This window comes from Thalassophryne amazonica, chromosome 15 (genome assembly GCF_902500255.1).
Source record: "Thalassophryne amazonica chromosome 15, fThaAma1.1, whole genome shotgun sequence".
Taxonomy (NCBI): Eukaryota; Metazoa; Chordata; class Actinopteri; order Batrachoidiformes; family Batrachoididae; genus Thalassophryne; species Thalassophryne amazonica.
This window is the reverse complement of record NC_047117.1, coordinates 7,881,084-8,025,262: the sequence shown is the minus strand read 5'-3', so window position 1 is coordinate 8,025,262 and position 144,179 is coordinate 7,881,084. Positions and strand designations below refer to the sequence as shown.

General features: G+C 39.9%; 3 protein-coding genes across 7 annotated transcripts; 2 read left to right on the top strand and 1 right to left on the bottom strand.

Annotated features, from left to right (window-relative positions):
* The first annotated feature begins 40,077 nt into the window (after positions 1 to 40,077).
* zgc:92360 (uncharacterized protein LOC436988 homolog) lies at positions 40,078 to 70,713 on the top strand. The gene is made up of 11 exons (XM_034188881.1): positions 40,078 to 40,381; positions 44,881 to 45,011; positions 48,425 to 48,516; positions 49,846 to 49,928; positions 50,006 to 50,118; positions 54,570 to 54,716; positions 57,414 to 57,497; positions 59,332 to 59,394; positions 64,163 to 64,234; positions 67,149 to 67,380; positions 70,199 to 70,713. The coding sequence occupies exons 1-11, from the start codon at positions 40,294 to 40,296 to the stop codon at positions 70,225 to 70,227; spliced, it is 1,134 nt and encodes a 377-aa protein (XP_034044772.1). The 5' UTR covers positions 40,078 to 40,293; the 3' UTR covers positions 70,228 to 70,713.
* Positions 70,714 to 71,505: 792 nt separating this feature from the next.
* On the bottom strand, positions 71,506 to 91,979 carry lgals2b (lectin, galactoside-binding, soluble, 2b). 3 transcript variants are annotated; one of them, XM_034188189.1, is made up of 4 exons: positions 91,922 to 91,979; positions 87,041 to 87,114; positions 86,723 to 86,882; positions 71,506 to 71,698 (listed from the first exon to the last, which is right to left on the bottom strand). In XM_034188189.1, exons 1-4 carry the CDS (start codon positions 91,922 to 91,924, stop codon positions 71,552 to 71,554), a joined length of 384 nt encoding a protein of 127 aa, XP_034044080.1. In that variant the 5' UTR covers positions 91,925 to 91,979; the 3' UTR covers positions 71,506 to 71,551. The 3 variants fall into 3 exon arrangements, with proteins under 3 accessions (XP_034044080.1, XP_034044079.1, XP_034044082.1); XM_034188188.1 differs by lacking the exon at positions 71,506 to 71,698 and adding an exon at positions 86,179 to 86,413; XM_034188191.1 differs by lacking the exon at positions 71,506 to 71,698 and adding an exon at positions 86,179 to 86,386.
* A 4,130-nt stretch (positions 91,980 to 96,109) lies between these two features.
* LOC117526520 (GTP-binding protein 1-like) lies at positions 96,110 to 118,918 on the top strand. Of its 3 annotated transcripts, none has more exons than XM_034188581.1 (14): positions 96,110 to 96,162; positions 96,422 to 96,612; positions 100,579 to 100,690; positions 106,344 to 106,524; positions 107,374 to 107,557; positions 107,766 to 107,930; positions 108,143 to 108,266; positions 110,100 to 110,214; positions 111,555 to 111,699; positions 112,733 to 112,915; positions 114,243 to 114,378; positions 114,575 to 114,753; positions 114,993 to 115,139; positions 118,184 to 118,918. In XM_034188581.1, exons 2-14 carry the CDS (start codon positions 96,424 to 96,426, stop codon positions 118,298 to 118,300), a joined length of 1,977 nt encoding a protein of 658 aa, XP_034044472.1. In that variant the 5' UTR covers positions 96,110 to 96,162; positions 96,422 to 96,423; the 3' UTR covers positions 118,301 to 118,918. The 3 variants fall into 3 exon arrangements, with proteins under 3 accessions (XP_034044472.1, XP_034044473.1, XP_034044471.1); XM_034188582.1 differs by having other exon boundaries at positions 96,119 to 96,189; positions 114,993 to 115,133; XM_034188580.1 differs by having other exon boundaries at positions 96,132 to 96,206.
* The last annotated feature ends 25,261 nt before the right edge of the window (positions 118,919 to 144,179 follow it).

Sequence of the window (144,179 nt, the reverse complement as noted above, 5' to 3'; positions counted from 1 at the left end):
CAGTGACAGTTTTGCAATAGTTAAAAGAAACTCCAATACTTGCAAACAACCAGAGGTGGGACAAAGTCACCATCAAGTCACTCTCAAGTCATGAATCAGCAAGTCCCAAGTCAAGTCTCAAGTCAGCTTGCAAACAATTGGTGGTCATGATTTTAGACTTGACTTGGGACTTGATGATTCATGACTTGAGAGTGACTTGATGGTGACTTCATCCCACCTCTGCAAACAACTCCACAGAATGACACACAAGTGGCCATAACGCCTCTGAGCAGACAATTTGTCCAGTTAGTTTTGGGGCTTCCCATGGAGGAGGACAGGTCACTGTATGGTTTACACTCAGATTGAAGCTGCCTGTTTTGTAAGGGGAGGTGATGGTCTAGTGGTTAAGGTGTTGGGCTTGAGACCAGAAGATCCTGGGTTCAAACCCCTGCCTGACTGGAAAATCACTAAGGGCCCTGGGCAAGGTCTTTAATCCCCTATTGCTCCCGGTGTGTAGTGAGCACCTTGTATGGCAGCACCCTGACATCGGGGTGAATGTGAGGCATTATTGTAAAGCGCTTTGAGCATCTGATGCAGATGGAAAAGCACTATATAAATGCAGTCCATTTACCATTTGTAATTCAGTCTTTTTCTTTCTTTTCTAAATATGCAACAGAGACCAGCTGGAAAGATGTTTGTGTGTCCAAATATTTATGGACCTTCCTGTAATTGCCAGTTGTGCTGGAGTAAATTAAAGTATATGAATAATTTATTCTGAGGATTCTGCCTTCATTAATTTTTTACATGTTAATCCTGCAGTGCGTTCCTTGCTGACTGCTTTGCAATAGTATAATTTGGTGTGATTCATTAGTTTTGCCTTGAAACACGGGAACATGTTGTTACTTTGGTGTGTTTCTCCACAAGTGATAAAGCTCCTGCTTCGCCGCCTGTCACTCATGTTGATGAGCTGTCCATCTGAAGGCAGTGAGTCACTCTGGGCTCCTCTGGCTTCCATAGAGCCACGGGGGGGGCGGTAGAGCACAGATCCTTCTGGCACTTGGCAACAGAACTCCAACCTCATGGTTTGTGCCTCCTGCTGCTGCTTTTGTAGCTTCACGGTTCAAAGTGTGCCAACAGCGCTCAAGTTACGATTACATTTATCTTTTATCCATCATCTTACAGATTGAGAAACCATATTTCAGGCAACAAAAGTGTCAAATATGCAGATCATCAAATTTGGAACTGATGTGGCAGCTCTGAAAATATTAAAGCAGCTCAAAGAAAACATAAATGCTTTTATTCCAAAGATTAACTTAATCTTGGAATTAATGGATTTATAGATCTGGAGTGTGCCGCTACCGGTACCAGATGCTGTTATGCTGACATGCTTTATGATCATTGGTCAGCCATATTAAAGAAAATGGTCACCGTGACAATCCCTCAGTGACAAGGAAGATCACCTTTCAGTCGATTCCTGCATATCTACATCCAGGGTTGATCTGAAGACTCCTGTGTGTGAGTTTGTTTAATGTGCGCATGTCATTGCGCACAGACGAGCACGTGGTCCATGACGCATTGTTAGCCTGGTCCAATTCCTGGGAAATCCCAGACGATTGGCGTACGTGGACCTGCTGCACCTTTCATCTGCCTTCGCAGCTGTTGGGTTACAATCCATCACCTTGTCTGCCAGGTCTACCGTTGAGGACATCTTGTAAAGAAAATGGTAACTGTGGTTCGCATTAACTGTTATGTGTTGGAGGTCACCAGCATCGAGGCCATATTACTGTGGAGGCCATCTTGAATTTCTAAGTGAGTGCCAGGAGGATTTGATATGTTTAGGATGGGTTGGGGCACCATTAAGCTTTAGTTAGCATAGAGTTATATAGCAGGAAATCTCAAAATTTCAAAGCTTTTGAGCTACCTCTACAAATTAATTTTTACTAACAAAATTTACACATTTTTCATCAATTGGAACCTATTCAGGGGTTCATAGCATTAAATTTCAAAACTCTGCAAAATAAGGACCACTCTCATACAGTATGTATGAAGGAAAAAAGTATATCTTCAGTACAATAACAGATTTTTCATGAAGTGAAATTTGAAGCTTCATGATTCCATCCTACTACTTCAACAGATTAGCATTTTTTTGGAATATTACCTCTTCATATCTCAAATCCTGCAAAACAAGAAGACCTCTGGTGCCTATCCAAAGCAAAGAAAGCAAGTGCATTTGGGATGTGTTCAGTTTAATTAGCTATTTACAGGGTGCGTAATCTGAGTGCAAAGTAAGGAGCAGAGCAAAAAGAGGTGTTTAGTTAATTATTCATGTGTTTTGGGCATGTGCAGCATGGTGGCTTAGCGCTTAGCACTGTTGCCTCACACCTCCGGGTGCGCCGGATTCGTCCCACTTCCACAGACATGCAGGTTGGGTGTATTGGTGACTCGAAATTGGCCTTAGGTGTTCGTGTGAATGTGTTTGTCTGTCTCTGTGTGGCCCCTGCGATAGACTGGACTAAGCAGGTATAGAAGATGTGATGTATAAAAATCAACTCTTCACTTAATCTTTTGTGTGCATTATTTTCCCCTTTCCTATTTGACCCCCACGTCAAACCTCAAAGTTTCACTCAAATCCACATTAAGCACCCCCAGCCCTTCCTGATGCCACTCAGAGCTTTTCATGTCTTTCTTTTCCTTTGATCTCACACCAGGCCCATGTCATTAGAGTGAATAGCTGCCAAATGAAAAAGAAATGTCATTAGTGAAATGCATTTGACACAGCTTTGCTATCACATAACCCTCCGTATAAATTAATTCAAACTCTATTTTCTGCTCATTGTGCAGGGCTGAAGTACAAAGAGCTGTCTCATTTCTTCTGAAACACTAAGAAATCAGGAACCAACATAAGGACCCAACAGAGTGTGCATAGGGATACTTCAAAACAGAATTGGTCACATTTGAGAGCATGTGCTGGTGCCACATGTTGCTGCAATCACACCTTATGGAATTACTCTGGGTCCAAACTTGCAATTGCCCATGCAGACCTGGGGCCATCCTTGTGTTTCTGAAGTCATCATCCATCTGTTGCATCCAAGTGTGACAAGACCTGGTCTACTGGCTTATGGCATGGTGTCACAGCCAAAATTTGCCCATGATACAGTGAATACACCTAATCCAGATGATTTAAGTAGAGTATCTAGACTTACACTCCGGAGCATGGTGAGAAGGCTGAATATCTGGAAGGGACTCTGGGTAGAGCTGCTGCTTCTTTGCATCAAAAGGAACCAGTTGAGGTGGCTCAGTCATCTGGTGAGAATGCCTCCCTGGTTGTCTCCCCAGGGAGGTCTTCCTGGCCAAACTAACTTGGAGGAAGCTCTGAGGAAGACCAAGGACATGCTGGAGGTCAGGTACAGGAGCACATTTGACATGTTTCTGTGTAATGCAGCAGTGCTCTGGGACCAGCACACAACAATGTACTCTGTGCCGAACACTCACATCCACTTCATTTACAGTTACTGAACTGATGGTCAAGTGATTTCCAAAACTTGGGCTGGTTGATGGGCTGATATGGCCTGGACCAACAGTATAGAGATGCTTGGCTGTGCTACACTTGTCTGCACTCTAACACACTGGTGTCTAGCACCAGGTGGTAACAAGTCATAATTTATAATGTATTCACATAACCCCACCCATCAGTGATTCCATCAGTGGTCTTGTTGTTTGGCTTTTGGCTGCCTCAGTTGTTCAGGGTCACCACAGCAGATCCATGACAGAGCCATATTGGCACAACGCAGGATGCCCTTCCTGACTCGATTCTAATTCTATATGGAGAAACACGCACAGTCCCTTTTCTTCCCAAGCAGTCTCCCAGCAAAGTACTAATCAGGAGCAACCCTGCTTAACTTCTTAGATCTGACGTAAAGAGGTGTACCAAAAGAAGAAATTTGGATCTGTGCTGTACTTAAATCATTGAATAAAGGTAGTGGTGCTTCTAGTCTTAATGTATGGTTATGAGAACTGACCTCATACTATACCATCAGAATAGTACTAGATCTCTCTAGAGCAGGGGTCACCAACCCGCTTCCTGGAGAGGATCTGCCCTGGATGTTTTCCATGTCTATCTACTCAAGTCACACTTGAGTGGTGTTTTCCAGCTCTTGATTGGCAGAGCACACCTGACAGAGTTAATTGCCTGGTAGTGGGACAAGGAGAGTTCGAAAACATGCAGGCCAGGTGCCCTCCAGGAACAGGGTTTGTGACCTCTGCTCTGGAGGGTCCTTGGGTACCACTGGAATGACTTTGTGTCAAACAAATGCTGTTACGTTTTATGGCAGACGCATGGGAAAACAGTCAATGGTTTATTTACCAGAAAATGAGGAGTCCAAAACTAATGAGCAGTCCAAACAAACAGAAACACAGGAGGAGAGTCAGCAGCAACACCAAGGCACGTGAATAAGAACAAACATAGAACTAACTAAACCAGGCAGCAGCACAACAGACCGGAGTAACCCAGCAATTGAGAACAGCACAGTAACAAAATTAAATAGTGACATGTAACAAGAAGATGAGAGACAGGTGGGGTGATTACAATGAGACACACCTGTGCGGGAAAACCAAGTGACAGAGCCAGGCCTACAAAAACCCATAGCGACTGACAGAGACAGAGTGACACATCCAACCACAAAGAGCTCTGGGGGTGAGGAGAACCTAAAACACACCACCAAAAATTACCAACTAAAATGAAACCAGAAAGTAACTGGGAAAAACCAAGGAACAAAAGCTGAAAACTAAAGTGGAACTCAAGAAAGGCAAAAGTTTGCAAAACAGGAAAACACCAAAACTAACAGATACGAAATAAGACACAGACAGGGAACAGATGACAGCAGAATGCTTCTTCATGAGATTCAGATGGGACTTGCTACTTGTGAGGGAACATTAGCTATAGTGTCATGTCCATGTGGAGCTTTTCTCTGTGCGTGATCTTTTGTGTAGGTGTTTCAGTGGTCAGGATCACAGCATCTGGAAAAGGCCAAGGTCGCACCCAACTGACAGCCTACCAGGCTAATGCAGAGAGGTATGCATCAAACCTCTGTGCCATACTAGGACATATATAAAGTGTTGATGGGTTGAAGGTACTGTAAAAATGTAACCATGACATTGTGCAAAGACTTGTATGGTCTCAGGTTGTCCAAAACATTCATACAGATGAAACCCTCTGCAGTATTAACTCACAGAGGAAACACATCTGGAACATCTATAATACAAACAGTGTATAAACTACAGCAGGTTCACAGATGCAGGCGTCTAAGATAACTTAACAGCCAGTAACGAGAGCGTAGTTAACCAAAGAGGAGCATCAGAGAAACTTGTGATATTTTATTGAAGAATGTCAATTGCTGAAAGTGAAGCAGTGAGGGATGGCTGGATTATTGATGAGAGGTGGATGGAAAAGAACTGATGAGACTTTGCTAAATGAATGTAAAGCTTGATCAATTATCTCATTAATTGATAGATGGATGGAAAATGGCATTTGCCTATTTTTATTCCAAAGTTTCCATCACTAAAACTTCAGAAATCCACAGTATTTGCAGTGTTTATTATAAAATCAGGTAATCTTGGTTGAATCCTGCTGGTATGGGAAGAGGGGGGAAGCAGACTGGCATCCTGTCCAGGGTGTTTCCTGGACAGGATGCCAGTCAGTTTGAAGTAAAGTCATCCCAAAGACAGATTTTGATTTCTGTGAAATAACTTGAATTCTTCTTCTTTGTCTTTCGGCTGTTCCCGTTAGGGGTCGCCACAGCAGATCAATCGTTTCCATCTCACCCTGTCCTCTGTATCTTCCTCTCTCACACCAACCACCTGCATGTCCTCTCTCAGCACATCCATGAACCTCCTCTTTGGTCTCCCTCTTCTCCTCCTGCCTGGTGGCTCCATCCTCAGCATCCTTCTCCCTATATACCCTGGGTCCCTCCTCTGCACATGTCCAAACCATCTCAATCTCGCCTCTCTGACTTTGTCTCCAAACCGTCCCACCTGAGCTGTCCCTCTGATGTGTTCATTCCTAATCTTGTCCATTCTTGTCACTCCCAAAGAGAATCTCAACATCTTCAGCTCTGCCACCTCCAGCTCTGCCTCCTGTCTTTTTGTTAGTGCCACTGTCTCTAAACATACAACATAGCTGGTCTCACTACTGTTTTGTAAACTTTCCCCTTCACTCTTGCTGATATTCTTCGGTCACAAATCACTCCTGCCACCTTTCTCCACCCACTCCACCCTGCCTGCACTCTCTTCTTCACCTCTCTACCACACTCTCCATTACTTTGAACAGTTGACCCCAAATATTTAAACTCATCTACTTTCACCACTTCTACTCCTTGTAACTGCACTATTCCACTGGGCTCCCTCTCATTCACACACGTACTCAGTCTTGCTTCTACTGACTTTCATTCCCCTTCTCTCCAAAGCATATCTCCACTTCTCCAGACTAGACTCAACTTGCTCTCTACTCTCACTACAGATCACAATGTCATCTGCAAACATCATAGTCCATGGGGACTCCTGTCTGATCTCATCTGTCAACCTGTCCATCACCACTGCAAACAAGAAAGGACTCAGAGCTGATCCTTGGTGTAATCCCACCTCCACCTTGAATGAGTCTGTCATTCCAACTGCGCATCTCACCGCTGTCACACTATTTTTGTACATGTCCTGCACTACCCTAACATACTTCTCTGCCACTCCAGACTTCCTCATACAATGCCACAACTCTTCTCTTGGCACCCTATCATAAGCTTTTTCTAAGTCCACAAACACACAATGTAACTCTTTCTGTCCTTCTCTGTACTTTTCCAACAGTATTCTCAGAGCAAATATTGCATCTGTAGTGCTCTTTCTCGGCATGAAACCATATTGCTGCTCACAGACCTTCACCTGTTTTCTAAGCCTAGCTTCTACTACTCTTTCCCATAACTTCATGCTGTGACTGATCAGCTTTATGCCTCTGTAGTTACTGCAGCTCTGCACATCACCCTTGTTCTTGAAAATAGGAACCAGCACACTTTGTCTCCACTCCTCAGGCATCCTGTCACTTTCCAAGATTTTATTAAACAATCTGGTTAGAAACTCTACTGCCATCTCTCCTAGACATTTCCATGCCTCCATCAGAATGTCATCTGGACCAACTGCCTGCCAACAGGATGAAGAGTGGAAACTCTTCATCCTCTTCATAGCAGCCCTCACTTCTTCCTTGCTAATCTCTTTTACTTCCTGATTTACTCTCACCACATCATCCAGCCTTTTCTCTCGTTCATTTTCTTTATTCATCAACTCTTCAAAATATTCCCTCCACCTTCTCAGCACACACTCCTCACTTGTCAGCACATTACCATGTGCATCTTTTACCACCCTAACCTGCTGCACATCCTTTCCAGCTCTGTCCCTTTGTCTGGCCAATCGGTACAAGTCCTTTTCTCCTTCCTTACTATTCAACTTCTTGTACAGCTCGCAATATGCCTTTTCCTTTGCTTTTGCCACTTCTCTTCTCACCTTACGCCGCATCTCCTTGTACTCCTGTCTACTTTCTTCATCTCTCCGACTATCCCAAAACTTTTTCGCCAACCTCTTTCTCCTTATGCTTTCCTGGACCTCTTCATTCCACCACCAAGTCTCCTTGTCTTCCTTCCACTGTCCAGATGTCATACCCAGTACTGCCCTAGCTGTCTCCCTCACTTGAAATAACTTGAATAATGTCAATTAACAACAAATTCCATCAAAAACATGATATAATAACATCAAAGACTTACCTTTTCTGTATAAATGATTTTTTTAAAGGTCTGTTCTTTTGGTCGGATCAGCCCCATTTGAATTTATTCCTGATGAACTTTAAATCATCTCCCTGCAGCAGAACAACGTTTCATCCATTTGTTTTGTAATTTCAACACGACGCGGAGCTCATTTTGGACTCTGTAATGGTGTCTCTTATTCGCTTCTTTGTGGTTGAGAGGCGGCGCGTTACGTTATCCTTCAGACTCGGATCAGAACATAAAAATGTTAGACTTAATACCCACTATGATGTCTCCTCAGAGACATTTCCAAACAATTTTACAAACATCGTGAAGACAGACCACAGACTAAATCCGGCATGGGCCAGGAAAAAAAAAAAAAATATATATATATATATATATATATATATATATATATATATATATATATATATATATATATATATATATATATATATATATCATATATAACATGCCTTCTTTCGAGTTTATTGGCAGTTTGCAAACCAACATGGTGCATTACTACCACCAACTGCTTGGCTGTGGAGCATTAATGGATTCTGACATTATCAAAAATAACAGGACATTTTCACCTTATAAATATTCAGATTACCGGGAATTTCTGGAATACTTCAATCACTGGCCGTAGAAAAACTTTGTGTTGGGTTGTGCTAGCAGTGACAGCATTCCAACGCCATATTAGTGAACCAGTGGCCAGCGACCAGCTGTGAGAGGTGTTGCACGACGTTGGCCAGCTGTGACGCTTGCAGAGCTTTACCGTGTTCTCACAGTTGCTCTGCTCTCACGGTCGCCCCACATTTGCCATCTGCTGTTTGTTTCCTTTCTCCGAATGGACTTCAAAGCGGATAGCGGGAGTGCACATCAGCACTGTCACATTAAAGCCTTTGTAACCGCCACTTCAAAAGAGCTTACCTGCACCGTGCTTCAGTGGCTTCTAATTGGGAGCTCTGAGAAGGACATGTTCGATCAGCTGCTGTCACAAACTTCACGTTAAACACTGCGTGACTTCATTTAAACGCCCACAGACGCTGAAAACTCACTCTCCACTTAGTCCTGCTTCCTTAAGTCGATGTTCTCCTGAGCTTATCTTTTTCATCCCTTAGCACTCCATAATGAGAATTAATTGGTTTGAACAGATTTGCAAATATTGTTCTTTGAACAATTAAGGAACCTCAGCCATCTGTGACTTTGCGCTCAATTAGAACACATGATGATCAACCTTGACATTACCTGACAATAAGAATATAATCAGGGGTATTTTACGCTGGTGGACCACTGAGCCACAACAAAGGTGCAGGACTGGGATGTGCTGATGTCATTTCTTTGTAAATATCCTCGTTTTATAATCGTGATTAAAAATGGGCTGGACACCCACTCATGGAACCTTGACAAACAATGTGTGACCACTTGATAGAATTAACGCAGCAATAACAAGAGCCCTCTCAATTTGGTTCATATTCCTATTAAACAATGTAATACCACCCAGATTCTGTTTCTTCCACCGTGACCGTGTGCTGCATAGTGGCAAGCACAAAAAAGATCTACTCTCATCTCCCACACAGGCTTCAAGGATATGGTCTATTTCTTCTTCATTTTTTTCAAACAGTCACATTAAAACATTATCAAGAAAGTAATTGGCAATAACAAGTGCTCCACTCAGCTATAACAATTATTTCCTTTACAAAAAGTCCTTTTTTATTTAATGTTGGAAGTATAGTGTTCAGAATAATAGTAGTACTATGTGACTAAAAAGATTAATCCAGGTTTTGAGAGTAGATTCTCACAAATCCAACAAGACCAAGCATTCATGATATGCACACTCTTAAGGCTATGAAATTGGGCTATTAGTAAAAAAAAAAATAGAAAAGGGGGTGTTCACAATAATAGCATCTGCTGTTGATGCTACAAACTCAAAACTATTATGTTCAAACTGCTTTTTTAGCAATCCTATGAATCACTAAACTAGTATTTAGTTGTATAACCACAGTTTTTCATGATTTCTTCACATCTGCGAGGCGTGGAGTCAACCAACTTGTGACACTTCAGCATAAGGCAACATGACCTCTTCAAGTATTTTGACATATCCAAACTGATCCATGATACCTGGTATGCGATATATAGGCCCAACACTATAGTAGGTGAAACATGCCCATATCATGATGCACCACCATGCTTCACTGTCTTCACTGTGAACTGTGGCTTGAATTCAGAGTTTGGGGTCATCACACAAACTGTCTGCGGCCCTTGGACCCAAAAAGAACAATTTTACTCTCATCAGTCCACAAAATATTCCTCCATTTCTCTTTAGGCCAGTTGATGTGTTCTTTGGCAAATTGTAACCTCTTCTGCACATGTCTTTTATTTAACAGAGGGACTTTGCGGGGGATTCTTGCAAATAAATTAGCTTCACACAGGCGCCTTCTAACTGTCACAGCACTTACAGGTAACTCCAGATTGTCTTTGATCATCCTGGAGCTGATCAATGGGTGAGCCTTTGCCATTCTGGTTATTCTTCTATCCATTTTGATGGTTGTTTTCCGTTTTCTTCCACGCATCTCTGTTTTTTTTTGGTTTTTTGTCCATTTTAAAGCATTGGAGATCATTGTAGATGAACAGCCTATAATTTTTTGCACCTGCGTATAGGTTTTCCCCTCTCCAATCAACTTTTTAATCAAACTACACTGTTCTTCTGAACAATGTCTTGAACGACCCATTGTCCTCGGGCTTTCAAAGAGAAAAGCATGTTCAACAGGTGCTGGCTTCATCCTTAAATAGGGGACACCTGATTCACACCTTTTTGTTCCACAAAATTGACGAACTCACTGACTGAATGCCACACTACTATTATTGTGAACACCCCCTTTTCTACTTTTTTTTTTTACTAATAGCCCAATTTCATAGCCTTAAGAGTGTGCATATCATGAATGCTTGGTCTTGTTGGATTTGTGAGAATCTACTGAATCTACTGGTACCTTGTTTCCCATGTAACAATAAGAAATATACTCAAAACCTGGATTAATCTTTTTAGTCACATAGCACTACTATTATTAGCACTACTATTATTCTGAACACTACTGTATATATTCTAATGCAATTACATTTTTTTCCACAAATCTGATTGGTTAATCGTGTGAGATTTCAGACTGTATAATATCAGAGTAACAGTGGCAAAATATTCCACCGTTTCACATTTGGATGTATTACTCCATGCCTTGACCGGTGTTCTGATGACATGTCATTCCTGTCGACAGGCCAGCCCTCCGTGCAACTGTGCATGTGCATGCATGCACAGTATTGTCAAGACGCAGAACTGTCGAGACACACAATTCGACAGAACACCAGCTGCGCGTGCTGCACGCAGATGTCATAACGGTGCTGTTAGCTGAGAGCGAGAGAAAGTCGCGTACCAACGCTGCCGCAGAAATGGGTGAATTTAAGATACCATACGGAAGTATTGATGTGGATTCTGATACAGAAATACCATTTCACATTTGTTGGATTTTCACATTTGATGGATTACTCCGCGCCCTGACTTCTGTTGGAGCGATGCTGCCTCACCGAAGGAATTACCTACAGAAACATAAACTGTGCAAACAATGTAGTTGAATTAGAATGGGAGTAGCCCCTTTGTGTCTAATGATTTGCAGACTTTCATGCTGTTATATGGTTGCAAATATCCGTAAAACTGCTTTTTAATTTGCCATTGTATAACAGCATGAACATCTGCAAATCATCAGACACAAGTGCGTTATTCCCCAATTATATCACGGCTGAGCGGATCCTTGTCATTTGCTTGGTGCTATGACATGTGACATGGATTTTTCATCCCATTTTCCGTGCAAATTTGGTTCCATACATTTTGTACCATTGCACGCTGTGAACCCCACCCACGCACACACTAGTGGGGGTTGTGTTTAACTAAACATGGCAGAGTTTGTTTTGCTGATGGACGATGATTTGAACAAGCTAATTGATGGTGCTAATTCTTTGAACACACACACACACACAAAAAACAAATCCACTACACCATAAGTCGTCTGGAGGCATGAAGAGCTGTTTTTTGTTTCCTTCAAACATTTTGTTTCTTTGCATCCTTCAAAGGCTACATTCATCCACCACATGCATCATAGTGGTGTGACTAGACTGTCACATTTTGAAGGTATCCATCGAGGCCCAAACAATCCCAAGAGTCAATGTTTTTTTTTTCTTTCCAAGGCAAAATGGGGGGGATAAATAAAAAAATAAACCTACATACAAATCATGTTTACAACTAAAGTAAAAATAAATACTGAAAAATGATTATTAACTACACCACCTACAGTAGCTTGTCAGGTTCAGTTGTTTGGTGACTGAGGGCAGGATACACTAATGACTCAATCGCAAAATCTTCCCTGAGCGAGGCTATCTCATTTCAGAAGGGTTGATTCAGTCTCCTCGACCTCTGAAGACCAGATGTTTGTAGAATGCAGCCTTGGAAGTATGCGACCCCTGATGAGATGTAGCCATGGCTCTGGGCTTTTGAACATTCTCAGACACCCTCATATTGGGTTCAATACACTTAATGGCCAGGTTTCCTGTCAGATCAGCTTGCTTTTATGTCAGATCTTCACGTGTGATAATTTGAAAATGTTCAAATTCACAGACTTTGCCATTTTAAGTTTGAAACTGATAATATGACATCATTGTAATAGATCTGTGACATTTGTCATTGAAATCACACGGGGGGCATCAAGTGGGAGGAAAGTAAACATTACAAAAACTAATCACGCATTTATACTCATGTATGTCCTATTCAAGAAATTGGAACAATTTTGGAAAATGAGATTTCTATTATTTAACACACACTGTGATATTTTAGGACAAAAGCTGCAAAAACGGAAATTGGCCTTGAAGTTAAAGGGACACACCACTTGTATTAAAATAGCAGTTTCTAAAAGATAAAGATCATATTAACCTTGAAATACAGTTTCTGATAATTACTGGAATTTTTTTTTTTTTTTTGAGAATTTTTCAAATGAAGTTTCCTCTAGTTGCCCGTGTTGTGACACACACTGTTGAATGTAAACACATATATAGAGATATCAGTAAAACCCCTTACAAAATCTCAAAAATAGCCTAATGATTTGACAAATATTCATAAATAAGAGCAAGAAATATAATTTGCTACTTTCTGATGTCACATTAGAATTTAAGTGTAAGATTTTCAGGTGTTTTACTGCAGTATCTATACATGTATGTACACTAGGCTGCGCACAATCAGTACTTGTGACTTCATACATGTAGCACATGAAAGGCTGGTCAGTTTTTTTTAAAAAAAATCATAAAAATTAAGCTAATCTATTGCAAATCTTGTTTTGATTTAAGATGTCACTATTTCAATATATAATTTCTTATTTTAGGGGTTAACATTGATGAGTAAAGTGTCTCTTTAAAGCCCCAAAATGAACCGTAATCATCATGGAGCAGAAACTGAAAAAAGGCTGATGTAGAAAACACACACAAAAAAAAAACAATCCACAGTATGTGGAAGTGCCAAGCACGTGCACGGTTTGGCACCGCGGCCGTCTTTCTGCAGCCTGCATGGACCAGGAGACAATGGAAGAGTGATGGCTTCTGCATTCTGCTGGCACAGACAGACTCACTGACTCATGCACATATGGACATAAAATAGCTATGTGCACACTCCTACACACACACACACACACACACACAAAACATCAGCTTTGGTTTTCTGTCTCACTGTTTGTTTTGTTTGGTGTGAATCAATATGGTGTAAAAATGTCTTTCTTCTCTTTCGCCGGTACTTTGTTGTCTTTGACTCTTTTCCAGCCATTGATAAAGACATCAGATTATCTAACTGCTATTCTCCATCTGTCCACTAAGTGTCCTCAGTCTGCTGCGGCCTTCCAGTCCAGCAGCCCACCTGGACCCAGGTTCCCTCATTAATTCCATGAGCTGCCACTTCCCGAGGTCATCTTTTTTTTTTTTTTTTGCCTTTGGCTAAATGTTCCAGCAATGCCTCAGACTTGTTTTTGGCTGCCAATAAACTGTCTGGATGGTTTAAATCTCATGGCTTCAGACGGGGGCAGATCCAGGACCGAATGCTGTTTCTGAACCCTCGATTCAGCAACAAGTGACTCAGCTTAATACATTTGTACCAGACTGTGATTCAGCAAAGGTGCTCACTTTTTTAGCCAAAGACATTTCAAATGTTCTCTGTTATGTGTCATCATAAAGTCATAGCATCACATTCAAGATTGGACAGTAAAAGTTCAAATTAAGAAAAAAGGGTTGTAAAATTTCTCCGTGGTTGTAATTTGCGGTGAAGTAGGCACAAAAATGCAGGACATGGCACCTAAAAATTCTACGTTTTCTTGGACATCACTGTAAGATTCTGGAAAACCATAAGTTCCTAGGCTTTGAAAATCTGAAGGTATTCAAATATGCCTGCTTCATATATACGAGGTCTATTAGAAAAGTATCCGACCTTATTATTTTTTTTCAAAAACCATATGGATTTGAATCACGTGTGATTACATCAGACATGCTTGAACCCTCGTGGGCATGCGAGAGTTTTTTCACGCCTGTCGGTTACGTCATTCGCCTGTGGGCAGTCTTTGAGTGAGGAGTCGCCCACCCTCTCGTCGATTTTTTCATTGTTTAGGAATGGCTCAGAGACTGCTGCTTTGTTTGATCAAAATTTTTTCAAAACTGTAAGGCACAACTGAGTGGACACCATTCGATAAATTCAGCTGGTTTTCGGTAAAAATTTTAACGGCTGATGAGAGATTTTGGTCTGGTAGTGTGGCTTTAAGGACGGCCCACGGCGCCTGACGGCGATCTGCGCTTCGAGACGGCAGCGTCTCACCGTTTCAAGTTGAAAACTTCCACATTTCAGGCTTTGTTGACCCAGTAAGTCATCAGAGAACAAAGAACTTTTCAGAAGAAGTCGGTATGAGGAGTCAGTACGACTCGGCGAATTTGTGCGCACGTCTTTCATTAAAAAATGTCCTTAAACAGTGGAATGTCCGCATAAAGTCCTCATGCCGGCCTCTTCTGAATCTTCTCTGTTCTCTCATGACATCCTGGGTCAACAGAGCCTTAAATTAGGATGTTTTTAGGTCGAAACAGGCCGACGACGGTGCCTGGAAGCGCTGCATGACGTCCCCCTCCGTGGGAAGTCCTTACAGCGACAGAAACACCCCATAATCTCTCATCAGCCGTTAAACTTTTCACCGAAAACCAGCTGAATTTATCGTGTCCACTCAGATATTCCTCACAGGTCCAGAAAAAACTTTGATAAAGCAACGCGCGCCGTCTCGAGCAGCGTGTGAAACAAAGGAATTCAGCCGAGAGGGCGGGACCACATCTCATGGACCAGCACCAGCTCCTGTTAAAGAATTCATACACATAAAAAGACTCACAGGGTACAAGATCTGACACAAGATGTGACTGTGAGATTACTCATAGAAGGACCTCCTTTGGTCAGAATGTGTTATCCATTAAAGGTGGGCAAGCAAAGAACAATCTCCCAGTCACAATCAGGGAGAGCACCACTTTCAGTACTTTCAAAGGACAATTGAATACTTGGTTACTGGCAAATCAGACATGCAACCATCTGTAGCCTCAAAAACAATTCAACTGTGGAGGCACCACTTGAATTTCTTTTTCAGTTATATGTACGCAATGCCCTTGTGTACAAGTATTTTATTTTATTCAATGGATTAGTAGTCTTTACACAATAAACTTGTGTATGACACCCTGTGCAATATTTACACTTGTGCATGTGCAAATGAGTGTATTGGGCAACGTGCAATACAGACTAGTACTGTAATGTGCAATTACAACCAGGCACTGAAGCACTTTGCACGTAGCACTTATCATTTTAATAGAGTACTTTTACACCTCAACACCCATCATAAAACTCTTTTGGTTCCTGGTCTTAGTCTGTTTTTATGTTACTGGGGCTACAGATGGAAATTAGCATCTTGCTATAATCCGTCATATTTACATGTAACAATGTTCATTAATACACATTGTCCCATTTCAAATAAACATAGAAATATACACACCCGTAGGAAAGCACAAAAGAGACTTGTTCACAAATCCACCACCCTTTCCAAAATTCTGGATGTGTCGATGGCTTCAGGTTTCTAGTAACATCTGCTGGGCATCTCAGCAATTTCTAAAATAATCTCTACTCTCTACAATGTGATATAAATTAATTCAAAATACAAAAGCCAAGATTGATGTGGTACCATACTCAAACCGCAAATTGTTAATCGTACAGCACTTGTTATTTAGCTAGTCATGCACTCAACCCTAGTCTTAGCCCTACTTTTTGTGCTTGTAATTCATCAGTTGCATAGTGCACAGGATTGACACCATGATGTCCCTCTTTATCTTGCAGTGATCTCAGTGGATTGTTGTTGGATGATGTACAATGCAGGCAGATACAGTACCCTTGACCAAGGGGCTGCCCAATGCTCCCAGTGGTTAGATTGTGTCCAACTATAATGGTGATGGGTTAAAGGCAAGTTTAGTTGTATGTGCAGTGACAGTAAGGACCTTTCTTCTTATTCAACTGCCGCATGATCATAGCGTCACAGCTACATACCAATGCAAAAAAAATGTCTTTTCTGAGCTGCTTGCATTTCACGGCCCTTCAAACATCTATAATTCTTACATCCAATCTAAATATGTTCAGTGACTCTCCTACGACTGACAGCAATGTCAAGATCCACAACTCAAACCCGCAATCAAACACTACATGTACGTAAAAACTGTGTACCATTCAGTGTGTGTTGCCTTGTTAATACTGACAAATTATACCTTATTTGTAGTCATCCTACAGCCTGATTCTGTTTTTCCTCTCTCTCTCTGTTTGAGGTGCAGCTCCATCCAGAAGTGGGAGTGGTGTCTTCCTTTGCAGGCCTCCCATCCTGGACATCAGCATGGACTCCCAAAATTTCCTGTATATTTGTATTGTCATCTGTGTCAGTCGCTTGACCCAAGCAGAGGGTCACCCCTCTGAGTCTGGTCTGCTTAAGGTTTCTTCCACAAATCATCAGAGGGAGTTTCTCCTTACCACTGTCACCTGTGTGTTTGCTCTAGGAGCTGGTAAGTTTAGACTTTACTTGTGTGAAGCACCTTGGTTTTGATTTGGCGCTATATAAAGGAAATAAGCTGAATTGAAATTGTTGCTGTGACATCAGATTGGTGACCTCAAGTCAACAAGATTCTTGCCAGAGTTCTAAACGGCTGCTCCATTGCACTTTTCCAACTTTTCATTTTTTCCCCCCAAGTATACGTTCTGGAGTCCTCAGGATGGTTGGACAACACCAGAGGTGCTGAGCTCTTGTGTGGTAGCAGCCGTTCATTTACAGATGGTACAGAGGTGTTGCATTTAATCAGGTGATGCTATCTGAGGTGGCTGACGGGTAGCAACATGTGGATTGAAGCCCTTTTTCACTCTCAGCGGCATTGTTTATTTTTTCCATCTTCACCTTTCCACCGGTTTCATCATCCACATCCGCCCTCAGACTGAGCGCAAATTTGAATTCCAGTGGGTGATGAACATGTTACTCAGAGCTGCTAATTAGCCACAATGCTTGTACCTGTCCTCTCCCAGGCGGAAGCCCGGTGGACTAAACCCTCAGATCCAACCATAATCTGGTACCCAGTGAGATTTCAACCATGACTGCTGTCCAGTTCACAACCTCTACATCTGACACAACAGCCTGTTAATTAACGGCAAACATCTGCTGGCTGCACGGCGAAGGCCGGCCCAAGAGTGTAAACCTGCCCACTGATTTAAATCAGTGTTCTGGACACCTCAAGAGAGACACAGATGGAAAAAGTCCTTCATGAAGCACCACAAAAGCAAAAACTTCATGAGAAAGAAAAGAGTAATAAGACACTAATTCTGAAGTGTAAGAATCAATGGTTTGGTTGTAATCTTCCTGCAACTGGACTAATTCTGTTTATCTACCATCAGGAAGTCGAGCTTTTGTGTTTTCATTAAGCTGCTGTGGTTATAACGTACCAACAAATCAGTCATAATTAATCTTATTTAAATAGTACAATTCATTACCTCCTCCAAGGAGGTTGTTTTCGGTCGCGTTTGTTTGTTTGTTTGTCAGCAGGATAACTCAAAAAGTTTTGAACGGATTTTGATGAAATTTTGTGGAGTGGTTGGAAATGACAAGAGGAACAAGTGATTAAATTTTAGTGGTGATTCGGATCACAATCCGGATCCCAATGCTAACGCGTTAGCATGTCTATGGCATTTTCAATGTTAAAAGTTAGCATTAAGCAGTTGCAGCTGTCATCACGTTTGGGTGCATTTGTTTTCAAATTGTAATATTTCTTAAATTTATTTTTGTTTATATATTAATAATCTAATGATTATTATATACAATTTTAGAGAAAGAGACAAAAAGAAATAGATCACTGTGCCAAGGAGGGAATCTCTTTAGGGTCAGTGACCCTATGGCCTTGTTTAGAGAAGTGTTTCATAAATGTTAAAAAATTCATATATTTGCAGTTTAGTTGAATAATAAATTGAATTTTGTCTCTTATTTGTTTTTGTCTATAAGCACATGCAATATCAATATCAGTGCTCAGATGACAGTAACTTCTGGGAAAGGTGCAAGTTGCAATAAACTGTGATGCCAAGCGCTAAGGATACATGCTATCCAGTCACAGCAGATGAAACTTTTTTTTATTACTGAGCAAACATCATTGTTAGACTTTTTTAGGTTCAATGATTCCACAGCGTGTAGATGTTATGGTGTCAATGACCCCATGGCCTTGGCGGAGGTTTGCACTCTCTGAGTGCTTCTAGTTGAATAATTTTTTTAATGATTAATACACTAGTTAAAAAAGAATTTCAGTATACAAACGTTTACAAGTAAATTCATGCTACAATATGAGTTAAATATGAGTTACAATATGGGTTAAACACTTTTAGTTAAGTTTTTAAGCTAATTAAACACTGTATAATGTGTTCTTCGAGGAGCGTCACCAATGGAAAGCCATCAATACCCACTGGATCTTCTTAGCGACCAGCGGAGCCATTTGGTTGGTGCTGGGAAAGATTTGGCATTTAATAGAACATCCATATCAGATTTATGAGCGCACTCTATAGGAGCGCTTTTTATTTGTTCATTCCAGCATTCAAAAAGCAGTTGTTTTGACTCATCACTGCTCCTTTATAGTGCAGCAGGTAAGAGAATATTTAGAGAGGAAACATTCAACTGGTAATGCAAGCACCAAAATTCTACACACATACTCTTTAGACATTACTCTTTTGAAAAAGCAGCGTGTCCAATCGAATATTCAATAGGCAGCCAGGTAGAAATCACTTGAATTAGACAGGGGTCAAAATTTTAAAATACTCCAAGCATGCTTGGTCTCAAAAACAATGGCAACATCCATTGGATTCTATGACATATGTTACCCCGTATCATAACTAAGCATGACACAAGATGCAAACTATTGCTTTTTAAAACCCTAATAACTCACCCAATAATTTGCATTACTTTGTTCCAAAATTACAGCAACTTTAAGTTTTGACCCCTGTACAAATTGTAATTAACCTTTGTCACCATTCTTGCTGTTTTTACCCCATAACTCCATATCATTCAGTCATAGATAGTCCAAACTATACCTTTTTGGAATCTCTGTGATCAGATAGTTTTCAATATGATTGGAGCATCTTTTGATTTTGATCTCTGTGTAATTCTTCAGTTGACCCCTACCTGGCTGCCTATTGAAAATTCAAGTGGACACCCTGCCTTTTCAAAAGGGTAATGCTGAAGGTGTATTTGTGCCAGATTTGGTGCTTGCATCACCATTTGAAGGATTTTCTTTCAGTTATCCGTTGCACTATTACACCGCCAGCTTTGAGTCACCAGGATCACAGGAGACTTCAGGAGATCTGCCTTTAACCCTGTAAAACAGCAGCAGCCAGCAAACGGATCAAGTCATGTGCAACAATATAGGATCATTATTGAGAACGAATGGATGATTTATGGGTGACATACCTTCTCTGGAACAAAATCCCACCTTCGTGAGGAAAATCCAGTCATAGCTTCTTTATTTGCTTATGAAGTAACCTTGAGTCCTTTAAATTTTAAAAAAGTTCACTATAAATGAATAGTAGACAGAGGATTTTACTGACACCTGTATGTCAAATATGCATCAAAAAATAGTTTGAATTTGTGATTTATTGGTTTTTACATAAAACTGACGACATCAACTCCCAGTAATCATTAAAGTGATGTCTTTTTTTTATCGTTCAGTGTTTCCCAGTAGGTTTGATATGTGGGTAGTTGATGCTTTCTACAGTTAGATTCCATTCACATGCAGACCGTTCCCTAATTCCCCATTTATCCAGAGTTTGGGAACTTCTTCTTCTTTGTCTTTCAGCTGTTCCCGTTAGGGGTCGCCACAGCAGATCAATCGTTTCCATCTCACCCTGTCCTCTGTATCTTCCTCTGTCACACCAACCACCTGCATGGCCTCTCTCAGCACATCCATGAACCTCCTCTTTGGTCTCCCTCTTCTCCTCCTGCCTGGTGGCTCCATCTTCAGCATCCTTCTCCCTATATACACTGGGTCCCTCCTCTGCACATGTCCAAACCATCTCAATCTCGCCTCTCTGACTTTGTCTCCAAACCGTCCCACCTGAGCTGTCCCTCTGATATGTTCATTCCTAATCTTGTCCAATCTTGTCACTCCCAAAGAGAATCTCAACATCTTCAGCTCTGCCACCTCCAGCTCTGCCTCCTGTCTTTTTGTTAGTGCCACTGTCTCTAAACATACAACATAGCTGGTCTCACTACTGTTTTGTAAACTTTCCCCTTCACTCTTGCTGATATTCTTTGGTCACAAATCACTCCTGCCACCTTTCTCCACCCACTCCACCCTGCCTGCACTCTCTTCTTCACCTCTCTACCACACTCTCCATTACTTTGAACAGTTGACCCCAAATATTTAAACTCATCTACTTTCACCACTTCTACTCCTTGTAACTGCACTATTCCACTGGGCTCCCTCTCATTCACACACATGTACTCAGTCTTGCTTCTACTGACTTTCATTCCCCTTCTCTCCAAAGCATATCTCCACTTCTCCAGACTAGACTCAACTTGCTCTCTACTCTCACTACAGATCACAATGTCATCTGCAAACATCATAGTCCATGGGGACTCCTGTCTGATCTCATCTGTCAACCTGTCCATCACCACTGCAAACAAGAAAGGACTCAGAGCTGATCCTTGGTGTAATCCCACCTCCACCTTGAATGAGTCTGTCATTCCGACTGCGCATCTCACCGCTGTCACACTATTTTTGTACATGTCCTGCACTACCCTAACATACTTCTCTGCCACTCCAGACTTCCTCATACAATGCCACAACTCTTCTCTTGGCACCCTATCATAAGCTTTTTCTAAGTCCACAAACACACAATGTAACTCTTTCTGTCCTTCTCTGTACTTTTCCAACAGTATTCTCAGAGCAAATATTGCATCTGTAGTGCTCTTTCTCAGCATGAAACCATATTGCTGCTCACAGATCTTCACCTGTTTTCTAAGCCTAGCTTCTACTACTCTTTCCCATAACTTCATGCTGTGGCTGATCAGCTTTATGCCTCTGTAGTTACTGCAGCTCTGCACATCACCCTTGTTCTTGAAAATAGGAACCAGCACACTTTGTCTCCACTCCTCAGGCATCCTCTCACTTTCCAAGATTTTATTAAACAATCTGGTTAGAAACTCTACTGCCATCTCTCCTAGACATTTACATGCCTCCATCGGAATGTCATCTGGACCAACTGCCTTTCCACTCTTCATCCTCTTCATAGCAGCCCTCACTTCTTCCTTGCTAATCTCTTTTACTTCCTGATTTACTCTCACCACATCATCCAGCCTTTTCTCTCGCTCATTTTCTTTATTCATCAACTCTTCAAAATATTCCCTCCACCTTCTCAGCACACACTCCTCACTTGTCAGCACATTACCATGTGCATCTTTTACCACCCTAACCTGCTGCACATCCTTTCCAGCTCTGTCCCTTTGTCTGGCCAATCGGTACAAGTCCTTTTCTCCTTCCTTACTATTCAACTTCTTGTACAGCTCACAATATGCCTTTTCCTTTGCTTTTGCCACTTCTCTTCTCACCTTACGCTGCATCTCCTTGTACTCCTGTCTACTTTCTTCATCTCTCCGACTATCCCAAAACGTTTTCGCCAACCTCTTTCTCCTTATGCTTTCCTGGACCTCTTCATTCCACCACCAAGTCTCCTTGTCTTCCTTCCACTGTCCAGATGTCATACCCAGTACTGCCCTAGCTGTCTCCCTCACCACATCTGCAGTACTCTTCCAGTTGTCCAAAATTGCTTCCCCTCCAACTAGTGCTTCTCTCACCTGCTCGCTAAATTTCACACAACAGTCTTCCTCCTTCAGCTTCCACCATCTGATCCTTTGTTGAGCTCTCACTCTTTCTTCTTTACCTCTAAAGTCATCCTACAAACAACCATCCTGTGCTGTCTAGTGACACTCTCTCCTGCTACCACCTTACAGTCTGTGATTTCTTTTAGCTTGCATCTCCTATAAAGAATGTAGTCCACCTGTGTGCACCTTCCTCCACTCTTATATGTTACCCTGTGCTCCTCCCGTTTCTTAAAGTAGGTATTCACCACAGCCATTTCCATCCTTTTTGCAAAATCAACTACCATCTGTCCTTCCCCATTCCTATCCTTGATACCATATATACCCATTACTTCCTCATCACCTCTGTTCCCTTCACCAACATGCCCATTGAAGTCTGCTCCTATCACCACTCTTTCATGCTTGGGCACACTCTCCACCACCTCATCTAACACACTCCAGAAATCTTCTTTCTCCTTCATCTCACAACCTACCTGTGGGGCATATGCACTGATGATATTCATCATCACCCCTTCAATTTCCAACTTCACACTCACCCTGTCAGACACTCGCTTAACCTCCAAACCACTTTTAACATACTTTTCCTTTAAAATGACCCCAACACCATTTCTCTTCCTGTCCTCACCATGGTACAACAACTTGTACCCACCGCCGATGCTCCTGCTCTTACTTCCCTTCCACTTGGTCTGTTGCACACACAATATGTCTACCTTTCTCCTCTCCATCATATCAGCCAGCTCTCTCCCTTTACCAGTCATACTACCAACATTCAAAGTCCCCACTCTCATTTCCACCCTTCTAGTTTTCTTCTTCTCCCGCTGTTCGTGGCAACGTTTTCCTCCTCTTCTTCGTCGTCTTCGCCCAGCAGTAGCCCAATTTCCACCGGCACCCTGTTGGGCAATAGCACCGGTGGGTGCCAAGGGTGCAATTTAGAAGTAGAAATTGGGGGGGGGGGGGGGGGACAAAGGCGGCCGCTTAAGTCAAATGGTTCCATAAAGTGGAACCATTTGACTTAAGCAATTTAAAACTGTGGATATAAGTACTTTCTTCTGAGAATAGCCAGCATTGATTTTATTAACATCCTGGTGTAAATAAGGTATCACCACATGTGTAGAACTCAAAAAGAATGATAAGTTGAGTTCTCATTAAAAAAACAACTGCAATGTGGTAAAATGTATTCATAAATATGAAAGAACAGGCTCTTAATAATTATTAACTATTACATACTAGCGCATTTTTCTCAAGATTTGTTTTTGCATAAGTTTGAAAAAATAACAAATCATAAGTTTAGGATAAATTTAGGATAAAGTTTAGGATAAATTACTAATGACAACACTCATACTGAACATCATTTAGTTTGCATAGACTGATTTTGGAGATCAAGCAATAATTGCAGATGGGCTTTCTGAGGTCCCAGATAGCTTTTCTGATTTCTTTTTCTAACTTTCAGAATTTAGTAAATTAGCATATGGTCCACTGATACTTATGTGTAGACACTAGTCCCTAGAGGCAACTATTTTTGGTTTCAAATCTGGACAAATGCAGTCCCAGAAAATTCCAAATGTGACAAACAAGAAACAGGTGTTGTAAACAAGTCAATGCTGCTAAAAATACAAACTTGCAGAAACAAAGATACTATTCTGACATGGTTTTGCACATAAGACTGGCATAGCATGTTTCAAGTACACACCTATATGTCAGAAGGTGGGGGGGGATGCCATATTCTGTCCCCCCTGGTTGAAAAGGTGGGGGAGTCATGTCCCCCTATCTCCCACCAAATTGCACCCATGTTTGGGAACAACATCAATGAGGACATCACCAGAAATAATTTGGACTTCAGTGTCTTGCTCAAGGACACTTGGACATCCAGAATGAACCATGAACCCACTGGTTAATGGACAATCTGCTACACCACCTGAGCCACAATCACCCCAATGAACATTAGAGGGGGAGACAAAATGGTACCTATGAGGCTGATCATGTTCCCAGTGGGCAGCTTGATCAAAAATGTGACATTTCATTTTGGCAACTTGACTTTAATTGACCTGTTGTACAGTTGAACTCTGTGTTAATGTAGGAAGAGCAAAACTGAGGGAGAAAGACAGTGAGGTCCGAAGTAGTCAGCCGTAACTTCTCCAGACCAGTGAACATGGTTCTGTTGGATTAAAGTGGACAGTCTGTGTCTCTTAACCGATGGGATCAGTGAACCGTTACGAGAAACAGCCACCCACCCACCAGCTTCCTTCTACATCTGATATGAGCTCATTAACTCAAACTACAAGTCACATCAGACAACACAGGTGCACATCAAGGTCACGAGAGTGTTAGTATGTCAATGCTGAATCAAAATTACATTTTGTAGGTGTGTCTGTGTACGTATGTATGGGGGGGCTCTTTTTATTGTTCTAGCTATGAGTGTGTATTTTCTAATTAAAATAATATTCTGCAGTGTCTCCAGTTCTGTCTGACTTATCAAAAAGGCACCATACAGTTTGTGAAACAGCCAACACTCATATTTCTACTTAAGGCCTAGTTCAAAAATAATGAAGCCAAAGTGTGACATAACCATCAAAATTTAAAAGTGGTCTTTTTTGTGAAATGTTATCATTTTAGGTATGATTATATATCAGAGTTTCAATATTTCTATTGGTATCGGTTCAGTCATTGCTAGAAATTATCAGTGCACTATAATGTGCTATACCAGACCTGGGCAAACTGCGGCACGGGGGCCACATGCGGCCCTTTGCATGTCTCTGTCCGGCCCTCATGAGGTCTGTGATTATTATTACATATATTAAAAATGTCAAGCTTGTGTGTTGCAAATCAGACAGGTTTATTTAGGTATATTTAAATATTTACATATTATTACAATAATAAAAATTACCTATAAAAGCTATTAAATAGGTAATTTTTTGTAAAAAATTTGTAATGGGAGACAGCCGAGTTATCGACGGTGTGGCCCTGGGACATAATTCAGGTTCCCTATGTGGCCCCTTGTAAAAATGAATTGCCCACCCCGAGTGCTAGAGCGTAACGCTTGCAAGAAAAGTTGGAGGGATCTTCTTTAGTCTGCAGAAGCCTGAAACAAAGAAATTCTGTCCATTAGTACCTGGTATTATTGAAAAAGTAATATAATTATCCTATTGAAGCAGAGTAGGAGATATAGGTTTTGACACAAATAAATCAAGGACTTATTCTCAGCATTACACTTGCGACAGTTTTACCTTGCTTTAGAAACATGATGTTTTTTCTCAGAAATGACATTTCTACCTTTACAAAAATGTATTAGATGAACTTTATGGACATTATATACAATTTTGATGGCCATAGTAACAAACTGGCTTACCTTGTGATAAAGTTACATCATTGAAAAAAGGGAAACTTGAAAAATTGTGCAATTTTCAAAAAAACAATGCCCAATTGCAAAAAAACTCTGCAGTATCAATCCCAACATGATAAAACAAAGTTATACTTGTTTCTCAACCAACTGTGTGTTAGTATGAAGCACAAACTGACAAAATCCAAGGGTATTTCTTTAGGCTTCATTATTTTTTAACTCGGCCTTAACAGGTGTCAGTCAATCTCACAATTAAAAGCAGACTGGTGCCACCTGTTGTTTTGGAGAATACTGCAGCTAAGAATATGTACAAATAATATCGTTTGCTTTGATTCTTGTTTGCCAAGTCAGCATGGACCAGTTCCAGTCCAATCTAGACACGTGCAAGATGAAAATAAACAGTAACTTTAATGAGCGCCAGCAGACAGTGTAAACAGGCTGCATAAGGTCAAACGTGAAGAACAGCAGGTGGTTCTGTGATTTTTGGGGTTTTTCTTGCAGGTAGGTCCACTTCAGACTAGTTGTGTCCTCTCAGCTGTAAATGTGTTGCAAATACATGGGCGGTAGAGGACTTGCATAGACACGACTTGATGGGTCGGTGGTGAGTAAAGACTATACTATAAGTGTACTAGTGGATCTCAAAGTGTGGGCTGAGAGAGCTGCACACGTTACGTTGGGTGTAAAACATTTGACTATCGATGTGGTTAGCATATACGGGAGTCTGAACTGTGACTGATAGTTGCCATCATCCAGGATTAGTGTTTTCTTTAACATCAATAATATAACTAAGGCAAAGCATTGGACCAAACATCGACATATGTTGATGTATGTCGATTGTATGTGATACACCATCGTTCAAAATTGCTTGGGTGTATGAAGGTACTTTAAATAGACTGACACGATTTGTTAATGATAAACTATTGTACGCTACATACATATGGGTTTATTAAAGGTAATCATGAAAATATCATTGCTAAGTAAAATATCAAGAACAGAAACGTTTGTGTTCTTGAGATTTACAGATTTTTTGAATGATCAATGTAATTTACAACAGTAAATAATGTTGCATGTCACTGACATTAATGAGTGAAGTGCCTCACCATCTCACAATATAATTTAGATCCTTCAGACTTTTTTCAGTAAAATGGTTCTGGGGAGCATTAGCATGGCTAAAACCCTTCAGCTTCCCCTCTTGACTCCCCACAATTTTAAGCATTTTTCTTTATTTGCCTCTCACATGCCTGGAAGCTCCTCACCATCTCACCATGTCATTTAGGTCCTTTAGACTTTTTCAGTAAAATGTTTCTGGGGAGCATTAGCATGGCTAAAACCCATCATCTTGCCCTCTTGACCATACCATGTCAATTGTATGCGATACACCAGTGCTTTTACTAACTCCAACACATTTCAACTGTTGCTTTGATTTAAATGTACTTGTTATATATATATATATATATATATATATATATATATATATATATATATATATATATATATATATATATATATATATATATATAAAATGTATTCAATACATTTGACTCAAAATTGTACAACTTAAAATCTATTCAATTACATTGTGACACTTTGTTGCCACAATTTTTTTTGAGTAACCATTGGTCCAATTTTGACAGTGAACCTTATCTTTTTTCCGTCCCTTATTTCGCTCATCATTACTCAGATTCAACGTGCTTGTCTCCTGCCATTAATATTAAATTAGAGCAATGATGTAGAAATGTACAGAGCAAAGAAATTCCACAGTCTTATCCCATGTCTGCACTACGACAAACGGGATCAACTCGGTCAGTAGTTGTTCTGTAAATAAAAGCAGGAAATGTACGTTTTTCTGCATCATAAATACATTCTACAAGTTAAGTCATAACACAATACATAATACATAGCCACTTTATACTTACACCACTGACAACGCCTTTGGGATAAATGAGCTAATAAGATTTTAGGGTTCTTATGTGTATTTACACCAAATTTTTATAACTGTATTTGTAAATTAGTATCATTAAGGATAGTTTGTTTTTCTTTTGAACAAGAAAACCTGTCAGGAAAAAATGGTAGATATTAGATACTTAGACTATAGGTGCCCCTTGGGGAGAACAAGCCAGTAAAATTGTAGAATTTGTGGTGCATATGTCCATATTAATGAAGATGAAGTGATTGCATTCATGAACATGAGAATTTATACATGACCAGCACTTTATATTCCGGTTGTGAAGTAGATGACAATTTATAGCCGTTGGGCCCATATGTTCCTTTAAACAATGCATATTAGACACTTGATTGTTAGACCATAGGTACACCTTGGGCTTGGAACGTTACAGGGATCCTTGTTCCATATGTTCATATTAATGAGGATGACGTGATTTTACAGGACAAACTTACACATGGTGTACATGAGACACTTGATACTTGCACCATAGCTACCACTTGGGTAGCAAATAAGATGAGACTTTATATGTGTTAGTTCCATATATTTGCATCTTATTAAGGATGGAGCAATATTTCTTGTGAACAATAAAACCAAAACAGAGTGGCTGGTAATATTTAGGCAAAATGTAAAGTAGGAATTTTTCTTGACATTTGTCCCTATTCTATCCCTAACTTCCCTTAGTTTTCAACAGGATATTTCAAGCGGTGAAAATGTGACACTTTACCAAGCATTCGCCCTCACAAGGTCTTTAACTCTCCCTCACAAAGGCAGAAGCAGCAGATCCCAAACACATTACAGCGGCTTTTAATTACCACTCAGCAAATGTTGCGCTCAGCGTGATGTTGGCAGCACCACTGAAGGACAAACGACGATGGCAGAAAACACTGATATTGTCAATCACTGGAGCAAGACGAGAAGGAAAATTAAGTGATGTTTTGTGCAGCTTTTGTCTGCAGAATCACCATTTGTACAACTTCATGGTGCAGTGAAACAGAGAAGGATTTTCTTCAAAAGATGACATGAAATTTCAGCTACAGCTTGCCGGAAAGCACATGGGAGACTTGAGCGTAGATTTAATGTTTTCCTTCTGAAATTTCATTCTGTTCCACTCCACCATGAGGCCGTGACAGGTGATATATCAGGCAAAAGCTGCACGATGCACAATCACTTCAGTCAAAGCAACACAAGCCTATAACTCTTGCAGAATTGTTGTAACCAATCTAAAGAAAATGCCTTCCTCGGTGGTGATTTGCATTTAAAATCATTCCTATATTTAGTTTGTCCAGTTAATTATGGTCTTTGAAAATGGAGGGACTGTGCATAAAAACACGTATAATTCTGAAACGGTTAATGTGATTTTTTGTGGAACTTCTTGAATTAAAGCTGAAAGTTGACACATTAAGCACATCTTGTGTTGTGTGGGCCGCTGAAGAGGAGGTACTGCTGGCCCACCACCAGAGGGCGCCCTGCCTAAAGTGCGGGCTTCAGGCACGAGAGGGCGCTTCCACCTCACAGGAACAGCCGGGAGTGACAGCTGTCACTCATCGACTCATAACAGCTGTCACCAATCTCCACTTCATCAACCACTCCATAAAAGCCAGACGACATCTCCACCCCGCTGCCGAGATATCGCCTACCATTGGAGGTAATTCTCTCAGCCGTTTTTCTGTGCCGTATCGCACGTAACAGTTTGTTATCCATTTCAGAAGGACCTAAGTGCTTGTGTCAGCTGGAGGCTGAACCAGTCGTTGACGGCAGGGTGACGGAGCTCACCCTTCACGACTTGTAAGACAAGTAACTGGTTGGGTTAGTGGACGGACTGTGTTCAGTATTGCGGAGGTGGAGGTGCAATTCCCACCTGCTTGCTGACTGTGTTACTGGGTGTACACACACCCACACCTAACTGTTTCTGCTTCCTGCCAGCAGTACCAGATCCGACAGCCGGAGACGGTGGCCACCTGGGGACTCGGGACTTGGCGGCTCCAGTATCCTCCGGGTTCAGTGCCAGTGGAAATCGTGTGGGATCCGGTTCTTCTCTGGACAGACGTCTTCTATCCTCGAGCCTGCCCACACGTCACCTCTGCAGATTGACTACATACAAATTCTGTAACCGTCTGTATTTCGTTGTGCACATTCACAACAGTAAAGTGTTCTATTTTCGGCTCTTTCATTGTCCCTTCATTTATGCCCCCTGTTGTGGGTCCGTGTCACTACACTTTCACAACATCTTGATTGGTTTTTGACATCTCTATTGTGGCGGTATACTGAAAAAAAATAATAAAAATATATCAGTGCCCAAATACCTACCTTTGGACTTAATCGTTCAAGTTGCAATTTGGCTGAGCTGTTTTGAGTTGAGTGCAAATTAGAACACTAATTGAGAATCTGAGCAAGAGAAGTTTCCTTTAAATTTAAACAACCCCAAATGTCAACACATTGTCAGTCTTCCCTGAATTTACAGGTAGGAATTAAAGTTGTGTAATTTTTCGCTGTAGCCAAACACAATTCGAAAGTTCCAATAAATGTGTAATGAACGTCATGCATGTAAAACTGAGTATCATTAAAAGAGTATTCCACAACTGTGCATGATCTTACTAAAATGTGTGGCATGATTAAAAAGAAAAAGAGGGGGACCAACAACAGAGCCCTGGAGTACTCCATATTTCACATTTAACCACACAGCTCATAAGTAGTGTTCTGTTGTTCCACTTTACTTTTTACCTGTTATTCATGCTAATACCCAACTCCCATCCTCAATTGAGAACAAAGTCTATATTTATTTATTGTGTTTCACTGAAGGCCTCATTGTAGAGCAGCCTTGTTAACATCAGGCTGTAATTACAGGTTGGATCACGTTGTGATGGGTTCTTTCCTGCCATCATCCGTGATGTCTGCTTTCCTCTGAGGTTACACAACACGATGCCCGCTTGGTTTATAATGGTTCCCGGTGATTTATCACTTGCGATCTCCATGTAAGTCCAGTACTTGTGTCAGGGAGTTGTTCCAACCCGAATTGGTAGCCTGTTTGTTGTGTCCAATTCTGAATGGAACTGTCTCCAGGCGAGGCGCTTTGTCTTTTTAATCAATTTCCTGTTCAAATAAGAAGACTGTTTCCTCTTTAATCTCCCCTAAATCGCCACATCTCACATGCACACGGACCTCTGGATTGAATCTCTGAGAGCGGCGGAATGAAGTGAGTGCGCTGAAGTGTAGTGAGGAGGTAAAACAGAGGGATAGATGCCAGCAACCTCCCTCCAGCTTCGACCTACCACCTCCTCCATCATTCATCCTTCCTCCTCCTGTGCTTAACTTGTGCACTTGATTACCCAGCAGGCATCTGGCCTGTCCATCCCCATTGCCCCGACAGCAGAGAGAGCTTAGGGGTTCAGTTCTGGACCCAAAGCGTGTTCGAGCTTACATTACCAGTCATGGTGGAGTTTAAAATCACAGGCTGACTACAAGTGGCTTCAGTTCACTGCAGCAATGATCAAATGGGAAAAAAGCATCAAACTTTATTAATGATATCATCAGAAGCAAGTGAGTGAGTATAAAAATCAGAGATGACTCACACATTTTTCAGGGCAGTATGTTGCACATCCCCACATCCACCATGGATGGAGCATGTTTTGTGAGCAGCAGAATCATTTTTCACTTGCTGAAAATGAGAATGCCATATGTGCAGCTGCGTACTTGAAATGATGCCACACCCAGCATCTTTTTTTTTCAGAGCAATATGATATTTTTTGTGCAGCCACTTTTAGTGTTTTAAATCGAAAATATCTGAACGCTTCACCAAGATGTTGTGATGTTTCACCCTCACAGAAATGGCAAAGTTTGTTTTTGCCATTGCTGTTGACAGTCAGCTGATTTGTCACACAAAATTGACGCAGACAAAACAACTCAGCTGTGATAGCAGATTAGACAGATAATGTGTTCTTGCTGAAGGTGAGTACTTTTTATCACTGTACATTATGTTAGGCATTAGCTGTTTATCGCTGTCACTGAAACAAATCCCAACAAGCTGAAACCACTGGGATGAAGCATTTATGGGTGCTGTCAACATTTTTTCCAGCAGCAAAAAAAAAACAAAAAACAAAATGCTCTATGGGCATTAGGTCATTTTTTAGCAAGACGGGAAGCTCCAGGACCCTAAAGACTTGGACCTTTGTTCTCATGCAAAGGTATCAACATCACCAAACACTTCTGCCCTGCGATATAATGACTCCATAAGCTCTTTCTGGGTCATCCAACCTCAAAGACTGAGCACACAGAGACATGAATATCACTGACGAGACATCAGAGTGTCTCCACAAGTTCAGCACTTTCAGCGCATATCGAGATAATCTCAAAACAAAAAGTAAATGTTGGGCCGTGGGCTGGAGTCCCAAAGATCTTTCTTCTGGTGAAGCTGAAGCTGAAACAAACAGCAGAAAGCTACAACATCTCAATTAGCATGTGGCTGTCCTCTGTGTTCCAGCCCCAGTTTGGGGTTTGGATGACAATATGGCTGAATATTTTCATAAAGTATGTAGCTCAGAGTTGAATTAAAGCAGTGAGGCAGACCCGAGGGTCCAGCTGACGTGGGCCTGCAGACGAGGACGAGATAAAGCCCCTGGAGGACGCAGAGCTGAGCGTTAATGATCTTTTTGTATGCAAAGGCCACGGTTCAAAAGGCAGTGGGATGATGGGAAGTGGCAAAACCCCATTAACTCTGTGACACATTCTGCCGCGAGTAATATGCTCTCTTCCACTTTCTTCCACCCTCCTCATCTTCCATTGCTTTCTTCTTCTCTCTCTCTGAGATTCTCTCCCGTCATGTGTGTGTCTGTCATTTCTCTTGTTCTCTCACTGCTGTATCGCTCATCTTCTCCTTTTCTTCCTGCTTAAGTTTTATTTTGTTTCTCCCTCTCGGTCCATTTTCTCCGTCTCTTGTTACCCCCTTTCACGTTTGCCATCTGCTTGCCTTTATATTTCTCCACTAGGGGGCAGTGTTACATGCAACAGAAGAATAAATTGCCCATGCATCTGGATACTCCGTCTGTATTACTCTGGGTGTGTGCATATTACCTAACCATTACTGCAGGACCATATTTTCCAGACTATAACTTGCACCAAACTGTTTACTGCATCTGTCTAAAAATGGGTCATGAAGAGAGAAAAAACATGCATAAGGAGCACCGATCTATGTGTCATTTTATTTGTGAAATGTGGTGTTACAGCTTCATGAAACAAGAAGCAAAATTTATTTAATTGGCACAATATGTATTTATAATCTAAACATCACATTAGTGAGCAGAAGTTAATGAGCTAATTAATGTTGTTGCACAAGGCAGACAATGCAAGGTGATTGTAATAAAATACTCTAAGCAAAACAGACACAGTCGCCACAACGGCTAGCAGCCATATCAAGTGGCCTCTGAGTTACAGTCATGGTGAGAGGCAGAGATGCTCAGCTCAGCCGCTGTCACTCAAAGTGACCACGCTCCCAAATTTACAGAATTTTATGGCTTAAAACATCTTAAACTATGATGTTAGAAAATAAATAATCACCTCCTCTACAGTTGTCATGGCATGTCTATAAAGACCAAAACTGTTTTGTTTTTTGTTTTTTTTGTACCAGGCAGTAAACATGTTTATTTTCTCCTCTACTGTTGGACATTTTAATGTGTAATTTTATGGTATAATGTTCTCTGTTTTGGAGCCAGCCTTAAGTGGCCAGTTATGGAACTGCGACTTTTTATTCTTCCTGTGGGGCTTCAGCTGAGGCCATGAAAGTGTATTACTTGGTGCCAATCAAAAATTAATTGATTGATATTACATTTAGTATTACATCACTACAGCACACCCATGTCTAATGCACACAGCAGGTCCATCTTCTTTGCTCGCAGGTTTGTCAAGTGTTTCCTCTTGCTTAAATAGCAATATGTGCCAAGATATGTCACAAATGGATTTGCAACCACGACACAATTACTTTTTGTCGCCACCATAAAGATAGGGCCCTAAATCTGTCTGCAGTTAGTTTGCAAAAAAACAAAAAAGATCCTTGATCATAATTTCATGTGTAGTAAGCCTTTATGATTTTGGTCAGTTAGACAGAAAATGTTCAAAAACACCCCCAGATCAGAAACCGTGAACAGCACCACCAAACTGTAAAATGTCATGGTCGTTCTTCATCAGCTTGCCTCGACATCGGAGGTCTCGAACTCATTCAGTCAAAGCTGAGAAACATCTTCAACCACTTAACAACCACCATAGTCACTATGAGGGCGGGGTACTGGTCCAGACCCAAAGGCAGGCCCTCAGGCAGGACACAATACGTCATAAGCACTGAGAAAGACACTTATTAATGGTCAGGACTCGCTAACATTTAGTCGCTGTCAAACATAGCAAGCTTCAAAATGCTACCAAGTGTGTGCATATAAATCATCAAACGGGGTCAGGAAACAGGAGGTGATTCAAGCTTGTATTCAGCTGCACACTTTTCCAAATCGACTGTACCCCAAACTCTGCTTGCTGTATTGCGTGTTACATTGCTGACACGATCACTACGGGTCGACTGCCGATGGGGAACTGGGTTTGTAACACGCTCCTCATCAGCACTCAGTAGACAGTAATGCTAGCTGATGGCTAAAAGGCTAAGGTAAGTAACTCCCTTTACAGTCATTCATCTTAAAAGCTTATATATATTGTAATATTCACACACTTATCTTCACAGGGATCATGTTCGTGCAGCTGGACACTTGTAATGACATTTTCATCTGCTGAGTGGCAACAAGAAGCAATTGTCCCATTTGAGCCTGTTAGCCCGTACCGGTGTTGGCATTTTAAATGAATAAAACTGATTTAATTCATTTTTGTCCCATAAAATAGCTAACTAATGACAAAGCCATAGTTGAATGTAAGCCACAACTCTGGCATGTTGACACATGAAAATAGCACGTGTGTGAACTTTAATTCAAATATAAGACATCTGACCCCTGAAAGCTCCTTACAAATCACATTTGATTGTATTAAATAATGACCATATATGTCCAGATTTCCAGGGTTCTAGTTATTCTAGTTATCAAAAATACTAACTTCACTGTAAAAGCAAGCCACATGAAAACTTTGCTGTTTAGTCCTCCGCACCATTTATTGGGTTTATGGATGAAATTGTTGCTTTAAATCGAACAAACGTCCTCATCATATCTTGAGAACAACTTTACGGGAAAAATCATTTGAAAGAAAACAGTTTCCCATCATTTGTTTTGTGACCTTTGGCTTTCTGCCAGTGAAACACAGACAGAGACTGATAGGAAAAATAAATGTATTAGTTTAGATGGTGACTCTTATTCATTCCTGTCTGCAGAAATCATTTGACTTATGGCTCCAGACAAAACCGCGTGTCACAAACACAGAGATGTTAACCTCGATCATTTCTCTGTCACCAGCCTCTGGATTGATAGCTGTTGATATCAACTTCCAGCTCCAACATTGGGAGAGAAGAAAAGAAGATTTACGGGTTGAGAGGTAGCGAATAGATGAGGTGCTGTCTGCTTGACCGGGGTTGATACTTGAGCTCGGTGTCATAGCATTAGGCTTTTGCAGTCACAAGGTAAATCCAGTGCTGCAAACTGACATGAATCCCAGTGTCTCAAACCTGCCTCCATTAATCACCCAAAATTATAGCGTAGATTCTCGTGTGCAAGTGTAGTCACTTTGTCTTTTTTTTTTGTTTGTTTTGTCGAACAAAGCACAATCTGTGTTGGTGTAACATCCCACACAACATATGTGGTTACCCATCTGAGATATGGGCCTTTTCCAAATGGTTGCACATATATTGTTGAAGTTCTGACCTGATCAGAGGGTTGTAGGTACAATGTATGTACCTACAGCACTTGTATGTTCCTCATTACTACGACTAATGTGACCCTGAGCAAGCATCTTAACCATAGACTGTGTTTCTATGGAGACCTAGAGCAGCTGATATCAAGCCCGTATCTGGATGTTGCCATGTTGGCAGCACTGATTCTGGCTTCATCGTGACTAACCCATAACTGGAAAAAGAGGTGGAGCAAGGGTGACTCCATGAAGGATGAAAAAAATCTTGAACACACCCCTATCTTTGAGTTTGAACCAGTTAAATCATATTTTTACGGACTGTGCAGTGGTTATCATAATGGTTTGTTCTGATGTTGGCATTAAAATTTATGAGCCGCTTATTTTCTCAGTAAATGTGCATCAACAGGACCTAACAGATGAAGCTACCCAACAGTTTTGCTAAAGTGCTATGCATACATTAAATAAGAAGAGAATTTCACTGAGTGAATTTGTAGCAGGGACATCTTAGATGATCTGGTAGGATATTTCACCACACGAGAAGTCGTATTATTCCAGGTGTTTGTAATAAAATGCTGAAAATGACAGCAGACAGCCTACGACTACAGAGAGCAGCCGCTGCCAGTGGACAATAAGTTCTGAACACAATGAGTTGGAATTAGCTCAGCAGCTGTCACTCAAAGTGACCACGCCCCCAGTTATGCCGAACGTTATGTCTCAAAACATTGTAAACTAAGAAGTTGGGGGGGGGGGGGGGGAATCACTCCCATGCAGTTGTCATAGAAAGGAAACTATCTATAGAGACCAAAACTGTTTTTTGTTTTTTGTACCAGGTTGTAAACATGTTTATTATATGGCTACAATGTTATGCGCACTCTGATTGGCTGATTAGCAGCTGGATATTTTCCCCTATCGGACGGGTTACGATGACAGCTAGTCCACAACTCGTATTTTCACTAAAGACATGATTAGAAAAACGAAGTCGGACATGAACATACTCCATTAATATCTAAACAGCATTGGAAAAAACACAGATTGAAAGTTTACCAGCTAACCTGACCATCTTTTAAGCAAGTTCGTCATGGAGGTGAAATTGCCGGACCAACTTGTAATATAATACTGTGATATTTATACCAACCAAAGCTACAGTGTGTGGGAGTTAGTGCCATCTTGTGGTGAAGTTTCAGACTGCATTATCTCATGTCACGATTTTGTTTCCCTTCTGTTTGTTTCTTTGCTAAAAGGAATTTGTGCTCCTTTGCCTTCTCTTGTGTTAAGCAATATGTATGATTAAATGCTACGTATATTCCATTTATGCTAATGAACTCGCCTAAATCCAACACTGCAGCTTTAACGTGTTACCACCTGAAGCAACTGCTTTATGTTTTCTTTTTTTCGGTGTGTAGTAAAACTGTCTGCTGCAAGCCTTTTTTTTAACAACCTCAATTCACCTCTTTATGCAAAACTATTTGGTTGACATGGTCACACAGCTGTTGCACATACGACAAGTGACGTTAACTCACACGTAGCTCCTGATTCATTTCAAGTGGTCGTGATGCAAAGTGTGCATTTATAGTTTAGGTCAGTGTTTGCTCGTCCTGCACCACATCCTCCCCGTTTGTTTCTGCTTGAGTCTCATTAATGCCATCGGGTGCTCTGAGCTGAGCCCATGTGTGCACTCGATCAGCTGAAAAGTCCAAATTTAATCAGGAGTGCTGGAGAGAGCTGCAGTGATTCACTTTCAGACCTGCCACCCTTACAGAGGAAGAAATGTGGTGAAGTGTTGCCACCTGCTGACCAAAAGCAGCCACTTTAACCATCAACATTTTCATTTGATATCAGTCTACGGTTAATTGTAAGCTGGTTCAGTGATGTCAAAGTGACACACAAGATCCTGAAAATGCTGCAATAAAAAAAAAAAGATAAAGCAATCAATATGAGTGACAAATCTGTGAAATTATATAAGGGCTCTTGCAATTTAAACTTTTCCTATAGTGCAGCAGATAACTGAAACAATCCTGAAAATGATGATAGAAGCAACAAAATAGGGACAAATGCTCCTTAGACATTACTCTTTTGAAAAACAAAACAATTGGCCATTTGAATTTTCAATAGGCAGCCCGGTAGGGGTCAACTGAAGAATTACACAGGGGTCTAAATTAAAAGATGCTCCAATCATATTGAAAACTACACCACATTATTTGGCTGATCATAAAGATTCCAAAAAAGGTATAGTTTGGACAATCTGTGACTGAATGTTGGAGAGTTATGGGGTTAAAAACAGCAAGAATGGTGACAAAGGTCAGTTTAAGTTTGTACAGGGGTCAAAAGTTAAAGTTGCTCCAATTTTGGTAAAATGTGGTGCAAATCAGTGGTTGAGCTAATAGGATTAATAAATGGAATAGTTTTGACTGTGTTGAATGCTTAGTCTGCAAAGTAAAGCTAAACAAGGTCGAAAACCATTTGATTCTATGCCATGTGACATATCTTAACTGTAACTTGAAGCTAAGCATGACCCATGGTGCAAACTATTCCTTTTTAAAACCCGATTAACTCAACCAATAATTTGCATCACTTTTTTACCAAAATTGGAGTAACTTTAACTTTTCAACCCTGTACAAACTGAAATTGACCTTTGTCACCATTTTTGCTGTTTTTATGCCATAACTCCAGAACATTCAGTCACAGATTGTCCAAACTATACCTTTTTGGAATCTTTGTGATCAGACAAATATTGTGGTGTAGTTTTCAATATGATTGGAACATCTTTTAATTTTGACCTCTGTGTAAATCTTCAGTCGACCCCTACCTGGCTGCCTATTGAAAATTCAAATGGCCAATTGTTTTTTTCAAAAGAGTAATGTCTAAGGAGTATTTGTACCAAATTTGGTGCTTCAATCACCATTTCCACAATTCCTCTGTAAATATTCTGTTATCTGCTGCACTACTAAGGAAGCGTTTGAGATCAAGAGACACCTGGAAAGAGCTCATTATCTTGATATCTTTGCAAGTCTTGAGGGTCCTGGTGTTTCATTCTCTTACTGTGTGGTTGTGAGGCAACTACAAGATGTCTTTAGTACCAGTTCTCTTCAGAGGACCCTTGGGTACCACTGGAATGACTTTGTGTCAAATGAGATGACACTAAGATGACTAGCATCGCTTGCACTGTGAGGGAACATCGAATACGACATTTTGGCCATGTGGTGCACTTCTCTGGACATGATCCAGGACACTGATGCCTCAGGGTGGAGGACTCCAGTGACTGGAGAAGGCCAAAGACACGCTCAGGTTTCATCTGGCTGCAGCAGATAGATGGTTCCTTTCAAAGGGTGGGAATGGACCAGGTGTCTTCTGGGATGGTTGCCATCCAGAGTCGGCTCTCCCTATACACTCATGCATCTGGCATTTGGCCCAGCAAATGAAAGAAGGCCCCTGGTGTCAGAGCGAGTGTCAGTAAAAAAAAAAAAAAATCCTCAGTGAGAGTGAGCTGAGAGAACAGCAGTCTGGTAAACAAAGCTGCCTTAAGGCGCTGCGTCACATGGCTCATCTCTCTCTCTCTCTCTCTCTCTCTCTCTCTCTCTCTCAGAGATATAGCAGATAATGTTGTTCACACCATGTTTTTTTATTGACCTTAACCTTTGTTCGATCCTCTCCAAAAAGTTAATCATCCCGAGATATCTGCCCGATTAATATTTCCACCAAATTTGGTGAAACTCCATCCAGACATTTTTATTTATGTACTTATTTATTAGACACACAGGACTGATTCCAGTCACCATCTTCCCTTCACCACAGGCCTGCAGTGAAACAGTAGTCCAAATAAATTTTAAGATCACTGCAGGAGCAGGGAGAGGTTTGTTTGTTTATGAGTTTTTTTGTTGTTGTTTTTTCATGTTCCTGGTTGTCATGACCTTTTCAGGTTGTAAATAGTACTTTCAGTTTTTTTACTTTAACATAAATTATAGTGGGGTGACATGGTGGATAGTGGTTAGCACTGTTACCTTATAACAAGAGGGTCACGGGATTGATTCCCACCTGAGCCTTTCCGTGTGGAGTTTCCACATTCTTCCTATACGTGGGTTCTCTCCAGGTGCTCCGGCTCCTTCAGACCTGCAAAGACATGCAGGGTCATGTGAACTGGTGACTCAAATTTGACCGCAGGTGCATGAATGTGGCACTGTGATAGACTGGTGTCCTGTCCAGAGTGGACCCCACCTCCTGCCCTATGACTGCTGGGATAGGCTCCAGCAGCTCCCCCCCTCCATGACTTTTGAGTAAACAGGTATAGAAAATGAATATGTTGCTTTCAATAAATGATGAATGTGTTTATTGCGCAGCACCTGACGCGCTTCTCCCTGTTGTCCAGCAGATGTCACAATAAAGCACTGATTTCCTAAAGTTTTATGGAACAAATTATTTTTTCTCTGTGGTCCTTTGTCGTCCACCCCCGCTCACTTAGAGAGTCAAGTTTAAATTATCTGAAACACCTCAGATCATAAACTGACTGAACAAAAAACGTCGCATTAACTACAGAAAAGCTGCTCTGGTCTGTGACACACACGACGCCCAGACACACCATCAAACCCGGAATTATGCGGAGAAGCCAGTTTGAAAAACCTCAACCCTTTTATTTCCTCGTGTCGTGTTTCAGTCCACATCACGCACCCTGCGCACACTTTGAAGGCTTTACGCACGGATTCCACTGCTACACCGCAGGTGGAGCAGAATCCAGAATGAAAGTTTTTATGTGAAGATACTTTTTTTTCTTTTCCCTCCGGCTTCTGTCGGCTGCGCACCTCGCCTGCGCGTGTGTGCGCACCTGCGTGGACTTGTCCGTTGGGTAAGAGGTGGGGGGAGTCTAACCGGAGGAGACACACCTTGTGGGCCTGCTGTGGCCTCCACACCCGTCTAACTAAAGTCTGTGAAAGAGAAGAAAAAAAAAGAAATTTCCACGCTGAAATGTCGGCGAACGAGAGAGCGACTCGAGCGCTGAAGGAGATCCTACAGAAACCTGGAAATGAAACCTGCGCAGACTGCGGCGCGCCGGGTGAGACACACGCACAAAAACATCAGCTCATCCAGACCTACTCGTTATTATTAGTTGTAAAAATCAGGACACGCGTGGAAATCACAGCCGTGCGATTCATGACTTGGTGCGTAAAGAGCGCAAACTGTGCCAGTGAAGGACTGCGATCACCGAAATCCACAACAGCAACAATCAGTGCTGATTGTTACTCAAAATCAGCATCAGCACTGGGGACTTTACACGGAATCAAGTGTAGGACTTGGTGGAACAGCGTGGAACTCAGAACGACGAGTTTTTGTGGAGCATTGGAGATGGAGATTTTTGAGGCCAAGAGAAGAAATCCAACAAGTTGTGGCACGCGTGAACACACCCTCACCGGCACGCTGAAGGCCTCGGGAGTCCTCGTAGCTGCAGGAATCTTTTTTTTTTTTAAATTCAGTTCTTATGTAGCTACTATTTTAATCTGTGCCTCTTCTCAATGTGCTGATGCATCGGAAACTGGACAGATGTTGAGAAGCTGTTTTAGGTGATCACAGATCAGTGTTGGGAGTAACTAGTAATAGTAACAGTACTTCAATTAGAAAATGTAATTCTAATCTGTTAGAAGAGCTTTCAGTCATCCAGGTGATGATCAGAAGCTTCCTGAAGTTTAGTTGGAGGTAACTGGACTTCTTGTTATGCTGGGAAATGTTTCACTGCATAGGGAACACTCAGATGTTATATGAGTGATCAATGGCCCCAGTTTCACTGAAGGTCATCAGAAGTATTTCTATCCTCATAAGGTCATTGGGCTAATGTCCCTTTGGGGTGGGGAGTTGACCTTACAAAGTCCCTTCAGCTTCTCCCTTGTTTCACTCCGGGTTCACCACTGAAGATCCGGGATGGAGTTTGTTGATTTGGTACAAGTTTTATGCTGGATGCCATTCCTTGAAGCAGTAACCTCTGGAAACAAGTGCACAAACTGCTTGTCCACCCCACTCATCATCAGTTATCTTTGTCCGAATCATATGATCATATGTGTTAGGCTGCAACAGCCATGGTGGCAAATTAATCAAAACATTAAATTCCTTGTTTATTCGGTATCGTTGGCGCAGTAAACGAAATAAACCATTTGACCCGGTGTTCATTCAGTGATATACTGAGCCACGGCGACTCTTATAAATGTGAGGAAAACAATGAACTGAACCAAGAACAGGAGGTTACAGTTAATGAACGAATGGTTTGACAAATTTCAAGTTGTGCCTTCAGGAAGTAGTGATGCATGAGCAGACTTGCAGAAGAGCATAAATTACTTGGAAAAGTGAACACATGAGCCATTACTTAGAACAAATCTTTGGCTTGAACAGATATAGTGCATGGGCTAAGCAGGTTTTCTGTACTACTTAAAGCGACGAAACACTAACAATCCAGCCTCAGTGTACCTACACAAATATATATATATATATATATATATATATATATATATATATATATACAGTAACCATCCCAAGGTGGTAGCTGTAGCCAGGTAGAAGTCAATGAACAGTTACATGGGGGTTAAAAGTTAAAGTTGCTCCAACTTTGTTAAAAAGTGATGCAAATTATTAGTTGACTTAATAGGGTTTTAAAAAGAAATAGTTTGCCCCATCTGTTATGCTTATTTATCACAGTATCCAATGAATGTTGACATTGTTTGACCTTTACTTTGCAGACCAAGCATTCAACATGGACAAACGATTCCATTTATTAATCCTCTTAGCTCAATCAATAATTTTCATCACTTTTTACTAAAATTGGAGCAACTTTAACTTTTGACCCCAGTTGAAACTGATATTGTAATTGACCTTTGTCACCATTTTTGCAGTTTTTACCCCATAACTCCAGAACATACAGTCATAGATAGTCCAAACTACACTTTTTGGAATATTTATGATCAGACAAATAATGTGGTTTCCATATGATTGGAGAATTTTTAAATTTGACCCATGTGTAATTCTCCATTGACCCCTACCTTACTATACTAGCTCCCACCTTACATTTTTGTGTCAGTTATGGTACACTGAGGCTGGATTGTAAGTGTTGTTTAGTCTCCTTAAGTGGTACTGGTATGCTCAAAATTGACGACTGGCACATGGACTGTACAATGGCTGACTACTGTTTCTTTCACTATCTTCCAGACCTGCAGGTGGTGCAACTATCTGATAAATTGGGAACAATACAGCGACTACCACCATGGAAATCATGTTTATCGAAACTGAATATCTTGACTGTATTTCACCCCGTGTGACAATGTTAACTGATGTTTTAAACCATATTAGGTTGAAAATCCCAAACTTTGGAATGCTGTGGCTCACTTTGGAAAGACAAAATCTTCTATGGCATACCCACACCTTTAATCCTAATTCTGATTCACATATGAAACTAAGATGAAGTAAAAATGTAATCAAATATTTTTGGGTAATTGAAAATCAAAGATGTTTATTCTTGTTGATCTCTGGCGGGCTGCTCTTTGGGAATCACTGCACAGATGCAAAATATATAAACATAAGACTTTTCTGACAAATGTGCAAACCAGCCAAACTGCAGAAACATTTGATTTCAGCCTGTAGTTGTGCTTAGGGAGGCTATTTATCCGATTCATAGTTAGGACACAAAGTAACCAAATTTGCCTTTCATCTACAGCCAGACCGCGGCATGTGAACATCTGTCAAAAACATGATTTAAATGCTGGAAATGTTGTATGCAATGACGTCACAGTCAAGTGCTTATGGATGGAACAATACATTTGTGTATTGTCTGCTTGTATCGTCAGGCCTGTATCAAATCGTATCGAGATTAGGGACGGGTATTGATAAGATTTTATCGATATTGATGCCATTATCAATTCCGCTTATGGATTTGATTCTTTATCGATTCCCTTATCAATACCTGTTGTGAGCTAAAAGTAGGCTTTCAAGGTTTTCTATGTCAGCAACATTTTATGGAGTCTTAAAGTAAATAAATATGAAATTGGTCACTGGATCCTTGATCTCTGGACATAAATAAAAATGAATAAAATCTGTACATGGTCTCTGGATCCTTGATGTACATGATGGATCCTAGATCTCTGGACATAAATAAAAATGAATAAAATCTGTAGTTTTTCTCAAAAGCATTTCTTTTCAGATAATAATGAGACAAATGTAAGTCCATAGCCTCTGAGCTGAGCTCTTCAGCCGGTTGTGCTGCACGTCAGCATCAGTGTAATTCATAAAGAACAGAGGACGTCTCATTTTGGGAGAAAAAAAAATGGTTTTGGTCGGTTGTAGTTTCAGTTGATTGAAGACGGCAATTTGCTTTGAAGTTATTGAGTGAATGTAGAGAAATTATACTTTTCTTGATAAACACCCTCAAAAACTGAAGGACCAATCAGTCATTAAGCAAAAGGCTATTGATGTTGGTGGATCAAAACATTTCTTAACAATTCTTAAAAAGAACCGGTTTTCAATACCCATCCCTAATCGAGATACAGTGAAAAGTCAACAACTGAGTTCAAGAAATAATGATCTGTTGCAGAAAAGTCATAAATGTTCACTACAGATTATTTTCTACATCATATGAACAGCGATGAATGATTTATCGTGATATGTATCACATTGTAGAGTTAGTATCATTCAACCCCGAGAAGTGCTGATGTGGAGGTTATAATTTACATATATTCTAAAACGATACAAACGAGGTACGTCCTCTACCCTTATGAACAAAACATACTCACATGTGACTCATTTCTGATCCATCCGTGTTTATCATCCGTGTATGTGGAAAGCATCACTGTGGATTCTCTGCAGAGTTACAAAGTTAAATGAATAAACTAGCATGTTGCCCATGGGGATCCATGGGTTCTAGATTGGGTGTTTATATAATAGGTAGTTGACATTTTTCAAGGGTGGTAATAAATTATACAAAGTTTCTATCGTGATTTTAACTGAAAGTGCAGGAAATTAAAATCAGAAAGTTTTGTGAAAAATTGTATTTATTATTTGGCACATTTAGTTGATGTCATGTTTTACAACTGGCAAAGTTGAAATAGTTCTTTTGTTCAGAGCCTGTCTGGTTACCAGGGCCTGATTCATGGTGATATCAACATCCATTGTTCACTGTTGTTACCGAATATCCCTAATTTCTCCAAAAATATTTGTCCTATGAACTTCCTGTTTTGGCGGCATTCATCCGTGACCCAAAATACATAAACATACCAAATGGGAAATGTCAGCTGTCCCCGGTTTCTCCGTGATCAAAATTACACACACACAGATGCCGCTTCAGTTTTAATATATAGGTAACAGCACATTTAGGTCCTAAAGCTCTGTGTTTTTGCAGGTGAGCAATTAATTTCTGCATCATTGCCACAACAAAAAAAAAGCCGTTATCTCTGGATTTCTAAAGAAAAACTGACAGCTGCAAATTTTTTTCATTGACCCACCGGTTAAGCGTGATGGAATTATCTGGCAGGTTTATGTAAGAGAGCTGAAAATAATATGCCCTCATTCTGGTCTCTGCAGACCCCACGTGGGGCTCCTCTTCTCTGGGGATTTTCATCTGTCTGACATGTTCTGGAAGTCACCGCAGTATCCCTGATATCAGCAAAGTCAAATCCCTGACACTGGCCCACTGGGAGGACGACGAGGTGCAGGTGAGAGCTCAACACCCGCTGTCACCCCTCAGTTTAGCATCTCCACTAGTGCAGGAATGTCTACTCCAAAGCAAGTGATTTATTTAGAAATGTTTTGTGTGTGAAGTCACCCATGTGGTGTCTGACTGCAGGGAACACCGGCGTATTCCCAGCACTCATCCTCATTCTTCCTTCTGTTGGTTTTCCTTGTACAAGCTATAATCATAGAAGAAGTAACCGGATAAGACACAGAAGACATTCTGGTTAGAAATATGTCAGAAATGCTGCTGCTGACTGTGGGACAGTGGCTCTGCTTGTTCAGAAACTGAAACATGAATTGGTATGATAATAACACAAGTTTTACCTGTGCAATGCATAATTCAAAGCTTGGAATCAAATATTTATTTATTTATTTTAAACAGATGTCCAAAATATCTGAATGAGTGACACAGCTACAGCATATGTTGTTGTACATTCAACTGTTAATTTTGACAGACAAACATAATAAATCTTTTTTTTTTTTTTTTTTTTTTTTAGGACAATATGTTGCACAGGAGTATTTGTCCTATCTGTTCTAAATTAGGTCATGAAGATTAAAAACAACCTACGGGACTATAAGATTATTTTTGAGACATGGTGTTAACACATCATGCAACAAAAAGCAAAATTAATTTAAATGGTGCATTACATATTTATAACACAAACACTGCATTAGTGAGCAGACGCTAACAGGCTAATTGATGTTACTGTATGGGGCCCAAAGAACACAAGAACAAACTGCATCTTGTTACCAACGTGCAGTTGAAAACCTCAAGAAGAAGCTACTCGTGTGCTCACTTACATCATTAAATGTAAACAAACTGTTTAATTATACATTAGCAAAACATTGATAGTTTGCCTTACCTTAGCCAAGCTGTCTTCATTGCTGTTCTGGTTGTCCTACAAAGTGGATACAAGTAGCATTATGTGTAGCATGAATATTATTTCCTGTCTTTAGTCAAGAACATGGTCTTTCAGTTTGAGACCATGATTTCTAAATTAAGTTTGTGGTTGAGAGAAAACAAGAATTGACATTGTAGTCATTTGCAGCCATTTTGGGTAGACTTGTACATCCCAGACAAATGGACATGCATATGAAAGTTTGAATGTTGATTGTGTTACTTCTTGGTTCACTATGTTGTCACTGTCGAGCATTAACTCCAGCCACATCAGGTTATTAGTTTTCTTTGTACACATCAGGGAATGGAGAAAAACAACTGTTCCAAGGCCCTGAATATGTCTTGGACTTCACTGACACAATCAGTTATAAATACAAGCAGTGTGAGTGTGGTACTGTATGTTAGATCTGTCTGGAATAGGTAGTTCTCAAAAGCTAAGGGCCCTGTCCCACTGGCATTTAGGAGGATTTGCGTATGGATTGCGCACAAAATTGGCCCATATTCGCCAAACATCCGCAATATCCATGTAACATGCTTGTATGAGTCGGCCATCATCCGAACACGCCCATGATCATCCGCAGAGGCACGCATGTCCACAGCCAGGATTTTTGAGCTGTTCAAAAATCTGGATACGGATAATATCCGCCTTACATACTCCTCAATTCATACACAATACGTACTCACTCTATGCGCTGTATATCTGCCATTAACCGCTGATATCCTTAACTGATGGGGATTTGCGGCTTGGCAGCGAACCGGGACAGTGTGTAAAACAGATCTATATCGTGCCTATCATGTCCACATCACAAACTAAAATATGTTGTAGCGAATGCATACAAATTGGCCACAAATAAAGTGTTTTTATTACACCTGCTTTGCAGCTGATTTGCAGACAATCTGTGAATGCATAACAAATACGTCACGTAAACCCAAAGTACTGTATGTGGCAGAAAGCAACATACCTGCCAGTCAGTGCCGGTCCGGCTGTGTAGATCCACAAAGACGTAGCTGCTGCAATCCAGGACTTTTATTTAACACCAACAAAAGGAAGAGTTGTGGGGTAGCCACAACTCACGCTGAAGTCTGTTTTCTCTCAAAAAAAAGAAAACAAAACACCGTCTCACACCCCGAGCGGCTTCCCACCTCACGCTCCCCAAACTCATGAACAGTTAACCCTCGCATGACAAAATGAACCTTAACTCTGTGATCAACTTGTCCAAGTCCATCAAACGCTCCAGAGGCTGTATTGTTGGTGTGAATAGTGATACTGACAGCCCGAGTGCGCTTATTTTATGACTGCAATGCAGATGCCATGCACGCGCAACACATGTGCGATGCATTCATAATACACCCGTAATACTGCTGTGATAATCTCAATGTGTCGGATCAGTTTCCTCACTACATGCGTTATATATATAGCACTTTGAGATTTCATGGAATGTAAAGTGCATTACAAATAAAATGTATTATTATTATTATTATTATATAACCATGATTGTTCATCATATATTCACTGTATATTATTAATATAGCCGTAATTCAGACTGAGACATTTGTCATTTTTGGCCATTTTTGATGCGGACGACAACGAACGCCTGCAGTTTGTGTACTCAATTCATGCGCAATTAATCCTCTCCCCAGTGGGACAGGGTCCTAAGTAAGCAGAGTAGTGGGAAGCCACCAAGACACCCCCGGCAATTCGGGAGTGACAGGCTTCTGTGGCTATGATTGGAGAAACTTGAAGTAGTGCAGTTTTTGTCTGTTTTTATCACCCAATATGTGATCTGTGACACGTATGGCACGTACATTTGACACGTATGGCCTTTGTTTGGCCTTTTGTGGCCGTTGACAAACTCCCTGTAAATTAATAAATTATTGTTAAGGTGATTGAATAGTAGTGTTTTTATTATTTTTGAAATATTATTTTAAAGTTACACTGGTATAAAATACAATTGTGTTCTTTTGACACAGATGTAGAAATATCTATATATAGAAAATAATCAGGGCACAGATGATGGGCTTTGAACCCCTGACCTTTTTGCTCCATTTCATTTTAATGTGATTGTAATTGATACAACTGCTTTTATTTAGATGGTAATGTTTCAGAAAGATGGATTGTGCTTTTTAACTGAAATGTTGTAATGACAGACCTGACGACACAACAACCTGAAATAGAAAGCAGGACTCTCCCAAATTGTTGAGATGCTTTTTATATGACCTCCTTCATCTTAAGCATTGAAACTAAGAAATATGTTGAAGGATTTTTGAAGGTTTGGTCCAAAAGCATCACAGCTATAACCCTAACCAGATGATCAGTGATGACGGTACCTGGTACATCTTTAGCGAAAATCATTTATTGTGCTTATCTTTTTGGCTCGTCTGCCTTCCTCATTATTTTTGAGTTTCCTGTAAGGATCTGAGCTGTTTTTCTGTGCTGCTGCACAGATAAACTTGTGACCTCTCGTCCATTGGTGTGTTATTTTGTGTGTGTTTTAGTTCATGGCTATGAACGGGAACGAGCTGGTGAAGAGTAAATATGAGGCTGCTGTTCCAGTTTACTACTACAAACCGACGCACAAAGACTGCCAGTGAGTAACCGCAGCTAATGGACAAAATGTGCACCACATGATTACGCTTCATCGCCGTGTGCTTGGACCTCCATCATTCACGTTGTTCCTTGTCAGCGTCACTCAGCAGACAGGGGCATGGCCAGCAGGAGCAAATAAAGGCTGGTCCCTAATAAAACATTAACACTGTGAAATTGAACCTGCTGTTCACGGTCAACACCGACTATTCCAACTTTAACATCTGACCGTGTGTGTGTGTGTGGGGCGGGGGGCACACTTCTATAGCCGCTAAACATATATCCACTGCAGCTGTTGGATTTAGCTTTCTCACATCATGAAAAGCTAATGAAGCTGAGCAATAGTGCAAAATCGACGGGAGGAAAATGCATGCAAGTGACATCACCTATGCAATGGGAAAAATAACATAGGTCAACAAAAAAAGTTAGTTTTTTTTCTTGCATGGGCTTTGAGAACTGATTTAGAGTAATTTTGGTGTGCTGAATCCGAAGCTCAGATTTCCTCTATCACAGCAAGTTTTTTTGCAATCTGCATGTTCCGTATTATATAATGACTGAGTGGATCCTTGTCATTTGATTGGTCCTCTGTACGTCACATGACATGGATTATTTGTCCCATTTGTGTTGTGTTGCATTTAGCACCCAAATATGGTTCCATTTACCGTGCAAATTTGGTTCCATACGTTTTGTACCATTGAACGCTGCGAACCGCACCCACGCACACACTACTGGGGGGCAGCGTTTAGCTAAACATGGCGGAGTTTGTATTGCTGACGGATGACGATTTGAAGGAGCTAATGAAAGTAACTTAAAATGGCCCAAGCAGTGGGTCTTTGAGTCTGGTCTGCTTGAGGTCTCTTCCTCAATATCATCAGAGGGAGTTTTCCTTACCACTGTCACCTGTGTGCTTGCTCTAGGGGTTGATAAGGTTAGACCTTACTTCTGTGAAGCACCTTGAGGCAACTTTGTTGTGATTTGGCGGTATATAAAATGAAATAAACTGAATTGAAGTCTGCAGCTCATAGGTTGGGGAGGCAGCAGAGAGAGCCTCTTGTTTTCTCTGGAACATCAAGGATGACTTGAGGTTTCTACCAGGAGAAGATGGGCAGTGGCTCCCCATCACTCCCGGCCTACCAACTGGAGGATGTTGTGGTTCAGGTTCGAAACATCCGATGATGGTTGGATGCCACCTGATGACATCTTCTCCTGGCGGAAGCTGCAGTAACTCTTACACACTGTAGCTTTAAAGATACAATAAGATGGCAGCTGTTTTTAATCTTATTTATTGATATTTTTGCGGATAATCCTTTAATATAGTCATATTTGTTCGCAGAGTGTTGCGGGAGCAGTGGATCCGAGCGAAGTATGAGAGGAAGGAGTTCTCCGAACCCGGGAAAAGCTATACTTACGAGGAGGGTGAGTGCACACCAATGTGCACGTACAGTACACAAAGACATTTGCACTAATAAGGACTTTCTGGTGGTTTCCCACAGGAACCAGAGACGGCATGCTAATGAAAAGGGGGCGGGACAACGGCCAGTTCCTCAACAGGAGATTTGTCCTCTCCGAGAGGGAAGGAACTCTAAAGTATTTCACAAAATATGACGTAAGCAGCAGAAATTACCCAGACTATTGTTGGCGTTGAATTATGTCTGCCTTTGCAGAAACCCCTGTTTTTGACCTTTGTAAAATCTAGAGAATATCAAAACCCATTTCAATATGTGGGACAAGTATGGTTCAAATTGGAGTGGAAAACTTAAAAATTTGACCTTTGACCCCAGTAACCTTGACCCGAATGATTGAGCTTTTGTAAATTTGATCCCACCTGCCTAATTACACAACCCACCTACATATATTTGCCAAGATTAGTGGACATTGTAGTGGAAAAAATGTGAAATTTTTTACATTTGATCTAAATGACATTGACCTTCCAAGAAGGAAATTCCAAAGTTGACCTTCATCCACTTGCCAAGGTTGGTGGAAATTGGTCAAAGGAACTGGGAAGTGTAGAGGAACAAAGGGATAGAAAAAAAGTTGCTTGAATTATAGTGTAATTACGGTAAGAGATGTGGGTGTAAACCACTTCCTCGACAGATGTAGTTACACATCATTCTACAATTTGAAGGCAGTGGTTTATTTGTACATCATGTGTAAGACCCACATACCCTGATCACACACAAATGCACACAACTGCATCACAAATGCCTTAATTATGTCCTGTTTTCTAGCTCTAAAATTCCGCGGCGGATTTCCAGCATGTTGTCAGCATGCCTGCATTAACGTGCTCCACTACTAAGTTGGCCAAAGCCGACAGAATGTAGCCACACGCTTCCTTCCTATGTGACAGACTCAGAGCTTTACGCCACAAAACCCAATTAAACATGGAAGCAGTGGGAGCACTTTCATGGTCACGGTAACCCTGCATGAGGGAACACCAGCATATTTAAAAACAACCACTTTTCATTCAAGTGCAAGTTATGATTCACAGTTTAAAGAATATTTCTTCATCCATTTGCATGTTTTTTTTTGCCGTCCAATTTTTCACTTTTTCCTTGGGGCTTCTCGTCTCCTGGCGTCTCTGTTGTTGTCGTGCAGCTGTAGCCGCGATGAAAACGATGCTGTCGCTCACTTGTCGCTATGCTAATTTCAGGATTTTTAAGCCTGATCAGGTGGTTCAGTTTGAAAAGAGCTTTCAAGTGTGTAAAATATTCAGACACACACCAACTCCGGAGTCTTTCTGTCGGCTTCTTTTATTGTCATTTTTCAAGAAGGGATAAAACTCCCAAAGAAATATTTAAAGGGCTTGTTATAAATTAAACATCACTATCCCCCCCACCTTTTTTTAATGAATTCAAGGACAGCAAACAAACAAATGCAAATTCTGTTTTTGCTCAAATTGGAGTCAGACTGGATTAAAGTGCTTCATCCATAAACCTGGTTGCAGAGTTTACTGGACTCCTTTTATGTGGATGGTTTTGCTGAAACTGACAGACGTGCAGGTAAACACTTCAAGGTCACTTCACTTCAATGAAATGAAATGAAGGTCATTTCTTATGGTTTGAAGGAAATCACATTGTAGCTCCAAACGTTTTCAGTAGCTGGATTGGAAGGACTGGATCTCCTGGTGTATTCTGGATATGTTACATTGACTTGGCTCATTTGATTTGATTTATTTTATTTATTTCAATGAGCAAACTCATGCAATAACTGAAAATAAATGAATGAATAGATAAAATCAAAGAAAGGAAAATACTGAAAAAAATATATCAGAGTGTAAAAGGTCAAGGCTGAAGCTATCTAGCTTTTAAATGCCCTAACCCTTTTATACTGTGTCAGTGTTAAAACGTGACTGGTGATGTGTTACATTAACCCTCAAGCAACGGAGTGGGGTCATTTATGACCCTGGGCATATATTTTTGTGGCACCATTTTTCTAATTTTAATCAGAAAAAAAGCTTCCTTCCTTGAATTTGTCAATCTATTTGTCCTGCAATTTGTTCATAGAATGTTGCAAGGTTCAGCCGATCCGTGTGGCAAGTATAATCCAAACTTTTGCGGGGGCACTTATGACCCCAAGAAGATCTAAGAGATTTTTGACATTATAGCTTTGGTTTTGTAATTTGCCGGCTTTAATGATTATATTTCACTGTTTTGCAGGGAAGCCAACAGACGTAGAATAGCAAGATTTACAGCTGCACAAGCACTGAGACTGATTCTTGATGCCCAGAGTGAGAATGAAAAGGATGATGGACAAATACAATAGAGTGAAATAAATATGAAAAACACTAAAACAATCATTTATATAGAAGTCAGGGTTCTTGCCAGTGCAGTTGAGTATAGGGGGCCCCTATGCTGTGATTTGGGCACCTATGCTATGATTTAACCAGCATAGGGGGCTCTTCTGTTTTTTTTTTTGTTTTTTTCTTTCTTTTTTTAAGGACGTAGCATGTTATTTAATGTCCCAGTTAGCAACACAAAGTGACCCTCAAAATGCAAGAAATAGTGTTTCAAAGGGTTATAAATTTCAAAATTTTCTCAGGGGATGGCTGTGGACTCAGACCAGGACCCTCCTTCAAAACTCACTCCTGCAACGCTTGTGGTTCGACTATGTCCTGCTAACTTCCCCCTAAGCTGTGAAAAAAATCCTACTGAGAACCCTGGAAGTACTCAAATATAGAGTCAATAAATAACCTCACTCAGTCATATTAGTCACTAAAATAGCTTGGTCGCTTGAGGGTTAAAGAAAACACTACTGTTAGCATTAGCTACCAGTTAGCGCTGGTATGTGCTGTCGCCTACTGGCGGTGAGCTTTAGTATGAGCATATAAAGTTGTGTTTTCTGTGGGTGTGGCTAACCGATATGCTACAGTCATATTAGCTACAAATGACGGCGACATCCAGTTGGCTTTGTCTCTTGATGGGCGTGCACTCTATGGCTCTGTAAAACATCATGTAAATCACTTCACAGGTGTTATCTGGTTGCAAAAACACCATTGTTAGATTTAGAAGTGTTTATTTCAACCTAACGTTTCCAAAATATATGAGAAGTACATTAGTTTTATTCAGAAAAAGCTGTTATGGAGCACGTTCCGCCATCTTTGATTATTTTGTTTGCGCGAACAACCAGCTGACGTCACACTGCCTATTCACTCAGAGTGGCCGTCACTGTGTTGTGTCACTCAGTATTTGCATCAAACAGTCTTCACGTCTATTTTGGCCCCGCCTAGCTGGCGGCGGAGTGACCGTTGTCTCTTGCCACTGCAAAACACCCACTGTGATTGAAAATGAACAGCAAGCCACTGCTTAGCGTTTGTCGCTTGTAGCAGCGCCCGTGGTTAGTCCGTAGTGTAGAACTCTATGTAAACATAACAAGGTGCGGTATAAATGACTTTCCACTACAATCTATTAATTCCCATAATGCATTTAGTTTTGATGCTTGCAACAGAAAAACAACTTCTGAAGATAATAAGTTGCCGATTCTTTCAAAATTTTACAATTCAACAACAGAACCTTACAAAAAGAGGCACTCGGAGAAGAAGGAGCCGGGGACATGTTCAGTACGAGTTATTTAAATGAACTGTTTGTGATTCATTGATGTCATAACATGTTGATCTCTGTGACCTTCGCAATTTATCAATTATGCCATAAACCGTGAAGCATGTTGTAAACTGTTTGAGTTAACTAGGTATGACCTTGATTTTGAACTTTCAGAGTCATCCAAAGTCAAACGCCATATGACCGATAGAAAGGTGACATATTAAACACTAACATGCAATCTAGTGTTTAATAGTAACTACAGGTGATCTTGTGATCTTGACATTTAACCTTTGTTTCTTCCTCAAAATCAATCACTTTGTCTTTTTCTGACTGTCGAGTACAGTTTTGATTCACTGCAAAACTGCTATCTAAGAAAAATAAAAAAGACTTGTTTAAAGAAAATTTGACTTATTTTTTGTCTAAATAGAAAAATAATCTTGTCGAGCATTTTCTACATAAGAAAAAATGTCATATTTTGGGAAAATGTTTGCTAGTTTTGAGGATTGTAACCAAGCAAATTTTTCTTACCCCATTGGCAGATTTTTTATTTTTTTTGCTTAATACAAAGTAATTTGGCTAGATTTAGGATCATTTGTCTTATTTTGAGAGGGGCAGTTTTTACAGTGTTCAAACTGGATCAAAACACATTGATTTGTCACACAGAAGGGAAACCAGTGTCCCCCAGGTGTAATTCTTATTTATTTTTCCTACCAGAAAGGTTTATGAATTAATTCCACTCCATTTTTTTCCCCTTTATTACTTTTGACATCATTTTATTTTTCACAGATTACAGAGTTATACAAATGCAAATTAATTTGTCAGTATGACTCCAAGGAAATAAAATGTGGGAAAAGAATTACATAAAAGCACATGTTTCTTTTTCCATGAGAAGCAAAACACTAATGATAATCCGGTTCAAGAGCTGGAGCATCATTGATAACCAAAGCTTGGTGCGCTAAATGGTTTTGAATGTGTGCTTTTTTGGGTTCTCGCACTCAAACCTTCTTATTTACTCCTCTAGGCTAAGGAGCCTAAAGCACTTATCAAGGTGGACACCATCAATGCAACCTTTCAGCCCGAGAAGATCGGAAACCCCAACGGCCTGCAGATCACCTACCTCAAAGACTACAGCACGCGCAATATCTTTGTCTACCACGAGGACTGCAAGGTGTGTATGTGTGTGCTTGTTAGTGTTAACCAAATGTGGATACCTGACTTTGTACCACTCTCTACTCAGTATTTGGTCTCGTCCCCAATTTGTTGAATTCAAACCCTAAACAATGATTGATGATTGATGCCTGATGACAAATGCAAACAGCTCTTCACCTCCTGTGCATTTGTCCGTGTGCCGACCAAAATGCATTTCATGCAGTGTGCTAATGAGGGGAAGTGCTTTATTTACATTGACTGAGGAAGTTATGTTATAGGTGAAAAATAAATCAATGCAAACACTGATTTCAATCATTTGGCAGTGAGATAGACCATGAGCCAAGGGCTGGCTACCTTTTTATGCTGATCCCGATCAAGGGGCACAACTTGCCTTTGATCAAAAGCAAATGTTAGGAACTGAATGACTTAATGTGACCGTAAACATCAGCAAGCAACAGATCAGTTTAAAGTTGCTTAAGTTATCATAGTAACTAAATGAGGAGCATTAACTGGTTAACTAACTAAGACTTAGTTGATTGACATAATGTGACCTTTTGCCGTATGACTCCATAGAGAGCATATTTGGTGCATGACATCACAAAGAAAACTCATTTTTACCTTGTTGATACAAAACTGACATTTGGCCTTTGTTCTGGTGTTAAATGTGAAAGTTTGTCAAGTTTTTTAATGTTAATGTTTCGAGTCATGGCAGCCTTTTAGGTCATGGTGGCGTAACTCGCACTTAAAGGTGGATGATGCTTCTGTCTAGCCTCAACTCCATCAGTTCCTTAGTTGTGATTTTGAGCTTCTGGTAGAGCCATAGGATAAAAGTTTAATAATCCCTGGTTGTTAATTTGAGCCTCTTTCCTCAATAATGTGAAGTCTGTCTGGTCCCAAGCTTCTTATATGTTTGGAACAGACTACACAGTCCTGGTACCATGAATCCTTTTGAGATAGTTCCACTAACAGACTCCTAAATGCAAACCAAAGGATCCCCGTTTAACCCCAGATGATGCCAATTAGTTATACAGAAGCTTTCAGAAGTAATTCCATCAATTTATGGAAACATTTGGAATTTTTTTTGGAATTCCTCATAATTTATGTAAACCAACACACTGAAAATTGTTATGGATAAGACGCGGAGTGAGGAGCGGTCCAGTATCTGACTGAACCCAGCATGAAATAATCAGAAGCAGTTCCAAAAAGAAAACACATTTATTTTTCTCTCTTTGTGCTATACATAAAATACTAATTACAAAAGGCGGCACGCTCTCTCAGCGTCTCAACAGTCGGAGTCCGAACGTTCAGGACTCAGGAGTTCCGCCGACACCCCCCCCCCAGGTGACGTTTACCCAGAACTGTACTCTGCGATGAGGAACAGAGATGAGATTATTCAACACTATTACTACGAAATATTGTTGGAGGCAAACTTATCAGCTACACGTTTAGGTCTGAATTCCAACTTAATTCAAAGAGGCTGCTGCTCACAGCTAGTGGAGGATCATTAATCCGCACGCCACTGCCATGAGGAGCACGCCAAACACTTTCCACCATTAATTACTTATAGCTGCGTATAAGACGCCAATTTACATTCACGGATAAACTTTTCAGAATATTCACCTCTGCCGTGTGCTGACAACGTTTGCCTCGCACCCTCGTCCTCCTTCACAGGCGCGATGTCAGACTCTGAAACAGCCCTCAGCGTCCCCACACGGTCGTCACAAGGTCATGTTCTCCGGCAATCTTATCCAACTCACTGCTGGTTTAAATGTAGTTCTTCATCACTACATTGGTACCAGCTGGAAGTCCTCAGATCTGCACGTGAACATCACCGGTGTCGTGGACTGTCCTGATAGAGAGCCGCATGAGAATGTAACAGGTGCAGCCAATCATCGTAACAGAGGAGAGAGACTCTTCTGCAGCACATTTTCCTCAGAGAACAGCCCTAAATCACCTGGGAAGGAAAACAAACACAAAACAACCCAACCTTGTCCAGCCAAACCCCCCCAACACACAACAGAAAATGACATTATGAATTAAAACTAAAATAAATCTTGTAACAATTATTTTTAAATTCCGTAATATTCTGAGTTACATTTTATTGTTTGACAAAATGGAATATGGGCAATAAGGGGAAAATTTTAAATTTTAATGACATGGATGTAAACTTAAGTCCACATCTGTATGCCCTTTTGGTTTATGACATCGTAAAGGAAAACTAAACATCTGTAACCCATAACATCATAAAACTAATATGCCACTGTGATCACATCATAAAGGAAAGTGTTTTTTGCCTCACAACATAAAGGGAAACATACATAAGTTATGTTTTTGTTACCATATGTCTATTAGTTTAGATCATCATCACGGCATCACAAAGGACATGAACATATTTTTAAGTTATTGCTAATGCCTAAGCTATTTCATGTTATTGCACTTTGAGTAAACAGAGCTTCCATCTTTACTTTGACTTGGTTAAAACAAATAAATAGCATGGTTGGATTTGGTGACGTTTGAGTCGTCGTTGTAGGCCTGGTCCCTTATAAATGAACAAAAACCAAAATGGTTTGAGTCGAAAAGTGTCAGAACCTGGAGCTAGTCATCTCCTACCTTATGGTAAATCTGTAAAGCAACCTGAAAAAACTTTTTGAGTTAAGGTAATAGAATAACTAGCATTAATCCCACAATGTCTCATATCTTTGTTCCCTTCCATCAGGAGATTGTAGACTGGTTTAATTCAATCCGGGCAGTTCAGCTTCACTATCTCAAAGTGGCTTTTCCTGGGGCTATGGATGTAGAGGTAAACACCAAAGACACATGCATTCTCACTGGCACAGCTGTGGACACATTTTGAGTTGAAGGTATTGCCTTTTAGTAAGGCATTGCAAGTTTCTTGGTGTTGGGTGGTTTGAAAATGATATGTTCCAAAACCATGAAGATATGTTTTTTGATGGCGAGAGCTCTACAGACCGAACTGGCCTCTTTCTGCATGGTTCAGTTAGTGAGTGATGTGTATCTAAAACCTGCGCATCATCGCTGAAGGAGTGTGGGAATATTTTATCTATCAAAAAATAAAAATATGAAGATATCTTAGGAGGAAAGCCACTTTATCTGCAAAGCATGTTTATGAAGAGTGACTGAAATAGGTGAGGTGAATTGTCTCAATGTGGTCAGACATCAAAGCAAAATGTCAACAATTCACAAGATGTCTTGGGTTAAACAAGACTCCTCGAACCTGTCGGTGGGAAAGTCATCCTGTCCAATGTCTAGAGCTCCTTTTGAGTTGTCGTGGGTGTCTCGGTTGCAGTATCCAGGGATAAGCATCACCAACAATGGAACTTAGGGCCTTTTTAGGACTTATGACTTCTTTTATCAAAATAGGGGAAGCCGGGGCACAGTGGATCAGAAAAGTTGTTTTGTGGCAGCGTAAACACATTTTGCATAGGTTTATGTTATTCTATTGTGGATTTAATACAGCAAGTTATTGTTTATAAGGCTGTGTTATTTATGTCTCCACAAGTGTAATTTACAGGTGTTTAAAATCGATTTGAACATTTTTGATTCACTGTGCCCCATGAATTAGTGTCCGGGGCACAGTGAATCAACTTAGAATATAATGAAAAACAAAACAAAACACATGATTATAAAGATTTCTTCAAAATTACTAAATATATGCTGATGCATATACAAACTATAATCCATAAAACCAGCTATGTAATGTGTGAGTGTCTTATATAGTGATATAAGTCCTTTAGAAACTATTAGAAATACAACTGTCATAATTTCTGTTCCAACATGAAAAGTTGTTTATAGACACAAATTATCGAAATAATTAATGGAAAAATAAACGTAAAAGGTTCAACAAGTAATGTTTGTCATCCACTTGATACTGGGGCTTAGTAAATCACTTTCTAGACTGATTCACTGTGCCCCGGGTTCATGTGACACACATGAGTCATGTTATCAAATAGCTGATAGTCCGGAGAAGACATAACACATGCTTATCAGTTGGACGGGGTAGTCATCTAACTAATAACAATTTTTGGGGGGCTACCTTTCCTCTGTTGTGAGAAATAAATACAAAGACACTGACATCCACAAAATTTACTTTTGATAGGAAAAAAAACTGACTTCACTTGCCACTTAGTTTTACCCTTAATGTATCCAAATACAAAACACTAATTTATAAAGGGGATGTCTTTATGCATAAAAATATGGCAGAACAGCTGCAAATATATATGTAGCTTTGCAGATATAGCCACTGATTCACCGTGCCCCGGTTTCCCCTATCTCTACCTGAAAGTTGTTGGGATTCTCCTTTAATAAGACCTTTTTCTCTGGTGACAACTTGTTTCATTTCATCTCTGTGCATGAACTGTCAATCACCTTCAGTGGCTTTGAATGAGCTTTTTCACTTGATCTGTACCTCTTTAAATGATGCAAAATAGTTCCTAATTTTGCTAGAGGCTAAAATCTTGCAGCAAGTTTACCACTGCCCTGCTTTTTTAAAATTTTATATCATTTATGTGGACAGATCCCCTTGTCATGAGTACACATGTTGATTAGCACCTTTTGCACAATGGATGTTAAGCACCTTCACCTGTATACATTAAAGATTTGCATTTTTCTTTCAGCTTGTTCCCAAACTCACTCGGAACTTTCTGAAGGAAGGATACATGGAAAAGACAGGCCCCAGGGTACGTTAACACACAGATTTATATAAGCCATTTCAACAAATTGATTTACTGTCTCTTCTCTTTAAATCATGATTTATTGAGATTTAAGCAGCCTTTCTTTTTGCAGGATCTTGACACCAACAGCACAGTTGATAATCACATGAAGGAAAAAAAAATGTGAATATCTGTAATTTAAAAAATGCAAGATGCCAGAGTTGGGTTTAAAATACAATAATATGTATAAAATGTAAAATCCAGGTTACAACACTGGTTGTTTACAACTGATAATTTGGCAGAAATTCCTTGGCAGTGTAGGGGCGGTGGGGGGTCCACAGATTGGTTTCTGAGTTGCTGTAGGAGATCTGTAAATAAGTTATCTGGTATTGCTGCTGCTCTCTGTGGAATTTTCATCTGGGTCGTAAATCAGTTCACTTTGGGATCATGCAATATTACAGACAGATTTTCACATTAGTTTCCACCAGATTAGTTTCGTAAGCAGACTGTAAAGTCTCTAAAGGCAGATATGATAGAGTGTTTATGTAAATTTCAGGGAAAATTCTCTAGATATTGAAATCCAGGCGCTGATGCACAGGTGAGAAATCATGTGAAGTAGAAAATAAAAGTGTGACCAGTCGGGGACTGTTTGTGCAAACGTAGTCAATCAAGACTTTAAAGTATGATGTTATTTCTGAATCAGATTACATTCCGGAGTTCCTGAAGTATATATTATGTCCTCGGGAAGTACAAACACCATCCAAAGACAGCTCCCCCCAATGTGTTGCTCTGCCGATTTCAAATCTTAACATGAGACAAAGGCTGTTTAACTGTGAAGTTGACTGATTTGTAGTAAGCAGGTTTTGGGTCACATGTGGGATGATGTGCTGGTGTGGCACGTTGTTGCCTTCCCTGCTTCTTGAAATGTCCTGAGTCCCAACTGGCAACCAGCCAGAGGTCCATCCCAATCTCCCTCCCTAATGGCCCAGTCACACAGCAAATGATGATTCCTGAACAAAGGGAAAAAGTAAAAAAAAGATCACAATTCGTTGAGAAAAAGTGGACGAACGAGCTTTATCACCAAATAGCCTGGGAATCAAGAGTGCGAAAGGGATGAAAGAGGAACAAAACGAAACCGAAGCTAACATTGATCTCGATGCTTTAAACAAAACGCACCTGGAGCCACTGCTGGAGCAGTGTGTGTCTGCATCTCTGCGTTCCAGGACTCGGCGCTGGGATGGCGCTGCAGCTCCTCCACAAAAGCGCTCAAAACCCGGCTTTTGTACTGTGTGACAATATTCAGCTGGTTGAACAAAGTCAAACGAAAGGCTAATGTTACAAAACTAAGCAAACGATAAGAAACCGTCAAGAACGACAGTAAAACTTAATACGGACAAATTGAGGTTTTCGTTGCCTTTCGTTCAAATTTTTCAACAGTTTAAAAATCCTGACGAAGTGACTGCTGCAGGTACGAAGCTGAGTGAAGGTTAAACGATGCCAATGAAAGTCAACGAAAGTCCAGATTTCTTGTTTAAGGGTTTTGTTGCCCTTCGTTAAGTGCCGTGTGACTGGGCCTTAAGGTGGCCATCTGTGTGCCACAGCCAGGTGTTATGTGGTCCTCCACATAGTATACAAATAACAAATGTTTGAGTTCAATGGTCCAAATATTTAATTCCGTGAAAGCTGGAACATACCTTTCAATGAGGCGAAGCTTTCACAGAATTAAATATTCATTCCACTGAAAGAATGTAAAAACATTCATTATTTGTTTTATATAACGGCAAAATAGATCCATGTCATTTGATATCATATTAATTCATGAACAACAGAAAAGGGACTTACATTTTGGTGCGTCACTGCACTGACTTTGTGTACTTCGAAGAAAAAAAAAAAACAGCAAACGTGTTTGTGTACTTCCTCACTCCAGCGAAAAGTCACGTCAGAAGTTTGTTCAGCTTTGGTGCAACACTGCTGCGCTGACATCAAATCTGACATTGTCTTAAGTCAGCAAAACAAACGCCATGTTTAGCTAAACACTGCCTGCGCTAGTGGGCGGGGTTTGCAGAGTGCAATGGTACCAAACGTATGGAACCAAATGTGTACTCTAAATACTACAGAACACAGATGGGACAAATGATCTATATCATGTGACATACAAATACTCCGCCTAACAACAGTCCGAAAGCCGTCGTCTTTAGCCAGCAGAGCTAAGCTAATGCTAATGGATTCACTAGCCCACCCGACACTAGGCTCGTCTCATGTGCCCACGATGTCCAACTCCACTGAATTAACAAGCTGCTCGAACATACGGACACGGCTTTCTAAGAGGGCCACGGTTTCTACCAGCATCTTGCAAGATTAATGTTAAGTGTTGTGCACCAAGAGAACCTAAACGTGTAGCAAAAGCTAGCGCAAGCGAAGCACTAATGAAACCTAACCACTGCTAGGAGTCACACAGGAGTAAAATAATAAGCTTGAATTCATAGGTGTTACACTTAAAAACTAACAGAAGTGATACACAGGTAACAGAAATAAAAGAAACAATTACAGCGTTGTATTAATTAGAAGAGCACCATTCAGTTCGTCCCAGAAAGAGGTCCAACTGGAAACATGTAGCAGCAGCCTGGCACTGACATTTTAAAGAAAGTCTTTCTCTGTATCACTTCATCATGAAGCTGTGTAACTTGTGACATCAACTGTGGAGACGCAAGAATGTGTTTGGAGGTTTTTTTTATCTTTACTGACTTTCGCTCTGACACAATGGGAGGCAGGGCCTGTCTTCATTTGCTGGGCCTGGCACAACATGCACAGTGAGTGTATAGGGAAATCTCTGGATGGCAACCACACAGACAGACAACCAGTCCATCCCCACTTCTCAAAAGTAACCATCTATCTGTTGCAGCCAGGTGAAATGTGGGCATATCCTCAGCCTGCGTGCTGGATCAGATAAACGTGCCACATGGCCAATATGTCACAGATGCCATTCCCTGAGAGTGCAAAGGGTTTAAAAGTTGGAGTTAAATTAACTCTGAAAAGCTTGACTCTAGACGTTGTAGATGTTACTGTCCAAGGAAAAGAGCAAATGTGTTCATATGAGCTCACATACTAGGGATGTGAATCGTACAACAACTCAAGATTCAATTCGATTCCGATTCTTGAGGTGACGATTCGATTCAGAATCGATTTTCTATTCAAAGAGCTCTGAGAAATAGTTATATTACTTAAAAAATGTTTATGTTTAAGAAAATGCAGCTTTACAAGGTTAATCAAGTGATTCTAAAGATGTAAATTTGCTTATCTGCTTTTCTCGTTCGGAGTTGGCTGGCAGTTTAACGAAGCACTGGTCAGTAGTCGGCAGAGACCGCTGCTCCGCTCCTTTTAGCTCGGGGTGATGACGTAGCATGTGGGCTTGCGGATTTAAAGTGTTTCCGAAGTACTTAACTTTCATTTTGCAGATTTCCAGCGAGTAAGCAAGGAAATGTTTAATAAAATGCTTTTTAAAATCGATTCTTGGACATTTTGGATCGATTCAGAATTGTAATAAATAAGAATCGCGATTCAGACGTGAATCGATTTTTTTTTCCGACACCCCTATCACATACACACATGCAGATGACAAAGTGAAGCATGTAGACAGCAGAAACAGCTTTGTGACAAAACTGGTTCTGCTGTCGAACCCACACAGATGAATGCCAGTCTGACAGGCTGAGGAATCAAATCAATTTTATTTATATAGCGCCAAATCACAACAAACAGTTGCCCCAAGGTGCTTTATATTGTAAGGCAAAGCCATACAATAACTACGGAAAAACCCCAACGGTCAAAACGACCCCCTGTGAGCAAGCACTTGCCGACAGTGGGAAGGAAAAACTCCCTTTTAACAGGAAGAAACCTCCAGCAGAACCAGGCTCAGGGAGGGGCAGTCTTCTGCTGGGACTGGTTGGGGCTGAGGGAGAGAACCAGGAAAAAGACATGCTGTGGAGGGGAGCAGAGATCAATCACTAATGATTAAATGCAGAGTGGTGCATACAGAGCAAAAAGAGAAAGAAACACTCAGTGCATCATGGGAACCCCCCAGCAGTCTAAGTCTATAGCAGCATAACTAAGGGATGGTTCAGGGTCACCTGATCCAGCCCTAACTATAAGCTTTAGCAAAAAGGAAAGTTTTAAGCCTAATCTTAAAAGTAGAGAGGGTGTCTGTCTCCCTGATCCGAATTGGGAGCTGGTTCCACAGGAGAGGAGCCTGAAAGCTGAAGGCTCTGCCTCCCATTCTACTCTTACAAACCCTAGGAACTACAAGTAAGCCTGCAGTCTGAGAGCGAAGCGCTCTATTGGGGTGATATGGTACTATGAGGTCCCTAAGATAAGATGGGACCTGATTATTCAAAACCTTATAAGTAAGAAGAAGAATTTTAAATTGTATTCTAGAATTAACAGGAAGCCAATGAAGAGAGGCCAATATGGGTGAAATATGCTTTCTCCTTCTAGTCCCCGTCAGTACTCTAGCTGCAGCATTTTGAATTAACTGAAGGCCTTTCAGGGAACTTTTAGGACAACCTGATAATAATGAATTACAATAGTCCAGCCTAGAGGAAATGATGTTGAAGCTCCTTTGAATAATCTTAATTCTGTTGATGAACCAAAAATGAACTTCAGTTGACTTGAGTCAGTATCAAATCTCTATAATGTGAGAAATTAGTCGATAACAATGAGAGGCTTCTTGAGCTGCTTCCTCCCATGTTAGATTGTTGGTAGATGTCTCACTCTTTTGTTTTTTCCTCCTTTCTCTGTGCAGCAAACGGAAGGCTTCAAGAAACGTTGGTTTACTCTGGATCAGAGACGCCTCATGTACTTCAAAGACCCTCTGGTACGGCAGCTTTTCCCACATTATCTCACAGCAGGTCGTGATTCAGCATCACAAAATATTTATTGATACTGTCACGAAAAGTGCCAAATTTTCAAAACCGCAGCACAAATTTATTCAAATGCATTCCGTGACGGGTGCACAAAATGAAAAGTGATGCAGGGGGTCTGGGGCAGTTAGGGTTAGGGGAAGGAGTATGGCTAGAGTTAGTAATAGTAAGATTAAAATGGGACGGGAGCATGAAAAAACTTGTGAGACTGGGTTGAGCTTTTCAGTCTCAGCACTGGTCTACAGTTCAGTTTGCTAAAATGTGCCCAGAGTGACCTTTTTTTTTGTCAAACTGTGACATTGCAAGACAATAAAACCCATTTTTTCTCATCTACATGTGTACATTGAAACAGAATGTCTGAAAACCTTTATTCTGGAAGGAGTTTTCCAAAGGTTTTTGATGACCTAAGATACAATCTGCATTTGCGAGAAAGGCCAACAGAGGAAAAAGGTACAGTTTCCAAAAATTCCCACATGTGTGTGTGCAGTGTCTTCATTTCTGCTGTTTAAAATCAGTGGAGCTCATTGACCAACTTATGAATGTTTAAAGCACAAATCTGGGATTCCATATGTGAATGTACCCAAAGAGTGCAAACAAATTTAAAACATCCTCAGAATGTACATACCTTAGTTGTTCACACTCTATAGTTTTTAAAGCCTTCATTAATAATTTCATTTAATTACACAACTCATCCTCATCATTTACTGTCATAATTAAAATCTGCAACTGTACCAGCTGAGTTATTTTATTGAACTTACAGTGGAGTAGAGGAGAATGTTCACTGCAAAAACTGCCCCTCTCAAAATAAACCAAATAATCCTAAATCTAGCCAAATTGTTTTGTATTAAGCAAAATAAATCTGCCAATGGGATAAGAAAAATTTGCTTGGTTAGCATTCTCAAAACTAGCAAACATTTTCCCAAAATAAGACATTTTTTTCTTATGTAAAAAATGCTCGACAAGATTATTTTTCTATTTAGACAAAAAATAAGTCAACTTTTTCAAGTCAAAGTCAAGTCTCTTTTACTTTCTATCAGTTTTTGGAGTGTTTATATTGCAGTGTAAGAGATGTAGCTTTTGTTAAATTGTATACTGGCTTATAATTGATTGGTCACTAATTATTTCTAGTGCTGTATAATTGCACATTTTATTTTATTAATTGGTAGCGTGTTAAAGGTCATGCAGGGTACATATGACAGAAAAATCAGTTTTTTCTGGCTTTCAGTTTATATTGTTGCAAAATTATTATTATTATTATTATTATTATTTTTACATCATCATAAATCCAAAAATCTGTGATTTTGCACATGCACTTACTTTGTGCAGAGAGTTAAAACTTTTCTGTGCAAATATTATTAAATGAACCCCAACAATGGTGTTAATAAAATGATCTTTAAATTTTTTATATTTTTGTCTGTTTTTAAAAGCTTACTTTTTAATAGTGGTTATTTTATGTGTGCATTGCTGTGGTATTGTTTTTATTTTGTATTATTTCCCTTAAGTGCTTTGATTTTTAAGCACAATATATTATTATTACTATTATTCTATTTAAAGCTTCTGTTGTCATCCTGTAGAGTACCTGCTATAATGGACATTTCTGCAGACAAGATAATGTTGAAACATTTGCATAATTTAACTGCTGTAAGGTAAATTTGCAGGAATGAGATGCAGTCAAGTGGAGTTTTTTTTTTTTTTTTTTCTTAATTGGAAACCAGCTTTGAAATCATCCGGCTCAGAGAACTCAAGATTTGGTCAAACTGACATCAGCTAGCCGAGCCAGATTAGTGCAGCATTTGTTGCTGATGTAATGGTTCAAAAGCGAGGTGAAATAATTAAAAATAGTAAGTGACGGAAGTGTTCGACTTGCCCCAAGAGAGTTAGACAAGAGAAACTGCTCGCTGAAAGGAAGGAAGTTGCCACTGAGTGCAGACTGGGATTAAGCGGTCGAAGATCAAAGCAGCTGGAATGTGATCACATGGATGAATAATACATAAAGTATGTAAAAGATACACAGGCACACAGTTGTTCTTCATGTCTTACAAACAACTGAAAGTTACTTTACACATGACAGACCTATAATTGGGACAAATAAATCTCAATTTCAAACAAAAATATTATCAGAATTCTTTTTTAGTACGGTTCCAGGGAAACTAGTATTTTGTCAGTGTAATTTCACAGCAACTTCCAATACATTTTTGTCTTAGTTGCACAAATTGGACAAAGTATTTAAGTAATCTGCACAAACATTTTTGCATTAAGTTATCAACTGCTGTCCTTTCAGGAAAATGGTAACAGCGATCATAATAATGCACTATGGGACATAAAACAATTTTGAAAAATTATGCTTTTTCAAAATATTGGGTATTGTGCTTTATTCAGTATCATACAACATTATGCACATTTTTGAGAGAATTCTATGTCACTGTACAGAATGGGGGCTCATCATTAGTCAAGCATGCAATGTCAGTGTCACAGTATCAGGGATTCCCATGCAGTCTATGAATATTCCATTAACATTCTGATACTTTCATGGCTATAATAGGCTGCTGAGCAGGTTGCCTGCTATTTTTATTGCACTTGTAGCATTAGATATTGATGTATGATAATTAGGTCCACCGTGAAGCTCCCAGCCAATTTTGCTAGACCACAAAATATGAGATACCAATATACTTAAGTTGGACTCGGACACAAGTATACTAGCGTAGAGACTACAGTATTTCTTCCCAGGTTCTAGTGCAGCAGAGGTAGAAATTAGCATAAGATGTGAATGCTCTAATAAGGTACCTTCAGAACATTCCAGGAGGAAATAACACTTTGTTCTGGGTATGTACTGTACAAGTAACGTCTTCTTTCTCTGTGTGTCTGAAGGATGCCTTTGCCAAAGGCGAAGTGTTCCTGGGTAACAAAGACCATGGGTACAGTGCCGGGCCCGGCTTGCCAGCTGGTACCCACTGTAATGGTGTCTGGCAATATGGTATCACCATCAAAACACCTCAGCGCTCCTTCCTGTTTACTTGTGAGACAGAAACCGACCAGCAGGATTGGCTGAAACACTTCAATGATGTCATGAACGCACCAATGTCACCTCAGGAATACACAAGTGAGAATTCAGAACATTTTAAAGGTCAAGTGTTTATTTGCTGCTTATACTTCTGTTGATTGTTTGATAATTGTTTTTGATGCCTCACAGAACACTATAATGTCCTCTGCGAAAGTATTGGAAAGCCAATGTTTTTTTTTGTTTTTGTTTTTTGCTATACACTGAAGACATTTGTGTTTGATATCAAAAGATGAATATAAGAAGACTGTTTACAATGTCGGCTTTTATTTTATGGTATTTATGTCATGATGTGTTGAAGGACATTGAACGTAGCATTTTGTGTCTCATCTGGGTGAATAAAAACATTGGACCACATATGCGTGTTGTTCAGCTAGCAACTAATTAGTGAAGCTAGCGGTTTCATTGGGTATTGGCTTTAGGCATGCTAAACATTTTTGGGAACCGATGTCAATGCCACAACATATTAAAATTTGAGCCCATTTGGTGTATTTTTCAGGGTTTTATAGTAGGATGACCATATTTTGATTACCAAAAACCAGGACACTCTGCCCGACAATGAGATACTCAAATGATACTCAAAGTTTACTTAAAGATGCTAACAATGAAAACCAGGGCATTTTCATCACTTTCCAATTGGTGGTTATTGAAGCTGAGTTTTAATGTACTCGTAGCTGTGCACATCACTGAAAAAACGACAGCCCTTTTTCTTTTTTTTCACACCCAGGAGAGTCCTGTCAGATTGAGTTTTTAAAAATCAAATGGCTATGAATGAATGAATGAATGAATGCTTCTGACTTCCTCCCACTTCCAAAGACATGCACATTAGGTGAACTGGAAACTTTAAATTGAATGTAGGTGTGTGTCCAAGTGTGAATGTGTTTGTTTGTCTGTTTATATGTGGCCCTGCGACAGCTGGCATCCTGTCCGGGGTGTACCCTGTCTCATGCCCTGTGACTTCTGGGATAGGCTCCAGCCCTCCACTGTGAGCCTTGATTGGAGTAAAAGCGGGTATAGAAAATGAATGAATGACTGAAGTCGCTGTGGCATTTCATAACTTATCTATTTATTGAAACATGACAAAAAGTAGACCTGGATGCACCGACGTGTCCATGGACCTCAGAGGGTTGGAGAAAGGTCCTTAACCTCCAAGCTGCTCCTGGTGTGCAGCTGAGCACCCTGCATGGTAGCACGCTGATACTGGTGTGAGTGGGTGAATGTGAGGCATCATGGTGACACGCTTTGAGCATTGACATCATTTGGAAAAGTGCTACAGTAACGCAGTCCATTTAAAAAGCCAGTGACATCACCATCAACTTTCACAGGACAGACGTAAGATGATCAAAATCCATCACTTAATGATGGATTTTGAAAAAATAACTATAAAGCAAGACAGGAAGGTGCCAAAAAAGTACAGAGATTAGTCACAATGGTTCTGGCACAAAGTGTTATGTACCTTAAGAATCATCAGTTGTAATACTTTTGCTGACTCAAATGATGGGTGGTCTGATTCAAAGGGTTTGTGTTTTAATTTGCTTAACACATCAACATACGAATATAAAGAAATAAGTCTTCTCATATTCATCTTTGGATCTAAACCCCAAATGTCTTCAGTGTCCTAGACTGGTTTAATCTTTCCAACACTTACAGAGAGGATGTAAATCTGCAAATAAAATAATGGCCTGTACCTTTATTTTCCCCACTTAATGATATTTTACCCCCTTTACTAACATTTTTTTAAAATACACTTTTTGAAAACCAGCAAACAAAATATTTACTCTAATAATTAGCATGACTAGTTTGCACTGAGTTCAATTTTGATTCCTTCCCATTTCAAGCTGAGCAGATTCTCCTGTCTGTCCATTGTCTAAAGGATAGAAGCTCATAACATAATACATAATACATTCTAAAAATTTGATAATACAGTAGTTCCTATTGGCATGAAGATGGTAAGTGTTGTCAGTCCCCAATGACTTTGACCTTTACCCAAATGATGGACATCTGGCTGACCTTGCCAGGGCGATTCTGGAAGAGTGTGCCACATCTGTTCCAAATGGGTTGAATATTAAATTCTGTGACTGGTGCCAAAATTGACATATACCAAGTTTGGTAGATATCAGTCAAAGGATCTGGGAGAAGTCGGGACACGAAACAGACATAAAATAAATGATAGTATGCTTCTGCTGAACAAAAGTATAAAAATTCTTGTCTTTCAAGTTATTAATTTTCATATTTCAAACAAGCTAGCTAAGCTAGCAAACTCTGGCATGTCCCCAGTCGGCAACTGTATGCTTCAAAGGCTGCAATCGCTGTCGTTTACATCATGTGACACTACTGAACTGTCCCATTTGAAAGGCTGCTTGTGAAGCCGTCAATGTATCCAACCTTCTTTCCCCTCCAAATGAAGGATACATCAAGTGCAACCTTCATGCTCCAAACAATCCCATGAGTCATTGCGTCTTCCCCCCCCAAGGCAAAATGGTTGGTTGGTGGGACACAGACCTTAAGGGTGCAGACCATGAATTGGGACACAGCCAATGGCTCGCCAAACTACTGATCTTGGCTCGTTAGCATGTAGCTGCTGAGAAAACAGACTTGTTTGTGAGGCAGATAATAGATTTTCTGAGAAGATCATTGGTTGATGCTGAGTATCCAGGTGGTGATGTTTTAAAACAATTTTTTTAAGATTTTAGTGAAGACATTAGACCTTCATTTAAGGTGATTAGCTTTGCATAATGATTATTTCTCTGTTTCCTTGAACACAGATCATTACAAACTTGCCATTGTTGCCAAAAGGGTCATAATTTATGTAGAAATTTACACTTCACTTCATTAACTTTGTCTTTCTTGTGTTTCCAAGTGGAATCCACATTCAAGCACAAGTATTGATGGACCGGAGGCCCATGGGGCCGTCTCTTCTCAGCAAGCCACCAGTCTGACGGCAGTCCGACATCAGTTTTATCCCAGAATCCTTCAGTGCTCTGGAGGGCTGAGCACTGCAAACTGATGCAGTTTGACTTTTATCACTAATACATTACTTTTTGCTGAGTATTGAGTGGAAGGAAGCGGACCAAAGCAATCGATAAACGTAATGACGTATGTGATGAACAGTAAAAGCAACAGGATGTCATGGAAATCAAGATTTTTATTTTTGTTTTTCTGTTAATGCTGGTTTGAATTTTAGTAACGCCTGTGAGATGTCTTTAGCAGTACTTCTTCTATGCTGCACAGTAGTATCTGTTGGATGTTTTTGGGTCCAAGGATCAATGCTAAAGCACATGAAATTCCATTTCCTGGGGCCCGCTGAGAAAACCTTTTCATGTCAAGAAATTACACACAAGAATTTAACATGTGAAATAAATATAATGGACCTCATGTGGCTCTTGTTTGATATTCTGGTCAAGGCTGTTGACCAATGGTGGTTTATCTTTACTCATGCCAACTACCCAGTGTTGCAGTAGAACATTACCAACATTAGCGTGTTAGCAAGGGTGTAAGTGATCAGTTCGGATCATTGTTTTTAGTTATTGATCGCATCTTTTATAGGATCAGTAACAAAAAAATGGGGTACAAATATCACTTTCTATTTTTAAAAAAGAATTTAAAGACCACTGAAAACAAGGAACTTTTACTTATGGTCCTGAACCACCTCAACTCCACTGGCACTCAGTTGAGCGGTCTCAGGATGGTACGGTGAAGACGCAGCGGGGACTCTTGAACTCAAACCAAGTGGCGTCCAGTCAATTGCAAGGTGGCTGTGTGCGTCTAAGTCTAAATACACGTATGTAGGGGCGTTGTCCATTACACCACTAGCATTTAGAGAAGTAAATTTAGGGGAATATTAGCATTTATGACTATGGCTGCTCAAACTACTCACTAACTGCATAGACACATTAGCAGCAAGTGAAACAAAGCATTTGAGGCGAACTGATGAGTTGACATTCATTTTCTGCATTTCTGTATAAAATGTAATGTTTCTTGTATATATTAACACTGGCAAGAAATAAACACTTGTAAAATGTAAAAAAAGTTGTTTTTGTAACTAGATAACTCTGAAGTGATTAACAAGACATCTTACTTAGTGTGATGTTAACGTACAACTTCTACTTCATGCTGGTAAACAATCAGGTGTGAGCTCACTACTGAACGTGCACAATTAATTTTTAAATTGAACAAACAACAGAGGTCAAAGGGCAAAAAGAGCCCTCTCCCCCTATTGAATCTTGATGCCCATGATCTCTGCATCACCACTGATGAAGAAGTGATTGTACTTCACGTCTCCCAGTTGGTTGGGGAAGTTCATCATGCTGCTGTTGGGAAGCTTGATGTAAAACTGCTCACTGTTGAAGTTGATGTAAAACTGCAACAGAGAAAAGAAATAGGTTTCAGCTCAGGTGAGGAAAACTACGGAAGCGTATTGCATTCAGTGTGGAAAAAAAAAATTAGACCACTGATCTCGTAATTACGAGAAAAGATCTTGTAATCATGAGCTCTTTTCTCGTAATTACGAGATCAGCGTTCTAATTTATTTATTTTTTAATCCAGTGAATGCAGTACGCTTACGTAGAAATCTGTGCAACATTGAAGAACCACTAACGATCACGAAGTAGGTCATAATGTACAACAGCCTATAAACAGACCCTTAGATCAGGGTCTGTTCCAGCTGCTTTTAAACATGCTGGTTCGACCTCTTCTTAAAAAACCTCACCTGGACTCATCAGTTTTATCCAATTTTAGACCTGTGTCTCATCTGCCATTTCTATCTAAGGTTTTAGAAAAGGTTGTCTTTTTACATTTACAATCATTTTTAGAAGACAATCTCATCCTTGAAAAATTCCAGTCTGGGTTTAGATCGCGACACAGCACTGAGTCAGCACTTTTAAAAGTTCATAATGATATTACTCTGTCGGTGGATGCAGGGAATCCTGCTGTGCTGGTTCTGTTGGACCTCACAGCAGCCTTTGATACTGTGGATCACACAGTACTTGTTTCCCGGTTGGAACATTTTATTGGCATTCATGGTACTGCACTTGAGTGGTTTAGATCATATTTGGCTGAAAGGAGCCTTTCTGTCATGATTGGGGACCTTTCCTCATCAATTGCTCCTCTGTGCTGTGGAGTGCCGCAGGGATCTGTCCTTGGGCCGATTCTATTTTCTTTGTACATTCTGCCATTGGGGTCAATTATAACACAGCACAATTTGTCCTTTCATTGTTATGCAGATGATCTGCAAATCTATCTGCCTGTGAGGACTAATGGGAGTGATGCTTTGTCATCATTATTTAATTGTATTCGTGATGTAAAGCAGTGGCTGTCCCGAAACTTCCTTTACCTAAATGATGGTAAAACTGAGATCATGGTGTTTGAGCGCACTGGCATACCAAATGTGGTAACACCAAATTTTGGTGCTTTGGCTAACTATGTAAAACCAGCTGTCAAGAATTTGGGAGTGATATTTGACAGCTGTTTGAGGTTCGATCAACAGATAAATTCTGTTGTCAAAGCTAGTTTTTTCCAACTTCGCCTCTTGGCTAAAATAAAGCACTTTCTCAGTAGACGTGATCTTGAGACGGCCATTCATGCTTTCACCAGCTCCAGACTTGATTATTGTAATGCACTTTATGCGGGCATTAATCAGTCGTCTCTTGTGCGTCTCCAGTTGGTGCAGAATGCTGCTGCTCGTCTTTTGACAAACACTTCTAGACGTGAGCATATTGCGCCCATGCTATACTCACTCCACTGGCTTCCAGTTCATTTTAGAATTGATTTTAAAATTTTAATGTTTGTTTTTAAAGCTATTTATGGCCTTGCACCTCCCTACTTGTCTGAAATTTTAACTTTGCGCACCTACAGTAGGACGTTAAGGGCGTCTGGCCAGCTTTACTTAGATGTTCCAAGGTCAAGATATAAACGCTGGGGTGATCATGCTTTCGCGGTAGCTGGCCCCAGACTGTGGAATGAGCTACCTCTTGAGTTACGTACTATTCCTGACCTAGCACTTTTTAAATCTAAGTTAAAGACTTATTTATTTAAACTGGCTTTTAACACTTAGTGGGGAGGTGACATGTTCTGTTATTTTTATGTTCTTTTTTTATGTGTTGTTTTAAAATTTTATTTTATATGTGTTTTATTTTGTAAATTTGTGTTTTTAATGTTAAGCACTTTGGACACCAGTCGGTGCTGTAAAGCGCTTTATAAATAAATGTTGATTGATTGATTGATTGAAATGAGAATTTGACTCAGATGAGTATCCTGTAGTCATCTTCCTCAGCTCACCTTGCTTTCCTCACCGGGTGTGAAGGGGATGTTTCCCTCATGATGCTCATCACCCCAGGACCCCCCAGAGAGGCAGTTACACACTATGACGCCTTGCCCAAAACGGGGGTTGAAGTGCAGCGCGATGTTGTCGGAATCATGACCGATGTTGATGGAAAAGCTAGTAAAGACAGGAAGAGAAAAAATAAATCTCAACATGTTACCTTCATCCTACAGAGCTACAGCATCACAAAACATCTTCTCCAATAGACTGGACCCTGATTGCTGACCTGTCCATTGTTTAGTTGAGAATGTTGCAAAAATAGAACCAAACTACAATGTAAATGGACTGCATTTATATAGCGCTTTTCCATCTGCATCAGACGCTCAAAGCGCTTTACAATAATGCCTCACATTCACCCCGACGTCAGGGTGCTGCCATACAAGGCGCTCACTACACACGGGGAGCAATAGGGGATTAAAGACCTTGCCCAAGGGCCCTTAGTGATTTTCCAGTCAGGTGGGGATTTGAACCCAGGATCTTCTGGTCTCAAGCCCAACACCTTAACCACTAGACCATCACCTCCCCCAATGTCCTTGATGGATTTAATAAGTGATGAGGACTTACGAATTGCAGTAGTCCTTCAGCTTGACACGGATCTTCAACTCCTGCCCCATCTTGAACGACATTTCCTTGACTTCCTGCAAAGTGATTTCAGTGATTTTAAAGAACAGTTGGACAGACAGACATCACAGTGGAATGACCTGTTGTATCAGATATCAAGAAACACGTGAAACTTTGGTGATAACATCATGTAGAACAGCCGTTACTTGAAGGAAAATATATATATATATATATATATATATATATATATATATATATATATATATATATATATATATATATATATATATAGTGTGTGTGTGTGTAAATAAGAATTTTTTTTCTTAACTTACCTGGTTAAATAAAGGTTAAATTTAAATATATATATATACATATATATATACATACACAACCCCAATTCCAATGAATTTGGAACGTTGTGTAAAATGTAAATAAAAACAGAATACAACCCCTGGCAAAAATTATGGAATCACCGGCCTCAGAGGATGTTCATTCAGTTGTTTAATTTTGTGGAGAAAAAGCAGATCACAGACATGACACAAAACTAAAGTCATTTCATATGGCAACTTTCTGGCTTTAAGAAACACTATAAGAAATCAAGAAAAAAAGATTGTGACAGTAACGGTTACTTTTTTAGACCAAGCAGAGGAAAAAAATATGGAATCACTCAATTCTGAGGAATAAATTATGGAATCACCCTGTAAATTTCCATCCCCCAAACTAAAACCTGCATCATATCAGATCTGCTCGTTGACATTGACCCTATGTATCTTTTTGCAAAGAACGTTTTCACAGTTTTTGCTCTATGGCAAGATGCATTATCATCTTGAAAAATGATTTCATCATCCCCAAACATCCTTTCAATTGTCCAAAATATCAACGAAAACTTGTGCATTTATTGATGATGTAATGACAGCCATCTCCCCAGTGCCTTTACCTGACATGCAGCCCCATATCATCAATGACTGTGGAAATTTAGATGTTCTCTTCAGGCAGTCATCTTTATAAATCTCATTGGAACGGCACCAAACAAGAGTTCTAGCATCATCACCTTGCCCAATGCAGATTTGAGATTCATCACTGAATATGACTTTCATCCAGTCATCCACAGTCCATGATTGCTTTTCCTTAGCCCATTGTAACCTTGTTTATTCTGTTTAGGTGTTAATGATGGCTTTCGTTTAGCTTTTCTGTATGTAAATCCCATTTCGTTTAGGCGGTTTCTTACAGTTCAGTCATAGACGTTGACTCCAGTTTCCTCCCATTCGTTCCTCATTTGTTTTGTTGTGCATTTTTGGATTTTTGAGACATATTGCTTTAAGTTTTCTGTCTTGACGCTTTGATGTCTTCCTTGGTCTACCAGTATGTTTGCCTTTAACAACCTTCCCATGTTTTTTTGTATTTGGTCCTGAGTTTAGACACAGCTGACTGTGAAAAAGCAACATCTTTTGTGACATTGCATGATGATTTACTCTCTTTTAAGAGTTTGATAATCCTCTCCTTTGTTTCAACTGACATCTCTCGTGTTGGAGCCATGATTCATGTCAGTCCACTTGGTGCAACAGCTCTCCAAGGTGTGATCACTCCTTTTTAGATGCAGACTAATGAGCAGATCTGATATGATGCAGGTGTTAGTTTTGAGAGTGAAAATTTACAGGGTGATTCCATAATTTTTTCCTCAGAATTGAGTGATTCCATATTTTTTTCCTCTGCTTGGTCTAAAAAAGTAACCGTTACTGACTGCTACAATCTTTTTTCTTGATTTCGTATAGTGTTTCTTAAAGCCAGAAAGTTGCCATTTGAAATGACTTTAGTTTTGTGTCATGTCTGTGATCTGCTTTTTTTCTACAAAATTAAACAACTGAATGAACATCCTCCGAGGCCGGTGATTCCATAATTTTTGCCAAGGGTTGTATAATGATTTGCAAATCCTCTTCAACCTATATTCAATTGAATACACCACAAAAACAAGATATTTAATGTTCAAACTGATAAACTTTATTGTTTTTGTGCAAATATTTGCTGATTTTGAAATGGATGCCTGTAACACGTTTCAAAAAAGCTGGGACAGTGGTATGTTTCCCACTGTGTTACATCACCTTTCCTTCTAACAACACTCAATAACCATTTGGGAACTGAGGACACTAATTGTTGAAGCTGTGTAGGTGGAATTCTTTCCCATTCTTGCTTGATGTATGACTTTAGTTGTTCAACAGTCCGGGGTCTCCGTTGTCGTATTTTGCGCTTCATAATGCGCCACACATTTTCAATGGGCGACAGGTCTGGACTGCAGGCAGGCCAGTCTAGTACCTGCACTCTTTTACTACGAAGCCACGCTGTTGTAACGTGCAGAATGTGGCTTGACATTGTCTTGCTGAAATAAGCAGGGACGTCCCTGAAAAAGACGTTGCTTGGATGGCAGCATGTGTTGCTCCAAAACCTGGATGTACCTTTCAGCATTGATGGTGCCATCACAGATGTGTAAGTTGCCCATGCCATGGGCACTAACACACCCCCATACCATCACAGATGCTGGCTTTTGAACTTTGCACTGGTAACAATCTGGATGGTCTTTTTCCTCTTTTGTCTGGAGGACACGACATCCATGATTTCCAAAAAACTATTTGAAATGTGGACTCATCAGACCACAGCACACTTTTCCACTTTGTGTCTGTCCATTTCAAATGAGCTTGGGTCCAGAGAAGGCGGCAATGTTTCTGGATGTTGTTGATGTATGGCTTTCGCTTTGCATGGTAGAGTTTTAACTTTCACTTGTAGATGTAGCGACACACTGTGTTAACTGACAATGGTTTTCTGAAGTGTTCCTGAGCCCACGCGGTAAGATCCTTTACACAATGATGTCGGTTTTTAATGCAGTGTTGCCTGAGGGATCGAAGGCCATGGGCATTCAATGATTTTCGGCCTTGCTGCTTACGTGTAGAAAGTTTTCCATATTCTTTGAATCTTCTAATTATATTATGAATTGTAGATGATGGAATCCCTAAATTCCTTGCAATTGAACTTTGAGAAACATTGTTTTTAAAATGTTGGACTATTTTTTTCATGCATTTGTTCACAAAGTGGTGATCCTCACCCCATCTTTGCTTGTGAATTGCTGAGCCTTTTGTGGATGATACTTTTACACCCAATCATGACACCTGTTTCCAAACAGGTGTTCTTTGAGCATTCATCAACTTTCCCAGTCTTTTGTTGCCCCGTCCCAACTTTTTTGAAATGTGTTGCAGGCATCCATTTCAAAATGAGCAACATTTGCACAAAAACAATAAAGTTTATCAGTTTGAACATTAAATATCTTGTCTTTGTGGTGTATTCAATTGAATATATATATAGGAAGAGGATTTGCAAATCATTGTATTCTGTTTTATTTACATTTTACACAATGTCCTGTTATTTTTACCTGGTTCTTTTATGCAAGATTCTGCCCCTTACCAACAACCAAACCATTGTATTCCTCATTTTGAGTTTATTAAAGGTCACGTCAAAAACCAGGCCTGGGACCCTCATAGACAGTGTCCATCTTATGAAGGCCCCCTAAAATGAGTCATGCATCACTTTTTATACCTTGTGGGTGTTAATAATAGGTGTGGTTAGAGACAGACTGACTGCCACGTTGGTTAATGCATGAGATGAGTGATTGTACTTTTGTTATTTCCTTATGCAGGGGTGGAAAGTAACTAATAACATTACATTACTAACTTTTTTGTGTAAATGTAGTTTTTTGCATTTACAGCCTGTATTTGGCTTGAAATTGAGTAGAATTTTAGCCCTGTAACTTTAATTTTAGTTGAGTTAAAATGTGCTCACTCTTTCCAATAACAAGAAGTATATTTGTAATATCACCATTGGGATTTGAAGTTCTTATTTATAGCATTAGCATTTTCTGTACTCTTACCACCACTGCCTATATGTAAACGTTTGTATATATTTTTTTTTTTTGCAATGATTCCCATATTTACAGATTTCTGTTGCAGGTCTTTAGTGACTGTTGATTTCCTGTTTACTCTTTTTTGTTACTTGTTTGTTTTAAATATAAACAACTGTTCAAATTGTGCTCACTCATTATTGACTTACTTAACAAATATACTTTAACAACAAACTGTGTAAAATTTCTGAAGCACTTTTAAAACGACAGCTGTCGACAAATGTACTGTACATAATAAAAAAATTAAAAAGTGCACCAAGTAAAAATAGTAGGAAATAGAGATGTAATAGCTTATTTAGGAATGTCAGAGAGAAGAAATGGGGATATATAGAGACCAAAATTGTTTTTTTTTTGTTTGTTTGTTTGTTTTTTGTACAAAGCTGTAAACATGTTTATTTCTGCTCTAAAGTTGGACATTTTAGATTATTTTTTTGATTTCTTCTCATGCTGGAAGCCGGTGATGGGCTGAGGGCCTAACTGTTTGCTATAAGAACTTACCAAACAAGGGCAGATGTGGCACTAGTTTGACTTGACCGAGAGGTGGCGCTTTCCAAGAGGGGTCTGGGGCATGCGCCCCAGAAAAGTTTGAATGATTAGGCACCATTTTCTAAATTTAATCTTTATTTCTCCACAAAATACAACCACAGAGAAACGATACACCATAAACTGTTTTTTTAAATTCATTTAGGGAATAAACCCCTTGTGCCTGATGATTTGCAGACGTTAATGCTGGATTATACAAACAAACTGAGTTTTACCGGCTCTGCTAACACCTCATAAAATTGAGCTTTAAAACTGATATTAGCGATCGTAAAATCCAGCATTAATGTCCGCAAATCATCAGACACAAGCTGCTTTCAGGAGAAAACGCTCTATACTCTGCAGTCAGAGGAGAACTGGTCACAAGATATCTGTTCTTGACACCATACTAAATCACCGGCAATATCACCCAAGTCATCCAGAGGCATACAGTTTTAACTTATGGTTAAATTTTTTAACCAAACTAATTTCGGACATGTTATTTAAAGGGGAACATTACACAGTGAGAAATGCAATACTTTCCTATAAGAAACATACCAAAGAGCTGATATTCTTCACTCGCAAGTCCCGCAAGTACATACTTTTATCGGACATTTGAACTTTGCGCTCTCCCGAGCACCCACGGGCCGCCATCTTTGTAGAATATCCGCTTGGTGCTGATGTCATTGCTTAATTACTGTACATACATGGCAATGTCCACTGTTGGAATTATAATTTTGTACATGGCCCATGTCAAACAAGCATTACTTCCTTACATTAATTGAAGTCTCCGTTGCTGTGCTGCAAAACACAGGGCATGACGTGGGGTGTTTATGGCCAATTAACGAGTGAAGCCTTGAATGAAGACTTGAATCCAGTCGTCCATGTTCCTGGCTGGAATAGATTCCGGATCTACCAGAGGAGTCTCGTTTATTGCGGCTGCAGTAGCACCCCTGTCCCCACTTTCTTTGATCTGCTCATTCCTGTTTGTGGCATGCCACCCACTGTGTTCACAGCTGGACGCCATTCTTCATTCCACCGGCTGCCACGCGCTCAAAATATCAAAGAATTACTTTGTGGCGGATTAATCATTTTTTCTGCAAATTGGCCATTGAAAACAGCTCTAATCACTTCCTCAATCACAGAGGAGGCTGCAGCTGGAGCCGTGCATGCGCATGCCTAACCAGCTGCAGAAAGCATTTTGAGCCGTCTAAAAAGGTAATTATTTGTGCTGTTTACATCGTCATGGCTTGATAAAACAGTTGTTTGTTCTTTCCTTCTGGTCTGCAGCTGTTAAAGGATTTATTTTTATGTTTATAACAGATTTAACTTCTTGTTATAATCCTTCAGACGAGCTGTGCTCTGATGCAATCCACTGACATCACCACTCGCTTTGTTTACTTCACTTGACGAGCTGCACGTTGTGTGCCTCAAACAAGAGAGACGACCCTCTGCTCCGTGACCTTTCCCACTTCCTTATTTGGTCACGCCAGTTTATGTACAGTCTTTTGTCAATGACGTCAGCGCAGAGCAGATATTCTACAAAGATGGCGGGCCGCGGGCACTCAGGAGAGCACGAAGTTCAAATATCCGATAAAGGTATGTACTTGTGGGACTAGTGTAAAAGTATTGCATTTCTCACTGTGTAATGTTCCCCTTTAAATTAACGTCACTTCTGAAGTTTTATAAAGTGAAAATATCAGCTATATGTTTTAGCTTTAAAGTACTGCACCAGTTTTGAAGGTTTTAGTGTGGACATGCTGTGTCCAGGTGCATTATGAGTAATCGCAGTACAGTCATGACAGGAGAAATGCATTTGAGATGCTTTGATCAGGCTCTACACGGACAACAGCATTAAACTCTTTGTATATTGTGCCTAAAAAGCTTGTGAATATATTCTCTGGATTTATAGATGTTGTTATTGTGTTTGTTTAAAGTAAAAATGTCAGAAGAAGCTCAGGTTGCTTCTCCATTATTTTCAATTGGAATCACTGAGTTGCATCGATTCCTGTTTGTGCTACGGTCTCTACTGCCATTTACTGGCCAGTAGTGTTCATTGCGGTATTCACCCTAAGTATTGAGATATCCCATAATCCTAATGTTCATTTACAATTGTCGTTGTGGATTCTGTTGTTTAAACTGCAACAACTCTTTGGCGCACAAAAAAAAAAAAAAAAGGTACACAAAAGATTATGGGGAAGGGTCTAAGCGTCTGGGCGCCAGTAGATGGCAGTAGAGGTGGGCGATACCGGGAATTTTGGTATTGATCCGATACCAAGTAAATACAGGCCCAGTATTGCTGATATCGATACCGATACCAGTACTTTTTTATAATTAAGCTTCATAGATCCAAAGGATCCAAAAGACCTAGGATAGAATTTTGCCAAACATTGTACGTGACAACAAAATACTTTATTATCACAATCAACATTTTTGTTTAAAAAAAATCACTCAACACAACTTAAAACCAAATCTCCTGAGGTAGAGGGCTGACAAACCATAATACAAGGGTGCGCTGCTCCGTATTGCGTGACACAGCGCAGCGCTGCTCTTACAGACAGAGTGAATCTGCTCTTACAGACTGATGAATCTGCGTGCGCAGCAGTCAGTGCGTGCAGGAGAGGAAAAAAAAGCTTGAGTATCGATCTTTTTACACAAGGATTGTTCAATATCAATACCAGTGTTGGTATTGATATTATCGATATTAGGATCGATCCGCCCACCTCTAGATGGCAGTGTTCTATGCATTTTGATCCTGGTTATATCAGACGGTTTTCACAACTTGATTTTGGCTTTTGCAAATGGATTTTTTTTACATATGAATAAAATGGCATATTTTACAATAGCACATTTATATGTAAATACCAACACACACATCACGTCACATTAACCTGTTTGTTTTTACATAAAATGAATGAGTCAACCAATCAGTGTTAGTGGAGGCTCATTTACCCATAATCCCTTTGGCATCTATCTGTGTTTATTACAAAACTTCAGAATTAGTGCATAATTTAAAATTAAACGATATGTGTTATATTTTAACTTTGTACAAATGATAGAATTGACATTAATGGAGTTATTCTATCTGGATTCATTTAATTTTAAATCAAACTGCTTTATTTTCCAAGACCTTTGCCTCAGGGCGGCATTGCTATAATCTGTTAAGGAATAGGCAAAGGCTCTGCACCCAACCGCTGGCCAGATAAGTCATACATTGAACATTACACGCCCAACCATTGGGCAAATAAATATAATGTCTTATCTTATTCGCCCAACTGTGACCATGTATTTGACACGTTTTGTGCATCTAAACTATGTTTTTACACCACTTTTTAAGGTTCTATTGTGGCATATGTTTAACACATTTAACGGTGTCATGTTTAATTACTGCGAAAACACTGCAATGGATCAAAACAGACAAACTTCATAAGCATTTTGAACGGAAGTCTGTTAACGATGACGAAACAGTTTTTGAACAAAATGCTGCTTGTTGGCTGTAAGATGGTGTTAGTTTGACACAGTTCCCTGGGTGTGATGAGTCAAACAGAACTGCTTTGGATCACAGCCCCTCCGCGGGCTGTGAACCCTCCTGCAGCCATCGAAAAAATATCCGCCTTTTTTCTCTCCCGCGTTGAAACCGGAAGTGAGCTTATAAGCACGCTCGTTGGTCGGTTGTGGTTGGACGTATATGCTCGCATATTTACTTTACTGAGCCAACAGTTGGGCGTATAGCCACTCTGTAAGGAATAATGGTTTGTTTTGTGTGTGTAGAGCTGAGCTTAGCTCCTCTCAACTGCTTCAATGCTGCAAAGTATGTAGTAAACAGGAGCTTCCAGCAGCAGGCAGGGCGCACAAAAACAGAAATGCTGGCTCATTGTTTGGGTCTGTGATCACCTTTGATACTACCAGAAGCGACTGTGGTGTTAAAACTCAAAATCAGCTTGTTAGTAGTTTTTGTAGGTTATCGGTTAGCTGTAGCTTCGGATAAATTTTGGGGTGTTTTATTGGTTTAGCTTTATAAAAGGTAACTTTTCAGTTAGCTGATTAGCTTTATCGAAGCTAACTTTTTGGTTAGCTGTGTCCCCCACTGTGTTACCAAGTTCTACCACAATGAAGATGCCCACAAAAAAGGCTAAACAGATCACCTGTATATGCATTGTTTATTCTGCACTATGAGTGACCATTTCCTCGACAGCAGTCAAACACCTAGCAGTCAACAGCTTCATTAAAAACACAGGTCTTGAGTTTACTCTTAAAAATGTCAACACAATGAGGTGCCCTGGGGTCTTTAGGAAGGCTGCTCCTTGTTTATTATAGTTTGCTGTGTGTTTTGAATAAATGTGTGTGAAAATTATTTCCCGCTTTATTTTTTCCTTTCTTATTTCTGATTGTAAACCTTTATTACACATATAAAACATCAGTATAGCATATATATTCTGAAAGTACAGGTTGTCCTGAAAAAAGAGACATCTATGGGGCCATTATTGTAGCAAAAGTATTTGCAAATGTAACATAATCTGCATTTGACGAAACAAATAAGGTTTTGGCTCTGATAACCGTTCATTTATAGATACTGCATGCAAATTAAACTGTGTGAGTCCCCGTCTGTGATTGGTGGATGGTCTCAGCATTGTGGTTTTTATGCTGTGTGTCCAGCATAAACTACACACTACATCGTTTACTTGGAAAATTGTCTCGTCTTTTCCAGCCCGACATTTGGCTTTTGGACATTTATGGGGCCATTATTGTAGGAAAAGTATTTGCAGATGTGTATTTTGCTGTCTTCGAGGGACCATCCAGGCTTAAAACGACAGCGATGAGTGATGTCATTGGTGCTTGCGCCCGCTGGTGGAGGCACACAGACAAGTCTCCACACACACATAAATCGCTGCACACATTTACAGATCTAATGCGGCAGAAATGTAGCAAAAGTCACGTGTAAGAACACATCCAATCGAGTGGCCCAATTTTCACAGACACGGATACACACGCACAGATCAAAATACGTACACACAGATTGCTATACGCATTTGTGGATCTGTTTACACACACACAAATCAACATCTGCACACACAGATTGCTATACACATTTGCAAATACTTTTGCTACAATAATGGTCCCATACAAAGTGATTTGAGCTTCACTTCATCTCAACTAAAAACCAGCAGGCTTCTTTTGAACTGAACTTGTATTTCTAAATTTTCCAAATTTTACCAGAGGCCAAAATATTGCCATCAAGTACTGCAAAGGCTCTGCGTCCATCCGTGTGATCAAAAGCTAGCGAGAAATAAACACTTCAATCAATCAATTTTTTTATATAGCGCCAAATCACAACAAACAGTTGCCCCAAGGCGCTTTATATTGTAAGGCAAGGCCATACAATAATTATGTAAAACCCCAACGGTCAAAACGACCCCCTGTGAGCAAGCACTTGGCTACAGTGGGAAGGAAAAACTCCCTTTTAACAGGAAGAAACCTCCAGCAGAACCAGGCTCAGGGAGGGGCAGTTTTCTGCTGGGACTGGTTGGGGCTGAGGGAGAGAACCAGGAAAAAGACATGCTGTGGAGGGGAGCAGAGCACTTCTACCCTGATAATACCTCTGAGGTGATTTACACGTCTCAAGACATCTCTTGGACGTCAGCATTTCTGTTATGAGTTAAGTGCAACATTTGTGATGATTTATGTCAACTTTAGAGGATGTTGAATTCTGTGTGTGGTGTCTGAAATGTGGTTGTACTTCTGTCGAAAGGCTACAAATAGTCCAGTCATTTTATGGTTTGACCCAGAACAAAATGGTGCCAAAATGTCCACAATGCACAAGTTTATATTCAACTTCAATGTATTTATGGGCCTTAACTGCAGTATTTTTAACGTAATAGGACACAAACCAAATTGCCATCCTTGAGTGTATGTAAACTACATATAGGCCGTATCTTAAGAACCGTTACAGATAGAGACCTAATTTTGGTGTCAAAATGTCCACAATACCCAAGTTTATATTTAACATCAATACATTTATGTGCTTAAATATTGATATTTTTTGAGTTATTTTGGAAAAACTAAATTTTTGCATGTTTTCGGACAGCCATCTTGGATTTTGGGAGTGTTCCCGATTTTTTTATCTTTCTAGACTTTTAGTATGTTTTATAAATCAGTTTCAGGGTTCAAATGCCACCAAAATCATTTCTGTTGCAATTTGTTCCGGGTTTACCCCTTTTTTTCATAAAATGACTAGACTAAAAGACAAAAGGGACCTTTGGAAATATGGACCCACAAAAAACCTGAAAGCGTTGCAAAGTAATTTAGTGGTGTAACAGTGTCACCATGTGGTATTTGTCAAACATACAAACTTTGTTTTCTCTCTCTATGACTGCATAGACAGAACTACAGAAATCGCTACCTATAGATATATCCCTGTTTTACTGTATCGTGCTTGTGTACCCCCCCCCCCCGCCCACACACACACACACACACACACACACACACATACGCACACACCCTTAACCAACTATTTCTGAGTTGGATTTTGATTGATTGACAGCACAGCTATTGATCATGAATAAAAAAAAAAAGATTTCTTTTCCACAGATGTGATGTTGTCATTGATGGGATTACAAAGGCACTTTTTAAAATTATTATTATTATTTCATCTGCCTGCTCCTCCACAGTGGAACCGTTCTGGATCCATGTCTTGATCTGGCATGTTTTTCACTGGGACGGATTGGATGGTTGTCTACCTTATGATCCATTTTGCATTGTTATTTGTCTCTCAGGCACACTGATGCAAGGACTGATACTTCTGCTCAAAACATGTCTGGCAGAACACAAATACTCTGACCACCACACATTAATATGCAAGACTAGAGCAGCTGTTAATTATCATGATACCACTCCTTTTCAGCCTCAAAACAAGCACATTGTGAATTTTTTGAGCGTTCATGGTGTCTCTAACTGTCATTGTCGAGTTCTCTGGTGACGTACAGGCGACTGCATGTCTTTGATGTGTCATAATGCAGGCTGAGATTAAAGCCAGAAATATGAGCACCAGCAGCATATGTGTATACCTTTGTGATGTCATAAAGCTGGTTCTTGGAATGAATGTGGTCAGATTTGGACTTGGCCTCTCTACATTTTTAATTGTTCAGAGACGTGTAAGCACTTGTGGAACCTCCACTTTCTTCTGCTGATTGTTTAAGACAGGAGATGATTAATTTTTATGTTTCGTTTATAGCTTTGTTATTCAAGTTGAGTTGACATTTAGATGATTTGCACTTCCAGTTTCTGATGTTTGCATCGACACTGCGTGTCATCAGACAGTAAAGAAGAGATTAGCATCTAAGTTACACGTGATTCAATGTGGATAAAAAGAGACTTCTTGTTTTAATGAGCATTTAATAACACACCCACAGAGATATCAAGTGTAGCAAGGTCATGTGCTGCGTCGCCCTCTGTTGGCCATTATCTGTCATTACAACTTTACTCCATGCTGGTAAACAATCAGGTGTGGGCTCAGTACTGTACATGGACAATGGATTTTTAAATTGAACAAACAGCAGAGGTCAAAGGTCAAAAAGAGCCCTCTCCCCCTATTGAATCTTGATGCCCACGATCTCTGCATCACCACTGATGAAGAAGTGATTGTACTTCACGTCTCCAAGTTTGTTGGGGAAGTTCATCATGTTGCCGTCGGGAAGCTTGATGTAAAACTGCTCACTGTTGAAGTTGATGTAAAGCTGAAACAGCCAAAAGAAATAAAAGTTTCAGCTCAGGTGGGAAAACTACGGAAGCGTATTGCATTCAGTGGGAAAAAAAATTAGACCACTGATCTTGTAATTACTAGAAAAGATCTTGTAATCATGAGCTCTTTTCTCGTAATTACGAGATCAGCGTTCTGATTTTGTGAATGCAATACGCTTACGTAGAAAACTGTGCAACACTGAAGTACCACTAACAATCACGACGTAGGTCATAATGTACAGCAGCCTATAACTGATGAGAATTTGACTCAGATGAGTATCCTTTAGTCATCTTCCTCAGCTCACCTTGCTTTCCTCGCCGGGTGTGAAGGGGATGTTTCCCTCGTGATGCTCATCACCCCAGGACCCCCCAGAGAGGCAGTTACACACTATGACGCCTTGCCCAAAACGGGGGTTGAAGTGCAGCGCGATGTTGTCGGAATCATGACCGATGTTGATGGAAAAGCTAGTAAAGACAGGAAGAAAAAAAATAAATCTCAACATGTTACCTTCATCCTACAGAGCTACAGCATCACAAAACATCTTCTCTAATAGACTTGGACCCTGATTGCTGACCTGTCCATTGTTTCTTCTTGATGGATTTAATATGTGATGAGGACTTACGAATTGCAGTAGTCCTTCAGCTTGACGCGGATCTTCAACTCCTGCCCCATCTTGAACGACATTTCCTTGACTTCCTGCAAAGTGATTTTAGTCAGAGAAGACTGAACAGTTGGACAGACGGACATCACGGTGAATGACCTCGTGTCAGATATCAAGAAACACCTGGAACTTTAGTGATAACATCACTCTTGAGCTGCTTAGGTGGGTAGGGAGAGTTCCCATGGGATAAAAAAGCTTTTCAACCTACCATCCCTGGTTCTCAAGACCAGGCACCTCAGTGACTCCACTCTACTCTTCTTTTTTTTTTTTTAGATATACCTTAATATACACTAGTAGAGTTCTACCTTAGAATTGGAATGTATTATAGAAGACATACCTTACTGAATTTTCATGTAGAACAGCTGTTACTTGAAGGGAAAATAAATAAATAAATATGTGTGTGTGTGTGTGTGTGTGTGTGTGTGTGTGTGTGTGTGTGTGTGTGTGTGTGTGTGTGTGTGTGTGTGTGTGTGTGTGTGTGTGTGTGTGTGTGTGTGTGTGTGTGTGTGTGTGTGTGTGTGTGTGTGTGTTTCGGAGTACAAGTCACAGGTTTTTTTTCTAGTTTGGGAGGCCCTGCGACTTTACATATAGTGTATATATATCACAAGTTTGTTCTTCAGTCATTCTATATACCCACTTAGTCCAATCAAGGGTCATGGGGGGGTGGGGGGGGATCTGGAGTCTATCCCAGCAGTCATAGGGTGAGAGGCAAAGTCATGGAGTACACCCTGGACAGGATGCCACTATCGCACAAAGTTTATTAATAATACTAATTATAATAACCATTTATATAGGACTTTCATAGGAATCAAAGCACTAAACAAAACTTCAATAATAAAAGAAAAAATGCCAATAATGGAAAGTAAACTGCAACAATGCACAAAAATCCCATATTAAAGACCTGATAATGCAGAAAAAAGTGAGACTTATATATGGTTTTTACTCTTCAAGAGGCATTTACTGACAGGTGCGTCATAGTCCGGAAAATACTAGAATTGTTTCTATGTGGAAAAATTACATTGAAGAGTTTTGACACTTGGATGGTACTTTAAGGCAGAGATTATTTGCATTATGCAAGTTAACGCTGCAATCCTGTTCTACTTTAAAGGCAGCCTCTCACTGCCAAGTTTTGGCTGCAGTTTCTGTCCTAATTTCAGAACTGAGGAACATAGGGTTTTTTTTTTATTATTATTTAAAAATTGTATTCAAAATTCTTAGTAACTATTTTTTATGCGTTTACACTCTAGTGTAACAGTATTGTTGAGTACACCAGAGTAAGCATGATTTCCCAGTTTTTCCACATGCATGAAATGAGACTTCTGCATTTTCCCCACACTTTTGCAAAACCTCAAATGTCTAACATCTCAACCCTGTCTTCTGTTTAAAGAATGCGGCATGCTTTTCATGGCTTTATGTTGCAGAGGAGGATCTGAGTGAGGCTTCTGCTCAGCAAACGGTAGGTCAGATTGTACCCACTTGTCCACTTTCAACTACTTTTACACAAGAGTACTCCCGATCCACATCGAGCAAAATCAGATTATTCACATTTTGTGGATCCCAACTTATCCCAGTCTCACAAACTTTTTATACACATTTAAAATGTCCCTTGCTTACAGTGTTCTACAACACTGATTTTACCACCAATAATACTCAATTTCAGGCCCCAATTGGGTATCAAATTTAAAAAAAAAATGTGCTTATTTTGTGCAAAAAGGAGATAATCTGTATTAAAAAAGCAGCAATGACAAATGGTAATCCATTTGATATAGTTATCATTACAGAAAAAAGCCTGATTGCACATCTTCTCCTGGTCCATCAACCAAAGCAACTAGGTCTCGAACCTCACCCAGCTGCACTCAAGTGTGGTGGTCAGCAAGCGCCCTCAATTTTTGATGCCACACAGAGATTTTTGTGCCAGCTGGACATTTAAATTCACAATATTTACAGCTCACCTCCCCATGTCCAAAATAGTATGTTATTTTTTGACTTTTGACAGCTTTAAAGCTGTCAAAAGTCACTTAAAGGAGTGGCTCAGATCAAATAAAAAATATGAATATCATGAATTCGATTGTCGAAACTAAGAAGAACCTTAGGGAAATGTGCAATGCATCACAGCACTTAAGTTATTATTTTTTTAAAATATACAAATGCATGAAATTAGATTTGTAAATTTAACTTATTCAAATTGTAATTGTAGAGATTTCATAGTTTTTTTTATCTGTGTGCCATCCTTTGACTGAGTTTGTGTAAGAGAACCGCTTGTCCTTTCTAGTTCTCCACTGTTCTTTTTTTGTCCTCTTGTCTCCTGTCTCTTGTGCAGTCTTGTGTCTTGTTAAAATCTGACATATTTACATATTGTATATGTTCATTAATATGTACTGTCCCTTTTAAATAAACAAATAAGAAAAATAGTTCACCACAAATGTCAGCTCAATTTTCATATACACAGAGTCTATATGTTACCTCGCCAATGAGCAAGCATATTAGCAACACTGCTTATTGAAACTGCAGCGACAGAGGTGACAACCTGACTGCAGGGGGCACTATAAAGCAGTAACTCAGTGAATTTAGTAATTCACACAACTTGCAAATGACATCTTTTAGAACTCGCTCACATCGCATAATGTGATGCTAGCTAACAGGCTAAAGTTAGCATGAGCTGAGTACATCAATTCCTTTCAGAGCATTTTATTACAAATATCTGTAATAATATGCTTGTTGTGTACAACTTAATTGTCCAAATGGATTATCTAAGAAGTGTGCACTCCAGTATTTCCATCAAGTGAATTTTTCATGTTTCATGTTTCACGCTTGCATGCACTCCTGGACGGATTCTTCCAGGATTCTCCGTAGCTCTGTCGTCACGGCCTTTTTGATGTTGTGCACATCTTCAAAACGGGTTCCATTGATGACCCCCTCGAGCTTGGGAAAGAGGAAAAACATCACATGGAGCCAGGTCGGGTGAGTAGGGAGGTTGCTCCAGCACAATGATGTTCTTCTGGACCAGGAACTCTCGGGTATTCAGGGCAGTGTGGGCAGGTGCATTGTCATATATATATATCATGGTGATATATATATATATATATATATATATATATATATATATAAAGTTGCCCCAAAGCGCTATACACATGGAAGGTCTAGACTGCGCTTCATGAAACTGTGGCTGATGATGCAAGCTGCTATTTTTTTTTTTTTATCTTAACTGTTGATGATCAACCAGGGTGAAACCAGCTATCAAGACCCTGAACCAGGAAGGGCTGTGTTTGTCCGCTGACAGGTGGTTGTCATGCACAAGCAGTAAAACCATAAAATGGCGTGCCTGCGGGCAGTACTGGTGTGGACCTTGAATGCCTCACTGCATCATGTGACTGTTACGTTTGTGATGAGATTAAAAACTGAAAATTATTTTCAATACACAGTAGTATGACTGTTGAATTATGAACATGTGAAAATACGTCTCCTGACTGACTTCCTCGTAAGCCAGTGATCCTGTTGACCTAATCAATAAAACGATAAATTCCATTCACTGTTGTCCTTCTTATCAAGTTCCCTCTACGTTTGTACCTGGAGATATGAAACCTGCAGTGTGAAAGCTCTGCGTCAGATCTGTGGTTTATCATTGACAGCACGGCGCCACATGACCCAGGATTAAGTTCAATTGGATTTTGTGAAACCCAGAGACAAAATATTCACTTCATATTGAAAGTTTGATTTTTCTTTCCTCTACCACCAACACTGTAACCCCATCAACTCATCTCAAATAAACTTTTGTGGACATTTGAATTTAATATTGAAAAGCCCATTTTGTGTACATTTTCATTATATCTCAATCAAAAGTGCCTCAGTCACTTTCATTTTTCTGTTAAAAATTTGCCTACACCACCAAAATTTAATGGAGGTTTCAATTTTATTGCCTGTTTGTCTTCCATTTATCAGTTGGAAACCAGGTGTTAAAAAGCAATGACAAATTGTGAATATCCGAGATAACCAATGTTCTGTGAGCATTATCTGAAAAAGAATTCAGAAAATGAACAGTTTGAAGAAGAAAAAAAAAAAACACCCAAACACCCAACACCACAAAACAAACTTTGATTCAAGTGCATGAACTAAATACATATTCCTGACATTTGATCACATCTAATTTATCTTATGAAAAGCCACTTCTACACTGTAAAATCATCTTTGTTTTCAAAAGTAAAATTTTGTGGAATTGGAAACTAGTGTTGTCGGAGGAATGCCGGTGCAACACAGATGTCTGTGCAAAAAATGTATTAAAGGTGCAAAACAAAGTTATCAAGGAAGGGACTGACATTTCGAAACGTCAGGCTCTTTTTTTGGAAGTTATCAAGTTTCGTCCTGACCTGGTTGCACTGGATTGTTGTCCTTGACAGAAGCGCGGAGAACCTTTGTTTTTTTTTTTTTTTGCTTAGTGTTGGCGGAGGTTTGTGCTCTACGAGCGCAATGGTCTAGTTAGTTTTATTGGTGACATTTGGTGCATCTCCCCACCTTTATCAAATCACTGTAAAATTAAGAATCACCATGATCAACAATCTTCAGAATATGATGTTTCAGAAAGGTGATTCATTGATTGATTGATTGATTGATTTTTATTCATATAAAATGTAAACGTGTAAAATAATACAGTATAAAATATATTAGACACTGATACATAAATATACTGGGTAACACAGAAAAGCATAAGCACTTGTTTCCATTGGGGCACAATTATCTTAACAGATTTAGAAAAGTGTTAATCTTAGGAGTCTGAAAGTGTAACCACAATTTATTTCCGTATGCTGGCAGAATAATAATAATTTTACATATTTTATATACACTTACCATGTTGGCTGCCTTCAGTGGGATGAACCTGGTGTGAAGCAGCTCAGCAGGTGAGTGGTTTATATAGAGCACTATAACGTCAGCAGGCGGGAAACTAACAACTGGGCCAATCAAAACACGGTGCATGATTTATTGATTGATTTATTTTAACCAGGTGCAGGTTTTTAGTCTGCATTTAAACATGCATGTTCAACAAGCTAATATGACTCAACAGGGGTTTTAAAAACATATTGTAAAGTTTGCAGCCAATCCTTTATATGCACTGAAGTGATAACTTCCTAAATAAACATATTTCCAGGATTCGTTTGCAGCTACTTGAAAGGGGGCGTGGCTCTTCCAGAGACTGTGTGGGTGTGTCACACAAAAAAAAGCAGAAAACTCAGACCATATATATACTAGAACTAGACAATCCCTGTGTGACGTCTCCCACAGGTTTTCTATGGAGACCAGGAAGAGGCACGATGAAGCCTGCATCTGGGTGTCGACATGTTGGCGTTGGCGCTGCTTATTCTGCCTCCGTCATGGCAAACCCATAAATTGATAAAGAGATGGCTCAGTGTGTGATGAAAGAAGCCTGAATGCACCCCTATCTTTGTGTCCAATCCAACTAGGCTAACCTCAGTTCAGGTGTTTATCAGGTGGTTCTCCTAATGGTTGCTTTAGTGTGGGCATTAAAAATTATGAGCCGCTTATTTTCTCAGTAGTTATTCATAAACGGGACGGGACCTAAGGGATCAAGTTTCATTGAGTTTCACTCAGCGTGAATATTGCAGCACAGACATCATGACGTTTCACCACACAGCAACGCATATTATTCCAGATGTTTGCAATAAAGTGCTCCAAACGACGTGCAGCTCTCTGCAACAGCTAGCGGCGGCCTCAGCTCAGCCACTGTTATTCAAAATGAGCATGCCCACAACTGTGCATAAAGTGATGGCTTAAAACATCTTAAACTAAGACGTTATAGTTGTCATATAGACTCAACTCAACCTTTATTTACTTAAAGTGCTGTACATAATTTAAAAAAAATTAAAAAGTGCACCAAGTAAACATAGTAGGACATAGAGATGTAATAACTCATTTAGGAATGTCAGAGAAAAGAAATAGGGATATATAGAGACCCAAATTGTGTTTTGTTTTTGTACCAAGTATAAACATGTTTATTTCTGCTTTAAAGTTGGACATTTTAGATTATTTTTTGATTTCTTCTAGAGCAATAAGCTGGTGATGAGCTGAGGACCTAATTACTATAAGAACTTACCAAACAAGGACAGATCTACTTTGTAAAGGGGGGGTGGGGTGTGGTACTAATTTGACTTGACCAAGAGGTGGCGCTTTCCTAGAGGGGTCTGGGGCATGCGACCCAGAACAGTTTGAATGATTAGACTCTTCATTTGAATGAAGAGTCTATTTGAAGAGTTTCAGTCAGGTTTTAGAATTCATCATAGTACAGAAACAGCATTAGTGAAGGTTACAAATGATCTTCTTATGGCCTCAGACAGTGGACTCATCTCTGTGCTTGTTCTGTTAGACCTCAGTGCTGCTTTTGATACTGTTGACCATAAAATTTTATTACAGAGATTAGAGCATGCCATAGGTATTAAAGGCACTGCACTGTGGTGGTTTTAATCATATTTATCTAATAAATTACAATTTGTTCATGTAAATGGGGAGTCTTCTTCACAGACTAAGGTTAATTATGGAGTTCCACAAGGTTCTGTGCTAGGACCAATTTTATTCACTTTATACATGCTTCCCTTAGGCAGTATTATTAGAAAGCACTGCTTAAATTTTCATTATTACGCAGATGATACCCAGCTTTATCTATCCATGAAGCCAGAGGACACACACCAATTAGTTAAACTGCAGAAATGTCTTACAGACATAAAGACATGGATTGACCTCTAATTTCTTGCTTTTAATTTCAGATAAAACTGAAGTTATTGTACTTGGCCCCACAAATTTTAGAAACATGGTGTCTAACCAGATCCTTACTCTGGAGGCATTACCCTGACCTCTAGTAATACTGTGAGAAATCGTGGACTCATTTTTGATCAGGATATGTCCTTCAATGCACATATTAAGAAAATATGTAGGACTGCTTTTTTGCATTTGCGCAATATCTCTAAAATTAGAAAGGTCTTGTCTCAGAATGATGCTGAAAAACTAATTCATGCATTTATTTCCTCTAGGCTGGACTATTGTAATTCATTATTATCAGGTTGTCCTAAAAGTTCCCTGAAAAGCCTTCAGTTAATTCAAAAATGCTACAGCTAGAGTACTGACGGGGACTAGAAGGAGAGAGCATATTTCACCCATAGTGGCCTCTCTTCATTGGCTTCATGTTAATTCTAGAATAGAATTTAAAATTCTTCTTCTTACTTATAAGGTTTTGAATAATCAGGTCCCATCTTATCTTAGGGACCTCATAGTACCATATCACCCCAATAGAGCGCTTCGCTCTCAGGCTGCAGGCTTACTTGTAGTTCCTAGGGTTTTTAAGAGTAGAATGGGAGGCAGAGCCTTCAGCTTTCAGGCTCCTCTCCTGTGGAACCAGCTCCCAATTCGGATCAGGGAGACAGACACACTCTCTACTTTTATTAAGATTAGGCTTAAAACTTTCCTTTTTGCTAAAGCTTATAGTCAGGGCTGGATCAGGTGACCCTGAACCATCCCTTAGTTATGCTGCTATAGACTTAGACTGCTGGGAGGGTTCCCATGATGCACTGTGTGTTTCTTTCTCTTTTTGCTCTGTATGCACCACTCTGCATTTAATCATTAGTGATTCATCTCTGCTCTCTTCCACAGCATGTCTTTTTCCTGATTCTCTCCCCTCAGCCCCAACCAGTCCCAGCAGAAGACTGCCCCTCCCTGAGCCTGGTTCTGCTGGAGGTTTCTTCCTGTTAAAAGGGAGTTTTTCCTTCCCACTGTCGCCAAGTGCTTGCTCACAGGGGGTCGTTTTGACCATTGGGGTTTTTCTGTAATTATTGTATGGCTTTTGCCTTACAATATAAAGCGCCTTGGGGCAACTGTTGTGATTTGGCACTATATAAATAAAATTTATTTGATTTGATTTGATTTGATTTTGATTAGGGGCCATTTCCTAAATTTTATCCTTTATTTTATCCTATTTTCTCCACAAAATACAATCGCAGAGAAACGATACTTCATAAACTTTTTTTTTAATTATTCATTTAGGGAATAACCCCCTTGTGTCTGATGATTTTCAAACGTTAATGCTGGATTTTACAATTAATTGAGTTTTACCTGCTCCGCTAATGCGTTGTAAAATTGAGTTTTAAAACTGATATTAGCAATCGTAAAATCCAGCATTAATGTCCGCAAATCATCAGACACAAGGGGGTTATTCCAATTCTCATCCAATCCCATTGTTTGCACTATTCGTCTGCAAGTAATTTGACCTGGATCCGTGTTTTCAGCGCTTCACCACTGAAGACTACATCTAAACCTGCATAATAATATAGTTCGATTAAAACTGTTACGCAGACCGTAGTTTTAGGGAAATATTGCTAGATTCCTGGTCCCGAGTCATCAAATAATCACTGCTGACTGTTTTGTAAATACTAGAAACTACATTTCACTTCTCAAATATCAGTGTGTTTGTCTGCTGTATGATATATTTAACTGAAACTGCTGATCCAAAGAACCAATGATTTATAAAGAAAAATCACGGAAATCATCAGGGGGGTGCCCAGACTTTTACATACATGTGTATCAACCCAAAATAATCTGACAAATTCACAACTACAAAAGACATTCAATAAATGCTCTGCTTGTAAACCATAAAAAGAATGATTCATGTCAATATATAAATTAAATCTAGTCTAAAATAACAATGGCTGGATAAAATCTACGTATTATTTAAAATTAAACTTTTAACTTTTATTTTTCTGCTTCTCGTTTTATTGTGAAAGAAATCAAGGAAATGTTCGACTGATTGAAAATTCCACAATAAATGCACAGAGTATGGAAAATCATTTTGTTTTGACGAGAGGTAGAATTTTTTTCTCCTCATGCGACAGTTCTACTCTTCCGTTTGTTGTACTTAAATAATAGTTTTTGTTTTCTTTTCATTCAACGTTTTTATTTCGCTTTGCATTGTTGTGCCTCAAACGTGGTGGGCGTGTTTTTGAGGACTGTAGCCAATCCTGTCTCTTTAATTGGGAGTGGGCGTGTCATTCATTCAACACACACAAGCGCTGTCCGACACGAATAAACAAGTGAAACTCAACTTTGCTTCTTAGAAAGTTAGTAACTTTTAGTGGTATGCGAACATTTTCATTAAAAATAATTAATGAGTCCGCCTATAAGTTGATGATATGACACTGTTATTGGTTAAACAATTTGTTTGCTGTGTTGTTGGATTCTGCTAGCTGTCTCACTTAACTTTTCGCTAATGCTAAATGTTTGCTAATAATGCCAAGCTAAAGGAGCAAACTTGAAGTTTATTTATGTGGGTGTGTTTTGTTTTTCCTATAGAAATGGCGTCATTAACGACAAAAGAACCGGGAATACGCTCGGGAGCAATAACAGTAACAGAGTCCGTCGTGCCCGCTTGTATGTTTGCGCCGGACCGGGGATGCGGCGACGACCCATCCGGCGAAGAGGACTCTGGAATCGGCGAGGGTGCAGGTGTGGAGTCCGCGGATCATATAGACCTGAGCAGTAAGGTGGGCCTGACTGTAAACTCAGCAACTTTAAGGTCGTAGTTTCAGTCAGCTGTCTGGTGTGATGCAGTACAAAACAAATCTGTGGAGAGGTGCTGGCTGTGCACAACACCAGAAAGTGACACGTAACTGACAACCAGCTGACAGAGTCACAGTCAGATTAAGCACATAGCCTGGGAACACAAATAGTGATTTCGCATACAGTTTAAAATTTAGTTTGCCAGCACCTGTCCACGTGATTAGGTCTTTCAACTTGGAAAGAAAAGTTATTGCATATGGTCTATACAAATGTCAGTTGCTCGCTTGTGAATAATTTTAAGGAAGCGGATATTCTTCAGTGACAGGACTTACTTTGGCTATTTGTCTGGAACACCCTGTGACTGGGTGATGCAGAGGGCGTCTGGGGTGGCGCAGGGGAGCCTGGGGGGGGGGAGTTCTGGTTAGGGGAAGTGACTAGAGGTGGGCGGATCGATCCTAATATCTATAATATCAATACCAACGCTGTAAAAAGCTTGTAAAAAGATCGATACTCAAGCTTTTTTCTCTCCCGCATGCACTGACTGCTGCACACGCAGATTCATCAGTCTACTCTCTGTCTGTAAGAGCAGCGCTGTGGTGTGTCACACATCATGAAGCAGCGCACCCTTCCCCCTCTGGCCTTTTGTTGTTTTTTGTTGTTGCCCATCACGTGGCTCAGCGGCGCCAGCCAACATGCAGGTATGCTCAGCCTGGCCCGCCCACTCAGTGCTCTCCTTGAGTTAGTCCTCTACCTCAGGAGATTTTGTTTTAAGTTATGTTGAGTGATATTTTTTTAAAGAAAAATGTTAATTGATAAAGTATTTTGTTGTCACGTACGATGTTTGGCGAAATTCTATCCTTGGTCTTTTGGATCCTTTGGATCTATGAAGCTTAAATATGAAAAAGTATTGGTATCGATATCGGCGATACTGGGCCTGTATTTACTTGGTATTGGATCAATACCAAAATTCCCGGTATCGCCCACCTCTAGAAGGGACAGTGACGAGTGGGGGTTTGGGGGCCGGGGGGAAAGGAGTGGGGTAGGGTTATAAATGGCAAAAAAACAAACAACAAACGTATCAGAAAAATATTAAAAACCCAGTGATCCACTAAAGTAGGTCAAGTGATGACATCATCGCGCTCGACCAATCACAGCGTGTTCCAGACGAATAGCCAGAGTAAGTCCTCTTCCGGTCACAGAAGAATATCCACTAACTAATTTGAACATTTCCATTACAACATCAGCATTAAATGAGAAAGAAAATCAGTGCACAAAATCATCTTATTTGTTTTGGTTGAACTTGTGTAACAAGCAGGTAGCATTCATGCCTCCACTAGAGAAGGTCCCTGATTCAAGGTCACTCGTGGCCCATTCTACATGTACAACTGGAGCTGCATCAGGACTTTCAGTGTCTGCCAGTACAATACAAATACCTTTTTCCCAGTCTTCAGTAGGGCTGTCACAATTATTACAATATTCGTCAGCCGCGATTATTTTCATATTCGCGATTATTTTTCATATTCGTGATTACCGTGAATTATTTATTTTATCCACAAAGCATAAAACGACTCAGAATCTAACGTCATTGTGCTGCAGCCTCGCTCACTGTTTCGCTCTCGTCTTAAGGCAGGACAATAACATGGATGGTGAGGAGCGATCCGTCCTGCCGTTTGGATAAGACAGCCGATTAAAACAGTGACTGTCTTCTTCAAGGCCGTCTAAAATGCAGAGTTTACCGATGGAGCTGTCGGTGTGTGTGTGTGTGTGTGCGTGTGCGTGTGCGTGCGGAGTCAACAGGCTGCAGACTGCGAGGGAGGGGGTGGGTGAGGGAGATTCCTGAATGCAGGCACGACATGTTATAGTCTGAGAACCATCAGGGCGCAGCGAGCGCGGAGCAGAGAGAGGATTTTAACCCGAGTGAACATGTTAAAAAAACAAAACCAAATTGTGGAGCTGCCTTTACTTCTCTCTGAACTTTCTCTAAAGGTGTGATTCTGCCGTTACCGTCCTGTTCACACCATGTGCGCGGCGTATACTGAATTTATGAGATCATGAGATGAAATAAACAGTCAAATATCTTTAAAAACATATTTAAAAATGAGAATATATGAATGAACTGAGCAAAAAAAAAAAAAAAAAAAAAAAAAACCCTGACGTGGAGAAGCTGTGGTGATGTTCAGATGCACAGATCACAAAAAGCAGGTGAGAACTCTGAACTTTAACAGCTGTTATTTTCCAAAGGTATTTATTTGTTCAAGCTTGAGCTTAATGTAGTGTTTAAGCACAAAACGTGACTGATGTGGAGAAACAGTTTCAGAAATGCAACAGAAACAACCACAAATCAGAAAAAATTGGGACTGTATGTAAAATGAAGATAAAAATAAAAATGTTGCACTATTCCAGTTTCTCCACTCACAGAAGCCAAATGTTCTTCCAGAGTTGTGTAATTATACTACAACATAGAATATAAAGAAGGGGGGAAAAAAGAAAAAAAAAATACACTATATTCGTCAATCGCAATTATTTGTCTGACAATTAATCGTCTCCAGAAATTCCTAATCATGGCAGCCCTAGTCTTCAGACAACTCATTTGTTAATAAATATGTAACCAATATTATTAAGCTGATATTCTGTTTGTACCTTCCCAAATGAAAATGTGCATAACCTGCAACGTAACGTAACCCGTGTGTGATAGAATTCAAATAATGTTCAATAGAATTCAAATAATGAATGTTTACAAGTGCAGTGACAAGAATATGGCCAATATTGGACTGATACCATTCTAAAAAGTCAGATTGGTGGTACATGCTCAGAAATGATGCACCTCTGAAACCAAATTTCACGTGTGCAGAATGTTTTTTTTTTTTCTTTTTCTTTTTTTTTCAAAATATAGGGCTGCCTGAACATCAGGGCTAGTTTGTGGTTGCCTATATTTGTGTTGGTGAAAACTGACATTGGATTTGCATTGCTTATATCATGTGCTGCTGTCAGTCTGCAAGCTGCACGTTCATGAGGCGTATACTATTAATGACCTGTGTGAATAAAATAGAATTCTTTAAAAACAAGGCTTTAATGTACTTTTTAAACTTGCACTATGGGTGTGCTGGCTGCAATGAAATTGTGAGACAGGTGTGCACTGTTCACTGTGTGAATTAGTGTGTAAGTGCGCTTTTAGAACATCCACAATACTCTAAGCGTTTGAGTATAAAACATAATGGACACCTCTGTGTACCACAAGCAAAAATAAATAGTGACTTTCAGCCTGTGATGATGTTCAAAAAAGCAACATGCAAAGAAAGAAGACAGTGAAGGAACAAAAAAAAAAAATTATCTTCATGGATTCATGTAGGGTGAGAAAACACCAAATGAGTTGTCAGTCAGCAATGAGACTTCATGTTTACATCTCTGCTTTGTATTTAGAATTATGATGCAATAATGTTGATGTTCTTTAACAACTGAATTTTGAGCCACAGGTTAGAAAACAACAGAGATTTTTGTCTTTTTTAGGGTTGGTTTTTTGTTCGAAGAAACAAACCTGATATAGTGCTAAGTTTAGGCTATTGGTACTGCAAAATTAATTTTGAATGTGTAATTTCTTTCCATGCTTTTTGTGTTAAGATGTGAGCAAGTCTTTTGTTGCACTCCCCTTTTGTGCTCGTTAATTTCTTGACGATGTGCACCAACAGATAAAATACAATTTCTGTCTTCAAACAAGCAATAGTAAAACACATGAAGGGTTTGAGATCAGAATATTTTTAATCATTGTGAAGAATAAGTGCACCAAAAACCCAGAGTGCAAGTGTACCCAAACAAAAGACGTCGGTTCTTTTTTGTTTTTGTTTTCAGGTTTTTCCACTTGAAGAGGACTGATGTTGGTTTATTTTAAAGGGACCAGTGTGAAAACTACTTTAAAATGTCTGTCTTGGCCTCCCCCTTCTCCTGCTTTTCAGATGGTTCTTGTGAGCCCGACAGGACAACAGTATGATTCATTATTAAGACATCTGAGAGACCGGATAGATGAAGGATGTGGAGAGACAATCTACGTGGTTGGAATGGGCTCCGGTAAGGCTAATTTCCAACTTTAATTGACCATTTATGGAGTCAGCATTAACGCTGTAATCAACATTGAGGGAGGCTTCCAAGCGGTTTGACAGGATGGTGACACCGCAGCCACCACCTACATCTGCTGAAGTGGGCATCCCAAGAAGGTCCAAGGTAGATGGTGTTAGCACCTCTTTAAGGACAGTTTGGCCATTTGAACAGATTTCTCAAGAGTTTTTCAAAGACTTCCAAATGTCCCACAATGACCAACAGTTGCACAGCTGATCGTCACGAAGTGGAATTTACTGTGAAAAAAGTGATTTACACCAAAATACAGGAATGTTAACGTTATGATGAATTTACCTTCAAATGAATGCAGACATCATCCAAAGTTAAGCACATATATGAATCAAACCTGCATAATAAAATACTGACTTGTTTTTTTTTTTTTTAATTCTTTTTTAAATAGTTTAACGTTTGCCCCTCAGTTAGAAACAAATATTCATTGGCTGAAAAATAAATAAATATTTTTTTCCATGGAAGGGCAGTACTTTCATCAGTGCAGTCTGTTACCCCCACGAGGGGCCAGTGTTGCATTCAACAACTGCAAAAGTTACACAGCTGTACCTGAGGAATGTCTAATAATGTTGACATTTAATTTTGCATATAATTTGACATTTGTAAATGTGAGGGGGATGAAACACATGATCTTTAAACTGTATGAGGTCAGATTCTGTTTACGTCTGTAACACTATCTTAGGATGTCTGATTTGATTTTTTTTAAATCATAATTCTCAAAATAAATACATCATTACCAAGTGTGAAAAACAAATCAGTGGATCAGTGAATTGAAAATAAGATGAGATACTCTCTAATAAATACATTTATCATGACAGCTACAGCACTTTAAACCTCAGTATAATTTAAAATTAATTATATAATAAACAGTATAATTCAAAATATACTAAATTCTGCCGGTAATCACAAGATTATCCACTGGAAAAACAAAACATTTCATGATCTGTAAATTGAAACTAATGTAAAGTACTGTCTAAAAATTTATTTATGATGACAACTGGGGAAATTTAAGTCTAAATATAATTGAAGTTAAGGGCGGATGACATAATTATTCACTAAAAAAAACAAACAAAAAAAGAATCCCATGGTCTGACATTTGTGGGTAAGCTGTGACAGAGTGTGAGAGCACTTCTGATTTCCTGAGGCTGTTTCTACATAATCTGTTTATTCCTTCATTTTTGATACCCACTTATTCCATTTAAAATCTGACGGGGGGGCTGGAGCCTATTCCAGCAGACGTTGGGTGAGAGGCAAGGTTCACCCTGGACAGGAAGCCAGTCTGTTGTTGGGCCTGTTTCTACATCAGATTATGCTTATTAACAGTGAAAATTATGTCAGATTTAAAACCAATATTTGAGTGTAAGTAGTTTGATCACACTAATTCACAAATTGTAACCAACAACTGTGCAGTTTTTAGTTATTATGGGACATATGGAAGACTGAAAAATACAATAAAGTCTGTTCACCAACCAGATGAACTTTCTTCACAGAGCTGCTGTTGCTGACCTTGGACAGATTTCTTGGCTTGTTGTGCTCCAAGTGGTGTCTGCTGCAGCACCATCCCACCCAGACGGTCGGCAGCCTTTCTCAGTAACTCTGAGATGTTTTTCCTTGAGTGAGATGTTACAGGTTAGCGTTGAAGAACAGCCATGTGTGCCACCAGAAATGTTCAGGGCTTTCTCAAGTCCTCAGTGTTGCTGCTTCAGCTTTGTAACCCCCTCAGTATGAAATACAGGGGGATGTAGCAATCAGCATGTCCACCTGTCCCTCTGTTTTTGCTTGTTTGTGTGATATCTCAAGAACCAGTTGACCAGTTTCATTCATATTTAGCATAAGGTGACCCTCCCACACTTTGTATTACTGATTTAAAACAAAGGGGAAAAAAAGGATATTAACAGAGTTTCACAGAATCTGAAAAGATACGGTGTAAAAAGAGGATAAACTGAATGTGATAAAGTGCAAGGTGACTGCAGCAGGATATAAAAAAAGTTAGACAATAAACTGGGTACAGCAGGAGACAATAAAACACACATTTAGTGGTAACACAGTTACAGAGGGTTTGAACTGAGTACAAGATTCATGATTTGGTGACTGGCTTAAAATTGGTGAAGTTTGCAGCAGATTTAGTGAGTTCCATGACTTCTTTCACAGAAAAAGTTGTTTGAGCAAAATATGTTGGGCAGCAAAGTATACCACAGTTGCAACATGAAGCTGCTCTGGCGGATCGCGTGCAGCTCTGCAGTATCTCAGTGTATTTGCAATGTATTATTAATGCATTTATGTATTCATTTAAAAACCAACTCCAAGCACATTCTGTACACCAGCAGTGCTTTGGCCTCTTTTCCTCTGTGAGATGTTCCTCTGAAGTTGATATCACCCTGGAAATAACACTGGTGACTTTGTTGCCTACTTGATGATCAGTTTTGCTTTGTGCACAAAAACCAACAGTAACTCTGGGGAGTAATTTACAAAATTGGATTGTGCCAGTGGCCAAAACTGCTGCAAAAGCACCAGCAGTAAGCATTGTTGCTGTGACAGGTTTCTGCCACCAGGAGGTGGTGTGGATTTGTCTGTAAATTGACCTGTAAGTGCGTATGCATTTAAAGGGGCCAGTGGAGCCATTGTGAGTGTTGAGTTTACACTGTGGTTTGTTAGGCTCAAGCAGCACCACCAGCGTGCAGCAGCAGGGCCATCGTGTCTGTCAGTTCTGGTCTGCTGTGTTCTCCAAAGCCAACTAACCCCATTTGTAAGCTGTTTACTATTCATTCAGAAACTGTCTGCTTCATACAGAAACACACAAGAGCTTTTTGTGGACAAGCAGGGTTATTATTAAAGCAGCATGTCTGACCCATGAGGCCTGCTTAGGATCAAAGTGCAAGAGTTAAAAAAGGGTGCTGTTTTCCCTGTTAGTGTTGAACAGTTTGCAGTATTACTGCCTGTCCTGCTCACTGTCTGACCTATTGACCCCCAGCAGTCTGGCCTTGTTGCCTTCTCAGTCATGTGGAACAGAAGAAGTTGTTTTCAAAAACATATTTGTTTTTTTTTTTTGTTTTGTTTTGTTTTTGAGAACTTATTCAGCTATAAGAGGTATTTTGATATCAGTTCATCATTCAATCAGTTTTAGAAAACCCTTCAAGTTTAATTACAAAATAAATGTTACACAGAGTTTTGGCCAGTGTTTATTTCTGGTTTTCCTTAAAGCTACTGTGTGTAGGATTTAGGAAAGTTTCTTAGCAGATGTGCATTTGTGTATAAATTACAGTAGTGTTCAGAATAATAGTAGTGCTATGTGACTAAAAAGATTAATCCAGGTTTTGAGTATATTTCTTATTGTTACATGGGAAACAAGGTACCAATAGATTCAGTAGATTCTCACAAATCCAACAAGACCAAGCATTCATGATATGCACACTCTTAAGTCTATGAAATTGGGCTATTAGTAAAAAAAAATTAGAAAAGGGGCTGTTCACAATAATAGTAGCATCTGCTGTTGATGCTACAAACTCAGAACTGTTATGTTCAAACTGTTTTTTTTAGCAATCCTGTGAATCACTAAACTAGTATTTAGTTGTATAACCACAGTTTTTCATGATTTCTTCACATCTGCGAAGCATTAATTTTGTTGGTTTGGAACCAAGGTTTTGCTGGTTTACTAGTGTGCTTGGAGTCATTATCTTGTGTATATAGGCCCAACACCATAGTAGGAGAAACATGCCCATATCATGATGCTTGCACCACCATGCTTCACTGTCTTCACTGTGAACTGTGGCTTGAATTCAGAGTTTGGGGGTCGTCTCACAAACTGTCTGCGGCCCTTGGACCCAAAAAGAACAATTTTACTCTCATCAGTCCACAAAATATTCCTCCATTTCTCTTTAGGCCAGTTGATGTGTTCTTTGGCAAATTGTAACCTCTCCTGCATATGTCTTTTATTTAACAGAGGGACTTTGCGGGGGATTCTTGCAAATAAATTAGCTTCACACAGGCGTCTTCTGTCACTTTTTTTTTTACTAATAGCCCAATTTCATAGCCTTAAGAGTGTGCATATCATGAATGCTTGGTCTTGTTGTTATGTGTGAGAATCTACTGAATCTCCTGGTACCTTGTTTCCCATGTAACAATAATAAATATACTCAAAACCTGGATTAATCTTTTTAGTCACATAGCACTACTATCTGAACACTACTGTATCATCAACATTGGCTCTGAGTTTTCATAAGCTTAGAATACGCCCTTCATATCTACATGGCAGCGTGCCCCGTCCTGGGGGCCGCCATGTTGATACAGGAACCCAAAAGGGACATACTTAATCTGCCTTTTGTATTTGCAGCATGACTAGAAGATTGTAGAAAAAAGAAGAGGAATCGGCAGTTGCTCCTCTATACACAGTCTGCTGGTTACTAGCACACGCTAACAAGGTTGACAACCCTCATTTTTGTGAAATTCAGTTTTATACCTGTTCTTTATTACAAGAGAAGTCCAGGCAGCATGAATCCTTGTCACCGAACAAACTAAAAATATGTGGGAAATGGATATGGATGGGTTGTCTGCCTGGGTGGTGTTGTAGATGCGGCAAAGCACGGCACCAGTGCACACTCCCAGACTTGACTTGACTAAGAAGCTACAATTTGAAGGGAAACAAAATTGTGACTTGCGACAGCAAAATGCAGTCTGCATCTTCACTACTAGATGACATTAAATTCTGCAGACTGTAGCTTTAAACTCTCAGTACTCAAAAGATTGAACAATGAAAATCCTGCATTCTGTGTGCGACAGTGCATGAGCATTTTCTTACCAAAACTATTATTTATTGAAAAGAATCTGCAAGATTATGAATGTAAATCATGTTGAACTCATATGTTTGAAGCAGTCATGCTGCCTATTGGTCAGCTGCTGGAAATCAGGAGGGAATGACAAAGATGAACCATGAATCCTTCAGCAGCTGTTTAAAATAGTATATAATTAGTTTTGCATCAGAGGCCTTCATACTGCTCAGTGCTTGGTCTTCTTCAGATATAAAGTCCACATCAAAGATATAAAGATGTCTGCATGACTTCTCCAGCCAGAAGTGGTGTGAGGATAACTGGTATCTGAAGTTTGGGAGATGATGAGATGATGTGGTGACACTGTGCAAGGTGACACCCTCTTTCTTCTCTAATCCATTTGTTCTTTATTGGAGAAATTCCATTCTGCCTCCAGTGTGTAATTCTTCACCAGTATACTGTTTTAATCTCCATAGTTCCCATCGTTTGCGTGTCATCCTCCCATCCTTCACCTTGTCTTCTTTCCTCTATACCTCCATCACACTTCATTAACTTTCTTCTATTCTCACTTTGCAGTTAATTTGAAATCGTTTTTGTCCTCTCGCCTCTGTTTGCACTTAAGATGCTCCTCACACACTCCTGATCTGACAGTTCCTCAGCTCTCTATACTTTCACCTACTTTGCCTTTCTTTTAGTTCTGTGAAAGTTCATTTTATAGCAAGGTTTGAATGTTAGTCAAGGTGGATGGCATGCTAGGAAAATACAGTAGATCCTGGATTCATTTGAGTAGCTGTTTCTCTTGCCCTGTCCCACATCGTCTTCTTTCATTTGAGATGGAGGCGACTACGGTCTCAATGAAAAGGACATGGAAGCGTCAGTCGCCACTGTGCAGTCGCTGTGTGAACAGCTTGAGGCCGACTTAATCCTGCTGAGGGAGAGAACGGACACTGCTGGAAAAATCCGGGACTATCTCGCCCGTCGGCATGTCGGTGAACAGGATTTCCTGGAGGTCAGGTAGGAATGAGGGAGAATGAGTTTTCCATTGAGGTTGTAGGCGGTACTTTGTCACAACCTTTCTCTTACAGTGCTGATGAGAAAGATGCACAGGAACAATGAGGAATATTATAGTGGCTCTTTGTAGGAAAATATTTCACATCAGAGTGGGTTGTTTAATGTTGCTTTTATTTTACTTGTCAAAGTTTGTGGAGTAGATGTCAGATTCTGACTCCTCTGATACCTTATATTGAAATCTGACTGTGCTGATGTGGACAGCAGTAACATACCTGTAACACTAAAAAAAAGACAATTCCTGTGCTGTTAAATCACTATAAAAATGACATTTACTCCAGAGAAGATTCTTTGTGTGAGGGAATACCAGAATAAAAGCTCTCTGGATGCACTGAAATTATTATTGAAATGCAAATGAATGGATAAATGGCTGTATTTTTTGTTGGCATATTAACAGAATGTTTTTACACTGGCGGGGGCTCTTGTTAGCCTTGCAGTTTGTCGTGCTTATAATACTGTTGGGGGAAAAAAAACTAAAGTCTTTTTTCAGTTAATCTGGTTCATCAAATTTAACAACCATCAAATGATGTCATCCTCTTGTGCTCTTTTAATTTGGCAAGTTATATAATTTGTTGCTTTTGAGTTATTGGTTACACAAGCTGGCTGGGAAGGACTCACTCACCTTGCTGTACAAGGAGTAAAGTAACCGTCCTTGTGTATACATGTTGTTATGCGAGTATCATTTATTGGCTTGCAGTTTAGCTATTTTCCTGTTTTGTGTGACTGTGTATTTGTATATTATCTCTCTGTTGATAGCTTTATTTGTGTCCACCTTCTCTTATTCCATCTCTTCAGAGTGGCAGTGGTTGGAAACGTGGATGCAGGAAAGAGTACCCTACTGGGGGTGTTGACTCACGGAGAATTGGACAATGGCAGAGGCTTTGCTCGCCAGAAGCTCTTCAGGCACAAACACGAAATGGAGAGTGGACGGACCAGCAGTGTGGGGAACGACATCCTGGGATTTGACCATGAGGGACAGGTGAGCTTCTAAAGCATCTGGTACTGTCACCATTTCAGCATCATTAAACTAACTCGTAGTACGGTGAGCATGTACCATGCAGTCAAACTGTGGTCCACGTGTGGGTTTCAAATGCTATACCCCTATTTTAAAACGTTTGCTTTACTTCTCTCTGTTTCACTTATCAGTTACTTAAAAAATAATTGATTCTGGGTCTTTGGTATTTCAGGTGGTGAACAAGCCAGATACCCATGGTGGTGGTCTGGACTGGACCAAGATCTGTGAGAAGTCCTCCAAGATCATCACCTTCATTGACCTTGCTGGCCATGAGAAGTATCTCAAAACAACAGTTTTTGGCATGACGGGACATTTACCAGACTTCTGCATGCTCATGGTGAGAAAGAGAGCAGAGGGAAGGATGAGCGGCAGTGTCACTTACGTGGCCATTTGTGTAACAAGTTTTCTATTCTATAAGTTTTTTTTCTATTCCTAATAAGATTAAACCAGTAGTTCCTACTGCAAAATAAGATATATTTCTGGTATGTCATATTTTCTTTAGATTTCTCTAAATTGTTGACTGTTCTGTTTTTCTGGTCTTGTTGTCAGGTTGGCAGTAATGCGGGCATCATTGGCATGACCAAAGAGCATCTCGGCCTGGCGCTGGCTCTAAATGTGCCCGTTTTTGTCGTGGTTACTAAGATAGACATGTGTCCAGCCAACATCCTCCAAGGTAAAAGCAGTGTTCTAGCCTTTTTCCCCGCCTTCCTATTTAGATTACTTGAGGTGGTGTAAAGCTGTAGAATGTAACAGACATTCACCCAGCATTTGAAAACTGTTTGATTGTAAAGATCTTTTTTATCCGGGTAGTAAGGATTCATTTTCTTTGAGTAGAATGTCATCTTCTGTATGCACTGTAGATTGGGCTCAAACATGCTAAGTTGCTGGTGTGGTTGTTAAGTAGAAAAATCTAGGAAGTGGAATCCCAAAGATTGGAAAGCCAAAACCTGAGATTCAGGTTGTGGGAGATAATGGACATTTCCTCAGAAACTGATGAGCAGGAAAGTTGGCTGAAGGTCTTGCAGACATTGGAATTTTAACATCATGTCAGAGTAAACATAACTCTCAGCAAGGACAAGGGAGCAGCTGAAGGGACTTATTTTACCACAATTAAAATCCAACAACATTACCAGACAGCTTTCTGACTACAGTGTAGCACCCTGACTTCCTGATGATGCCACACCGAAAATGGATTTAAATTTTAAAGTCCTTCACTGAAATTTTACAGTGGCCGAGCAGAGGTTTTGATCGACAGCTCAGTGGCCTGATCGGCTTTTCTATAAACACAGCAACAAACATAGTTTTCTTATTGAACAAGAAAAGGCAAAGATGAACGTGGACACTTTTTTATTTGCCATGTGTGGAAAACACTTCATATTTGTTTTTTGTTTTTTTTAATTTTATTTATATATTTAACAGACACTGTTAATTTTGCACCACAATGGCTATAACAATGGTGTCAAATGCCATTTATTTTTGCCATTATTTTAGTGTTGTGCTGTTTTTTGGTGGGGGTTTATTAGACATTGTTTATCCCGAGAATTGGTAAAGTTGATGCCAGTGTGTTTTCCTTATAGTTTAAAAGATTTTCTCTTTGTTGGTTGAAAAAATAATGTCATTTTAGTAGAAACTGCTCAACAACACCCATACGTAGGTCATAAAGGGCTGATGTTCTTCTCATAAAATCAACCAGGGCCTCAGAATAGAGCTGCTCAGGAAAGCATTCTGCACACTTGATTTTTGGAAGCGTTATCATTAAACAGATGGGTTTTGCATACAATTGAGTTTGCATAAGCAGTAAACAGCTGCAAGAGAAAATTAAAGCAGCAAATGGGAGCTCGTAAGTAAACAAGGAGATGTCAGGCTAAAATTTAATTACACTCCGATATAACGCAATGCTGAAAGACCCTCGGCCGTATGAGCATGTACCTTTTAATGGCGTCTGCAGGAGGGCGTCCGTGTGCGCATACATGAGCTTTTGAAAAGACCGGAAGTTACCTTTGACCGGGTGTGATGTGCATGCACGCTGATGTCCGCAAGATGTCTTGTAAATCACGTCAGGGGTATTATCAGGTTATTATCAGGTTAGAAGTGTTTATTTCTCACTCGCTTTTGATCAGACAGACGGATGGACGCAGAGGCTTTGCAGTACTCAATGGCAATATTTTGGCCTCTGGTAAAATTTGGAAAATGTAGAAATTCAAGTAGAGTTCAAAAGAAGTCTGCTGGGTTTTATTTGAGATGAAGTGAAGCTCAAACCACTTTGTTTGTTTCTTTATTTCATATCAGGTTTGGCTGAACTGCAGTTTGTGTTACAGGTGGACTGCGGGAGCTTTATGGCTCAGAAAATCTGTGTATTTCCTGTTGCTTGTTGGGAAGCGTTTACTCTCCAAATCCAATTTACTATGAAGCATTTCGATGCTGTATTGTGTGTTGTGGCTTTTAGACTATGTGACAGCCGCTGTTTTCATCATCACCGTGTGGATTTGTCTGTGTCTACCTGCAGAGACCTTAAAGTTATTACAGAGATTATTAAAGTCGCCAGGCTGCAGGAAAATCCCCTTATTGGTCCAGAACAAGGACGACGTCATTGTCACAGCCTCAAACTTCAGCTCTGAGAGGTAGGAGGAGTAAGGAAGAGGGGGATTCAGAGTAAACCAATAAATACAAATGGAAAGAAAAAGGGGTGATGGTGTTTGTGAAGATTATATGATGTGACGTCGATGAGACCAACTAGTTAAAAAATCTGTATTTTCATTTGGTGATTGATTGGCTTTACAGGTGGACTTTGCAGCATCACAGTAACTCCTGGGTCCATTTTTTGACAGTCTTGAACAAACTTGGTATAGACAGTAGTTATGGCCATCATCGGCACCAGCTTTGAAATCGGGCTCAAATTTTTAGGGTGTTCAAAAATTTCATCCTGATTCAACAAATCTGCATCATTATGCCGTCAATTGTGAGTGTTCATAGTCCTAACGGCTTCAGTCACGTTAAAGCATCTTTAAATGGGGTAGTCCTAGTGAGTACAGTTTAATACATGTTTGATTGTGTTCCATCAGGATAAAGATTTGAAGCAAAACCAGCATTTGTTGCGGTTCTGGCTGAGAACGCGGCCAGGCACAGCTCTACTTTTGTTTTCGAGCAGGTTGCTAGGTTTGCACTTTATAAGCCAGCCAGTTGCCAGAAACACCACTTCATAAGCCAGCTTGACAGGAGGCATGTTGGAGTCAGCCATTTCAGCCCGTCCTTATGTAAAGTAACATCACAGGCTGTGGTGTGCATATGTGCTACACTCAGTCTCTGTCTATCGTTAAACTTGCCTCTGTGCATTTAAAATAGTGTAGAATAGAGAATAAAATAGAAGTTTATTGTCATATACAGAGGAAAAAACAGTTTAACTGTATCATGAAATTGTTACTTGCACATCTCCCACGAATAACAAAAATGTAGAAAAAGAATAAAAAGAATAAGCGCAATAAAAGTACCTTAGTAATAGTAGTTATTATCATTGTTGTCATGTTAATATCAATAATGATGCAGCAGTGTAGAATAAAGTGTCTGAGTGCATTTACACTGATGAGGAAGTGCACAAAGATTCATGTGCTTCAGTCCACATGTAACAGGGTGAGAGAGGGTTGGGTGGGAGAGTTGTTCTCAAGCCTGATTGCTTGTGGGTAAAAACAGTCCAATAGTCTCGTTGTGCAGGACTTCCCACTGCTTTAACGCTTGCCTGAGTGGTATTGGTATGAAGAGATCGTGCTGCAGATGCGCATTATCCTTGATGAGGTTTTGTGTCCTTCATATGACTCTTAAATTTTTCTTCAGTGGGAGGAAGGCTACTTTATTGTTATTGTGTCCCAACATTAAAAAAAAAAAAACTTATGAATGATTTCTGTCCGTTGATTGAAGCACCTTTGATCCAACTGACCCCACCCACCACCAATCCCTCTTTCTACAGGATGTGCCCAATATTCCAGATCTCAAATGTGACGGGAGAGAACATGGACCTGCTGAAGATGTTCCTGAACCTTCTGTGTTCTAGGACCACCTTTAGCATTGACGAGCCTGCAGAGTTCCAAATAGATGATACGTACTCCGTACCGGTATGACGAACACTCAGTTGTTTGATTTTCAGCTTTATTTATTCAGTGAGTCTGTTCTTGCGTAAGACGTAGACAGCGAGCGTGTATTGGTTGGATGTTGGTTAGTGTCACTGGTCTTGTAATAAAAAAAATGTTAAAATCAAGCGAAAGAAGGTGGTTAAAAGTGATTTTCTTCTGAAGTCTGGATTTTTTTTTTTTAATTTTCATTCTAGGATAATTCATGTTTTCATATGCAGTGTCACTGCTTCACCTGCAGACAAGAACACAGAGATTCTGCACACTTTAGAAACATATACAGTTACTTTTCTTTTTCCTTCCATGGTAACTGAGTGAAAGGAGCCTTTTTTTTTTTTTTTTTTTTTTGGCAGGGTCAGGTTAGTGTGATGGAACAAATGTAGGTCCTGGATGGCAACCACCCAGGCAGACAACCAGTCCATTCAAGTGTGAAATATTGGGGTTGTCTTACCTTTCCCAGGTTTTGGAGTCCTCAACACTGAGGCACCAGCGTGCTGGCTCGTGCCCAGAGACATTGTCAGAATGTTGTTGCTGACATTTCATCACAGTAGAAGTGGTGCGCCTCATCCAAGTCTCCCCATTTGTTATTCCGGTGGTACCCAAAAAATCCTCTGAAGGTCACCAGTTAGCATTCACATTTAAAAACCTTCCACTAATATGAGAAGCATCATGGTTCTAAAGACTTACACCGTCATTCCCTGCAAAGATGTCGACATCACCAAACACTTTGAAGATTATAGTTGACATTGTCAGGAAAATATCTTAGCCTGAGAAGACTCTGTGACATAAGAGAAGGGAGGGGGAGAATTTTATGAATGTTCACAGATAAAGTATGAAAAACTACATTCACAGCACTATAACATTCATAAACTTATAAAATACTCCAAGAACTAACATTTATAAAGAAATATTATCTGAAACTTTCATTTAAAAAAAACAGTGGCCAGTGACTTTTTTTTTTTTTTTTTTTTTAGCCAGAAACCTCTTCTGGGCTTAATTTAGATTTTTCTCTTCTCAGGGTGTGGGCACAGTTGTTTCAGGAACAACGTTATGTGGGCTAATACGGCTAAACGACACACTGCTCTTAGGTCCAGACCCACTAGGTACTTTCATCCCCATCGCGGTAAAATCCATCCACCGCAAGAGGATGCCAGTCAGAGAGGTCCGCGGCGGACAGACGGCCTCCTTTGCCCTCAAAAAGGTTTGTGGTGGAGCAGTCGAACATATTTAAAACTGCTTTGATGTACAATGCTTTTATAAAAATAAATAAATAAATGCTCCCCCTGTTGTTTTATGACATTGGATTAAAAAAAAAAAAGATGATTTGGCTCCATAAGGATTGTGGAGGTAAAAGACTGAAGAATGGCAGATTCTGGCTTTAATTGTCTTCTCTTTAACAAGATCAGTATGAAGCTGTGATTGGTTTTAATCATTAATCACACTGTCTCCAGTCACAAATACTGAAGCTTCTCACTCTTTCAGTCATTACAGGTATCTTGGTATCTCCAGTGCTTTGTAGATGCTTTTTGTATCCGTCACCTGACTTGTTTTCAGCCAACTGGCTGCAAAAATGTTGAATAGTTTCGCATGAATGTGCTGAGTTCACATCAAATCAGTGTGTTTTGTGTTCTTTTATCATTTCAGTTCTGTTTTCACTTTATCGTCCCTTTAAACCTCACGGCCCAACTGTGGGTTTGAAAGACACATTTACTTAAAGAAAAAAAACTGCCCAAATTAAACCATTTACTATAACCAGAAACTGTAATAACAAATGAACATGCTTTCAATTTTCTTAAGGTCCTTGAACTAACCATGTGCACAGAATGCTTCTGACAGGAAGAATAAACATGGTTCATCAATTCTTTTTTTAATTTTGACCAAATTCTTTTCATCATCTGCTCAACTTTGAAGCATTGACTGATTCGATTAATAGCCGCGTGAAGCAAATTCAGCTAATCCTCAACTAAATTTTAGGCTGAACTAAAGAGGAGGGAAGTGAGACATGTCGAGACAGAAAAGGAAAAGAAAGCATGATTAATGTAAACTTTTTTAATGGCAGTGGGACAAATAATGTGTATACTGTATATGGATCCAGTGTTTTTATTTTAGCAAAGTAATTTTTAAAAGAAATTAATGTTTTTTTTATGATTCATTAACATTATAACTGTTATATTCCATGTAAGATATCTGATTTCTGCTGATGTCTGTCCTCAGTTTTGCTGTATCCATGGAAGTGCAGGACTTGCAGGTGCAATGAAAATTGAGTCTATAGTAATTTAAAATGTAACAGGAGCAAAAAGAAAAAAAAAACAGTGGTTCAGAGATTTAAAGAGTTTTTAAAGAGTATTTTTGTGTTAAAAACTGTTTGTCATAATAAAATGTAAAACTTCATCTTTTTCAGCACTGCAGTAAACTTGACTTTGAACAGTCATTAAAACTAATTTCAAAGTGAGACAGCAGGTCAAGTTTTATTTTCAGATATGATTTGACTGCAGCACTCCCTCAGTTTCTTTCTTTACTTCTCTCAGATCAAACGTTCGTCGATAAGGAAAGGCATGGTGATGGTCTCGCCGAAATTAATGCCACAGGCGTCGTGGGAGTTTGAGGCAGAGATTTTGGTGCTTCACCACCCCACCACAATATCACCCAGATACCAGGCCATGGGTTAGTCAAACTTAACATCTACATTTTTGACTTGTTTCACTGTTTCACATTTCTGCAGCCTTCTCACATAAACCTTCAGCATATATTTAAATTCTCTGAATTTGTGATGTTTTGCCACCGTTGATGTTTGTGCATTTGCTCCAAGTCGGTGATGCGTGATCTGTAATTCTGCTTGTGTTCACGGCTCGTTCTCTAGTGCACTGTGGCAGCATCAGGCAAACGGCCACAATACTGGCCATGAACAAAGACTGCCTGCGGACCGGCGACAAGGCTGCGGTCCACTTCCGCTTCATTAAGACGCCGGAGTACCTGCACTGTGACCAGAAGCTGGTGTTCAGGGAAGGACGCACCAAAGCTGTCGGCACAATCACAAAGGTACGGCTTTATTTTTATATCGCTGTTGGCGTATTAATTATCCATCCATTCATCCATTTTCTTCCGCTTTATCCGGAGTCGGGTCGTGGGGGCAGCAGCTCAAATAATAGTCTTTCTCCATTTTAGGGTTGAGGTAAAACATGGTGACGTTTTACTGTACTTATTCTTCTGCTAATTTATCTGATGAGGGATAAAAATATTGCTGAATATTAATTGCTACCGCCGGCATGCTTTTTCAGCTTCTTCAGTCAGTGAGCAGCCCGGCAGTGAAGGCCCAGCAGTCTAAGATGCAATCCAGCAGAAAGTCGCCAAAGGAAACCACCACAGTCAGTGAAGATGTTGAGTCAGCGGCAGAACCAGATGGTGCCAACACAGCTCAGGTACCAGTCGGTAACTCCAAACACCCACTTAAAGATCGTAAACACGCTCAGTGTCGTTGTCACGCACCCAACATGCACTGGGAGAGCAGTTAAAGGGTCAGTCCCTAGTTTTCCAAGTGCAGGACTAAAGTCTCATATCCAACTTTGTAGCTTAAAATTTAAGATATAAAATTGGATAGGAGACTCCCCTGTGAGGTATGATTTAAGGCTTAAATCATTACTGCAGCTTTAAAACAGTGCAGCCACAGTGTCAGAGCAAAAAAAAAAAAGTAATTTCCTACAGAGTCATGTATCCAGCAATGATGATATTATTATTATTGTGTGCAAAGAGTAATTCATAAATTCTGTGCACTTTATAATAATAATAATAATAATTTTATTTACTAAACATTCAGGAAAAATACACTACAAAGTAATGTCCATAGTTAGAAAGATTAGCTTTACATATACATAACAAGAAAATAATTTAAAATAAATTGAAGACGTGCACAATTTTTTATCAGTAGAATACAGATATGTTTTAAGATTGTCTTTTTAAATATTTCTGTTGAAATGTGCCCGTAACATTCACAAGCTTGATCGTTACGCCTTGTTGTGTCAGGCTTATTTTACCTAAAAAGTTAAACTTCAGAATCACAATTTTTCAGTATTTGTTCAAATTCCAAAGACAGCACACCTAGTTCTAAAAAAAAAAAAAATTCATTCTTGTAATAAATATACTCATACTCGTAAATCATTGTATCAGTTGTACAGGTTTGATGATTGTTTTGTTCATTTATAATGAAGACCTAATTTACACCTTCTTTTTTTCCCTTAATTAATCATAAGGCGTGTATTTGCTTTCAAAAACGTAGGAAATTGCTGTGTCGTCTTTTGCGTCTACTGTTGTCTGCTCGCCTTCAAATGATAACTAAGTGGGATGGTCAAAGTGCTAATTATGAGCTGCTGTCTTCATCCTTCAGCTCTGTAAGCACACTGGTTATAGCAAACGTATATCACACAGCCAAGAATCTCTACAGGGAATCTTGTGCTGTAAAATGAGAGCGAACTACAGGTGGTCGTCCATGAATAAGTGTTGCCACTGTGTTGAACAAGAACTTTGAGTTCTGCTTGTTTTTGTTGATGAAATCAGAGTAATAGGGCCGCTTTGTAGCCAGTAATGCATGCTTATAGTCTAAGATAGCATCATGCCACGCAACGTGGAAAACGTAATAAGTGAGTGATCAGAGACCACTGATTAAGAGGCATGATGTCAATATTCGTGACAGCAATACCACGTGCAAGAACCAAATCCAGGGTATTTCCACTAATGTGCTTCGAATCCCGAATGCATTGCCAAAATCCTAATGCATCCACAATTTCCATAAATGGTTTGCAGAGGGGATCATACGGCTTATTTATATGAACGTTAAAGTCACCAATGATCAGAATGCACTAGTTGACAAGTTAGAGATGAACACATCAAATTCATCTAAAAATTCAGAATATGGGCCAGGAGGCCTATATACAGTGACAAAGTAATATGGCTGATTTTATTCTTCTGACCTTGGCAATGCGTAATATCCTGAGCAGAACGGCGAATCAGATGCTCAAACAAGTTATATTTGTGACCCCCAACAGCTAATAAGCTAAGATTTATAAATAAGAGCAAAGCCCCCGCCTTGCTTCACATCACGAGGGACGTGACTAAATGTATATGCTGGTGGGCAGGCCTCATTTAAGGGGAGGACAGCTGTAGGTTTAAGCCAGGTTTCACATAGCCCAATCATATCTAAGTGATGATCAATAATTAGATCATTGATCAACAGTGATTTTGAGGACAGTGATCTTATGTTAATGAGACCCAGACTAAGGACCTCAGTGGGGTTGACAGTTGAACTGTTTGGATTTAGGGGTGGTTCCAGAGTAGCATATATAAGATGCCTAGAAGTAGGTTTAGGTTTGAGACATTCCACACGAGTTGTAGGTAGCAGACATGAAATCTTTGCTATTGCTGGAACAACCACTGGGCCATCCTCAATTTCACTATCATCCAACGTAGTAACAGGTATTACGTTTGCAAAGCATATCCCTCTATGATTTTTATGGACACGTGTACGGAAGCAGCTTTACCCACAGTGCATGCTGCACAGTGATGTGTTTGTCTGAATGTCCCAACTGAACACATTCAAAGTTCTTTTGTATGGTAACGTTACAAGAGTCTAAGCACCTTAACTTCTTTATATTTGTTTTATAATTTAATCTGAACTAAACCTGTTTTTTCCTCCCCCTAAGTAATAGGTAAATGGACTGCATTTATATAGCACTTTTCAGTCTGCATCAGATGCTCAAAGCACTTTACAATTTACACATTTACCCATTCACACAGTGATGTCAGGGTGCTGCCATGCAAGGCGCTCACTCCACACCATGGAGTGCTGCATGCTGCATTTTGCATAATTACATAATTACATTAAAAAGATTCATAGTGAGTGTTGTGGACCTCAAGGGCTTTTTTTTTTTTACTCTAACCCCAATATGTCATATCCCATAGACATGTCTGCCAGTGGTGGACTGCCACCTGTTGGATGACTGTTGGATGCTGGATTGATGATGGATTAGGAGCAGACGTGGTCGTCAGGAAGACGGACAGTTTTTCCACAAAAAATGCTGTTAATCATAGAAGTAAAATGTTATTTTGTGATTGCTTCACAGCAGTAATTTTTTAAAAACTCTTGACGTGCTCGTAGCTCCACACAAACCTTGCAGGAAGGATTTTTTTTTATTATTATTAATTCAGATAGAGACTTGGTTTCTGATTAACAGTGTTTATCTTCTAAAACTCCACACAACCCTGCAGAAGAGATTTTGTATGATTACAGCCGGAGCAGACAGTTCTTCTTTCTCTCCCTTTTTGAAGTTCCCCCTTGATGGAGCTTCAGTGTCCTGGTTTAACCCTTCCTGTCCCTCATTTAAACACAAAATCTCCTCGTCTAATTGTTTGGTGCCGTCTCTTTTTTTCTTTTTCTCATCTGATTGCGACTGTTTTGTGTTTGTTTCTGCACTTGCAGCTCAGAACACGCAGTGGAGGAGGACGCCGTCGAGGAAGTCAAAGACAACGAGGGAGACGCCTGAACCCCGCCTCCTTCACCACAGCCATGCCTGCAGGCGCAGCAGGCATAGCCTAAAAACACTGTGGCCCTCTGGTGGCTGTTTCAGGAACAGCAGTTCAGTTTAACGCTGTGAGTTGAGTTTTTGCTGATTTAAACTGTTGCAGTTCATAGTTTCCAACGTTCTTTGGGGTGCAAACATTGTTCGTCACTGCTGTCAGAAGCACCCGTCGCTTTCCTCAGCAAAACTTTCTTCACAGTTCAGTTTCCTCAGATTTACGTCTTTTTAGCACGTCCTCTGCTGTTCCATTGTTGTTTCAGAAAAGGAGCCGTAATAAGACTTTTCTTATTAGATACTTTGAAATATCAACATTTGGATTTGGTACCAGTTTTTAACAGTTTCTTCCAGGGCATAAAACCAGAAATTATAATTGTCCTCAACTATCTGGATGACTGAGAGTCTTTTGGTGCTCTGACATGAGCATGCCTGTGACTTACGCAATAGCACGAACATCGTCATGACGATCCCACCTGCTGTGTTCATAGCTGGATGCTGTTCTTTCTTCTGCTGGCTGCCATGTGCTCTGCGCTGGACGCTGCGTATATAAAATAATTATTTTGTGGTGGATTAATAATTTATTTCTGCAAATTGGCCATTGAAAATGGCTCTATTTGCATCCTGAATCACAGAGGAGGCTGCAGCTAGAGCCGTGCGCGCCTAACAAGCTGCAGGAAGCATTTTGAGCCATCTAAAAAGGTAATTAGTTATCATGTTTACATTGTCATGGCTTGGTAAAACAGTTGTGTGTTCTTTCCTTCTTGTGTGCAGCTGTTAAAGTATGTTTATAACAGATTTAACTTGTTGTTGTAATCGTTCAGATGAGCTGCTGCGATGCGATCCGCTGATGTCACCACTCGCTCTGTTCACTTCTTCTTTACTCCAGTTGATGAGCTGCACATCGTGTTGGCGATTAGATCGTGCCACATAGCACGACATTTGTGCGTGAAAGATTTTTTTTTTAACATTTCAAAATTCTTTGTGTGCAACAGCGCGCACCAGCGCCCCTTTCGCATCCTGTCTGCACCCATTAAAGACGAGTTTACTCTCCAGCACGACACTGTTTGTGCTAGTGCGTGAGTCAAAGGCATGCTCGTGTCAGTGCACCTTTTGACACTATTAAAGTTCCCTTTGCTGATGTTGCAGAAATTTCTTGGTTCATTGGTTTGAGTTAATCATGAAGATCAATCAAGAGAAGAAGAAGCTGAAATATGAAGGTGAATATTTGCTGAAGGTGAATATTTCAGCTTATATCAGGCCTGAGCTCAGGAATTTGATTGACCCCTAATGGAATGTGGTCGAAAGTCGGATAATTTTTCAGTTTGTGAGGTAACAAAACTTTAACTACATCTTTATGTTGCCTCATTTACCTTCTTTACCACAGAACACTATGGTCCAGAAGTTTCCACTAATTAAGTGTTCTTGGGCTAAACGTGATTATCATCATGTGCCAAATATGGATCTAAGGAACTAAGTTGTGTTGAAAATTTCACCACCAGTGTTGGATGTCTGTATGAATTTTGTTTGCCTCCACAAACATCATTGATTCTTTTTTGACTGCTGGAGTCAAACAGCCCAATGACTATGTGACAGGAAGTGACCGATGTGTTTGTGACCGTCTTAAACGCCACGAAGCACCGCATGGACATCAAGTCAGCAGCGCATCTTAAAAAAGAAATCTAGAGAACACATCTGACTGAACGCAACATGTTTTTGCCACAGATGAGTTTCACCGTTGATTCCGGAGTTTAAAGTTCCCCTTTCCCGTTGGGATTGTAGTTCTTTTTGGAAGAATGAATGCTTAAGGTTTTACCGATAATGCACTTGTTGTTTGTGCAGAACAGTGAAGAATGAAAAGATGCCACTTTGTGATGTAAATAAAAGATGTTATATAAGAAAAGTTCTTTCTTTCCATTTGGTATTTTGGTGTTGGTGCTGTTAACCAGATGATGGTGGTGTGCAGTGTGCACGGCCGCTCCACTTGTATGTGGCACAGACTGCAAGAAACACTAAGCAGCAAATTAAAGCGGAGCTGCTTCAGTGAATGTTTGGTCCTGTGCTACAGCTGATTTGGAGAAATCTTTTTCACCATTTCCTGGTTCAGCAGTTACGAGCACTTTTGCATGAAGAAGCCCAACAATGTTTACCCGAAACCTCAGCCAGTGGTTGCAAGAAGTGTTAAAAAGTCTGAATTATAATTTCCCTGCGAGGAGCACCGACCTCTGGTTCAGTGGACTTGTGTTTCATTCAGTAGAAACAGTAAACTCAGGATTAAGAAACTTTAACCCAAGCAAGAAATCTAACTTCTGGCAGCATTTTCTGTCTTTTTTTTTTTTTTTCTTTCGCACCCCCCCCCAAAGTCAGAAATTCAGTTTAAGCAACAAAGCAAACCTGGTGGCTGTCGTTTTTTTTTTTTTGTATTTGGAATATTTCTGAAGTACATCAAACACAGCAGCAGTAACTTAGCAGACAGAGACACGTTGTGAGACAGATATAAGCTGGTGTTTCGCTCACACGGCGGATTGCAGCAGCTGCAGGTGGAGGACACTGCGCCCACTGCTGGGGAAGGAGCTTATCAGCATCAGCGTTCACAGGATTCAGTCCTAGAAACTGGTTGCTCCCAAACCCAAGCAGTCTGGCTTCACAGTCACCATCGACTGCCTCCTGTCTCTCTGAGAACTCACTGAGTCAAAGGGCTGGAGAAGGTGAAGGACACGCCCACCTTTCACCTCGTGGTGGAAGACTTACTTTGGAGAGGTGAGGATGAACTGGAACTCTTTTTCCAAAATGAATTCTTTTACAAATAGTTTTGGGGTGGGGATCAACCTTCTTCAACATAGCAGCTCCGTGCCTCAGAAAACTGATGCTGGGAACCATCAGTTTAACCTTTTACTGCTTTGTCACTCCACAATTGCTCCTGAATTTCAACCCGAGGCAGTGTTTTGGGGGTTTTCCCCTCTTCCCTTCCTGGGTGAGGAGGGAAAGGTCGGTGAGCTGAATACAGCAGGTAGATTACAGACTGGAAGAACAAATTGACAGAAAGAAATCAAGCAGAAGGAGCAGTGTTCTAATTCACTGTTCAGGTAGTGGAGAAAGAAAATAGAAGAAAAAGAGGCTGATGAAGTCGAATTGTGTGGCTGGAAAAATGGATCACAGTGGCGTGGGGGGGGGGGGGGGGTGGTGAAGGCATGCAGTTTTATACATATAAATTATATGTGTGTGTGTGTAAACAGGGTTTAGAGATTTGGTGTCGAAACCCTGTGTCGCAGACTGAACGGTCCCCCCTAAAAATCGGTCCGCCCTACCTTGTCATTTGGGGCCACAGCAGCACATCTGAGACTGACTTTGACTCTGACTCTACACCTAAAGCAATCAAAGGGAACAATGATTATTAACCATCAGATGACAAGGTAAAACTTCTTAAGTCATAAAATCCGTTTTAAGCAGAAACTAGGCCATTTTAAGCAAAAAAACTGAGGCCATAATTGGTCAGTCGTTCCTGATGCTCTGAAATGACTTAGGAGCGGCAGCACGTCAGATGTGCTGCTGTGGCGCTGTGATCGCTTTTTAGTTATAAAGTTGTGCATGTACTGTACATGGTTCTCGTTTATAATAATATGGCATTTTCAAGTAAAATATTAAAAATCTACGAAATGAAATATTGTGACACAATAATGTAACAGACATCTCACAAAAATCTCACAAAACACTAAGTGCAAGCATAAAAACCAACATTGTAAAAAAGATTGCATTCAATGTTGAACAGAAAACTGAGCTGACTGTGAAAATATACAGTCAGGAATATCCTTTTTCTGTGTTTAGATGATATTTTGCTCTGTGTAATAGTGATTATTTTTAAAGTGGAGATTATGTGTTCTGAGAAATATCTGTGGTAATATTAAGCCCGTCTGCAGCATCGGGTCTCTACAACTCACTTTGCTGATTTCTGGAGGAATGGCCGATTAAATGTATAAAGGCTGGTGAAATGAGTCGCTTAGTGCAAAAGCTATTTGGACTCTCATTCCCTCTGTCAAGGACAGAGAATTTCACATTGATGTAGTCGTTTAAGTGCTTCACATTTCAGGCAGTTATATTGTAGAAAGACGTAGTCAGTCCTGTACTGGCCCTGAGGCCCATCGGGCTGGAGTCCGGCAACTGTTAATTACAAAACGCGAATACTGAAAAAATATCTACCAAAACGTGAACGCAGGTCTCGCAAAACATGAATATCGTTCATGGCATATATATATTTTTTTCAGTTCAAATAGTTTACGGATTTCAGTTTATGGATCAATTACTGCAGGAAATCTTGATCGCAAACCCTACCGACGCAAAAATGTATCTGAACGAGTAGGCGGCTGAGAAACTGAAGCATAGGGACCGTCTACAAAGTGCAAAAGAGACACCAGAAAAATATTCAATAAATTCAGGTGTGGTGTCACCAAAATTCACAGAACTACAGCACTCAGTTTGGAAAAATGTCATTGTGAAAACTTTGAAGAATTTTTCATTGCTTAAATTTTCAATAGCATCAATGTTTTACAGTGTAGTGACACAAAAGTTTTTGTGATTTTTTTTTTTTTTTGTCATCAACATAAGTATAAAATGAGCAATAAAATTCAGTAATGAACTAAAATTCCATTTTTACACATTTTTCATAATTATGCTGCATTCTGCCAAGGGAATGCACACGAACAGTTGTGCTCACAGTTCTGTGTTCCACCAGCAGAGCGCAGCATAATTCACCAGTTGACTTACTGTAAATACAGTAGTGTTCAGAATAATAGTAGTGCTATGTGACTAAAAAGATTAATCCAGGTTTTGAGTATATTTCTTATTGTTACATGGAAAACAAGGTACCAGTAGATTCAGTAGATTCTCACAAATCCAACAAGATCAAGCATTCATGATATGCACACTCTTAAGGCTATGAAATTGGGCTATTAGTAAAAACAAAAGTAGAAAAGGGGGTGTTCACAATAATAGTAGCATCTGCTGTTGACGCTACAAACTCAAAACTGTTATGTTCAAACTACTTTTTTAGCAATCCTGTGAATCACTAAACTAGTATTTAGTTGTATAACCACAGTTTTTCATGATTTCTTCACATCTGCGAGGCATTAATTTTGTTGGTTTGGAACCAAGATTTTGCTCGTTTACTAGTGTGCTTGGGGTCATTGTCTTGTTGAAACACCCATTTCAAGGGCATGTCCTCTTCAGCATAAGGCAACATGACCTCTTCAAGTATTTTGACATATCCAAACTGATCCATGATACCTGGTATGCGATATATAGGCCCAACACCATAGTAGGAGAAACATGCCCATATCATGATGCTTGCACCACCATGCTTCACTGTCTTCACTGTCTTCACTGTGAACTGTGGCTTGAATTCAGAGTTTGGGGGTCGTCTCATAAACTGTCTGTGGCCCTTGGACCCAAAAAGAACAATTTTACTCTCATCAGTCCACAAAATATTCCTCCATTTCTCTTTAGGCCAGTTGATGTGTTCTTTGGCAAATTGTAACCTCTTCTGCACATGTCTTTTATTTAACAGAGGGACTTTGCGGAGGATTCTTGCAAATAAATTAGCTTCACACAGGCATCTTCTAACTGTCACAGCACTTACAGGTAACTCCAGACTGTCTTTGATCATCCTGGAGCTGATCAATGGGTGAGCCTTTGCCATTCTGGTTATTCTTCTATCCATTTTGATGGTTGATTTCCATTTTCTTCCACATGTCTCTGGTTTTGTGTGCATTTTAAAGCATTGGAGATCATTGTAGATAAACAGCCTATAATGTTTTGCACCTGCGTATAAGGGTGATTCTTAGACTACGGGCACTTATGTCCTTTGATCATGTTGTATGAAAAACAGAAAAAAGGGGAAATTTCACACTTATAGTTATCTTTACAATGAAAGTGTTTTAAGAAATTTGTTCTAGTAGTCTATGATGACTTTTTCACCTTTTTTCAGCATCATTATATGCAAATATTGCCGTTTTGTGCTTGTCCCAAACCCAGACTTTTGATCTTCAGTGATAAAAATGAATGGTAAAAAACGTTTTTTCTAATGTTTTAAAATATCTCTGAATAAAATCAGTAAAATAATCAAAACATAATTGGGGTATTCAATGTCATACAACTGTTGTGATTTTTTTAAACAAAATGTAGTTGTCCCACACTATTGCCGTAATTGGTAACTGGATTAATCTTTTTTGTCACATAGCGCTACTATTATTTTGAACACTACTGTACCATGAATGGAACGCGAATTAAATGTCTGAAAGAGGAGACTATCTTTAAGTTCGTTTGTTGTAATAATCAGTGTATGAGTGCGTTTATTGCATGTGCACACCTCACCTTGCAAATTTCCTCCCAGAATTTTGTGTACTTGGGTGGACAAACCCCAAATTGCATATTCATACAGGCAAATGTGCCAAATGGACAATACATGCTGTTTTTCTCACGTTTGACAGATGCAATCCTTGTTGTGTATTTGGTAGTGCGATGGTGTTTGCGCACATTTTTACACACACAAACCCTTAGTAAATCAGGCCTGAGGAGTTTGACTTTCTGAGTTATTTAGTCTAATTAGAAAGACATAGAAATTCTGTGAGGTTTTAACTCGGACTCTTCTAACACTCAGCAAGTGTTCTGCCACCATGAAGACCATGAGAACCTCATATATAGAACATTTCAATATTTACTTCACTGGAATTCAAGGGCAAACCCAGAACCTCAACTGATCAAGTACGTGATCCACAGAGACCACAAAGTTCTCCACAGAGATGTAATTTCATTTTCTGGACTGCAAAATACAAATTCAAAATCGAAATCCCTCCAAGAAGTCCTCCACAACCCTGTCCCACAGCAACACATCTCAAAACAACCAGCAGGTGTCACTGTTGTGCAAGGATTTATTCAAGCACAGCTGCATGAGAATTCAGCCTGTGGTGAAGCAGTAATGTGCCAGGGCGTGTCTGAGCGTGAAGGGACCAGTCTGGCTTGTTTCCATGGAATAATATCTCCAGCGAAGCTGATGCTGTGGAGACGGCAACTGAATATAGAATTTTGTGTATGTGTGTGCTGCTTCACAGCATTTGGCAGAGAGTGAGTGAGGGAACGTGGAGAAAGAGAAGCCTGTTGTATTTATGGTGCTTCATTAGGTGATGGCGGCTCCCACTTTTGGCCCAGTTTCTTCCTGATTCAGCTGTTTGTATCTCAGCTGGCTGCTTGCACAAACCCACGCTGCATTTTACTCCAGCCTGCTGTGTGCAGGCGCCAGTAAATGTCAAAGGCAGCAGAGCTGCAGAGTAAAAAGTCAACTTTGTGTGGGGTCAAGACGCAGTCATGCATCTTTTGGTGTTCTCTGCACAGGATCCCCAAGGAGAAGTTTGTCTTTTTTACTTCTGAGCCTGGCGCGGATCGTTTCACGTTACAGGGCTAAATGGTCCGGATTTGATCATTTTCCTCATATGTGACATAACCCTTACAAGGTTGAGTGACATCGGCCTGCTAGTGCAGCAGATAACTGAAACAATCGTGCAAATGGTGATACAAGCACCAAAGTTGGCACAAATACTCTTTTGAAAAAAACGACTGGCCACTTGAATTTTCAATAGGTGGCGAGGTAGGGTTCAATTGAAGAATTACTTGGGGTCAAAATTAAAAATGCTCAAATCATTTTGAAAACTATACCACATTATTTGTGTGATCGTAAAGATTCTAAAAAGGTATAGTTTGGACTATCTATGACTGAATGATCAGGACTTATGGGGTAAAAACAGCAAAAATGGTGACAAAGGTCAGTTTCAGTTTGTACAGGGGTCAAAAGTTAAAGTTCCTTCAATTTTGGTCAGAAGTGATGCAAATTATTGGCCTGTGGAATGTTTTATTAATGCCTAAAAATTTAAGCACATATACATACTATAAGCAGGGCTCTCTGAACAGATCAACAGTCAGAAATTAGAATTTTTCATCTCACCAGAGCGCTGGGAGGGTTTTTTTCCCCTCCACTGAGCACATTATGTTGAACATTCCAGAAAGATGCTGTGTCAGTAATTCTACAGTCATTTAATAAGTCAGCCCCCCCCCCCCCAACTGCAGGCCGCACCAGTTCTACAGACATTTATTCATGAAATGCTCTCTTCTTCTCACCTGTTCACACCAGACATCTATGCTGCTAAATCTGAAGTGTTATAAAAAAAACAAAACAATGGTAAACTTTGTGATTCTTAATGTGATTTGTGTAATATTTGTTGGACAGCAGCTTGTTAAGTGAGTTGTTGTGCTGCGCCTGAATCAGGGTTGCTAACTGACACCAACATGCTGCTTTACCAGGGTGTATGGAGTTAAATGTTGAAGAGAAAACAAAAGATCTGGCATTAATCACACCTCTTCAGGTTACCAAATTAGCCGTCACCCACTTGCACGAATTTGATCCTGCATTGCCGCGCAATTCGTTGTGCCAATGCATCTCGCTTTGTCTCACTTGATGCCACACTATATAAAATAATTTTGTAGCTGATGACACATTTGCTCTCAGAAATTGGCTGATGAAACCATTCCTTCATCGCTCCCAGAATCACAGAAATTATCTGCAGCTGCAGCTTGTGTCATGCGTATGGTGCAGTGGAGAATGCATTTGGAATCTTGTCTCAAAGGTAATTATTTATTATATAATATACAGTATATATATATATATATATATATATATATATATATATATATATATATATATATATAGTGATGATTTGATAAAACAGCTGCATTTTCACTCCTTATGAGTTAGATGATGTATCTGTAACGTTATGTTTATTATAGATGTGACCTTTTGTCATAATCGTTCAGATGAGCTGCGCACAATGACGCGCAGTGTTTATGGATAGGTTGCACAATGTTTATGACTAGTTCACGCAAGTGGCATGAAATTAATGTGTGGCACAAATTTTGAACATTTCAAAATTTCCTTTGAGCACTGGCACACAGCTGCACACAGTTCATGCAGTTTACTACAGAGATCAAATTCATGCAAGTGTCAAGGTACCTTTATGCTGTCAAAAAGGAAATCTGATCTTTTTTTGCATGCATGCATGCATGCATGCATTCATCAGCTATCGGTTGGAAGAGATTGGCCAAAATATGCAGAGCATAACTGGAAATTGTCAATGTCTAAAACCTGGAAATGGAATGCTCCACCATGTTGCTATTTGTTTAATGTGTATAGAAAATGTCGACAATACACAGTTGCAATTCCTGCAGATTATTTCCACCATTTTCATACCTGTTGGATAAATGGTTTTCATTTGTAAATCAGTTAAATATTATTTCCATTTGTTACATATCTATTGTTTCCATCACGAATGCCTCACATTAGTCTTGATGTCAACACAGGAAATGTTGAGCAACCACAAGCAGTGCACTGTACTGTGAAAACAGTTCATTTAAGTGTCTCAGTTTAGAGCATGTGTATGAGTTATGCAGCCCGGATTAGACTGTGACCAAGTTAAAAGTAGATCACAGAGGTCAAAAGGGTCACATAGTGCTCACACACAAACTCGACCAAGATTTTGGTCCAGATAGCATACACATCCAGTATGAAAGAGATAGCTGGAAGGGCTAATGAGTTATTGCAGTGACAAGGTTTTGACTGACTTACTTTTAATTAAGTCACAGATGTCTTAATGGGTCACAGAGTTCACAGGGGTCACAGAGGTCATATAGCACATACATCTGATATGAAAGTGATGGAAGCATTGAAGGATTGATGCGTGATGGGATTGTGACTGTGACCTACTTTTAACTACCTCACAGAGGTCATAGAGGTCATAAGGATCACCAAGTGCTCACACACAAACATTTTTGTCCAGATAGCATACATATCTAACATGAAAGTGATAGCTGGAAGTATTGATGTGTTATTGCAGTGGCAATGCTTTGACAGACCTACTTTTATCTAAACATGAAGAAAAATCTGAAAATTGGAGTCCGCCACACCTCTCAATAACTGTGACAACATACTGAAAGCTCCGTCTGTCCTCTGAGCGGACACCATTATGGTGTCATATTTATGTCAGAAATGGCCTTATAGGAGATATATTGGAGTATACACGAGTACAGTGAACCTCGCTTAAACTGTCACTGTATAAACTGGATACTCGCTCTCACTGGACAAAAGCTAAAGTCCCAATGTGTTTGTATGGTTTTTCATGTAATAAACACTGTATATACCAGATTTTGTATAATGGATTTTCACTCACATTGGGCAAAATGTCCCACCCCATCGTAATGTATTCCCATTAAAACCCCCTGTACTGGACAGAGCAGTCTGAACTTGCCCAGAAACAGGTACGAAATGAAATTCAGCCAATTAGCGGGAAGTGGGTACCGTATTTCCTTGATTAAAAGCCATTTTATTTTCTCAAACCTTGCTTAGACCGGGCACCTAAATGAGGCAGGCCTTTATTAAAGGCCGGTGATTATTAACAAAATGCTGTTTGGTGCCTGCACTGTAATATGGTGTTAGGTTTCACACAAACCAAACAACTTTAGATCAGGACCTCCCTGTAGCCTGACAGCTGACGCAGGCCTACTAATTGACAGAGACCCCAAGGGCTGTGATTTGTCACTTTTACATTTTCACTTCTTCCTTTCCCATCATATTTTAAAAGTTTTTGCAGTGCTTCTGCCGATTACATTTCAATCATGGATCAAATATGTTTGGTAGAAATGTCCGCAAATATGACCAACTTTACAACACGGAGTCAGAAAAAGATACTCAAATGACCTGCAAATTATGGAGGAAATTGTACGTACCATACCACTGATTTGGAGGTTGATGATTGTATAAAGAAGAGGAGCTTGTTGAGGGACAAATTAATCCAGAAAAAAAGCTGCTGTTTCTGTGGCAAATTGATTTAAGATGCAATGGAGAACTTTAAAAGGGTCATGCACACGTCAGTGTCATTGCATGGCCACAGAGTTATGGAGCTGGGGAAGCATAAATCAGGCTTTAGGATTTCAAGGTACCACTCTGCACCGGACTTACTCGTATAAAAAAGAGTGACTCATCCAAATGTAATCCTTTTTAATGTGTGTGTAGATTGGACTACTGCAATGTTCTATTTTCTGGTTTAGCATTAGGGCTCTCCAATTGGTTCAAAATGCTGCAGCCAGACTTTTGACACGAAGCAGAAAGTACAACCACATTACACTCATTATGGCATCCCTTCACTGGCTTCCTGTCCCAGTGAGATCAGATTTTAAGGTTCTGCTACTAACCTATAAAATTATTCATGGACTGGCACCTCCCTACCTAGCTGACTAATTAAACCTTACGTACCGGCCCGGGCTTTACGTTCTCGGGGTGCAGGACTACTTTGTGTCCCTAGGGTGAATAAGAAGTCTGCAGGTCACAGAGCTTTCTCTTATCGTGCCCCTGTTCTGTGGAATGATCTCCCTGCGTGAATAAAACAGTCAGATTCTGTGGAGACTTTCAAGTCCAGACTTAAGACGCACTTCTTTTCCCTTTCATATGGCTAGCATACTGGTACAGTTTTGTTTTACGCTTTTTACTCTTTTAATTCATGTTATTAGTAATTGGAGCGGGCCGCGGCCTCAACTTTACCTAAATTCTGGGTCTTTTAGTGAAGCTTAGGGCTAGTGGCCGGCGAGCACCTTAGCATTTCTTCTGTTTTTCTTGTAGATTAATGCTGGCAAATTATACAGTATTTTTTGTCTTTCTGATGCCTGATTCTGTTTTTTCTCTGTTTAAGGTGCAGCTCCATCCAGAGATGGGAGTTGTATTTGTGTTGGCGATCCTCTTGTCCTGTGCACCAACAGCAATTCTTGTATATTCGTCCGTGAATTGTTCTGTGAATTGTTTCTGTAATTTATGTTTGTAGCATGGCCCAAGCAGAGGGTCACCCCTTTGAGTCTGGTCTGTTTGAGGTTTCTTCCTCAGAGGGAGTTTTTCCTTACCACTGTTGCTCTGGGGGTTGGTAAGGTTAGACCTTACCTGTGTGAAGCACCTTGAGGCAACTCTGTTGTGATTTGGCGCTATATAAAGGAAAATAAATTGAAATTAAATTGAAAATTGAAATGCACATAATGCCTGGCAGTTATTTAAGGCAGGCATTTATTTTTTTCAGACAAAGTTTTGACGTAGTCATTAAATGAGGCAGATCCCTATTCAAGGTAAGGGTTTTAATCAAGGAAATACGTAAGCGTAATTGGTGCTAGGGATTCCCCATTAAGTGCCTCCTGACTGTAACTAATCCATTACATACATATAACGGATATAACAGATAATGAATCCATTATATGCGAGTTTTACTGTATATTGTTTCTTTTTGACAAAACAACAACATGATTCTTTGAAACATGTCCTTGTAAAGAGTATGACCTCACGAATTCATGAATGGTGCATGATAAGTATGCCTTGTGACCTACAGACTTCTTTTTCATCTTTGAGATACAACAGTCCTGCAAAATTTGAATGCAGGGCAAGGGAAGGTACATAAGGCTTTAAAAAATTGACTTAAAAGGCCAACACTTAAACAGACACTACTTCAATATTTAAGTTTAAACTCAAAATTATAACATCTGATCTCACATGTACAGGAAAAAAAATCGTGTGGCTAGATGTTCAGAGTATGTACCAGTTAGATACGAGGTGCAGTCTGCACAGGTCTGAAATTAGCCCGTACTAATATTTTGAAAGCAATTGTCAGCAGCACAGCATGGTGAATAAAAATGAATATGTGGGTGGAGAGGCAGCAGGCGACCATACGGGATCCCTGCTGGAGTGCGGCAGTCATAGTGGGAGCAAACAGCGAGCTCTCACAGCGGGGCCATTCACACAGCCGCTGAGCCTGTCTCAATTAGTGTACTGAGAGTCTGGAGCTACAGACTTTAAATAATGACGGACTGCACAATTCAGTCACTATTACTGGAACAAGAATGTCAAAACACGAGACGGAGCCATCTTGCTGTTTGTCTTTTAGAATCATATCCACAATGCCCATATGTTAGGTGTGTCATAAAATCCATTTATATCAACACAGCACCACTAAAGTGTTCAAAAAAAGATTTTTTTTACTCCAGAAGAAGAAGTAGATAACTAATACATCATACCGTGACTGTAAACACTGTGTAAAAGAGGGCGATTTCTGAAAACCACAGATCACAGGTCAACAATCAAGGCCATTTTAGGGCATTGTCAAGGTTACTGGGGACACAAAATCTCATCCGATTACGACCAAATTTGGCTGATATATATGTAGATGAGTATTGGAATTTACCAGGCAGGGTCACATTTCCTGAAGGTCAATCAGTGAGGTCACAGGTAAAATTTTTAGATGTCTTCCAGCCGCAGGTTTTGGAAATACCCAAGTGAAATCAAATTTAACAAAAGTCAACCGTTGGAGCTAGCACTAGCCATAGTTTTTGTATCTTATTTCTTTTTTTTTTTTCTTCTATTTTTTAAAAACCAAATTGCCTTTGCTTTTTTCACCCTTATGTTCTGGTTTGCTTTTTCTATTTTTTAAAAACTACTATAGCTTCTCTTTTATTTCTTAGCTCTTTCTTGTGTTGTTTTAAAAAGTAATATTTATTTATCATATGGCTACGATAATATGCGCGCTCTGATTGGCTGATTTCCTGTCTGATATGGGAAAATATCAAACCATTACCATTACATTACCATTGCCATGACAATTGGTTTGGATCTTGTATCAGATTTGCAACATTGCTTACAATTTTCATGGTGTAAAATAAAACAGAACAAAAAGCGAACAAAGAAATTATGAGCGACGAGCACATGTGAAACAGACAGGATTTGCTCACGCCATCACACAGAAAGATGCAAAATTTAAACAGAACAAATGATTTTTAATCACCAGGTGAGGGGGGAGGTGGTGGCAGTTTTTCTATTCTTTGTCCTGCAGTTTGATTTTACACAGTTTGCATGTTTCTCCTGTCCGTGCAGCGATGACCTCGTGAACCTGTTATTGATGAGTGAATGAATTACAGCAACGCTCCACCGAGGCTCACGCTTCCTGCAGGAGATGATCAACAATGAATCTGAACCAAGCAAACTGTAAACCCGGTATGTGCACAGACACAGTATGCAGAGGTTTCCTGCCTTCACCCTGCAGAGGAAAGGCTCATTACCTGCCCCCGTGTAATTACTTTACACCAGCAGTAGATACACTCTGTGTTGTTAATATCGAAAAAAAAAAAAAAGACTCAACAGCTGTCGAGGTGCATTTGGTTGGGTCCTTCCTGGGTTTTTTTTTTTTTAAAGGTTCTGAGGCCCATTGTGTGTCTCTCTTTCATATTTGCCATTCAGGTAAGACAGTACAGTCCTCTTTTGATGAACTAGATGACTGTTAAATGTTAAAGTAAACAGAGCTACTAATTGGTCATGACACCATACCAATGAAAATGCCAGCTGCATTGGGTAGCGTTTAAAAAATAGGAAATAGGTAGCTGACATTTTTCAAGGGTGGTAATAAATTATGCAAAGTTTCTATAATGATTTTAACTGAAGGTGCAGAAAATTAAAATGAGAAAGTTTTGTGAATAATTGTATTTATTATTTGGCACATTTAGTTGAAGTTACATTTTACAACTGGTAAGGTTGAAATATTTCCTTTGTTCAGAGCTTGTCTGGTTACCAGGGACAGATTAATGGTGATGTCAATGTCTATTTTTTCACTGTTGTTGCCTAATACCCTAATTTCTCCCAAAACATCAGTCCTATTAACTTTCCATTTTCACCGCGTTCATCCTTGAGCCAAAAACATAAACATACCAAATGGCAAATGTCAGTTTCTCCGTGATCAAAGTTAACACACACACACACACACACACATGTATACACACTATTATATTCAAGATTCAAAGCTTTTATTGTCATATGCAGAGTAAAGAAACACGTTTCCCTGTACAAAGAAATTCCATCCATCCATCCATTTTCTTCCACTTTATCCGGAGTCGGGTCGCGGGGGCAGCAGCTCAAGCAAAGCCGCCCAGACCTCCCGATCCACACACACCTCCCCCAGCTCCTCTTACTTATATAATAAGATATATACATACATACATTGGCAAAATAAGTATTAAACACGTCACCATTTTTCTCAGTAAATATATTTCTAAAGGTGCTACAGACATGAAATTTTCACCAAATGTCAGTAACAACCAAAGTAATCCACATATATAAGTACATAAATTAAATTATGTGTAATAAAATGGAATGACACAGGGAAAAAGTTTTAAACACGCTTACTGAAATTTATTTAATACTTTGTACAAAGTCTTTGTTGGTAATGAAGCTTCAGGATGCCTCCTGTATGGAGAAACTAGTCTCATGCTTTGCTCAGGTGTAATTTTGGTCCATTCTTTCAGAGTCTTTCTGTGGACCTCTTCTATGAACTCTGATCTTTAGTTCTTTCCATAGATTTTCTGTTGCATTCAAGGCAGGTGATTGGGTGGACCATTTTAGGAGCTTTAGTTTCATTCTCTGAAACCAGTTGAGAGTTTCCGTGTCTGTGTGTTTGGGTTCATTGCTGAAATGTCCACCCTTCGTTTCATCTGCACCATCCTGCTAGATGGCAACAGATTGTGTGTGTGTGTGTGTGTGTGTGTGTGTGTGTGTGTGTGTGTGTGTGTGTGTGTGTGTGTGTGTGTGTGTGTGTGTGTGTGTGTGTGTGTGTGTGTGTCTGTGTGTGTGAAATCCACATACTCTAGATGCATATCATTTTAGAATATAATTAAATAAATTTTTGTTTGGTCCTGCAACTTATATTTCAAAGTGACTTTACTACATTATCATCTACTATGGCCATAAGATGACATTGTCTACATGTGTGATAAGCTTCTGTTTTAACAGCAATAGTTCAAAGGGGTTTAAAAAGAAATAGTTTGCACTGTCTGATATGCTTAGTTACCACGATATGGGGTAACATACGGTACATCGAGAAAATATTCACAGCGCTTCACTTTTTCCACATTTTGTCATGTTACAGCCTTATTCCAAAATGGAGTACGTTCTTCTTTTCCCTCAGAATTCTGCACACAATACCCCTTAATGACAATATGAAAAAAGGTTTTTTTTTTTTTTTTTTTTTTGGCAAATTTATTAAAAATAAAAACTAAGTAATCATGTGTACATAAGTATTCACACCCTTTGCTCAGTACTTTGTTGATGCACCTTTGGCAGCATTTACAGCCTCAAGTCTTCTTGAATATGATGCCACAAGCTTGGTGCACCTATCTTTGGGCAGTCTTGTCCATTCCTCTTTGCAGCACCTCTCAAGCTCCATCAGGTTGGATGGGGAGCGTCGGTGCACAGACATTTTCAGATCTCTCCAGAGATGTTCAATCAGATTTAGGTCTGGGCTCTGGCTGGGCCACTCAAGGACATTCACAGAGTTGTCCTGAAGCCAGTCCCTTGATATTGTGTGTCCAGAGGGTGAAGAAAAGGTCAGCGGGTTACAGAGCTTTTTATCACCGCGCTCCAGCTCTTTGGAATGATCTGCCTGCACAAATATGACAGTCGGACTCTGTGGAGACTTTTAAAGGTTGAAGACACATCTCTTCTCCCTGTTTTATCATTAGTATTTTATTGTGTGTCTCTTTTTTTCTACGTTTTATTTATTTTACTTCTTTTAATTTTCTATGGTTAAATTTTTTATTGTATTTTAATCTTATTTCATTTTATTCTGCTTTTAAATGCTTGTGAAGCACCTTGAGGTGATTACTCGTGATTTGGCGCTATATAAATTAATAAATTATTATTATATTATTATCTTGGCTGTGTGCTTTGGGTCATTGTCCTGCTGAAAGATGAACTGTCGCTCCAGTCTGAGGTCAAGACCACTCTGGAGCAGGTTTTCATCCAGGATGTCTCTGTACATCGCTGCATTCATCTTTCCCTCAATTCCAACTAGTCTCCCAGTTCCTGCATCTGAAAAACATTCTGTTGAAAAACAATGGAGGTCTACAGACAATTCCTATGACTTCATGCTTGGCTTGTGCTCTGACTGTCAACTGTGGAGCCTTATATGTAGACAGGTGTGTGTCTTTTCAAATCATGTCCAATCAACTGAATTCACCCCAGGTGGTTCCAGTTAAGCTGCAGAAACATCTCAAGCATGGTCAGTGAAAACAGGATGTGCCTGAGCTCAATTTTGAGCTTCATGGCTGTGAATACTTATGTACATGTGATTCCTTGTTTTTTTTTTTTTTTTTTTTTTTTTTAATTTTAATAAATTTGTAAAAATCTTAAAAAAAAAAAAACTTTTTCACATTGTCATTATGGGGTATTGTGTGCAAAGTTTGAGAACAAAGTGAACTTCATCCATTTTGGAATAAGGTTGTAATGTAAAATGTGGAAAAAGTGCAGCGCTGTGAATACATTCCTGATGCACTGTATGTCATATGTGACTGAATCCAGTGTACATTGATCTTATTTGACTTTTACTTTGGCGACCAAACATACAGCACAGTCAAGACTATTCAATTTATTAATCCTGTTAGTTCAACCAATAATTTGCATCACTCTTTACCAAAATTGGAACAATTTTGACTCCTATATAAACTGAAATTGACCTTTGTCACCATTTTGGCTGCTTTTCAATAGAATTGGAGCAAATTTAAATCTTGACCTCTTTGTAATTCTTCATTGACCCCTCCCTGGCCACAGCTACCACCCTGGGATGGTAGCTGTGGATTGCATACATTTGCATACATTTTTGTGTAGGCCATGGTACACTGAGGCTGGATTCTAAGTGTCGTTTAGGCCCCTTAAGTGATACTAATTAGGTCAAAATTGACTACTGGCTCATCGACTAGTGGGCCTGACTACACACTCATGCCTGGTCCATCCAAGCTGGGACATTTAAAAAACCCTTTGACCTGTTTAGAACGGAGACTGTTGGTATCATCACATGGTACCACTAGCAATGCATGCTGTCATGCCATCTTAATTACACTGACCAGTGACAATTATGGCATCATGAACACTTTTATGAACTATTGACTAACTAACTAACTCACTACTGCCACCTGCTGTTTTGGAAAATACCAAACAGAGTGCGCATGAGCTTCACTCTGTGTCTCGGCGACAGACCCACATGGAACTACATCCGGGCTTTAAATGTTCACAGACACATAAATAGAAATAAATATTGTATTTGATGGCTGTTTTTCATCAACATATGGAGGTGCTCGCTTGCAAGCTAGCGCGCATGGGGAAATCCGCCGCCTCCAGCATGTGTTCGGTGTCACTACATTAGCTATTTCTTTGTCAGTTACAGCATATTTTGTGCGCTCACAGACCCATAAATACATGGAAATGTTCAGGGCTGTGGGTGAATTCATTCCATTTCCTCCCAATATGACATTAATGTATCTGAAGCCCGAAGGCACTCGCACAATCATCAGGCCGCCATGGCATCTCACAGTCACGGAAAAGCTAATGAGTGACAACAAGACATGCAAATTTATGAAGAATGTTGAAAAATAAAAATGTGTTTCAAGTCCCTTAAAACTCCAGTACGATTGCGTGCACCCGTGCAGCTACGTGCTTCGTTCAATTACCAAGTTGCCGTTATAATGTGAGAAGTGGGGGTAAGGGTGGGGGGCATGATGAAAATATATCTTTCTATCATCTGCCACAGCTTTCAAGGCACCGCAGATAAATATTAATCCACCTGACTCGCCTCAAAGCCTCCCAAGCAGGCGGTGTGTTTTAAAACCTTCATTAATGTTTCCATCAGGCTTCCATCATCCAAGATCTCAACTATATTTAACGGCTGCTGCTGCCAAACTCAGACACACACAAAGTTTCCCTTCCATTAAGAGCAATATGGCATTCTAAGCTAGCAGTGAATGCACCGCGGATACCCACCGATACTGTGCACCAGCTACACATTTTATTTTTAACCCTGCCAGAGAAGTGACGCTTTCACCTGCAACAGTTTGAGTTTGTTAGTGGGATTTTTGGAGTTACAGTCGTCAGGCACAGTTGTCATGACAGGATGTGACAATCAGGAAGGCCCGAGTTGCAATCCTAGAAATAGGTTCAACTTGATTCTGGGCATATTAAGTAATTTGAGCACAAGCCCAGAGTCCCGTTGGTGACAGAGGTTGGTCCTGGATGCTTTTGGAGAGTGGAATGGATGGAAATCTATGGCTTCTCCATGGACAGGATGCTAGTCTGCTACGGGTTAATTCATTCGTTTTTGTTCTGTATGTGCTTGCTCCAGTGAAAGGTCAGGGGGGGTTATCTCAGTAAGACGTGGGTGCACCTTGGACAGGACACCTATCTATTGCAGGGCCACATATGGATGGACAAATTCATTCACACACCTACATGTCTTTGGAATTGGGAGGAAGCCGGTGCACCAGATAGGAGAGCAGACAACTGTAACAATTGTTCATTTCTGGAAACAACCATCAAAATTTGGCACACACACTCCTTAGACATCACTCTTTTGAAAAAACCAATTGGCCACTTGAATTTTCAATAGGCAGCCAGGTAGCGGTCAATTGAAGAATTACACAAGAGTCAAAGTTAAAATATACTTGAAAACTATACCACATTATTTGTCTGATCATAAAGATTCCAAAAAGGTAGAGTATGGATGATCTATGAGTGAATGTTATGGAGTTATGAGGTAAAAACAGCAAGAATGGTGACAAAGGTCAATTTCAGTTTGTACAGGGGTCACAAGTTAAAGTTGTAATTTAGATAAAAAGCGATGCAAATTATTGATTAATAAGGTTTTAAGAAGGAATAGTTTGCACGATGTGTCATGCTTAGTTATCATGTTTCTGGGTAACATATATCTCATGTCAAAGAATCCATTGGACGTCGACGTTGTTTGACCTTTACTTTGGAGGTCAAACATTCAGCACCATCAAAACCATTACATTTATTAATCCTATTAGCTCAACCAATAATTTACACCACTTTTTACGAAAATTGGTGCAACCTTAACTTCTGACCCCTGTACAAACTGACATTAATCTTTGCCACCATTCTTGCTGTTTTTACCCCATAACTCCATAACATTCAGTCACAGATAGTCCAAACTATACCTTTATGGCGAATTTAGGATCATATAAATAATGTGGTGTTGTTTTCAATATGGCTGGAGCATCTTTTAATTTTGACCCCTGTGTAATCCTTCTACTGACCCTTACCTGGCTGCCTATTTAAGATTCAAGTGACTAATCAGTTTTATCGAAAGAGTGATGTCTAAGGAGTATTTGTACCAAATTTGGTGCTTGTTTCATGAAACTCATTCACTCACTCATCTTCAACCGTTTATCCGAGATCGGGTCACGGGGCATGAAACTTCAGTTTGTTAAATTCATAACAGGTGGTCTCATGATCTCAACTGATTTTTCTGTTAGAAGCCTCTCCGGAAATGTATAATAGTCTATAATAAACAAACTGGATAATAGTTATAGATAATCATATAGTTTTTTGTTCTTTGTTTAAGGAAAAGCTACATGGGTTTAGATGTGGCATGCATGAATTATAGAAATAAGATTAAATTTCACACAAAATTTAGACTAGTACAAAGCTATGCCAAACCAGTTTTTTAAAATCACCTTCTGTTGCCTAAACGTGTGCTCCATGAGTATATTAACTGGTTAATTTAGTAGGACTGTATTGAACGTGACAGGTATTTCTTGGAACCAATTAAATTTAAGATATGGTACCACTTAAGCACTCTACACTCCTCATCCAATTAAATCTATTTAGTTCAGCTAGCTCTTTGAACCAGACCAGCTGGTCCTTTAAGTGAGGTCTGGCACTTAGGGAGCTTACAGTTGACCATTCTAGATGTTTCTTTTGGCTCTCCCTTAAATTGTAATGCCTATTGGTTAAAACACACTAGCAGTAACATGTGCATCATGGTCAAACATTGGGGCAAAGGTTATTGGGCCAAATGACAAAAATTCTTGGGGTGGATTCCAGAATTGCCCAGCAAGATCATATCTGCCAAAAGTCAATCAGTGGGGTAAAAGTATGTCTATATTCTCTGTCCTTGGACAAGATACTTCATCTGTACTGTCCCAGTCTGGATATCTGTAAATGGGTACTGGCCTTGGATGGGGAAGTAAACTGTGCCAGGCTGGTGTCCTATCTGGGAAAGGGTGTTGTGTGTGTGTGTGTGTGTGTGTGTGTGTGTGTGTGTGTGTGTGTGTGTGTGTGTGTGTGTGTGTGTGTGTGTGTGTGTGTGTGTGTGTGTGTGTGTGTGTGTGTGTGTGTGTGTGTGTGTGTGTGTGTGTGTGTGTGTGTGTGTGTGTGTGTGTGTGTGTCATGGACTGATATGCTTCATGCTATAGAGTCCGGGGGTAAGTATTGGCACCAGTGGCTTGTATTTCTAATGAGACATCACTTTCTGTTGATTTATGGCTTTTGGGCAAGACAGCTTAATGTAAAGAAATTGTTTGGGTTAAAAAACAAAACAAACATATCTTGGACGTCACAACATACATATTTCTTGTATGCAAATTTTGCTAATTGCAAGATTCTTATATTCAAATGCAAAATGTTGCTAAATCTTTGACAGCTGTCAATCTGATTGCTTAACGTATTGCTTCCAAACTCAAACTTGGGGTAATGAGATTTGCAGAGATGAACAGTGAGTTGAGGTGAACTGGCATTTTGCTCTAATCCCAAATTATCTCCACCAACTGACAGATCACTCCATCTGCCTGCCTGTACCTGTCCACACTGCCTCAAAAACTTAATAATATGCCATCTGTTCCCCAGTGTGTCAAAAAATAGCCTTATGACATCACCAAACCCTAGAAAAATGGCCTTCAATCACCTGACCAGACAGCTAAACCATTTACATAAACCATACAAAAACTACAGACTCAAGGTTAACGAGACCAATGCAATGTGTGGCATATGCACTCCTCTCGTATGTTACATTGGTGTAAGGATTCATAGTAAAGGTGAAAATGAAGTCTTAAAAATAGTTTCTATAGTGAAAGACTGGTCCATTAAAGATGGAATATTGTGTATTTGTATAGTGACAAATTGCTGCTTTACAATTGGATTGTGGTGTGCTAACCCCCATTTACAAAGGGATACTTATTCTAACCTCCCCCAACACACCACCAAGAAATCATTTCAATCAGAAGAGGGGTTTTTTTAGATATAGCGTGGAAACAAAAGTCAAGATGGCATCCATATCGGCCATACTGGATAATGGATGATGGCCATTTTTGAAAAGAACCTTCCTCTAGCATCCCCAATACACCACTAAGCAATGGCTTCAATGAGACAAGCTGTCCTTTAGTTACTGTGCGGAAACAAAAAGACAAATAGACAATTGCCTGGATGGACAGGTTGAAAAGACCCCTCCTTTGTCAGATGGGGTTAATTATAACAGACATTCAACTGGAGTTTGTTTAAGAGCTGATTATTAGTATTATTATTCTCCCTTTTTTACCAACAAAGCATTGGAGATAATATCAAGTGCAGCATCCATCCGAATATTTGCCATGATATCCTCAAACTAACCCAGCTTGGCACATGGGGAGTCCCAGTGGTGGCAAATGGTCACCACAGCAGCAGTGACTTGATTTGCATATTAATTACATTACAGGGCCAGTAAGTGTGAAATCATTTTTTGGCTCAAAGAGGCCTTGTTTTTGGAACGAGGCACATAAAAGTTTAACACAACCTACAACTTAATCCAAGGCACCAGTGTGGGCACCAGATAACCTTATTCTTTAGGTTATGAGGTCATTCCATGCATATCCATATCTTGCGCTATCTTGCGTGAAACTGATAGAATGATTGTGGTGGTGTCTGATGTTTTATGGATACTGTACCAGACCACCGTGGTGAAGAAGAAGCTGGGCCACATGTCGATTTACCAGTTGATTTACGCTCCAATCCTCACCTATAGTCATGAAATTTGGGTACTGGCCAAAAGAATAAGATCTCGGATACAAGCAGCAGAAATGAGATTCCTCCATCGGGTATCTGGGCCTACACTCCTGGACAGGGTGAGAAGCTCAACTATCTGTGACTGACTCTGAGTAGAGCTGCTGCTTTGACTCTAAAGGAGCCAGTTGAGGTGGTTTGGGCATTTGGAGAAGATGTACCCTGGTCATCTGTACAAAACGTCTTCCAGGCATGTCCAACTGGGAGGTGGCCCCAGGGAAGACCCAGGACATGTTGGAGGAATTATATTTTCCAACTGGCTTGGGAACACCTCGGGATCCCCCAGGAAGAGTTACCGGACTTAATCGAGGATAGCGAAGTCTGGGATGATCTGCTTGGTCTGGTGCCACCGTGACCCAGAGTTAGATAGGTGGCAGAAATGGAATGAACAAATGAATCTTGCACAGTTAGATAAATGTTTTGAAGTCACATCCAGATCATCACCAAAAGCCTATATAAAAATTCAAAATACACTCAAAGTATTTTCTGACGGTCTTCTGCCATCTTTCTCATAGATACAGTGAAAGTACAGAATAGTACCACTGAAGAGGAAAACACCAAAAGATTTCAGTTAAAAGCTCCTTGAAGGGTGACTGGAATAAAGGATGTGGCAGATTTCAGGAGAGGAGACGGTACTAATGTGATGCCTCCTTCACATAATGACAGTACATTAATGAGGCTGAATAAATCAGAGCTGGTTGAGTTATGCTGCCCCCTCTTGCTTTGATGGTGATAATATTAGGCTTTCTGGATGGCTGGGTTAAGCATAAACTAAAGTGTATACACACACACACACACACACACACACACACACACACACACACACACACACACACACACACACACACACACACACACACACACACACACACACACACACCCCAAAAGCTTTCCATTAAAAGTAATCTTCTACAACTTTTTGTACCTTCTACTTTGCATTTTCATTGATTTGGTTGAGTAATCAGCTTAATCAAGAGAAATAATCTTTATCGTTTTAGTGCTGATTTGGATCCATGTGTGTTTTCATGTTTCACCTTCTTATTAACATATGACATATGACATTTCAATCAGTTTGTCAGAATGTTTTTGGAAAATATTCCAAATGATCAAATAAATACCCACCTAATTTTGCTGATCAATTTGTTCATTTTAGCACCAATCTATAGTGTAAGTCATCTCAAACCTGTCACACCCAGATGTCTACGTTAGTGGCACAAAAACTAATTGGATGCCCAATCGCTGATGTCGGGTGTTAAGTGGTGGTAAAATTGGTGTTGTAGAACACTGAGCAATCGGGAGATTTCTAAACACATCTAAAAAATTTTGTGGTGAGATACATTGTGATGCAAACCAATGAATAGTTGGATGTAATTTCTGCAAAACGCGGGTACATTTTGCAAAAGTAGCTGATTTTGGACATACCATCCTCAGAAACCTGCTTCCCATTCTCATGTGCAACATAAATCCCATGAAAACAATGTTGCATTCTTCTGCACAAAAGAGTTTAGATTAGATTAGATTAGATTAGATTAGACAGAAATTTATTGATCCCTTGGGAAGACTCCAGGGAAATAGAGGTTCCAGCAGCATTGTATAGCAGCACACAGGGAAAGAAGCACACAGCGTATCAAAAGTATATATATATATATAAAAAAAACAGTTTGCAAATAGAAATATAAATACACAAATATAAATATAAATACCAGGCATACTGATCATTACTGGTTTACTGGCTACTTCTGTTCTTCTCCTTCCTGTCCTCTGTCTTCCTGTTACTCCTCCTCCCCCTGAGTGAGGAGTTGTACAGTCTGATGGCCTGAGGGACAAAGAAGTTTGAGATGTAGGCAGATACATTTTGGCTTTGTAGAAAGTATGGGAATAATGTGGTATTATTATTGTGTGCATGTGCACAAACATGTAAAAAGACTTGTACATCATCCGGTGTATTTGGCAGTAACCAGCAATACCTGTCAATTATTGGTTATACTAGTTTGGAAGCAGCCGTATATTAACACGAAAAATAAATTTTGCCTGATATTTTGATAAATCAGGCCTGATTTCCTCAATTTTGTTATGTGGAAGCAAACTGGGGGCAGAAATCAGCAATGGGAGACCGCCCTAAGGTCTAGACCAGGGGTGGGCAATCATGTGCCATGAAGGGCCGAGACACTGCAGGTTTTCCTTGCTACCAATCACCTCAGCAGGTGATTTCATTGACAATCAGGTGTTTATGTTCAGGGGAGAAGCTCATGAGCAACCCACCTGTTGAGGTGATTGGTTGCAAGGAAAACCTGCAGTGTCTCGGCCCTCGTTGCCCACCCCTGGTCTAGACATTACCCCCGAGATAAGGAACCAGATGTAACTTGCACACACAAAACACATTGCACAATATTCCAAGTGTCAGAATACTGAAATCACATGTTCTGGTAGCATAGATGAAAAATATTTTATCCAAACAACCAGTGTTTCCACAGAACTCCTTTTGTTGGAGGTATCATCATTATGTCATAAATCAAGAAATGCTTGTTGATGTTTTGAAATAGAAGACTTACATAAGGCCTGAAGCCCAATATAGCTAGTCCATCACAGGTTACTTCTCCAGCTGAGACCAGAACCTTTTTACAGCTGGGTGGACTGCGATGGTACAGATTAACCCGTTTATGCCCAGATTCTTTTTATAAGAGGAAAAAGTTGTATTAGTACCTTTGAGATTTTTTTATTGTGAGTAGAAAATAACAGTGATACAATTCGGCAACAGTTGTTGCCAGTAGGGCAAGACGGGTTAAGCATCTTGTCCAAATGCAACTCTTTGATCACTGAGCTACCTGGTCTGCAAGTCAGAATTCTGATGTCAACACATTTGAAAAATACACATTTCTACAGACTGCAATGGACCAACAAAAATATATTTT

Bases quoted from the DNA above. Each gene is read 5' to 3' on its own strand.
- LOC117526520 (XM_034188581.1), top strand. From the start codon at position 96,424: ATGGCGTCATTAACGACAAAAGAACCGGGAATACGCTCGGGAGCAATA. The intron at 107,558-107,765 runs GTGAGCTTCTAA...TTGGTATTTCAG, and splicing joins GATTTGACCATGAGGGACAG to GTGGTGAACAAGCCAGATAC. The intron at 107,931-108,142 runs GTGAGAAAGAGA...TCTTGTTGTCAG, and splicing joins CAGACTTCTGCATGCTCATG to GTTGGCAGTAATGCGGGCAT.
- lgals2b (XM_034188189.1), bottom strand. The intron at 86,883-87,040 runs GTAAGTCCTCAT...TGTCTTTACTAG, and splicing joins CTGAAGGACTACTGCAATTC to CTTTTCCATCAACATCGGTC. The intron at 71,699-86,722 runs GTGAGCTGAGGA...TCTCTGTTGCAG, and splicing joins CACCCGGCGAGGAAAGCAAG to TTTTACATCAACTTCAACAG.
- zgc:92360 (XM_034188881.1), top strand. From the start codon at position 40,294: ATGTCGGCGAACGAGAGAGCGACTCGAGCGCTGAAGGAGATCCTACAG. The intron at 45,012-48,424 runs GTGAGAGCTCAA...TGTGTGTTTTAG, and splicing joins GGGAGGACGACGAGGTGCAG to TTCATGGCTATGAACGGGAA. The intron at 49,929-50,005 runs GTGAGTGCACAC...GGTTTCCCACAG, and splicing joins AAGCTATACTTACGAGGAGG to GAACCAGAGACGGCATGCTA.